This window comes from Puma concolor, chromosome F2 (assembly GCF_028749965.1).
Source record: "Puma concolor isolate L17-30 chromosome F2, mPumCon1.1.hap2, whole genome shotgun sequence".
NCBI classification, from domain to species: domain Eukaryota; kingdom Metazoa; phylum Chordata; class Mammalia; order Carnivora; family Felidae; genus Puma; species Puma concolor.
In genome coordinates, this window is record NC_141684.1 from 17,216,464 (window position 1) to 17,326,524 (window position 110,061).

The 110,061-nt window shown below is 42.4% G+C and overlaps 1 protein-coding gene, 1 long non-coding RNA gene and 1 other non-coding gene across 14 annotated transcripts; 2 read left to right on the forward strand and 1 right to left on the reverse strand.

Moving 5' to 3' along the window:
• The first annotated feature begins 9,128 nt into the window (after positions 1-9,128).
• Positions 9,129-25,225, forward strand: LOC147571858 (uncharacterized). 3 transcript variants are annotated; one of them, XR_015246772.1, is made up of 6 exons: positions 9,129-9,683; positions 10,258-10,567; positions 10,914-11,032; positions 11,836-11,993; positions 18,508-21,766; positions 24,801-25,225. It is a non-coding gene; the product is annotated as an uncharacterized LOC147571858 (long non-coding RNA). The 3 variants fall into 3 exon arrangements; XR_015246773.1 differs by lacking the exon at positions 18,508-21,766; XR_015246771.1 differs by lacking the exon at positions 24,801-25,225 and having other exon boundaries at positions 9,129-9,687; positions 18,508-21,476.
• On the forward strand, positions 12,853-12,925 carry TRNAM-CAU (transfer RNA methionine (anticodon CAU)). Its single transcript has one exon. It is a non-coding gene; the product is annotated as a tRNA-Met (tRNA).
• On the reverse strand, positions 18,308-104,075 carry TBC1D31 (TBC1 domain family member 31). 10 transcript variants are annotated; one of them, XM_086695446.1, is made up of 22 exons: positions 103,927-104,075; positions 89,012-89,158; positions 84,915-85,030; positions 81,044-81,222; positions 71,691-71,842; positions 66,553-66,712; positions 63,392-63,592; positions 58,940-59,116; positions 55,371-55,450; positions 55,145-55,291; positions 52,837-52,970; positions 46,620-46,753; positions 46,100-46,279; positions 44,876-45,108; positions 44,042-44,194; positions 42,893-43,028; positions 37,633-37,725; positions 31,575-31,715; positions 29,786-29,980; positions 27,600-27,738; positions 21,522-21,614; positions 18,308-18,653 (listed from the first exon to the last, which is right to left on the reverse strand). In XM_086695446.1, exons 1-22 carry the CDS (start codon positions 104,058-104,060, stop codon positions 18,520-18,522), a joined length of 3,258 nt encoding a protein of 1,085 aa, XP_086551572.1. In that variant the 5' UTR covers positions 104,061-104,075; the 3' UTR covers positions 18,308-18,519. The 10 variants fall into 10 exon arrangements, with proteins under 10 accessions (XP_086551572.1, XP_025778282.2, XP_086551573.1 ...); XM_025922497.2 differs by lacking the exon at positions 103,927-104,075 and adding an exon at positions 93,535-93,755; XM_086695447.1 differs by lacking the exon at positions 37,633-37,725.
• Positions 104,076-110,061: the final 5,986 nt, after the last annotated feature.

A 110,061-nucleotide genomic window follows, 5' to 3' on the forward strand; every position in this document is an offset into this window, starting at 1 on the left:
TTTTGTTTGTGCATGCATATGTATTTTCTTCTTCCCAGAGAGTGGAAATGCTGCAGAAAATGAGATCACCTGTTTTTATTTCACTTCTTGCTACGTGCATATTCTACTAACAGTCTCTACCTCTGGCTTACCGGTGAATATGGAAGGACAGAAAGAAGGAAGTATTTCTTTCTCTTCCCTTCCGTAAGCATATGTAGAATCCCTTGGTTGTTTTTTGGGACATGATTGCCCTTTGCTGCATTCGACGCAAATTCTGGTTCCAACAGAGAGCGTGACCTCTCGGGTCTCGTCTTGCCTCTCTCAGTCACAGATGTAAGGCATGTACCCGGTCTTCACTGGGAGTCTCACTGACTTTCCACGCGTCATGGACCCACCGGAGTTCAGTGCTCACGGGGCACTGTGAATGCTCTGTGCCGGTGGGTCAGCAAGGAACTGCAGGCAAGCACAGTACACACGTCTATTCTGCTCACTCCGCCATTGGACTTGACTTACAAACCCCCAGCTCAGGGGCGCCTGGGTGGCTAGGTCAGTTAAGCGTCTGACTCTTGGTTTTGTCTCAGGTCACGATCTCGTGGTTCATGGATTTGAACCCCTCATCGGGCTCGCCACTGGCAGCGTGGAGCCTGCTTGGGATTCTCTCTCTCCCCCCCTTCTCTCTGCTCTCCCCTGTTTGTGTGCTCTCTCTCAAAATAAATCACTTAAAAAAATAAATTAATAAAAAAACCGCAGCTCAATGATAAAATTATTAAGAATTTCAAGATGGTGACGGTAGAGTATTAAACCAAGTGCAGGGTCCTTCTGAGCCTGGGACCTGTGTGAGCAAATTAAATATTTGTGATACCACTAAAATACTTATATAATATTAAAAAAAATCAATCCCTGAGATTCTAGCTAATTACATTATTTGGGGTATTATGCTTTGTTTCTCTAGTGAAATTGTCCCTTTTTCTAGAATAAAGAACACAACTTCTGGGGGCGCCTGGGTGGCTCAGTTCGTTAAGTATCTGACTTCGGCTCAGGTCATGATTTCATGGTTCGTGGGTTCAAACCCCTCATCAGGCTCTGTATCAGCAGCTCAGAGTCTGGAGCCTGCTTCAGATTCTGTGTCTCCCTCTCTCTCTCTGCCCCTCCCCCGCTCATGTTCTATCTCTCTCTCTCTCTCTCTCTCTCTCAAAAATAAATAAACATTGAAAAAAAAAAAAAAAAGAACACAACTTCTGCTCTTTCGTTACATCACAGCCCCTGGCCTGGCCAGGACTCCTATGGGCACTCAGAAAGTTCTAGCTGGTTTTCAGAGAAACCCACTGCAGTGGATAAGCTCTGGCACCACTCTGGCTCTGCGTGGAAGCAGGAGTGGCTCCCCCGTTACTCCCCTCTACACACGGCTGGGAGTGGCTGAGGTAGGAAGGTTGGGGATATCAGATGGTAAAGGAAGGAATGTATGAGTAGGTCAGCCCAGCAGCATCTCAATGACTTCAAAATGATTATCAGGAATTTCACATAGTGCCTGGTGCAGGTCAACAAATGGTCAGAACCTGCCCAAGGTGCCCATCGGCCTGGTGTGGGTTGTCAGAGGGACCCTCCCTCCAAGCTGGGCGGGGAAACTCTCTGGGACTCCACCCTGTCTCTTTGCTTTGGAAAATAATTCTGGTGGCTTTGCCCTTTGTTTTGTGAATATTACATGTTCATTATAAGAGTTTGTGAAAAAACCGTGGCGCCTGGGTGGCTCGGTCGGTTGCACGTTTGATTCTTGATTTCAGCTGGGGTCGTGATCCTAGGGTCGTGGGATGGAGCCCCGAGTCGGGCTCAGCACTGAGCTTGGAGCCTATTTAAGATTCTCTCTCTCTGTCTCTCTCTCTCTCTCTCTCTCTCTCTTTCCCTCTGCCCCCTCACCCATTCTTGTGGTGGCTCTCTCTCTAGAATAAAAAATTTAATTAAAAAAATAAAAAATTGGTGAAAAAACAGGCAAAAATAAGTAAAATGCATTAAAATGAAACAAACACCCCATTTTCTATAGCCACGTCACTGACATACTTTTTAACATTTGTTGTGTGTGTGACAACAGTGTAGATTAGACGTCTCAGGATCCACTGCAAACTCCCTCCAGTGTGTACATCTCCCTTTTTCCCCAGGCCTCCCAAAAGCCACAGCTCTGCACGGGACCCAAGCTCTGTGGGACAGGGGCCATCCTCCTGGGACAGGAGCACCCTCATGGGACAGGGCCATCCTCGCGGGACTCGGAAGGAGCTAGTGAGCAAATCGGAGCCACCAGGACCATGCTGGGGGTTCGGCTCTTCTGCAGCCGCAGCCGAGGCAGGAGTGAGTGCAGGCTCCAGTCCGGTGTCAGAGGTGGAGAGTGCCGGTACCGAATTTCCACTGGAACCATCCGTGGTGTGGCCGGGCGTCTTCCTGGGGTTGCCCTTGCCTCTGTAGCATCCAAGCATGGTTCCCCAGCCCTCCTGGAAATTCTGTGATGAGCTAACTCTGCAACAAATACCCTCCTGCTTCACCAGCTAGAGTAGATTCTGTCGTCAGCAGTGAAGAACTCTCTCCTGGGGTCTCAGCTTCACTCTGCCCAACCTCCTTCAGAGCACTTACCACAAAATGGAATGGCCTTGTGTATGTATTCCTTTACCACTTAATGTGTCTTCATGAGGGAGGAACCAGTTCTGTCTCATTCACCACCTGGATCCCAGTGGCTGTCTCAGGGCAGCGCTTGGTTAGTATCTGTCCGGTGAAATATTTGGTCACCTTCCAGCAGCACTTAGCCCAGCACCAGCCACTCCTGTGGATCAAGTCAGGGGGTATTCTTTCTACATGTGTTCCCTCCCCGCCAACATTTGCTGACTGCCTCTTCTGCAGAGAAAAGCAATGAATTGGAAGATACCAACTTGCACCCCTCTGAGTCTAGTGACTTAAGGTTGGACAGATGAATGAGCTCACTGTGGCCAATTCCTTGCGTTCCTTCAATGAGCAAAGACCTGCTCTGTGATGAGCATGTGTGTGTCTGTATGTGTTAAGTGGGGACAGATTTTTCTGAATAAAAAGACCCACAGACTCAGAATACCAAATTCATTCATTCATTCACTCACTCATTCATTCATTCATTCCACAAACACTGATTGAGGGTCTGCTCTGATGTATGTATGCATGAAGTGCAGAAGAAGGCCTGGACCTCCCAGTCAAATCCACTTTGTAATCACTTTCTCCCTTTGGCTATCAGACTGTCACCTAAATCCATTTCAAGCCTCTAAGCCTTAAATTAAGAGCCAGATGATGCAACCTTTCCTTTATGTGGTTGTGCAATTTCAGGCACAAACTCTATGTTTGAAATACAGGTGCGGGAGTAGATTTTAGTGATATGCTTTGAAAGCATGAATATTTAAGCAGGCCAGTCCCTGGATACCTACTGCAGGTAGGAGCCATGACACCCATTGGCCCTGTGACGAAGGTGGCTTCATGCCTGTGTGTCTCAGGGCTGTGCCAGGACACACAGTGTGACCTCTGTCATTGCCATTGTGTCTGCTGGAACCATAGGCAAAACCATTGTCTTGTTCCAGGTCTGAACCTGGAAGGGGCAGGCCCACCTCCTTGGGGCCCCAGGGCTGCTGGGACCACACCCATCACCACCTGTCTCACCTGAGGAGTGGGGAGGCCCTGAGAAGTGAGTGCTGTAACCCTTTCCTCTCCTCTGGCTAAGGGACCTCGCTGTCCTCTCTGCCCCGTATGTGAAGTGGGCAATGGATCTTCGAGTCCATTCCTAGCCAGGTCATGGAAAGGCCTACTTGGTTATTAAATCAGATCCTGCACGTGTTTGGAACTAACAAATGGGTTTTTGATCAGACTAAAATTTGGGGATATAGAAATGAACCAACAGCAGTCCCTGCTCTCCAGGAAAGACAAGCAATTACAGTAGAATATGAGAAGCTTCCTCTCCTAAGCAAACGTTGGAAGGTCCACCATGGGTTCTACAGAGCCTACAGCAGACCCCTGTTGTGGTGGTGCCTACCTTTCCACGGGAAAGATGGCAAATGAGCAGTCACAACATCTGCTCATTTGAAGTGTTAAGGTCAGGGGAGCTAAGAGAGAGAGCTATGTTCTCTGCAGAACAGAGAGGCCTGACCCAGCCCCAGCCAGGAGGCCTCTCTCAGGTCATGACACGTAGGCCGTGACCAGCAGGGCGCTAGGAATGAGCTGGGAGAGGTGGGAGGGAATGGGCACCCCCTTCCCATTGTGTAGAGGTTGTGCAGAGGGTGGTGGGGGGAGGGTGGGGAAGAGATGAACTCCAAAGCTCAGGCCTCTGAGGGCACAGAATGACTTCCCACAGAGGAAGTCTGAGGAAAAGCCCCCTCTGACCCGATGTTCTGCCTCTCGCAGTCTCTCCTCGACCCGCCCAGCTGGCTGTGCCCTCGCTCCTGGCCTGTCACAGCCAGAATAATGAGATGGGACACGTGGGCCTGCAGCCAGTTACCAAGTCCTGGCTGGGAAGGGACCAGGCCTGGCAAGTCCCTGGTGCTTCCCAAAGTGCCGCAGGCGAACTTACACCATAAATGGGGCCTTTCTCCCCAACCCCTTCCCTTCCCCGATAGCCCTTCCCCTCGCTCAGCCCTCTATATTTCATTTTTGTTAATATGTGTACATTAAATGTAGTATATGTAATTATATGTTATATAATTATAAAATATAATTTTACATGTATATATATGATATATTATATGTATATATAAAGCAGAGAGAGCTGGAAAGGAGATGAGAATCGCAGTGAGCTTGGGCCCCACGACCTGCTCACCCGGACTTCTGCCCAACTAGATCAGTGACAGCAGGGAGCTGTTTGAGGAAAGACAGGCTGTGGGCTGCGGTCAGGTCAGATGCGGCCCACAGCGTGGTGGTGACCCTGCCAGGCAGATGGAGTCAGCGGCCCCGCGGGTGGGATGGAAGTGCAGGGAGAGGTCAGGGTGGAAAGAGAAGTCCCAGCTCTTCACAGCTGGGAATGCCCCCGCACAGACAAATCCTGGAGCTTCTGGTCTTCGCTTTCAGGTACGTGGAAAATTCCGTATGTGCTCCCTTGGGAGCGAAACGGCAAATCCACCAGAAGCCAGGACAGAACAAATGTTTTGGCGGTCCATCCACAAGTGTGTCAAACGCAGGCACAAGAATGGTTCGCGGCAGCATCGGTTACTGACTGGGAAGAATGAGATGTTCCAGAATCAGAAGACCCAGGGCAGCTGGGGCTGTCACAACAAAGCGCCACAGACTGGGTGGCTGAAACAACGGAAATGCATCCTCTCACAGTGCTGGAGGCTGCAAGTCTGAAGAGCAAGGTATTGGCAGAGTATGTCTCTGAGGCCTCTCTCCTCTGCTGGTAGGTGGCCATCTTCTCCCTGTGTCCTCATACAGTCTCCCCCTTGTGGGTGCACGGCCTGATCCTCTCTTCTCTGCTGTGGTTACAAAGAACAGGAAGATCTATATGTATTGGCAGAAAAAGAGTTCCAAGCTTACTATTAGTGGACAAAGTCAGTCACAGAACAATAGGATACTGGTATCAATGGTTCCCTCTGGAAGGGAACAGATTAGGGGCCAGGATGGGACAAGGGGGATTTTATTTACTTCTGTATGTATGTATGTATGTATGTATGTATGTGTGTGACAGACTGGATGATTGTTCTCACCTCTTCACTCCCTCCCTTGCCCTGGTTTTGCGCCTCTCTGGCTGGGAGCTGAGTATATTTCCCTATCCCATGGATGTTGAGCTTGCCCAGGTGACTTGGTTTGCCCAGTGGAATTTTGATGGATGCACCCAGAGCAGAGGCCTTAAATGTGCTTGCTTGGCATAGCTTGGCCTCTTGGGCTGCCATGACCTTCAGTGAGAAGAATATACCCCCAGGGAAAGGCTGGTGTCAGGAGAAGGTGGGGACAACAATGAGCAGAGCAGAATTCAACCTCAGCCTAGAGCAAGCCCAGCAACCCACATACCTGCGAGCAAGAAAAATACATCCTTACCTTGAAAACGTTATGCTGAGTGAAATAAGCCAGACACAGAGGGGCAAATATTGTATGATTCCATGTACCTGAACTATCTCAAATAGGCAAATCCATTCAGACTAGATGAGAGGCTACCGGGAACAAGGAGGTGGGGGAAAGAGGGAGTTATTGTTTAATGGGTACAGTTTCTGCTTGGGGTGACGCAAAGGTTTTGGAAATTGATAGTTCTAACAGTTGCCTGACATTGTAAATGTACCTGGTGCCATTGAATTGCTCACTTAAAATGGTTAAAATAGTAAATTTGGTGTATCTATCTTCTGCCACAATTAAAAAAAGTAATGTAGGGGCTCCTCTGTGGCTCAGTCAGTTAAGCATCTGACTTCAGCTCAGGTCACGATCTCGTGGTTCGTGGGTTTGAGCCCACATCCAGCTCTGCACTGACAGCCCAGAGCCTGGAGCCTGCTTCAGATTCTGTGTCTCCCCACCCCCCTCTCTGCCCCTCTTCCGCTTGTGCACACACTCTCTTTCTCTGGAAGCAAGCAAGCAAGCAAGCAAGCAAGCAAGCAAAATCGTTGAATTTAGCACAATGGGTAGTGAATTGGATGGTGTGTGAATTACATCTCAATAAAGCTATTTTTAAAAAAGAGAAATACATGCTTGCCGTTTAAGCCATTGAGTTTTGAAGACTTTGTTAAGTAGCACTAATAAGGCAATTTTAGATTGAGAGAGTAGGTGTGTAGGTATGTAGTCTATAATGAGCATGTCTTATTTGTGTAATATAAAATATGCAAAGTCAGCATCTATTGGGTTCCCCTAAACAGGCCCCTCTTTCTTGTTTTCCTGCCTGTTGATGGCACCAGGACTTTTCTGGACATTGTTCATCCTAATTTCGAGTGCCTCTTGGCTTCTCTCTCTATCCTTGGCAGTTAGCCAGACCCCAAGTCCTGGCTGTTCCTAGAGTACGTGTCTCCACTGGCTCCCTAATCTTAGTCTCCACAGCCATCGCCTGGTAGGGCTTTTGTCGCCCTGGGCCTGGATTGTGTCATGGGTTTCCCGGGTGGCCTCTCTGCCTGGGTCCATCCAGGCCCTGGGAGAGCAAGAATTTGAATACGTTTCCATGAAGTTACCCTGTTCAGCTGGCCCTGAGGCCTTCTCTCAAAACACACACACTCAAGCACACAAACTTTCCACTCTGTAAAATGGATTCACAACAGTCTCTGTTGCCTGTCAGTACACCCACGGGTATATGAAGAGGTCCTAAAATTGATCAGCTGGATGGTGGGGGGCAGGGGTGGGTTAGGCCACTGCTCCTTCTCCATCCCTTGTTTCCCATCTGCTCTTACTCCACTTTTAGGGTTGTAACATATGGGTGTGGAAGCCTCTGGCACCTCCAGTAAGGGGACTGTTCGATTCAACATTACTTAGAAGTTGAGAAAACTAGGGGCACCTGGGTGGCTCAGTTGGTTAAGCTCCGCTCACGATCTCATGGTTCATGGGTTGGAGCCCCTTATCAGGTTCTGTGCTGACAGCTCAGAGCCCAGAGCCTGCTTCAGATTCTGTGTTTCTCTGTCTGCCCCTCCCCCAGTCATGCTCTGTCTCCCTCTCTCTCAAAAGTAAATAAAAAACATTAAAAAAAAAAGTTGAGAGAGCTAAAGATTCTAATGACTAATTATTGTGGCTTTCAATTCAAAACTGAAAGAGGACCAACCAAGCTGCTAAATGGATGAAAATGATTTTTGAAGTATTTGTTAGGCTATAACTTGAAACATGCTTAAGGAATTGAGTTTTAGTGCTGAAATGAAACCCTTTCCACCTTTTTTCCTTCTTTATGTGAACAGTTTGTATGGATTCCATACAAACAATAAGCTGTTTTATTAATTTTTAAAAAAGAGGTGGGTTTTTTTTTTGTTTGTGATATGAAAAACAGGAATAAAATTAATGTTGAAACCCATCTTATTCTGGCAAAAAGTAATAGTCATACACTCTATGAACTACAGAGGATTAGAATGTTGCATCCATCTCTTGGATATTTGTTTTGGATTAAGTTTTACATTTTTTTCATTTAATAATTATTCTTCAGATCTAGATATTTTTTTGATTCACCGGTACTAATAAAAATAGCAATATGTCAATTTAGAAGAAATTTTTGGCCCTTAGAGCCTTATGGTCATGAAGAAACAAGAAGACTGCAGTTTATGTACCTATTTTTGTTGCTGAGAGACATGTGAAGGCGATCGACTACAGTTATTAATCAGAATATGTATTATATGGGGTCAAAACTCTAGGAGCAGGGAATAAAATGGAAATAGAAGTTCAGGGCAGGGAGGTGAAATAAATGCAAACTTAACCAGCGCTAAAAGGGAGCTTGTCCATATATATTTAAAATAGACTATGGGGGGCAGAGTGCACCCGGGTGGTTAGCGGGTTGAGCGTCGAACTCTTAGTTTTCAGCTCAGGTCACGATCCCAGGGTCGTGGGATGGACACCCGCCTCGGGCTTGTGCTCCGTGTGGAGCACGGAGATTTTCTCTCTCTTTCTCTCCTTCTGCTCCTCCCCTCACTCTTTCTTTCTCTAAAATTAAAAACAAAACAAAACAAAACAAAAAAACAAAAAAAACCCACTTCTTAAAAAGAAAACGAAATAGCTTATTATTTGTATGGAATTCATAGGATATTTTGATTTCACTGGATATATGTTTAAAAAACAGTATTATTTTTAGAAAATCTGCATAGACTGGAAATTACATCTTTTGTGACTGCAATTATAATGAAAAAGTTTAGACATCAACATTCTTCAAGGAGGTGCCTGAATGTTTCCAATTTATTTCAGGGGGCGCACGTGAAGCAACACGTTCGCCAGTTGCTGCTGGGGGTTGGGGGAGAGAGGCCCAGCGTTGTCTGACGCCCTGCCCCCGCCCGGGCCCTGCTACCAGCGGTTCCAACTTAAGCCGGTCGTCTAATCGCCTTGAATTTGAGTTTGCGCACCTGTAGCTGCAGAACAGGGGTGGTGCTGACCCCTTCAGGTTGTTCCCGGAGTAGATGCGCCGCCTCAGGAAAAGTGTTCGCTGGGAGGAAGAAGCGCCAGAATCCACCCAAGGGAGCGGCGCAGGGAGTGGGGGAAGAAGCAGATGAGCAAGGAAAGGGGGATCAGATTTTTGCAGAGGGAGTGACTTTTTGCTTGGCTGAAGAAAGGCAAGGAAGAGGTCCCTGTCACAAGGTGCTTGACGGTGGGAAAATCCTACGAGCCTGGAGAACAGCCCGTCTAAGGGCCAGGAGATGGAAAGGGCTTGTTTGGGGATTCCCCCCCCACCCCCACCTCCGGCGCTGGCACAACCTGAGGTCCTGCCAGGCCTCCGCCATCAGTCACCCACTACCAGCCAGGCCGGGGGGGTGGGGGTGGGGCTGAGTCTGCGACCCTGGTGGGCAGGTGACACTGACCACCCCTTCCTCCGGACTCAATCAGAACACAGCCGGTGGCATCCAAGAGGTGCCAAGTGGGGACCCGGCGCCTGCCCAGGTTCTGCAAGAGCGTGGGCCTCGTGGAGGCAGGGAGGAAGCACGCGTGTGTCTCAGTACAGGGACTCGCTCGGAAAAGTCTTTGAGAACTGGTGACACACGTATTTGAAAGATGGAGACACTTTTTTTAGTGTAATATTTGTACCTCCTCCTCCCGCCCCGCCCAACTCCTGCGATCTACTATCCGTAAGTACGTTTGGGTGATGATGTGGGGTCCCCTGTGTAGGGGCCTAGCCTGGTTCCCCGCACGCAGTCGTGGCGCAGTGTCCCCAGCAAGATCGAGTGGCCGCACCCCCAGACCATCCCCGCGTCCGCTCCCGTTTCCCCGGCCCTGTGCCCCGGCCAAGGGCCCGAAGAAGTTCTGGAACCAAACGGACCGCCCCGCCTCCCTTATCCCGCCTTCCGGCGCGAGGCAAACCGAAGCCCGGCTGGGGCAGGGCGGAGGGGTTGGGCAAAGCTCCCCCTGGCGGCCATCGGGCTCGGCCGAGACTGCGTGCCCCGTGCAAACACGCCCCCCACCCCAGGCCTCCCCTCCTTCTTTTCTCCCTCCTTTCCCTCGTCTTCACCTTGTCGCCCCCCCACCTCCCGCCTTCCTTTCCTCTTTCCCTTCTCCCCCTTTCCCCTCCCTCCTCCTCCTTCCTTCTCCTCCTCCTCCTTCCTAGTTCCTGCAGTTTGGGTCTCTTTTAGGTTTGTTGATTTATAATTTTAAATAGGCAATAGATTAACACACTTCAAGTATTTTATTTTCAACTATTCAAAGGTATACAGTGAAAAGCCTTCACCCCAGAAGAACATCAGACAAGTCCCCTAACTGAGGAACCATCTATAAAGTATCTGACCAGTTCTCAAAACTGTCAAGGCCACCAAAAACAAGGCAAGACTGAGAAACTGCCGCAGCCAGGAGGAGCCTAAGGACACATGACCATTAAATGTGATGTGGGAGCCTGCATGGGATCCTGGAACAGAAAAAGGACATTTGGGGAAAACTAAGGAAATCCGAGGCAAGATGGACTCCAGGAAATAATATATCAATGCTGGTTCATTAACTGTAACCAAAGTACCACAGTATCGTAAGATGTTGGTAATAGGGGAAACTGGGGGTGGGCTTTATGGGAGCTCTGCTATCTAATTTCTCCATAAATCTAAAACTGTTAAAAAGTAATAGTTTACTTTAAAAAAGTCTTTATCCTATCCTTGCCTCTAACCATCATTTCCACCCACCCCCAATACATAAAAATCATTGATCTTAGTTTTCTGTGTATCCGTTCAGAGATGTAGGGTGCAAATACTAGCAAATATGAATATTCTCACCCCCACTTCATACTGTAACAACGGCACACCCCACGCCCAGTTCTGCCCTTGCTTTCTTCACCTGCTTCATATCAGGCGTAGAGCATTCTGTGTTCTTGTTTTCAGCCCGGAAAGACCCTCATTCCTGTGGCCAGTTCCCTGTTCATGGACTTGGGCTCTGCGATGTCCTGCAGTCCTAACACGACTTGAGGACAAACCGAGGGCATAACCCTGGCAAACAGTGGGTGAGTTTATCTGTTGGCCTGCGGGACCCAGGAGCGACTCAGTTTGTAACAGTGGTAGACAGGGACCCCACAAGGGTTCGAATGAGGGTGTGTGTTGGGGGTTTCCCTCTCCAGTCACTCTGCCCCCGGCTCCGCGCTCCTGAACCCGCGGGTTGGGGTGGGGGGGGGGGGGGAGAGGGGTTGTGCAGCGACCTCACCTCGAGCACCGCCCCTGTGTTGGATCCCCCCACTCCCAGGAAGCGTGGGTGGTAGAGCTGCCCCGGGGATTGGGTAGTCGTGGGGCTCCCACCCGCAACAGTGAGTGTGGGGAACTCCCCTAGGATTGGGTGGAACCCCTCCGCGAGTCCTGGGTCCAGGCTGCCTGCACCACCCACGACTCCCCCTAAAGAGACTCGATGCCCTTAAGAGCCCACCCCTGTCCCCCGGCCTCATCTGCCCTGGAGCTCGCTCGCAGTCTTTCCCCGTGTGGGTCTCGCTGACCTCCGCACTCCAGGGGTCTCTCTCCAAAATATAGAGATCTGCCACCCACCCCACCCCCGACTCTCTTTCCCCCAACTCTCGGGAGTTTTGGGGCCTGGTCTGAAGACGAAAGTATTTTCTCCACCTCCTCACACCCACCTTGCCATTCGCGCCCCTAACATCCCACCGTATCTCCCAAATTCTGGGTGATTTAAAAAAAAACTCCTCCCGCAACATTTTATAATGACAAGTTTCAGAAAAATAGAAAACCTTGAAAGACTTGTAGAGTGAGTGTCAGTATGCCCACCACCAAGATCTACATTAACATCCCTCTGCTCCAGCAGACTTCGAATCTCTACCTCGCTGTCCTTGAAGTTGGCCCGCCAGCAAACTGCCTGAGTTTTTGAAGCACTTGAAACTTCCAACAGTCAGTGCATGCCCCCAAAGCCCTTCTGCACGCCGGTCGTCGGCTGGAGTTCATTCTTAATTTACGTTTTTAAAGGTAAAATTCACATACAGCGAAATATACAGATTTTAAGTGTGCCGTAATGGTAAGTGTGCCAGATGGTACATGGAAAAGTATTTACTAGTTTAATAGTTATGTATTTATTTTAAAGTGTATTAAAAAAAAAAACAGTCGCTTTCCATGTATGATAGGGACATAGTTTCCTTTAACAATGAATGTAGTATGTAAAGGGCTAGGGGGAGGGGAGGGCAAAGGAAGAGAGGGGACTTCCAAGAAGCTGAGGCTGTGGCGAGGTGTCGTTTCCTGAGCTACTGTCGCTTCTAAGAGTGGCGCAGCCGGCGAGCTCCGGGCCGCGGTGCAATCCTGGGGCGCCTGGAGGGGCTGGGCAGGCTGGATTGGGGATCTGCGGTGGGGCCGGAAAGGTGTGCATGTGTGCTTGCCTGTAAGTGTGTGTTTTCAAATCGTTATGCATCTGCGCTTCCACTCCCAAGTTTGAGGCTGGGAGTCCCTATGAACGCAGCACTCAGCACAGGGCCGGGAATACAGTAGGTGCCCAGTAAGTGTTTCACTTGATCACAAGTGTGCAAACACTTTGTAAGCACTGTACAAAAATAAGGTAGTACAGCAGCAGGAAGAATCCCACTCCTCCGTGTCCTCACTACTCAGCGCAGTGGGGTCAAGCAAGCCAGAGTGTTTGTTGATTGACAAACAGCGGAGCAGGCGGAGGAAAATTCAGAGCGGGTGGTTGGTTGCCAAGGACGCGGGTCTGGCGCCAGCATCGTCTGTGGGGTCTCACAACCCATTGCAGACAGAAATAAAGCCACAGCTTTCTGGGCATGCGCGCCCCGTCCCCGCACTAGCCTCATTACCCTACGGCCGCGAAGGGCCTGTAGGTGCCTCGTTAGCGCAGTAGGTAGCGCGTCAGTCTCATAATCTGAAGGTCGTGAGTTCGATCCTCACACGGGGCACAATACTTTTGTTCTCTTCCCGTCTCCACTCCTGCCAGCACGAAGGGTTTTATTTGCTTGTCTGAGGACAGAAAGACCCCCGGCGTCCGCGTTTTTCCGCAAAGAGGTCTCCAGTGTGTCGTTAGGCTCGGTCTTGCCTCTCCGAAGTACCCGCGCAGGGACGCTGCGTTTAGTGCAAAGCCTCTCTTCTCTGTTCGGGTCCGGAACCGAGGACGGGAAGGCGGAGGCACGATGACCCGGGGGCACACTAGTAGACTGGTCCGGTCCGCGCCGGGTGGGCCGAGACCTCGTAAGCCCTCGAGAAAGAACCGTACCCCTCCGCCCCCCGGCGGGCGGCGGCGCGGGGTCCCCCGGAGGCAGCGTCCCAGCCGTGCCACTCTCCCCAGTCCTCCTGTCCTGGCTCCGGAGCACCCGCAGTCGCCGGTGGGGCGCACGGTCTGGGGTTCGGCGGCACCGGTGCTCGGGGTCCAGCGGCGCGTTGCGGGCGCCGCGGGCGCAAGGCTCGCTCGGGGAGGCGCCGGAGCAGGTGGTCCCGGGAGGGGGCTGGTCCTTTTCGCTCGACAGCAGGGAAGGGTGGGCCTGCGAGCCGGCCAGGCAGCGCGGGGCACCGAGCACCGCCGTGCAGTGTGGGCTGCGGAGCTGGGAGGGGGCAGCGCCCGAGAGGGGAGGGAGAGGGGTCTTAGGGAGTTGGTGCCGGTGGCCGCTGCGGCGGCGTGGCGGGACCGGGGCCTTGTTGCGACTGCGTCCGAAACACGTGCTACAATTGCAGCCGTCACCAGCTAAGTTTCTGATAACTCTGTCGTGCCGCACAGGTCAAATAGCCACTTAGATGGGGATGTGATAGCTGGTATCTCCCCTTCACCGTTGAAGTTTTTGACGCGGCACTAACCTCTGCAATTTCTCCTATCAGGGATGCGATAATACTTTTGGTTTACTATCCTGAGAGGAAGCACCTTCCAGAGGCTTTCACTTAGCTCTTTTTACCGTAAGGACCCTTGGTCAGCGAGTCGTAGTGCCACTGCGGAGATTCTGCCATTTGTAGAATGTGTTTATTCCGAGTATGCATTCAGGTACTCAGAAAAGAACCACAGTTGGCTTCATGGCCCTACTGCCTCCGCTGGGATTCAGACTTGTCCCAAGACCCTATCACCTGCCACATTAGCTCTAACTTTGGTGGACACAGGAATTGGTGTCAATTTAGAGCCAATGTCTAGGGACCCCTGAAAAGGCTGGGTGCTTTCTTTTCCCTACTACCAATCCTTCAAGTAAATGGCAACAGGCCCCTTTGGAAAAGCTTGGGGGGATTATTTATAGCATAATATGTGGCCCTCACTCCTGCAGGACCCTTCCTCAAGGGGACCTGCCCCACCCCCCTTCAGTCAGATGGCTTTGGATCTGGAAATGAGTGTAGGTCTGGAAAGGGTGACAGGCATGGGTCTCCACTGTGACGGCTCAAGTCAGGTTTTCAGGCACCAGATCTGAAGTTTTCCTGTTACATATATCAAGCAAGCAACATTTTCGTAGGCTGGCAACTATTTCATTCTTCTTTGGCAACTATTTCATTCTTTTTTTTAATTTTTGTTTTTAGTGTTTGAGAAAGAGACAAAGTGTGGGGGGGGGGGGGGACGGAATGTGAGTGGGGGAGGAACAGAGAGAAAGGGAGACACAGAATCCAAAGCAGGCTCCAGGCCCGTCAGCACAGAGCCTCTGAGCTGTCAGCACAGAGCCCGATGCCGGCCTCCAACTCATGAACCTGGAGATCATGACCTGAGCCGAAGTCAGGCGTTTAACTTACTGAGCCACCTAGGTGCCTGGATGTTTATTTATTTTTGAGAGAGAGAGAGAGAAAGAGAGAGAGAGAGAATGAAGGGGAAGGGGCAGACAGAGAGGGAGACACAGAATCCAAAGCAGGCTCCAGGCTCTGAGCCGTCAGCACAGAGCCCGATGCAGGCTCGGGCTCACGAACTGAGAGATCATGACCAGAGCTGAAGTCGGGGGCTTCCCGACTGAGCCACCCAGCTGCCCCGCAACTATTTCCTTCTTAGGGACAAGGGAACCCATTACCAAGAGCCCAAATCCGCTACCACTGCAGCTTCTGTGCTGCCCACTGCTCTAAATGGTTGTCTCTGGTAGCTGAATGCCGCCACTTAGCCTCTGCTACTACGGAATCCCGTCACCTGCACTGAAATCAGGGAGCCTATCAACAATGGCATCTCTCACCCTCCCCCATCACCCACAGAATGCCACCACAGAGCTTTTCAAGTTCACAGATACTCCCTTCACTCGGTGCCTTAACGAAGGGAGCGTCTTTGGGGCTGAGCATGTGGTTGGGCAGTGAGCCGGAAGTTCGTATGTAATAAATCCACTCCTCCATTCCTACCTTCCTGAGCTTTTGGATTCTGCCGCCCACATCATGCCAGGCAAACTCTGGCATCTTAATTTGATTTAAAAAAGGCAAACATTGAGTCCACATCGCTGTCAACCAATGAAGTCAAGTGTGAGAACCACTTTTAATTGCATGGGAATGCCAGTTACCAGTTGATCGCCTCTCAGCTCCAGCGTCACCCTTCCTTACCTGCCCTGCAATAACCCCCTGGATTCCAGCCCTTCTACGGTGTGCAGGACAGCAAGCTGTCGGCAGGGGGTGCTGGAGGAAGTGGCAGGAGGAATGGGCCTCCTCTTAGTTCCCAGGTGCTGTGCTGCTTATTCTTGCCCCGCTTCTCATAACCAGTGAGAGTGTGTGGGAATGGCCGGGGTACTCCGCCGCAGCCGTGTGCCCTGAATGCACAATCTCCCAGTGACTCCAGGGCCTCGGCCTGATGACCACTTTGCCACAATCCTCCCAACACGGAGAGGGCCTGTTCCAGGTCTGGAGCCAGAAAGCAGCCCCTGACACGCTCTCGGCACTTGCCTTCCAGCCTTGGTTTGCTGTGTCCCGGAGGGTGGTTTCCCGTGGCCCTCTCAACATGCACAGTGCAGAGGGGGCACCCCCCCCCCCGACAACACTCCAGGGAGTAAGAGGAGCCTCCTTTCCGAGTTAGTCCTTCATTTACTCTCCCCTGATCAGTCCTGGGTACCCTTTACATCTATACATCTTTAAGTTAGCTACTCGCTTATAGTTTAATAACTCATTGTATCTTAAAGTTTTCCTGTTAAGATCACCATGCGGTGTGTCTCCTAACTGGGTCCAGATAGTAACTCCAGAAGCTGTGCCGGATGCACTCCTACTAATAAATCAACCTGCTCGCGGTCCTTGTAGCGGCTCTTGCTGCTGTGACGGTCGGGGGCGGTGGTGACTGTGCAAGGGCCTTTAGCAAATGCTCAAGTCTTGCTCAACATCAGCGAGCCCATACTAGACAAGAACCATATGAATGTAATAAATGTTAAACGGGTTAATTTATTTGACACCACTGAATTCATACTGCAGAGAAGTGCTTAAGTGTAGCCTATGTGGAGAATTTAGCTGAAGCCCCGAATTTATCCAACACTGAACCATTTACACCAGAGAGAAACCTTATGAATGTAATAAATATGAAAAGGCCTTTAGAAGCTGCTCTGCTTTCACAAATTCAAGGATTCAAGGGAGTACCAGAGAGAAGATACCAGGAGTGGGAAGAATTTTTGCTAAGCTCAACCTTTATTCAATTCCCAGAGAATTTACATTATAAAGAATCTGGGGGTAAGTTGAAGCTATGCCAAGAAGCAGAAAGAGATAATCAGAAATGTGTTTATGTATTTTATGAAGTGTGATAGCCTTTCAAATGCCAACCAAGCACATATGACCGGAGAGTCAAGCAAATATCTGAAATCTGCTAAGGCAGTGACGTTAGCAAGAGTATTACTGGGAGAACTGTAGATTCAGAGAAAATTAAGAATGTGGTAAGAACTTCATTTGGGTGTTAGTATGCATAACTCACTTTCACTGGATAAAGGGAAGCTTTTTTTAAATGAAATACTGTAATACTATAAAAGAGATGTGGGTAGTTGCAAAACCAGTCTGAGTAGGTTTAAGTTTTCACAGAAGGGGACCTGAAGTAGAGGTAAAAATGGGCCTTATACAGCTGATTCTGGCTGGCAGGATCGGGAATGTTTAAAAATTTATTTCTTAATGTTTATTTTTGAGAGAGAGAGAGAGAGAGAGCACAAACAAGGGAGGGGTAGAGAGAGAGGGAGACACAGAATCTGCAGCAGGCTCCAGGCTCTGGGCTTATCAGCACAGGGCCCGATGAGGGGCTCAAACTCACAGCTGTGAGATCATGACCTGAGCCAAAGTCGGACGCTTAATGACTGAGCCATGCAGGCGCCCCAGGATTAGGAATATTTTAGAATTTGAATGCTTTTAAGTGACCAAGCAATTTCTAGTTCACCCAAGTTCCCATCATTATACATTTTATATTCTGTGACTTCCCTATTGCCAAACACACACCAGCCTGGCCCTTGAAGGCACGTTTGTGACGACCTGCAAATGAACAAAAAAGTAGACTGAAAAAAGTGCTCTTGGGAAACCAATGCCTTGCCTCAGGACTTTGCCTATTAGCCAAGAGAGCATTTTGCTTACTGAAGTATTTGGTTTACTATAAGATTATGCTTTATGACCACAGAAACAAGAATTACTATTACGTATTACATGCTTACTATATGTCAAGCACAATACCAGAACTTTACATTATCTTAATCCTCACCTCAAGTCCCTGAGCTATTTCTATCTTTCCTTTTATTTTTTTTTTAAGATTTTAAGTAATCTCTACACCCAACATGGGGCTTGAATTCACAACCCCAAGATTGAGTCACATGCTCTACCAACTGAGCAGAGCAGGTGCCCCTTTACCTTCCTTTTATAAAGGGATTCACGGGGGCACCTGGCTGGCTCAGTCGGTTAAGCATTTGATTTTGGCTCAAGTTATGATCCCAAGGTTGTAGGACTGAGCCTTGGGATTCTCGTTCCCTCTCCCCCTGCCCCTCCCAACTTGCGCACGCACATGCACTCTCTCAGAATAAATAAACTTTAAAAAAAAAGAAAAAGAAATGGTTCAGGGAAGGTTCCAGAAGTAATCTGCCCTAGATGATGAAGTTGTGAGGAGCCCTGTTATGGAGCTCAGGGCCCAAGTGAGAGAGCAGCCAGTGCTGTCCGGAGAAGGAGAGACGGAGACCCCAGGTGGGCTCGCCAGCAAAGAGGAGACCCCCGCTGCCGGGGACAGCACGCTGTGGTGCACACTGTCGGTGCCCTAAATTTCCTGCTGCCTTCCCCCTCAGTTCTGGTCGGACAGTTGTTGAGATGGTTTCCTGTTCTTTACTTTTCTGTTTATCTTTAAAATAAACTCTCATCAACTAAAGTTAGAGGTTTATGCTGGTCCTTGTGACCTGAAAGATCCTAATACGAGCTTTAATAGCTTCACAAATTTTATTATGAAAAGTACAAGAAGACATTTACAAGCCCAAAAGCATCAGAATGAAATAGTCCACATAATTTTTATACATACATTTTTCTATACAAAAAGTTGATTTCTGTAGGGATATAAAATAAATAATGTAAAAATCAGTGCCACTGATTGCCAAGTAGGTATCTCTCTCTCCACCTCAAGGTGACCAGCCTCCTACGTGGCCAAAAGATGAGGTGTTCGGCATCTGTTACGAGCCTGGGCTGTGAGCCTCTGGCGAAGATTTCTCACTCTCTCCATAAGATCCTGTTCCATGGTGTCCCATTGTACTCTTCTTTGATTTAAAGAAACTTGAAAACAAAATTTTAAGATAACAATAGTTTAATGTTCTGATATTAGTAACGATACACCATGGATTTTAAAGGTAAACATGTTGCAAAAAATCAGTAATGAAATGATATTTGAAAAACCAAATTTCTTTAACAAAAAGCTTAATGTGTTGTTCCCTATACTGTTCCATTTACAAGCCAAGTATTTGTTGAATTGAATGAATGTTATCAGAGAAAGAGAACTCATCTACTTTTGGTTATTTACCATTTGTTTTTTATTTGGGGGAGATAGACAATCTTTATTTATTAAAAATAATTTTTTTAATATTTTAAAATTTTTAATATATTTTAATTATTTAATAATATAAATAATTTTATTTTTGAGAGAGACAGAGAGAGAGCGGGGGAGGGACAGCGAGAGGGAGACACAGAATCCCAAGCAGGTTCCAGGCTCTGGACCGTCAGCACAGAGCCCGACTCGGGGCTTAAACCTGAGCCGAAGTTGGATGCTTAACCGGACCGAACCACCCAGGCACCCCGTCAATCTTTTAAATTAGGAACAAATCTTGTCCAAGAGAGGATGAGTGAGTTCTTTACAACAGTAAGTTTCCTCACTATGATGCTTAATGGTATTGAAACAAAGCATTCTGAGTTGCCAAAATTAAAATTTAGAAATGTATACCTAGACTACTTTCCCAATGACTAAATACAAATAAATCAAATGGTTTTAATAGTGGCCAACACAGGGAGAGTCAAATTAAAATATTACAGTGTGTCTAACCAAGTGTAACAGCCATTTCATACTGAGTTGGGGCGGCGGGGGTGGGGGGCTAGTAAACACTGGAATCTGAAGAAAAAAAAAAGCACCTTAAAAATACACTTCTCTCAGGGTACCTGGGTGGCACGGTGGGTTAAGTGTCTGACTTCGGCTCAGGTCATGATCCCATGGTTCATGGGTTTGAGTCCCACGTGGGCTCTGCGCTGACAGTGTGGGGCCTGCTTGGGATTCTCTCTCTCCCGCTCTCTCTGACCCTTCCCCACATAAATGCTCTCGCTCTCAAAATAAATAAACTTAAAAAAAAAAATCCACTTCTCTTAAATCTAGTTACATATTCAGTCAGCTCCAATTCCAGAAAACTATATTTTCCTCCAAAGGAATACAATGTTTATGGTCTTATTTTGCTGCTAAATAACCTAAACTTACCAAATGTCTTGAACTTGATTTTCTAATTTAGAATTATCTAACTAAAAATTTAAGTTCTGACATGTCAGCATAGAGAATAGTTGAGAATCTCGTGTACTTTCATTTGACTGATGCATGGCTTTTGGTTTAATTCATATTCTGACACAGAATTTACAGATACAGGTAAAGTATGAGTTAACAAAAATATACAGTATTAGAGTCTCGTGACTTGTTATTTATTAGGTTTATTTCTTATAAAGCTTGTTTGTCTTTAGAGGGCACTGTATAAAAATCTGTTCTTTTTAATGTTGGTTTTTGAGAGACACAGAGAGAGAGACACAGAGCATGAGTGAGGGAAGGGCAGAGAGAGAGGGAGACACAGAATCCAAAGCAGGCTCCAGGCTCTGAACTGTCAGCACAGAGCCCAACACAGGGCTCAAACTCACAGACTGCGAGATCATGACCTGAACCGAAGTCGGACGCCCAACCGACTGAACCACTCAGGTGCCCCTAAAAATCTGTTCTTCTAAAAGAACTCAAAAGATCTTGTTAAATTCTGCTTCTTCTATATGACAGTTTTATTGAAAAAGTCGGTGGAAATCAAAGTCTAACAGGGTTTCTTGTTCCTTCCCCCATTTTAAAAAGAAATCAAATACTTTATTGGGAAAACTGTCAGCTCCTTTATGAGTTAATGACCATATTTCAGACCCACCCTGTCCCTTCCAAAAATAAAAACTTCAGTGGATCAAGTGGAGGGATCAAAGGTTGGCTAATCAGGGCGCCTGGGTGACTCTTGACTTCCACTCAGGTCATGATCTCACAGTTCAGGAGTTTGAGCCCCATATCGGGATCTGTGCTGACGGTGCAGAGCCTACTTGGGATGCTCTCTCTCCCTCTCTCTCTGCCCTTCCCCTGCTCCTCTTCTCACTCGCTCTCAACAAAAGAGTTCAGCTCATCAGCATGAAGCCGATGGTCTCCAGCAGTTCCAACACCAGTGGCCTCAGCGGTCCATCACGGTGCCGAGAGCGAACACACGTTTTCAGTGGCTGCTGGATGGAGCCCAGCCCAGAAGAAGAGAGTCAGAAAATTTCAAATACGTAATAGCTTTGAAAACCAATGCTCATATTTTCTTTCCAGAAGGATGTAAAAAACAGTTACGAATGTCATTAATGTAGTGAGTAACAGACTTCTGTAGCAGCCCGCAACCGTTTCTGGACAATGAAATTCATTCCGGTGCTAATGAAATTGCATCGATATCTGGCAAACGCTCCTGACTTGGTTTCGGTCTGATCTCTTTTTAACTCCCCATTAGAAATTTGAGAATTTTGCTCCCTCCATTTCAGGATTGCCATTATCCATGCCCTGGGAAAATGGCGTCAATATGCTGTAAATATAATTCAAGCCACAATCTTGCTTAAATTAATGCTAAATTTTAAATGGCAGAAGAGGGGCACCTTGGTGGCCCAGTAGGCTGGGCGTCCAACTCTTGATCTCAGCTCAGGTCATGATGTCACGGTTCACGAGATCGAGCCCCGAGTTGGGCTCTGTGCTGACAGCAAGGAGCCTGCTTGGGATTCTCTCTCCCTTTCTCTCTGCCTCTCCCCAGCTCACATGATCTCTTTCTCTCTCTCAAATAATAAAACTTTAAATAAATAAGTGAATGAATGATAAATGATAGAAGAAATATTTATTGCTTATCAACTTACTGTGTGTTGAGGAATCCACTTCAGAACTGTCCTTTAATTGTGAGGTTCTAGGCACATAGCCTGAGGCAGCCTGTCCACTTTGGCATCTGGGCACTGTCACAGCAGTGAGGAGATAGAGAAGACATGTGGGAGCGAGTAGGAAGCCTTTCTTAATTGCAAATGGTCCCTAGGAAATTACAACTGCCAAGGATGAAAGCCCCTAATGTTTCTATCGAGAGGAGCACCGTCACCATTCTGGAGGCAGGGTAAGTGCCGCGAAAGCTGAAGTTCTGGTGACGTATTTTATTTATTTATTTTTAATTGATTTATTCTTGAGAGAGGGAGAGAGCACATAAGCAGGAGAGGGGCAGAGACAGAGGAAGAGAGAGAGAGAGAATCCCACTGGCAGGGCAGCTAGGCGCCGCTAGCTAAAGGTGTTTTTAAAATATGTCCCCAAGGGGCACCTGGGTGGCTCAGTCTGTTAAGCGTCCGACGCTTGATTTCAGCTCCGGTCATGATCTCGTGGGTTGTGGGCTCGAGCCCCTGTTGGGCTCTGCTTGCACAGGCCTGCTTGGGATTCTCCCTCTGCCCCTCCCCTATTCTCTCAAAATAAATACATTAAAAAAACCCCCACCTTTAGCTAAAACAAAAAGCCAACAAACAATTCAAAAGTAGCGACGTTACAACAGAGATCCCAAACATTTCTTGGAAAAGATCATGAACTGTGATGAGCAAGCCCTCCCCGAGGACTACTGGGAGCCCACCTCTGGCGGCTTCCTGCACGTGGGGTCTAATCTCAGCAGCAGAGAGCAAACGAGAAGCTGCGAGAGGCAGGCGCCCCTGAGACCTTCCGGAGCAGCTGGCACAGCAGTGTTCCAGAACCGACCTGGGGCCTCCCCTGGTTTGAATCACTCTCATCTCAAAAGTTATACTTGCCCCTCAGCTGTGTCTTCTCTGTTCTCCAACTCCTACAGCCTTTCATCCAGTAAGACACCAAGGTCTTTTTTTGATTTTTCATCCTCACAAGAGTCATGACTGTTCCTTCCTTTCTACTCCCATTACTAGGGTCCAAGCCTCCAGGAGTCAGGCCCACTGGAGTTACACTGACTCATTAAGATGCCTGCCTTTTACCTGGTCTCAAGGGCTTTAGCTAATGGTTCAATGAGTCATTAAGACTATTTGGGGCTAATTATCAAATGACTAATTTGAACTGGTGTGGGGAAATGGAATGTAAGCCTCGTCTTCAAAATATCTGAAGGGCTGTCATGTGGCAGAGGTAATAGATGTACTCTGCATTTGCTCCAAAGAACGGTTTCTAATGAGAGAATTTACTAAAACACACACACACACACACACACACACACACACACACACAACCCTATTCAACTTTACAGAAGGAAGACAATAGCTTTTAAATAAAATACTGGCAGAAACAGAATCAGGTAATGAGCTCGCCAGCTCCGTAATATTCTGGCATAAGCTAGATACGCACTATTCGCTACCGTAGTGTCGCAGAGAGGATTCACACGGCAGGCCCTGGTTCTCCAGATCCTTCCACGTCTGAGACCCCACTGTGCCTTGTCTCGCATCCGTCCTCTAAAACCCATTGTGCCCGTGGCTGTTTACGTCCCCTTCACAAAGGGCCACGGTGTAAACACGAGGTACCTGTTCCAGTGCCCTCTGGTCCCCTCTGCCTACCGCCATGTTTCACACACTGCTGAGCAGACTCACCTATGAAATTGTACAACAAAAATCCAGCTTTCTAGCTTCTATCCCAATTCTCCCTAATTCAATCACTGTAGGTGAGATCCTGAGTATGTATTTTTTTAATCTGTAATTTACCAAAAAAAAAAAAAAAAAAAAAAGAAAAAAAAAGCTAATTGTAACAAATTTGAACGCATAAAGTAAAAAGCCAAAAAGTTCCTTTCATGTACTTTTTGTACCACGATTTATTCTTTTTCTTCACTTAATGTAATATATTTTAAAGCCCCAAAGGTGATTCATATTAGTTTAAATCAGTATTTATGTACTGATTTTGTATTATGAATATCACAAAATCCAAAAGGAATAAAAGGTACGTACTACAATTCCTTCCTTTTCGTAACCCTGTGCACCAAGTTCCTTCCCCAGGAGGTAAGCCCTACACTAGTGTTTCCAGGTCATTCTGCTGTGTATCCAGGTTGGCAAACAGGATGTGGCCCGATTCCTGAGCCTGGCACTGATGGTCCCTGTCTTCTTCAGTGGTCTCGATAACTACTCTGCTCCAGCTGGTCTAACTTCTGTCACCACCACGGGCAACTTTCTCCCATGGATTAATTGCATCCAACATATTCTATCATGTATGAGTGGAGTTCATGGAGGCTTTGGTTGGTGAATCCACAAAAATTATAAGGGAAGAAACTCTGTGTGTGTGTGCGCATGTTCCTGGGAAGATTCTCAGAGGGGCCTACGGACCGTACATGGTTTTGCCATAGACAATGGTGTACCGCCATTTTAGAGCCGTAACAAAATGGAAGATCACCCGGTCTCTACGTTCTCATTTTACAAATGAGCAAAGTGAAGACCAGTCAACATTTCTGAACAAATCCAAATGAAGAAACACAAGTGGCTAAATAAACTGCCCCGAGGTCTACAGCTTAGTGACTCCGGCCAAGTTTCACGGACCATAAAGCTGGGACTAGGACCCAGTGCGCCTGTTGCCCGGGCCAGGGTCTTGCGCCACACAGTGAAACCCTCCCTCTGAGTGTGTTCCTGTGGCACCAGGCCTGTCCTCTTTTTAAAGGCCCAGTAATTTAAAACCTGGTCAAACGGCCCCACCTGTTACCACCTGGGAACAGCACTTACTAAGGTCTTTTTTTAAAATAACGGTTCACTGACATATAATCCACATACCAGAAAATTGATCCTGGTGAAGTGTACGATTCAGCGTTCTTAGTATACTCCCAGAGTTGTACAACCATCACCACTAATCTACAACATTTTCATCATCCCAACTCCTCGCAGCCATTTGTGGTCACCCTCCCGATCCCCCTGAAACCACCAATCGACTTTCTGCCTCTATGGATCTGCCTGTTCTAAACAGTTCACATGAATAAAATCATAGGCTATGTGTACTTTCGTGTCTGGCTCCTTAAACTTAGCATAAGGTTTTTAAGGTTCACCCACGTTTTTATTGCTATGGAAGTTTCCATCGTATGGATATACTATATTCTGTTGGCCGATTCCTGGTCTGATGGATATCCAGGTTGTTTATACTTTTTGGCTATTATGAATAATGATGCTATGCACATTCACATACAGGTTTTTGTGTGGACGTGTTTCCGAATCTCCCGGGCACATGCCTACGAATGGAACTGCCGAATCACACAGCTACCCTACATTTACCCCTCCGAGAAGCTGCCAGACTGTCTCCCAAAGTACACCACGTTACATCTCCTCTAGCACTGTTCCAATTGTTCTCTGACCCTTGTCAGCACGTGTTATTATTGTCTAATTATGGTCATGCTAGTGGGTGTGAAATAGTATCTCACTGTGTTTTTGTATTTAAAAAATGTTTTCCTCATGTGGTTTTGGTTTGTATTTCCCTGATGACTAATGAAGTTAAACAGCTTTTCATGTGTATTGTGGTCATGTGTATCTTCTTTGGAGAACTGTAAATTCGTATCTTTTGCCCGTTTAAAACTCTGGACTAAAAAAAAGTAAAAATAAAAAAATAAAACTCTGGACTAATACTGTTTTACAGGACATGACTATTCAGCTACAATGTAAGTTTATGGACCTGGGATTTTAGGGGTAGCAAGGGCCATTCACATTGTCCAGAAGGTTCTGTTTTCTAGAAAATAATAAGAATTTCCTCCCCCACTGCTAATAGAGATTTGACACTAAGCAAAAATTTGAAATAAATGACCCGTCACTGGCACACTCTTACCTGGTTCCTACTGCATACTCCTCTATTCTAGGCCCTGAGTGACAAACCAATGCTGAGCGCCTCCAATCAAAATGCCATTTTCCTAATTACAGCTGATTATCTTCCAGTGTTAAGATCAAATGACTGATTTCATTTATACACCCTGATTACGAAAATGACAAATCCTTACACATTTGCCTTTTGAAAAATGGATGACTCTTAACCAAATGGTCTCTCGTTGGTGAAATTTAGGAAAGTTCAAAAAAAGTTAGGTAGCATGGTGGGAAGAGCCCACGGAGGCAGAGGGGCCAAAACGCAAGACTACTGATTTCTGATGAGGGAAGGGGAAGAAGCTCTTTACAGTTTCTTCCTTTTTTGTACTTCTAAATCCATAGCTTCTCTAAAAGCCACATGAATTGTCTCTTCCTAGAGGAGGGGTGAGTGTGAGAGGGTTAGTGACAGGTCGCGGCTCCACTGGTTACTGTCTTCTGTAGGCCGGTTGTAAATATTTATTTTTTTTTTTTTAATTTTTTTTTAATGTTTATTCATATTTTGAGAGACAGAGCATGAGCGGGGGAGGGGCAGAGAGAGGGGGAGACAGAATCCGAAGAAGGCTCCAGCCTCTGAACTGACAGCACAGAGCCCGACGCGGGGCTCGAACTCACAGACTGTGAGATCATGACTGAGATGAAGTCAGACGCTTAACCAACTGAGCCACCTAGCCCTGTAAATATTTACTTTGTGCAACGAGTGACACTCTTCTCTCCCTGCTTCTTCATGGGCTGGGGTGCTATCTGGGACCTAAATCTAAAGTATGACAGCTGGGGTGCCTGGGTGGCTCAGTCAGTTGAGCATCCAACTCTTGATTTTGGCTCAGGTCATGATCTCATGGTTGTGGGATGGAGTCCCGCATTGGGCTGTGCTGACAGCACGAGCCTACTTTACATTCTCTCTCTCCCCCTGCCCCCCTCCGCCCCATGCTCATTCGCATTCTCTCTCAAAATAAATACACACGAAAAAAAAAGTACGAGGGCTAATGAGGAGTTTTAAAAGTAGGCATAATTAGATGATGATGCACCTGACCTATATTTCTACTTTTCAAATTTGTGAATTTTAAAAGTTACACACATAGTGACATTATTCATAAAAGCCAAGAAGTGGACACCAATCTAAATGGATAAATGAAATGTGGAATACCTACACAACGCAATACAGGCCATAAAAAGGAATGAAATCCTAATGCATGCTGCAACATTATGCGAAGTGAAAGAAGTCAGACACAAAAGACCATAGATCACTGGACTCCATTTATATAAAGCTTCCTAAGTAGACAAATCTATGGTGGAACAGGAAGTTTATTAGTGGGAGCTAGGGGCTGGGTGGGGAGTGAGGGGAAATGGGCAGTGAATGCAAATGGGTACAGGGCTTACTTGGGGGCACCAAAAAAAAAAAAAATATATATATATATATATTTTAATGTTTATTATCATTGAGAGAGAGAGAGAGAAAGAGAGCGAGCGCACAAGTGGGGTGGGGCAGAGAGAGGGAAACAGAATCTGAAGCAGGCCCCAGGGTCTGAGCTGTCAGCACAGAGCCCGATGTGAGGTTTGAACTCAGGAGCTGTGAGATGTGAGATCATGACCTGAGCCAAAGTCGAACGCTCAACTGACAACCGACTGAGCCACCCAGGCGCCCCTGCTTTAGAATTCTAAGTACAGTAATTTAGGTTTTCAGTTGATGCCACTGCAAGCCTGTAAACCCAAACCTAACGTTTGGTTATAACGAGTTTCCTTGTGCTACTTTACTACACTGTTGTTCTGAAGACCGGCTATTGGCAAAGCACAATTTCTACCAAAATAAACTAGAAATAGCACTTTGGGAACAAATCATATCCTGATAGATGAAGGAGATACCAAGGACCATGAAACCATGGAATAAAACAGAATTCTACAGGACGGTTGAGAGGTTTTTCTTGACTGGAGCTAGGTTTTTTTGTTTGTTTGCCTGTTTTGTTTGTTTTAATAAGCCCCAGCAACCCCCAAAATGATGACTAGTGATCACCTTTTAGTTGAGCAATCATTTGAATAAAGTGCCAAAATACAGCTCAGGGATTGGCTCACGACAGCAAATAGCCTACCTGTGATGGATGAGTGTGTACTGTCATGAAGAGAAAGGCACTCATGGACACGCACCTGTATTATATGGATGTTCAGCATGTTCTAAAGCATCATCTAGCTCTTTCTCCAGAAACCACTTTCGAGATGCATCTGAGAGAGCCGAAGCTTTCTTTTCTGACTTCAGATGAAAGTCTTTTTCTTTAGCTTCTTCCCACTATACGCAAATAAATGAAAGAAAACAAAAATCACCTAAAAATTGGGGTAATGTCAGTTCCTACAGTGGAATAACTCCCTTCCGTCTCCTCTACTCCACTTCCTTCGGGATTCCCATGGTGTGTGGGATCTGTTTGGTTTTAGGGTAATTTGGGTGCCACTCTTGGCCCAAGGCTGCTGAGGAAACTTCAAGGTGCAGGCACGTGTGATGTACCACTCAGTACCTCCAAGTGCCACAGAGCACACACACAGGTGCCCACTGTCTTTGCAATAACAAGTCATTTCAACACATTTCACATGTCAAACCTTGCAGGATGTAGTTTTTAGAATTAATGATAATTTTTTTATTTAATTTGCATGCTATCGCTTAATAGTAAGATCTGCAAAGTTCAGAGAATGAATTCTTTGCCCAGCTCTGCCGTGGAAGTGAAGGAATTTCTATTAATCCCTACTTTCTTCTTCCTACAGTGAGAAAACAATTATCTTAAGATTAGCTCAAGGGTAACTAAAAATACCACGTTTAAGATATTCTACAACTCCTAAAGTTCATCAATGTTCTATGCTGTAGCGTTTATCTGCAAACATATAGTTTTTTAAATTTAAACCCAGTTAGTTAACATATAGTATAATTTTTGTTATAGAAATGCTAACGCATTAAATATGTGTGAAATGACACAATTTTAAGGAATCATTAGGGGCCAAGAAATCCAGGCCTTTCCCATTACTGATAAGGAGGCCGAGTTTTAGTGATTTCCCAAGACCTCTCAGTAATCAGGCTAGCTTTAGAAGCCAGCACACCAGATACAAAGGAGGAAAGCCCTTACAGCGATCCTGAGTCTACCCTCAAACACTCTGTTTCACCCAAACTACAGCAGCACCTAACAGTGTGCAGTCCAGCGCTAAGGTCAGCAATCCTCGAAGATGTGGGCTCCCACCATAACGTTCCTGAGAACAGCCTCAGTGGGCATCATTCCCGCCCCTCCCTGTCCTTGACCGAAAGTGTTCTCACACAGGGCCACGTTATATGGTGTAGGAGGAAAATGAATAGGAACAGTCACTTGAAGGAAATACATTATGAAAAGCTTTCAGAATAGACATCATGACAGAACAGCATGAAGAGGAGTGAACTACAGCCAGCTCTCTGGTTCCTGACCTCTCCCTAGCTCCAGTGTCCTCGGGGAAGTCCGCTCTGTCTGCGATAATATCGACAGAGCACGGGTGCCAGAGCTGCTGGTGGGATCCACCAAAGGATTCGTCTGTGTGACATGCTCTTCGTTGCCTCCTTGAAATCCATTCTCTGACTCTTCTTGAGGAATAGAATTCTAATTTTATTTCGGATGATAATGCTCCCTGCTAAAAATGCTACATTTCCCAACATCCTCTGCAGACAAATGTGGCTAGAATGTGATGTGGGACTTCTAGAAAGGAGTTACAGAGTTGTCTCAGCCGGGAGCGGGCCCTTTTCTACTTCTGCCCTACCTTCTCCCTGCTGTCTGGAATGTATATGTGATGGCTGGAAAACCAGCAGTCATCTTGGGTGGTAAGCTGTCCTCAAGAACGAAAGCCATGCACCAAGAAGTAGCGCAGAAAGACTGAAGGAGGCACTTTCCCTAATGACCTTGGAGCCAGGAAACCAGCCCTGGGTTTCCTACCCCCGGACTTCTTTCACATGAAAAGGAAAAACACTTACATCTTGCTCATTGTCACTATTATTTCAGGTTTTGTTAGTAGTAGCTACATATAATTCCTAACCGTTTAAAGCTGTCTACATTGTAAGAATCAAAAATTAGGTAAAATTAAATAGTAATATTATCCAATCAGCCAGAACAAACCCAATCCAGGAAGCTGAGAACTTGAGAGGCACTAATGTCATTGAGAAAGATGCCTAGTCATTTTTAGGTATCGTATTAGATTCCTTCTCTGTATATACCTACTAAAATTAGATTCGCTTTTCCAAGAGGAATTATCTGATTTGATGCTTCTGTTGTTTGATTATATTTCAAAATTTATACGATGAATAACAAAAAAATCTGTAACCCCATTCTTACCTTTTTAGCTCCCTCCCCCACCATTGCATTCAATACTTCTGTTTCTTTCCTTCTGTTTTCCAGAAGGAGTTTGGCCACTTCCTGGTAACATGCGTTCCGCTGTAGATCATCACATCTTTGTTTATGTAAAGCTTGAATTCGCCAGTCGGCATTTAGACATGCTTGTTCAGCTTCTGCCAAATTTTCTTCAATTAACTAAGAAATATTTGTAAATTTCAGAAACAAGGTCAGACTATATATAAAATATGGTATATCTGTTCAATGTAACCAAGTTTCTAGGGTAGCTGTTTGTAACCTAACGGTGTTTACTTTCACTTTTTATTTTATTTTTTTTTACATTTATTTATTTTTGAGAGACAGAGTGAGACAGAGTACAAGCAGGGGAGGGGCAGAGAAAGAAGGAGACACAGAATCTGAAGCAGGCTCCAGGCTCCGAGCAAGCGTTCAGTACAGAGCCCGATGTGGGGCTCGAACCCACGAACCGTGAGATCATGACCTCTGCTGAAGTCGGTCACTTAACCGACTGAGCCACCCAACCCAGGCGCCCCACCCTAATGGTATTTAAAACACACCGGTGTCCAGGACCCAGCACAAACCAATTACATCAGCTTCTGGGGTGGTGAGATGTTGGAACTTTTACAAAGGTGATTCTAATACATAGCCAAGACTGAGAATTTCTAGGCTCAGGAATGGGTAGGATTAAACAATTTCCATATTTCAACCCGTGAAAAGGAGTCAGAAGAGCCCATTCTTACAGACTGAACAAAAGCCTATAAGGAAAAATCAATGGTGGGCTATGCTGATGGGATCCGCTAAGGGATGGTTGTTGAACAGAAGACAGGGAAGTCTTATATTGTTGCTGGCTTTTGGACCAGGGCCAGGCCTGGCCACAGACCTACTCAGCATTTTGTTGACTGGATGATACAGAAAGTTCTTTCTTGAAGTTCTCAAATTCTATTTCAATTCACTTGAGCCAGCATTTCTGAAAGGGTACTCTACAGAAATTGTACAAAATAAGTTTGGAAAATTTTCTTAAAGCCTCACAATGTACCATATCCTCAAATTTGGCATGAAAAATCCTAACTTCTTTTTTAAAGTTTATTTATTCAGAGAGAGAGAGAGAAAGAAAGAGAGAGAGAGAAAGAGCAAGGGAGAAACAAAGAGGGAGAGAGAGAATCCCAAGCAAGCTCAGCACTGTCAACACGGATGGAGCCCAATGTGGGACTTACTCCCACGAACCGTGAGATCATGACCTGAGAAAATCAAGAGTCAGATGCTAAACTGACCGAGCCACCCAGGTGCCCTGAAAAATCCTAACTTTAAACAGCACTTCCAATACTTAGTTGCCACCTGTTTTACTGAATAATAGTTATGAATATTCTACAGAATATACTTTGGAAACCCTGGCTTATATACCAGGCAAAGACCTGATGTTTTGCAACTAATCTGCTCAGGGATAATTTCTGAGACATAACACAGTAGGCTAGTATTTATGAAGTTATTATTTCCCTTGTATCTTCTAGATCTTAAAATTCTTAAAATATAAAAGATACTTGTATATGTCTGGCAGTGAAGTAAGTAGCCTATAAATAAAATAATGTGAGATTCTAAGAGCTGTGATAACTGAAGCAAAGAAATGAATTAACTCCTTTGCAGAGTTCAATTTTGAATTTTCTCCTTTGAGAGGATGACAGATGGGGGAGGCAGGGCAGGGAAAAATAAACACAGAAAAGGATGACAGATGGAAACTTCCCCCTCTCTATGTGCACTAAGTTTACCATATTTTTACCTTCTGAGTTTTTTGGTTCTGAGTTTGACCTGCTTCTATCAGTTTATGGAACATGTGTTCTTCAAGATCCACTTTTCGTCTATAGGTATCTGCATCTTCTCTCATTTCTTTTGCAACAGCTTCCTGATTTCTAATAAGATTCTGTTAAAAAAAATTTTGTAAAAAAAAAAAGAGAGAAAACACAAATCTACATAGTAATGCTAGAACACAAAATGACTTCCCCCCCACCCCACCCCGAATACTAGCACACAAATAAGAATTGTGGTCATCTAATTTTCAAAGTAGAAAGCAAATAGCAGTGACATCAGTGAAAATAAAAGTAGGGACCTCTGAAAATACTCTCATCCAAAAAAGCACTGAGAACACTTGCAAAACCAACTCTTTCAGAACTCTGGAAATTAACCAAAGGCTTGAAGCAATTTGAGGATCATTTACTCATAAAAATGGCTCCATCTTGGTAAGAACAGAAGGCATTAGGGCATTTTTAACTTGCCTCATCCCTAGTCCCACCCTACCCTTAAGCTCTGCATTAGCCTTTAAGACCAGCAACCTGGCAGCCAAAGGAGGGGGCAGAATGGAGGTGGGACTCCTGCAAACTCCCACTGTCCAGTAACGGTCCCCATTGACCGATACGGTGGTTCTGGAAGAACGTACTCCCAAAGCTGTCTTTATTTGCCATGACTCAGAACTCACCACCTTGAACCGCCTTTTCCCTGGGGACATTTGCTGAAATACATGAGAGGACCCTGGTGAATATCTTGGCTGCTGGAGAGAGCCTATCGCAGTGCAAACCACAAGCTAACCAAAAAGTATTCACAGAAAACATTGAAGAATTAGACGTCTGCAGGGCACTTTGAAAAGCTGATAGATTCCCGGAGACCTAAAGGTCCATGTGCACGTGGAAGGCTGTACACATGCGCAGGGCTATGTGAATGCTCAGATCTGAGGAAGCGCAGGGCTCTTAAGTCTGGTGAATGGGGGTTTTCTGCATAGTCAGGAAGGGAACTCTGGAGTTGTAAGCTGCGAAGCGAAGCGTTGAAGGCAGGCCCCAACACGATGCACACAGAGCCTCTGGGCAAAGACCTAGAGGCTTTACTGGTACAAGGCCACTTAAGGAAATCGCTGTCCAGTCGCTAAAACCAAGTGAAGACTTTAATTTAGTTCTCTGTAAATTCAACTTTACCAAATCAACTCAGTGAAGTCACTAAGAAACAAGAAATGCTGAGGAGGGAGGAGAATCTGATTTTCAGAACTGTCATATCACATGATTTAAAATATCTAATTTTCTTTCTTTTTTTAATGTTTGTTTATTTTTGAGAGAGAGAGACAGAGCACGAGCGGGGCAGGGGCAGAGAGAGAGAGGGAGACACAGAATCAGAAGCAGGCTCCTGGCTCTGAGCTGTCAGCACAGAGCCCAATGCGGGGCTTGAACCCACAAGCTGTGAGATGACCTGAGCTGAAGGTGGGCGCTCAACAGACCGAGCCACCCAGGCACCCCTAAAATATCTAGTTTTCAATAAAAAATGACAGGAGATATTAAAAACCAAAAGCATGGCTGTGCGGACTCTGAATAGACATTAGCCACACGTTCTCCAGAGAAGATATAAAAATGGCCAATATACACATGAAAAGATGCCCAGAATCACCAGTCCTTGGAAAAATGAAAATCCAAACTGCAAGACACCACTTCATACCCACTGGTGAGGCTAGAATCAAAAGGACGGATGGTAACAACTGTTCACAAGAATGTAGAGAAGGGAGAACTCTACACTCCTGGGCATAGATCTAAGGGAACTGAAAATACATGTTCAAACAAAAAGCTGTACATGAATTTTCAGAGCAGCACTACTCATCACAGCCCAAAGTAGAAACAACCCAAATATCCACCAACTGACAAGTGGATAAACATTTATCATACAACAGAATATTATTCAGCCATAAAAAGGAATGGAGTACTAACTCACACCACAACGTGAACAAACCTTGAAAACTTTTGTGTGAAAGAAGCCAGTCACAAAAGACTATACATTGTATGGTTTCACTTGTATGAAATGTCACAACAGGCAAATCTATAGAGACAGAAAGTAAATAAGTGCCTGCCAGGGTCAGGGGGCTGGGGAGGGAGTGCTAACAAGTAGTGTTGGGAAGGACGGCAAACAGAATTCATGAAGATTTAAGTTAAAAAGACGTGTAATAGCAACTGTATGTACCAAATAATCTCACTTATCCTTACTGATGATATTAGCAGTTATTTCCTAATTCAGGAATTTATTCCTGCTTTTCGAATTATCCACTGGCAACACAATTACCTTCATAATTAAAAATAAAAATGTGGGACACCTGGGTGGCTCAGTTGGTTAAGCATTTGACTTCGGCTCAGGTCATGATCTCACAGTCTGTGAGTTCGAGCCCTGCGTCAGGCTCTGTGCTGATAGCTCAGACCCTGGAGCCTGTTTCAGATTCTGTGTCTCCCTCTCGCTCTGACCCCCCCCATTCATCTTTTGTATCTCTCTGTCTCAAAAATAAACGTTAAAAAAAAAATTAAAAATAAATAAATAAAAATAAAAATGTTTTCCAATTATATGCAGAGAAGATATATGTATGAAGAAGTTTATTGCCAAAATTGTAAACCACTTAAACATCCAACAACAGAAAAAAAAGTTATTTTTTTATTTAGCTTATTTAAAGTTATTTAAAACTTACTCAAAGTTATGGTTCATCACTATGACAAATGACAATATGAAGATATGCAGTCATTTAGAAAAAGGATTTTAGTAAGTAAAAATGAAAAGCAGAATATAGAATCTTAGATACTCCATAAAGAAGCAAAACAATGTATGTGTAGAGTCTAGGGATTAGGAGGAAAACAGCGGGAATCTACCAACAGCAAAGAGAAAAGATGACAGGGTGGTGGTTTAAAGAAGCAGGTAACGGGGCGCCTGGGTGGCGCAGTCGGTTAAGCGTCCGACTTCAGCCAGGTCACGATCTCGCGGTCCGTGAGTTCAAGCCCCGCGTCAGGCTCTGGGCTGATGGCTCAGAGCCTGGAGCCTGTTTCCGATTCTGTGTCTCCCTCTCTCTCTGCCCCTCCCCTGTTCATGCTCTGTCTCTCTCTGTCCCAAAAATAAATAAACGTTGAAAAAAAAAAATTAAAAAAAAAAAAAAAAAAAAAAAGAAGCAGGTAGGGGAAGAAAGCGGTCAATTCATTTTGTAAAATGAGCATTTTAGGCCAGGGGGAATGAGGGGAAACTAATACCTACCCGGCATGTGCCAATATCAGACACTGAGCAGGAAAGGGTGACTCAGAAGCCTGAGCTATTCAAATTCTACACACTCCGAAGCAAAGATTAACCCTTGACCAGCTCTAAACCCCTGGAATATGGTGCCTGAAGAGTGTGTCTGTATACCTGGGGCCTTGGGCTCCCCCAGACAGTTTATGCTAATAATGGTGCATGGCAGGAGCCTTGGGCCACACTAGATCAGCCTGAGCTCTGCAGAGTAAGTATCCACGTTCAGCCACATGACGCTCCATGCCTATGTGACTGACTCCCAGTAAAACCCTGGATATCAAGACTCGAGTGAGCTTGCCTGTTGGCAGTACTCTACATGTGTTGTCATACATCTTTGCTGGCAAAATTAAGCGCTGTCTGTATGACTCCACTGGCAGAGGATGACTAGAAGCGTGTGCCTGGTCTCTCCTGGACTCTACACTGTGTGCCTTTTACTTTTGCTGAGGTTTTTTTTTTTTTTTTTTAAGTCATCTCGACACCCAGTGTGGGGCTCAAACTCATGATGACCCTGAGATCTGCATGCTCCATCAACTGAGCCAGCCAGGCGTCTCCTACCTTTGCTGAGTTTCATCTGTATCCTTCCACTGTAATAAACCGTGATTACGAGTGTTAACAACTTTTCCAAGTTCTGTGAGTCCCTCTAGCAAATCACTGAACCTGAGGTAGTCTTGGAGACTCCTATCGCTGACATCTAGATATAACTCATTTCATCATCACAGCAATGTCGACAAGGGTGGGCCTATGCCAAGGAGAAGGTACATATGCATGAGAAAGAGACCACGACAGAGGCAGAAAATGGATTTGATGTAACAAGGTCCTAAGAGATGAAGGGGACGGAATCTGGATCAGAGGTCAGTATTCATTTGTGTTTTTATTCTTCTGTTAAAAAATTTTTTATTCGAAGTAGATATATATGGAATATTGAGCATGCATTTCCAGCAGAGGGCAACACAATATTGTCTGTTTTCTAGGATATAATTGGTTTAGAAATACACACAGCTAATCTGAATGTCTGAATCTAACGGACCAGATAAAATTCAAGATATAGTTTTGATGAGTAGGTTCAGTATTTTCTAACTCTATTAATAGTTTGCTTAATAAATACTTCCTTCAAAAGAGGGCAGAAATGGTATGGATACGTTGATGTGGGGAAAGAAACTCAGCATCATTTCTGAGGCATTCCTGCCAAAAGTGTGTAAGTTGAACCTTGGATGAGGAAGCAACAAACAATAATTGAGGGACATTCTATAAAATATCTGGTCAAATGCTTCAAAAACATCATTGCTGTAAAATATAAAGAAGTAAAGAAGAACTCAGGAATGGTGCCGTAGGAGACTAATGAGACAGGACAACTGAAAAAAATGGATTATCTTAGATTTTCTTTTGCTCTAAAGGACATTTTTTTTTAATGGTTATTTTTGAGTGACAGAGCATGGGTGGGGGAGGGGCAGAGACAGAGGGAGACACAGAATCTGAAGCGGCCTCCGGGCTCTGAGCTGTCTGCACAGAACCCGATGTGGGGCTCGAATTCATGAACCACGAGGTCATGACCTGAGCTGAAGTCGGGACACTCAACTGACTGAGCAACCCAGGTGCCCCTGCTCTAAAGGACATTTTTAGGATGATTGATAAAATCTGAATAAGGCTTATACAACAGATAATGATATGTTCATTTCCCGATTTTGATAAGTGTTCTGTGGTCATGTATTCAGGATTCCTTGGTTTTAGGAAATAATACGCTGAAGTATTTAAGGGTGAAAGGGCATCATGTTTGCAACTTTCTTTTAAAAAGTTTAGAAAAAAAAATGTATCTACGTGTGTATTAGTATACAGATAGAAAGAGAAGGATAATACCAATTTAGCAAAATGTTAATATTTGAGAATGAGAGAAACAGACTTGGAAATTCTTAGTATTTTACTTGCAAATTTTCTGTTAATTCAGAAATCATGCCCCCGTGGTGTCATCACCACTTCCCCCAAAGGAAAGACAGTAAAAAGTAAATTTAGGTTTGGTCCAAATGAATTCAAAATCATAGGAGACTCAGCCAAAGTGTGAATCCCAGGCTCAGTTCTAGAAGTAGTTCAGTGTGGTAATTAAAAGTGTTGCAGATATGAATGGATGCCATATGTTTTAAATCTTATTTAATGTGAATAACAGTCAATTTACCTGTTACATATTTGCAGTTATCACTAATTTCAAACTCAAAGTTTCACTTTAAGAGGCTGAGGGAAGTGAAAACTTATGGTTTCAACATTAAATAAATGAATAACAAAATGCTTTTCCCAAATGATAAATATTTATATTAACAAAATTCCTTTTTCCAGTGTCGTGGAAACTAAATTATATACTCTAAGTAGATACTTGACAATTTGATTCCAGAAGATTCAAATTTAAAGTACTGTACAGCTCTTGCCTGATTTACCTCGTAAAACCCTAGTGAAGCACCAGGATAATTCTGTAGTCACTATTATACAGATAGAGGGAAACTCAGTACATCGATAGAAAATCCTGAGGCAAAATCTGGGGCTTACATCTGGTGCTTCAGACACTAGACTAAGTTGCTAAGAGAAAGGTGAATTAAAGAATTACAACAAACTGTACATTCAGACATTCTGGCTACAGACATTCTGGCTATCTTAACAATCCTGGGTGACATTATATTCTGCTTAAAAAAAAAAACAATAAACAAACATTAAAAAATCATGAATAAATACAATCTAAAAAGAGTATAAACCCTGCTGCTCTTACGGTGAAAACAGATGATTTATACCTTCTCATAAAGTCTTTTCTGTGATTCCAGTTCCAGATGTCTCATTTCTAGGTCTTTCGCTGTAGTAGCAATTTCTTGATCTCTCATATGTACCTATGGCCAAACAACAAACTGAACACCAAAAGGAATTTACAAGATAATTTCTGTTTAACAGATCTGGTAATCTTGAAATCCAAACAACCCACTAAACGTATTTACAATAAGAAGTACTGGGCTTTTGATACCAGAGTAATTGACAGTATATTAACACTCACTGTAGAGTCTAGGAATAATGTTTGAGTTAAAGTTAAGCTTAATTTTCTAAAAAGCAAAGTACAATTACCATATCCTCATCTACCCAGACTGGGAGAACAGATGGGAGCTCTTACCATATTATATCAGCCAATATTATGTGTTAGAAAAACTTGAGCAATATAAATTTGCGGTGGCTAAAAATATAGAATGTTTAATCTTATTAAATATAATATTATTTAATGTTCTTTTTGATTAAATGTCTATACTTTTGTAAATTCACTTTGGAACTCCAAGTTTAAATGTGCCCTGCTTGGACTTAATTTTTTTTTCATGTTTGTTTATTTTTGAGAGAGAGAGAGAGAGAGAGAGAGAGAGAGAGAGAGAGAGAGATACAGTGTGAGCAGGAGAGGGGCAGAGACAGAGACACAGAATCCAAAACAGCTGTCCAGGCTCTGAGCTGCCAGCACCGAGCCCGACGTGGAGCTTGAACCCACGAACCATGAGATAATGACCTGAGCTGAAGTCTGATGCTTCACTGACTGAGCCACCCAGGTGCCCCTTGGACTTAGTTAATTTTAAGTTTACCTTTCCCCAAATTCTGATTACTTGGAAGCTTTTCACTCCTCTACACTAGAGGGTTTGAATAAGGCCTTCTTGAGGTAGACAGAGAAACTGAGGAGCTCTCTTAATACAATACTTGGCTTCCCAAAGTCCCCATTTCTTAGGCATGATACGTGTTTCAGAAAGAAAACCAAACAAACTACCCATCAGTCATCTCAGCCCATTCATTTATTCAGTAAACATTTAATGACCGCATTCACTAGTTGTATCCCTGAGTTTTAGACATTGGAAAGATAAAAGACACACCATCAAATACCTCTCATCGGAGAAACAAAGGGTAAAAATGAAAATATGGTGGGGTGTACAAGAAGGATATACACCTGAGAAGCAAATAAACCACTGACTGGCAAGCAGTTCAACTTAAGGAGGTTCCTGAGAAAACAGCTGGCTCAAAGGTGGGGATGCTTGAGTTTATGAAACAAGAGTAGTAAAAATGCCAATAGGTGGAGGAGAGGTTTGGCACAGTTAATAATGCCTTTTAGGACTTTCAATTAGAAAAGCTCTTCTGTTTATGAATTTTTAGACACACACCTAGCTCTGTGCCAGAGCAAACGCACATCCACTCTGCTTAGTGCTAACGAACGTGCAGTCACTCGTACGTGTCGCGCTGGACCCAGTCTTCCTGCTGGTGCCTGAACTCTGAGTAGGAAAGCTCTGGCAGGTTAGCAGGGTCAGAGCTTGCTATCGGAATAAGGAGATGAGGGACAGAAGCCTGGAAGGGTGGGCAGAGGCCAGATCATGCAACCTGAAAGAACTTTCCAGGATTCTTTGACAAAAAATTGCCTTCACCATCTCAAAGAGTTTGGAATAAAGAGGGCAGAGTTCTAAGCCTGTATTACTTTTGGAGAACACAGACACTTCTAGAATAATGTATTATCAACCTCATTTGCTAGATGAGATAAAAGGAATGATAGCTTTCAAAAACCAATTTAAAATTAATTGGCTTTAAACAAACAAAAACTACTATCTGATGCTATAAAAAAAGAGATGACAGATTTCTAATATATGAATCCAAATATTTTCAGAGGCATGTGAGTGGCTCAGTTGGTTAAGCGCCCGATTCTTGATTTTGGCTCAGGTAATGATCTCCTGGTTCATGGGACTTAGCCCCGCATTGGACTCTGTGCTGACAGCATGGAGCCTGCTTGGGATTCTTTCTCTCTCTCTCTCTCTCTCTCTCAAAAATAAATTAAAAAAATACTTTCAAAGATTGGAAAATATTTAGTATTTTACTAAAATTAGGTTTAAAACTCCTAAATCAGTCTATACATTCAACGCAATCCTAATAAAAATGCTATTAGGATCAGGGGAGGTAAGGATTCAGAAAGAAAGAGTGGTAAAATTCTCAAAGTCTATTTGAAATGATACACACTTGAGAATATGGAAGAAAACTATGAAAAGGCAGACTAATAGTGGGAATTAGGTCCGCTAGTCAGAAAAACGTTATAAAGCGCCATTCAGTGTGGTGTTGGAGGGGATAAAGTGCGTGTGGGGATAGAACATTTAGTAACCATCCGCTGGCAAGTGACTCTGCTAATCAAAGAGTGGGTGTGACTGTGTGCCAAGAAAACCGTATTTGGGGATACTGAAGTATCAATTTCATTGTTTTTAAGATGTCATATAATTTTCATGTCAAGAAATTATCATTTATTTGAGTTCTTTTAACCATTTAAAAAGTTAAAACCATTCTTACTCAGGGTCCTCACAAAATAGGTAGCAGGCCAGATTAGTTGGTGCTTTATAATTTGCTGACCTTTGTGACACATCAAAGATCAAAACCAACAAACAAACCCACCACAGAGGGGTGCCTGGGTGGATCAGTCGGTTAAGCGTCTGACTTCAGCTCAGGTCATGATCTCGCAGTTCATGGGTTCGAGGCCCGTGTTGGGCTCTGTGCTGACAGCTCGGAGCCTGAAGCCTGATTCAGATTCTCTGTCTCCCTCTCTCTCTGCCCCGCCCCCCACCTGGCTCACGCTCTGCCTCTCTCTCTCAAAATGAATAAACATTTAAAAAAACCCAAAAAACAAAAAATGTAAAATTCGAAAAAATATGAATAAATGGTAATGTAATCTTAGAATGGCAAGGCCTTTCTAAATAGGACACAGGGGGTGCCTGGCTGACTTAGTCAGTAGAGCATCCAACTCTTGATCCCAGGGTCATGAGTTCAAGCCCCACACTGGGCATGGAGCCTACTTAAAAAAACAAAAATAAGTAAGTAAATAAATAAATAGGACATGAAACCTAGAAATCATAAAAATTAATAAAAAGTTATTCAGAAATTAAAGTATTTTGCATGATTAAAAAAAGACATGATAGCCACTCTTAAGAGACAAGCAACACTGACGTGAGGAAAACATTTGCAATGAACAAAAGGGTTACTGTCCTAACTCTAAGCTGTATGCAGCCATTAGTTATATATGTCTGTTGAGCGCTAAAATGTGACCAGTCCAAATTGAGGTGTCCTATAAGCTGACTACTGGATTTCAAAGATTTAGTTAAAAAAATTTTTTTAGTGTTTATTTTGCGGGAGAGAGACAGAGAGTGAGCAGGGGAGGGGCAGAGAGAGAAGGAGACACAGAATCGGAAGCAGCCTTCAGGCTCTGAGCTGTCAGCACAGAGCCACCCAACATGGGCTTGAACCCACGAACTGTGTGGTCATGACCTGAACTGAAGCTGGACACTTAACCAACTGAGCCACCCAGGCACCCCTCAAAGATAAAGTAAAACAGCTCATTAACCATGTCTTTATACTAATTACATATTAAAATAATTTGCAAATATCTGGAGTTAAATAAAGTGTTGTTAAAATTAATTTCATCTGTTTCTTCTTACTTTTTTTTTTTTATTTTTTTTAAATTTTTTTTTTTTTTCAACGTTTATTTATTTTTGGGACAGAGAGAGACAGAGCATGAACGGGGGAGGGGCAGAGAGAGAGGGAGACACAGAATCGGAAACAGGCTCCAGGCTCTGAGCCATCAGCCCAGAGCCCGACGCGGGGCTCGAACTCACGGACCGCGAGATCGTGACCTGGCTGAAGTCGGACGCTTAACCGACTGCGCCACCCAGGCGCCCCGTCTTCTTACTTTTTTAATGTGGCTATTAGAAAACAAAATTGCCTATGTGGCTCACATTGTATTTCTACTGGATAGTGCTGCCCCAAATGGCACAAACAGCCCATGTAAATTGATAAGAGAAAACTTGATAGAAAAGTGGACAAATGATAATGGATATACAATTTATATTTCTTCCACAAATGGAAGACAAGTAACTGGAGAGATATTTAACCTCACTAGCAAGAAAAAAGAGGCAAATTAGAATATATAATTTCCACCTAGCAGATTGGCAAATGTTAAGACTGATGCACTCCAAATTGACTAGGGTATAGGCACTCTTACATATACACTTAAAATAACATAGGTGGGTTCATTTTTGGAGGATAATTTGGTATGCCTTGGAATTTACTCAACAAAACTGTGTCTGCAACTCAAGGTTTGTACTGAGAACATACAAACTAGCACCATCTTGGAGAGCAAAGCACTGCAAACAATATCAATGTCCAATAGCAAAGGATCGGTTAAATAAATTATGACGGTCATACAATGGAATACTATGCAACCATAAAAAAGGGAAAAGATAAGGGGTGCCTGGCTGGCTCAGTCAGTGGAGTATGAGACTCTTGGTCTCAGGGTTTGTGAGTCTGAGCTCCGTGTTGGGTATAGCGATTACTTAAAAATAAAATTTTGGGGCGCCTGGATGGCTCAGTTGGTTGGGTGTCTGACTTCGGCTCAGGTCATGATCTCACTGCTCGGGAGTTTGAGCCCCATATCAGATTCTGTGCTGACAGCTCAGAGCCTGGAGCCTGCTTCAGATTTTGTCTCTGTCCTCCTCTGCCCCTCTCCTTCTCGCTCTCTGTTTCTGTCTCTCTCTCTCAAATATAAAAAATAAAACAAAAAAAAATTTTTTTTAAAAATCTTTAAAAGAAAAAGATATATATCCATTTTCTCATTTTATTTCTGGGGACAAAATGAGAGAAAGTAGGAAAGGTCTATTTTTGACTCCATGAATTTAATAATGGAAATTTTCTTATACTGGCCATGTGTACATTTTTATATTAAAAAAGAGTACTTCCCCTACTTCAGTTAGTGGTTAACTGATTCTTCTATTTTTAGAGAAATAGTCATCAAGGACACCAGTCAAATTGACTAATTTTCTTGACATTTCTGAAAACTTAAAACTATTAATGAAAGAGATCAGGAAAAGCTGAGGGAAAAAGTAAATAAAATCAAAGGGTCTATTTAGTATTCATTGTGGATCCTGGCAAAAACCTTTAACTTGAAGGTGGTCACGACATTTGAGTGAGAGTGAATGGAGATCATGTGTGGGAACTAAGAGAAGAATCATGAACCTTTCTCTCGATTTCATCGTTCAGTCTTCTTAGTTCCATTTCACGCTGATCTTGCTGAAGCTTCAGAAAGCGCCTTCTTGTAGCATCTTGTAACTGCATTTCCTTCGCTCTCAGCTCTCTTTTCACAGAAGCTAGTCTTAAACACAAAATACGTCAAGAGGAAAGCATGAAAACATTTCCCAATGTGGATTTAAATGGAAAAATGCTACGTTTTGCAACAACGAAAGGCCTGGCCCACATCCCCAGCTTAGCTGCTGTTGTACCACACGCAGCTGTAGGAGTAACACACACACACACACACACACACACACACACACAGAACGAACGACGCCCGTGTCTGCGTTTGTGAAAATGACAAGCGGTCCAAACACAACTGGTTATTATTTTCATATTTAAAAGTTCCTAACAGGTCTACTCAGATCATCTCAATATAATCGATATCCTTTATCTGAAGGAAGAATGCCAAAAAACGCTCCAGTGTTACCAAAGATTATATATGCTTATTCTTTCAGAATTTTAGGAACAGGTTACTGCTCAGTTCAGTCATTCTTTTTAACCCACACGTGAAATCGGTTTCATGAAGTCCCAATCAAAAGTAAAAATAAGTAAACACTTACAGAAGTGAGTTTCCCCACAATTTGGCATAGTCTTAATGCTCATCCCATAATCTTAAACATTTTGTTTTATGAATATACTTTTGAATAAGCATTTAATACATCTTCCTCTGGCCTCCAACGCATGAAATGCATAATGAGATAATCCTTTTATGTTCCAATTTTCAAGTCACACAGATATGTTTAAAACATAATTTTCAAAATTATACTCCCCTAAAGGTGATTTATCCAGCGCTGTATTACAAAGCATTTCTGCCTACAGTACAATGATGTTTCTAATAATGTTCTCCAAGGAACATTAGATCTTGTATTACTTCTGAATAATCAGTGCAAAGTTATAGTCAATGTAGTTTTAGAATTACATTTCACTATATGCCAATTTTTTGCAATGTGGTATATGCAGATATCTTTTTACTAACTTAAATATTTGCTTACTGGGCATGCCATGGCTGGGTAATGTTGTATATAGAAAAAAGAAAGTAAAAATCATCCAACTGACTCACATGTCCAGAGTTTTTCGAAATGATCAACACACCTCTGTCTCTGCTGTACCATCTTCTCCTCCTCCTGTAAGAGCATTTCTCTCCTTGTCTCCTCAGCTTTACGAAGTAGTTCTTGTTTTTGGTACCAAGCTTCATCTTCAACTCTTTGCTGGTCGACTTCAGCTTGCATATCTTCAACCATCTGCCTTAAATAGATAATATTATTATTATATCAAGATGCAAACAAGACCCCAATATGCATGTGTGGTTATGAAAGGGTAAATTACTATTTCCCTTTGAGACCTTGAATTACTGCCTTTCACTTTTACAAATAAAATTTTACCTCATTAAAGTAGTAGAAAACATGGAAAAGGGGGCACCTGGGTGGCTTGACTGGCTGATTGTCTGACTCTTGATTTCGGCTCAGGTCACGATCTCAGTTTATGAGTTCGAGCCTCACATCAGGCTCCGCGCTGACAGAGCAGAGCCTGCTTGGGATTCTCTCTTCCTCTCTCCCTGCCCTTCCCCTACTCTCTCTTGCATGCATACACGCTACGCTCTCTCTCTCTCAAAATAAATAAACTTAAAAAAAAAAAAGCATTGAAAAGGATGCCCTACACAAGTCTCACAAAAAAATGCAAACAAAGAAAACTGAGTAACTTAAAATCCAAGAACAACTAAAACACAAAATGTATACCAAATCAAAATGTCATTATTTTACTTCTATATGCAAGAATTAAATATCTTTAAAGATATTTCTAGCCTTCAAACTCTGATTTTACACAAATACTTAATAATTTACCTGTGTTTCTTACAAAAATTTTTCTTGTCTGTATTTTTAACAGATTTTGCTTCTATCACACAAAGAACAACTGTTCTATGATTACCTTTCCCTTAAGAAGTCCAACTCATCATTCCTTATTCGTTCTCGCTCCCGTGTCTGATAGTCCACGATAAACTTTGGATACTGGTTAAATACTGGATATTGCCCTTTCGTCAACGCCACAAAAGCATCAAGCTTGCCATTCGGATGAATATCGGTAGGAGTGGTATCCATGAGATGATAAACTTCTCTAATCACAACACTTATATCCAGGTTATTCCGATGATGAAAAAAATACTGTAAGAAAATTTTGTGTTTAAGTTGAGATTTACCTAACAAAGCCATTATGAGGTAGAATTAAAACAAGAGTTTAAAAAGTAAATGTGAATTTATCTTTAGGAGGATTTCCTCCTTCCTCCCTTCCTACTGCCTTTCTTTCTTTTTTGGCAAATTCGCTGAAGCTTTTCTTAACCTTTTAAAATGAAGATCCAATTTCATATTTTCAAAGTCAAATAAAATTTCAAAGCCAAACATTTGAAATAATACTTTGAAAATCTGAACTCAAACCAAAGGCTTCCTTTGTATCAGAAGAAGAATGCTTCACCCAACAATGGAATAAACTTTTCTGCTTGCATTCTTTTCCCTTCAAAATCCAAAATAAATAAAACTGAAAATAAATTAGCTTGATTCATTAAACATATCTGAACTGTTTCCACATTAACTTGTTCTGCTGGCAGGTCCGAACTCTAACATACATATATGGATGTATCCTGCGAACATTAAGTAAAAATAAAGTTTGACGGGAACCATAAGTAACAAACAAACCCAATTCATCCCGTCTACCGAAAAAACTCCCCCTTTAAAAACCTCCTCTAATGCTGTCAAGTAACTTTCCGGCCAAGTCTCAGAATTCTCCTAGTTACCACTTTGTATGTGTGTGTAATAAGCATGCAGATTGTCACGGACCAGATGGATCGCTGATAAAACCACGCACAGAATTAACAACGACCCAACTGTTAAACATCCTTTCCGTAGACAACAAGCACTAAATTCCAGTGTTACCAAGTTTGTTTTCTAAAGGGATGATTTTAAGACAGTTAGTCTGCTGTAACTGTCTGTTGAATTATCTACCAACGACGTCAGGGTAAGGATGTGATCTAACTTGCTCTCCACTGTTTACCACGTTCCACGGGCGCCGGATGTGCAACAGGTACTCAATAAGCGAATGGAGTTTTCAACTGAAATACATGAAAGTTGAGAACTGCTACTTGAGAACAAGGATATTTACCTCAAAATCATCTCTGAGACTGCAGCTGAGCAGAGGAGCCCTGGAACATGTGTTGTAGGCCACGACAGTCATCAGGAGGAATGAAGGATGGTTGGAAAAGACATTATCAAATAATTTTAGCCACTCCTCTCTTGTTAGTACTTCTGAAAAAACGGTTTCAAGAAGAGGCCATGCATACAGCTACAATCAATAAGGAAAAATTGATCAGTCTTCTACAGAAAAGCCGTAAGTCATTCACTGCTAATACTCTCTTACATTTGATGTAGCTATTAAAATCATTATATCAAAAACAATTATGAAAAGAACTACCTCACTATGGACCCTTCTTTATAGATTTTTAGAAGAGCAGTTTAATGGAGAAAAAGAATGGAATACTTTTTATTCCATTCTTTATTCCAAAATATAAAAGGTGACTGGTTTTTTATTATATACTTTCAAGAAAATACTGCTATATTTATACCAGAACCAATGTGAGCTTCCAAAATAAGTCATGTTATTCTAAAAACCTTTTACTTCTTACCTGGGAAGTTATATCATGATCTATGAAATGCTGCAGTAGTTCTTTGTCGTGAAATGCCAGAACATTTTCTATCATACTGAGAATATTGATAGGAGGATTAGGAAAATATTCAAACCAGTGTTGACACCAATTGACTATGAAGAAAAAAATGGGAAATTTATCTTTACCATTCTGTATTATCAAAGGACCTTGTAATTCTTAAATGTATCCACTCTTTATGTCCTTAATATGCCCATTAATAAAGAAAACATGATAACTCTTTAAATTCTAGAATAATCGATTTTAAAGTTCCATCACGTTAACTTAGTATTTTAGGTCTATAGAACTGGCCAATTTCTCCAAATGAGAGCGGTCAATGACAAAGTGTCCATTAAAACAAACAAAACTTCCCAAAGTATTCCTGATCCTCACCACAGGGCATTCTGCTTCCTGCTTCTCCTGGTTAACAAAATGACCCTTCGAAAAAAGGTTCCTTTTTAAGTCTTCATTAAATGTGATGAATGTTAAGTGCCAATCTCCTGAAATCTACTCAAGTTCATACCTAATCAAAATTAGAAAAGTTCACGGGAAATGTTAAAAATTACATTCTTGTGCATCAGTAGCAATACATTAAAAAAATGGGCATGTATCAAATCCCTATTCTTGAAATGTTATATGAGAATAAACACGTCTCCATTACTAGGACAAGAATGACTGTTCCACAGCCATGGTAACAAGTAACCACCAGAATTGTTTTCATTTTTGTACTTTAATTAAAAAAATTTTTTTTTAATGTTTATTTATTTTTGAGAGAGAGAGAGAGACAGAGAGAGAGAGTCAGGGAGCAGCAGAGAGAGAGAGGGAGACACACAAACTGAAGTAGGTTCCAGTCTCTGGGCTGTCAGCACAGTGCTTGACACAGGGCTCGAACCCACAAACTGTGAGATCATGACCTGAGCTGAAGTCGGAGGCTTAACCGACTGAGCCACCCAGGCGCACCACAGCCCCCAGCATTGTTTTTAAATCTATGTCATCAATGACAACCTATTCAGTTGACCTATCTTTGAAAACCAAACAGTGACAGCGGTATCCTCTGAAAGTCAGCCAGTGGAAAGCATTCTGCTAAAGATGCTTCTAAAGCTGACTTTAGGGGCACCTGGGTGGCTCAGTCGGTTGAGCGGCCGACTTCGGCTCAGGTTATGATCTCATGGTCCGTGAGTTCAAGCCCCGCGTCGGGCTCTGTGCTGACAGCTCAGAGCCTGGAGCCTACTTCTGATTCTGTGTCTCCCTCTCTCTGACCCTCCCCTGTTCATGCTCTGTCTCTCCGTCTCAAAAAAAAAAAAAAAAAAAAAACAAAAAAACCTAACATAAAGCTGACTTTAACTCACTGAGTAACCACTGCAACCCCCAAAACATTCTCCTCAAAAACCCTGGTAAGATCAGTACGTTTCACTCAATGAACTGTATCTAACCACCACAGTGCTCCTTAATTATTAAATTCAGATTTTTTTACTTTAAACATTGAGTTGTGATTTCATCCTATGATGATAAGATCTTCTTTCTCACATTAGCAAAAGAAGGCTTCGATCAGCAGAATTTTGGATACATAGGGTTTATAAAGGGCTCACTAATGCCAGAAGTCAATTATTTATTAGAAAGTAAATTTGAGTTAATAATTAAGGCATTAATAAACTCTTGCAAAGACTAAACTTTAAAAGACATTATTTCAACCTCTTTAACTGCTGCTTTTAAGTTAACTTTAAAAGAAAAATCCAGTTCAGGGGCGCCTGGGTGGCTCAGTAGGTTAAGCGTCCAACTCTGGATTTTGGCTCAGGTCACGATCCCATGATTTGTGGGCTCAAACCCCGTGCTGTTAGTGTAGAGCCTGCTTGGGGTTCTTTCTCCCTCTCTCCTCCTCCCCTGCTCATGAGCTCTCTCTCTCCCTCATAAATAAATTAAAAAAAAAAAAAAAAAGAAAAAAATGCAGTTCAGCAACATGTACTAAGTACCTATCATGTCTCAGACACTGCTAGTGCTAGGAATTTTAACACACACACACACACACACACACACACACACACACACACACACGGCCCTGATTCCTGTATCTAAATCTTCATCAACAGAACAGTGTTCTCATTTAGGCATGAGGGAAACCCCGCTTTACACGGAAACTGTTTGCCTTCCCTTCTTTCATTCTGCTCAGTGTCACCACAACAGAGTGTGCGTAGAGGACCCGGTGACAGAACGGGGAGCAGGATAAAGAGAAATACCTGTGTGGAGATCCCTGACCAAACCACAACAACTTCCTCTTGGTCATAAAAGACCATAAAGAATGCCTACAGAAGACTCATAAACATTCCAAATTCTACATCAAAGTGACCGTGTTCCATCAAACTTTCCCCTAGGTCCCAAGTAGACTGTGAACCTAAAAAGCCAGAACAGCGGCATATTGCAAGCAGCGCTAACATTTAGTTGGAGCTCAGTAAATGTTTACTTGCGATAAAGTTAGTTTGAGACCCTTGATGAAAACTCACAGCTACTCATGCTGATCATGTTGGATCTTCTAGATTTAGATTTCAGGTTTAGAAGAGAAAATCAATTTCCCTAGCACACAATCATACTCCAGGGATGTAACAAGATTTTACTGGAAATATAAATTAGTTTTGCATGCTTACCTAGATATAATAAGCCTTTATTATGGTAAAACATAATGTGCCACTTTAACCATATTTAAGTGCACGATTCAGTGCCATCAATTATATTCACAGTGCTGTGTAACCATCACTATTTGCAAAATCCTTTTCCAAAAAGAAACGGTACCCATTCAGCACTAACTTCCTATTTCCACCTCCCACAGCCCCTGGTAAGCTCTAATCTACTTTCTACGTCTATAAATTTTCCTATTTGAGATATTTCATATAAATTTGTCCTTTTATGCCTCGCTTATTTCACTAAGCATAATGCTTTCAAGGTTCATCCATGTTGTACCATGTATCAGAATTTCATTCCTTTAGATGATGGAATAATATTCCATTGACTATATATATATATATATATATATAGAGAGAGAGAGAGAGAGAGAGAGAGAGTTTATCCATTCACCTGTTAACAACAATGATGTTAACATAATGAAGATGGTGATGGTGACACTCAGGCTGTTTCTATCTTTTGGCTGTTTGGAATAATGCTGCCATGAACATTCACATACAAGTATCTGCTCGGGGCTCTGTTTCCAGCTCGTTTGGGTATATCCCTAAGAGTGCAATTGTTGGGTTATATGGTAATTTTATGTTTAACTTTCTGAAGAACTGCCAATTTTCCACAGTGAACGTACATTTTACATTTCCAGCAGTGTATGAAGGTTCCAATTTTTCTCCATTCTCGCCAACACTTGTGCTTTTTTCTGTTTTTTAATTATAGCCATCCTAGCAGGTATAAAGTGGTATCCTGGCGTGTCGTTTTATGACTAACGATCCAGAGGATCCTTTCATGTACTCGTTAGCCATTTGTGTATCTTCTAAGGAGAAATGTTTAATCAAGTCCTTTGCCCATATAAAAATTGGATTGTCTTTTTGTTGTGGAGTTGCTTCTTTTCCTTTTAAAACTCTAAGTGTTATTGCCAGAGTAAACTAGGAAAACCCTTCTGAGGAATCAGTTGGAATACTCATATTTTATGACCTAATAATACCAACTGTAGGAATCTGACCAAGAGAAAATACTGTAAATATTTATATGTGAAGATCATTATAACACTGCTTCTTTAAAAATTTTTTTTTTCAACGTTTATTTATTTTTTGGGACAGAGAGAGACAGAGCATGAATGGGGGAGGGGCAGAGAGAGAGGGAGACACAGAATCGGAAACAGGCTCCAGGCTCTGAGCCGTCAGCCCAGAGCCTGACGCGGGGCTCGAACTCATGGACCGTGAGATCGTGACCTGGCTGAAGTCGGACGCTTAACCGACTGCGCCACCCAGGCGCCCCTAACACTGCTTCTTTAACTAGGTAAAAATTAAAAATAACCTGGGGCGCCTGGGTGGCGCAGTCGGTTAAGCGGCCGACTTCGGCTCAGGTCATGATCTCACGGTCAGTGGGTTCGAGCCCCGCGTCGGGCTCTGTGCTGACAGCTCAGAGCCTGGAGCCTGTTTCGGATTCTGTGTCTCCCTCTCTCTGACCCTCCCCCGTTCATGCTCTGTCTCTCTCTGTCTCAAAAATAAATAAATGTTAAAAAAAAAAAAATTTTTAAAAAAATAAAAAAATAAATAAATAAATAAAAAAAATTAAAAATAACCTAAATGTTCAACAACAGATCAGACTAGTACACTCACATTAGAGAATATTATAATCATGTGGGAAAAAAAAGAATATTACAGTCACTAAAATATTTATAAAGTTTATAAAAAGAAATATACATATTAAATAAAAATAGTATAATTATAAAAATATAAAAATTAAAAACCTGCTTTTAAGTATGGAAAAATTATCAGAAAAACTAAAAGTCTAGCAGTTGGCACTAAACTATGATATACCTGTATAATGAAATATTACATTATGCAGGGAATAAACTATGTTTTTCAAGAATATTTAATGATTTGGGGGAAATGCTCTTACAAGAAATTCATCAAGGGGCGCCTGGGTGGCTCGTCATTTGAGCTCCAGCTCTTGATTTCAGCTCAGGTCATGATCTCATGGTTTGTGAGATTGAGCCCTGCGTTTGGCTGTGCTGACAGGGTAGAGCCTGCTTGGGATTCTCTTTCTCTCTCTCTCTCTTTCTCTCTGCCTCTTCCCTGCTTGTACTCTGTCTCTCTCAAAAATAAATTAAAAACTTAAAAAAATTCATCAGTGTATGGGGGTGCCTGCCTGGGTGGCTCAGTCAGTTAAGCGTCCGGCTTTGGCCCAGGTCATGATCTTGTGGTCTGTGAGTTCGAGCCCTGCGTCGGGCTCTGTGCTGACAGCTCAGAGCCTGGAGCCTGCTTTGGATTCTGTGTCTCCCTCTCTCTCTCTCTGCCCTCCCTCTCCTGCTCATGCTCTGTCTCTCAAAAATAAATAAAACATTAAAAAGAAATTCATCAATGTATTATCAAAGATTATACATGGGGAGGAGGAACACTGGTGAATTTTCTTTTGTATATTTTCCTGTATTTTCTCCAATGATCAGGAAAAAGTTATCAAATCAAATGCAATGTAATTAAATGAACAAAAAAAACATAAAGTATACTAAAATATTCACAATATATATGCTTGAATCTTTTTATTTCTACTCTTCAGAATTTTACTGTTATAGTTAAGTGCTTATCTCCTTTGTACAAGAAAACCTTTTTAAATAATTTAAAATACAAATGAAACTGGTGATTTTTGTTAAACCAATGTAAATTGGATCTGGTTTATCAACTGTTTAGCTGACCCAATTATATTAAGATGAAGAAAGGATTCAGTTTTCAGTGTAGACGAGCTGGTAACACAATGGTTGGGAGCACAGGCTAGAGTCTGACTGCCTGGGTTCACATCCCTCTTCTGCTACTAACCTACCCTGGGGAACTTAAGCTATCTGTGCCTCAGTTTCCTCAACTATAAGAAGGATATAATAACACCTACCTCATAGGACTGTTGCAAGATTTAAAGAAGTTAATAAAGGCAAAATAATAAGAATGCTACCTGTTAAAGAGAAAGTTCTCAATAAATGCGCACTACGAATGAGAATGAGGATAGCAGCCAGAACTTGCCACATTAGGCACTGTGTGCTAAATGCTTTACGTTCTCACTAAAATCCTATGAATAATAACTGACTTTCAGTAAGTGAAGTACCTGCTTCCTTCTGACCACCAAAATCTGGCCTATAACATTATCTTCTAAAATGCAACTATCCTGAGTCCCCTCAGTGGCTCAAACAGTTGAGCATCTGACTCTTGATTTTGGCTCAGGTCATGAACCCAGGGTCTTAAGATTGAGGCTCGCGTCAGGCTCCACACTGACTGTGGAGCCTGCTTGGGATTCTCTCTCTTTCCTTCTGTCCCCCTGCTCCTCCCTGCCAATAAAAGTAAAATGTAACTCTCCAAATTCTCTTGTAAATTAAAAAAAAAAAAAAAGGTTTATGTATAAATGTCCAAACCGTCCATTTTGTGCTCTAAGTCTGTTTGCTTCCCACTAGAATTGTTCAATGTTGCAAAGTTGCAAAGACATCAGAAAAACACACAGGAATCCACTCTTGGTTTCATTATTAACATACTTATTTACTTACTTATGAGAGTAGCAACAACTTCAAAACAGATGAGTTGGTTGTTCTGGAATAATTTTACAAATGGAAATGCCAAGAGTGGAAGATACGGTGTGTCGCTAAAGATGGCAGACCAGTGAGCTAATGCGGAGAGCGTTCTGTGGATCAGACAAGGAAATACAGGCCAGGAAACAGTTTGCTACTAAAATTCATCTATGGAATATATTAACATGATAAAAAATTGGATACAGGGGCGCCTGGGTGGCTCGGTCGGTTAAGCGGCCGACTTCGGCTCAGGTCATGATCTTGCGGTCCGTGAGTTCGAGCCCCGCGTCGGGCTCTGTGCTGACGGCTCAGAGCCTGGAGCCTGTTTCAGATTCTGTGTCTCCCTCTCTCTGCCCCTCCCCCGTTCATGCTCTGTCTCTCTCTGTCTCAAAAATAAAATAAATTAAAAAAAAAAAAATTAAAAAAAAAAATTGGATACAGAAGGGATATTTGGTGAAAATTCTCCCTCCTACTTTTATCATCTAGTTTACCTCCCCAGAACCACTGTTAAAAGTATAGTGATTTTACTTTACAAAAAGTATAGTGATTTTACTTTACTTTACAAAAAAATATTGTGATTTTAAAAATCACAAACGTAAATGTTGTTTTGCACCTTGCATTTTTTGCTTAAATAGTATCTTGGAAATAGTTCATTATCAGTATATGTGGAGCTTTGATACACAAGACAGTTCTGTATAAATATACCCTAATTTCTTTAACGTGGCCTTACTGGGCATTTGTTTCTAATCCTTTATAACCAATGCCATGCTTACTGTTGTATTTACATCATTCTTAATGTGGGAATATAGATTTGGATAAATTCCTAGAAATGGAATTGCTGAGTCAAAGGACATGTGCATTACTTTCAATAGCCAGTGCCAAATTATTCTCTGCAAAAATAGTGTCTGTTCACATTCTCATTAGCAGAGTTAAGGGGATGCCCATTCTCTCACTCTAGCCAACATGTTTTATTATCAACCTACTTTTTATACCTTTAGTCTAGATGCAAAATGGTATTTCAATATGGTTGTGTATATATATATATACACACACATACATACATACATACATATATACATACATACATATATATACACACATATACACATTTTTTCCAATGTAATTTTACTTTTGTTAAAAAAATTTTTTTTGTAATGTTTATTTATTATTGAGAGACAGAGAGAGACAGAGCATGAGCATGGGAGGGGCACAGAAAGGAGGAGGAATCTGAAGCAGGCTCCAGGCTCTGAGCTGTTAGGCTTGAACTCACAAACCACGAGATCATGACCTGAGCCAAACTTAGATGTTTAACTGACTGAGTCACCCAGGCACCCCTCCAATGTAATTTTGATTAGCATTTATTATAAGGGAGGTATAGCATCTTTACATGTTTAAGAACCATATCCCCAGCTATGAACTATACATTCAATCCTTTTTGGTTTTTATTGGTTGGTCCTTTCCATGTTCATTTACACGAATACATCGTATAGAAATTAGCCTTTCATTTATCTGATGTTTTGTATATATACGTACTTTCTCGGCTTCATATATGTCTCTGGGGAATTTTTTTACATGTAGAGATTTCTGTTCATATCAAGCTCTTCTAGATATGTCATGCTCAAAAAAGGCCTGCCTTACTCTAGGACTGCAATTCTCCCATATTTACTTCTGATACTTTCAAGGTTTGTCTGTCTTTTTTTTTTTTTTTTTAACCTTTCGCTTTGAAATAGTTTCAGGTTTACGAAAAGTTGCAAAAACAGTAGAGCGTTCCTGTATATCTCACTCAAATTCTTCTCACGTTAACATCTTGCATAAACACAGTAGTTATCAACACCTAGGATTTAACATCGGTACTATGCTAGTAAGTAAATCAGACTCATTCAGATTTTATCATTGTTCCCATTTTCCTGTGTGCTGGGTTTTCACCTCGCCAGTCTAGGATATAACACTGCATTCATTCGCTAAGTCACCATAGGTTCTTCCAGTGTGGGAGCTCCCCAGTCTCTTATTTTTTGGACACTGACATTGTTGAGGAATACCAGTTATTTTATAGATTGGCCCCCAACGTTTTCTCATGATTTGGACGGACGTTATAAATGTTTGGCAAGAATATCAAGAAAGTTATGGGCAACATACTGATGTGTGTTACTACTGGTGACTTTAAATTTGACTACTTGGCTAAGGTGGTACCTGCTGAGTTTCTCTACTATAAAATTACTATCTTCCCATTCGTAATTAATAAATATCTCGAGGAAGATTCCATATTGCTGCAATATACTGGGCATACCTCTGTAATACTCTGAGTAGTTTCCTACTTTTGATGGGGTATTTCTTCTGAAGGTTGAGAAATGCCACGTGAACACCTTTATCCACCAGGCTACTAAATGCAGTATGATTTTCAGGCAGTTGTAGCAGAGAGCGCCAAATGAACATTCTGAAATAAAAATAGAATTTTAACCAAGAGAAGTTTGGGGGGGTGCAACTGATTTAACATAAAAGAATATAAATTTTACCTGTATTTCGTTGGATATTCACCATAGCCTTTTAATAAGATTTGTAAACGCTTTTTGTTTAATCCATCTGACACCTCATTCTTAAAGAAAAAAAATAATGTCGATAAATGACGTAATCACAAAACTGAAAAGGTAACACAGCCCACAGTGACTTCCCAACTTCAGAACACAACACACAGTAAAAAAAATTTTTTTTTTACATCTGAGACTTTCTATTCTCTCTCTCTCCAGTGTGCATACCGTGTGCAGATAAAGTTCCTGACATATTACCCTAGGTCCAATTCTGACAAACTTTTCTGTAAATGGTCAGTCGATTTCTTCCCTCTCCCTCTTTTTTTCCATCTTCTTGCCTTTTTTTTTTTCTAATGGAAATCTGAAGGTCTTTTTTAAAGTTTATTTATTTTGGGGGCGCCTGGGTGGCGCAGTCGGTTAAGCGTCCGACTTCAGCCAGGTCACGATCTCGCGGTCCGTGAGTTCGAGCCCCGCGTCGGGCTCTGGGCTGATGGCTCAGAGCCTGGAGCCTGTTTGCGATTCTGTGTCTCCCTCTCTCTCTGCCCCTCCCCCGTTCATGCTCTGTCTCTCTCTGTCCCAAAAATAAAAAAAAAAAACGTTGAAAAAAAAATTTTTAAAAAAAAATAAAGTTTATTTATTTTGAAACAGAGTGTGAGCAGGGGAGGGGCAGAGAGAGAGAGAGAGAGAGAGAGAGAGAGAGAGTATCCCAAGGAGGCTCCACACTGTCAGCATAAAGTCTGACACAGGGCTCGATCCCACGAACCATGAAATTATGACCTGAGCTGAAATCAAGAGTCAGACACTCAACTGACTGAGCCATCCAGGTGCCCCTCCCCGCCTTACTTTTAAGTCAATTTTTATCTTGATGGAAAAATACTTCATAAATTTTTGGATTATAAAGCCAGTTTCACAGATTACTTCATTTGATACTAACAACTCAATGAAACGGATGGGATGCTGTTTTCTTTTCTTTGAGAAAATGGGAAGGTCAGCGCTCAGTGCCACGAACCTGTGAGTTCAGGTCACTAACTTGCTGAGTAACTCTCAGCTAAAGACTCAAAGCCAGGTTTTCTGACTTAGTTCAATGCCAGTGTGAGAGGGGTGAAGGGAAAACCCAAGATGATAGCGAATGAAGATCCCATTTGAGAGCCATGCACCAGACACTGAGGGCAACTGGGCGAGACTGGGGCAGTGTGATCTATGAAACAGATACATTCATTTTTGTCATCTGCAGGACACCTGCTGCCACTGCAACCTCTTTTTAAACAAAGATAAAATGCCCGGGTGAGTTTGGCCTGAGTTTGATCTGTTCTCATCTGGACCATCTATGGGTAAAGATCCCACTTCCCCTTCCAGGTCCTGACACTGATCGTTGAAGAGATGCATCTCACCGTGCACAAGGGCTCTCCTTCGCCCTACTCTTAGTGCTGGCTGAGGGTTGCTCAGAAGCAGACTGCTCCCTGATGTATTTCTGTGGGATTTCCAAATTTCACTAATACTAGAGCTCTGCCAGATGCCCTGACTGTGATGTCTCTTTTATTTCCCAGAAGTCAACTGGGATCATGGCCCCAGGTTTCCCAGAAAAGGCTCCTGTAAATTCTCAGGAAAGCTGTAGTCAGACCACGTCTCAGAGCTCACATTCAGCTTATTCTCTCATTAGAGCATCAACTAATAGGAACGACATTGTCCAATCTTTACCCAGCTAGATTTGTGCCTGCTACTTAGCATTTTAAAACTAAACCCTGGGGCACCTGGGTGGTTCAGTCGGTTAAGTGTCCAACTGTAGCTCAGGTCATGATCTCACAGTTCGCAGGTTTGAGCTCTGCATTGGGCTCAGTGCTGACAGCTCAGAGCCTGGAGCCTGCTTCGGATTCTGTGTCTCCCTCTCTCTGCCCCTTCCCTGCTCATGCTCTGTCTCTCTCTCTCTCAAAAATAAATCAACATTAAAAAAATTTTTTTAAGTAAAAAAATAATAAATAAACCCTAAACAATATTTTGTTTAGGGTTACAGGTAGAGATGATAAAACTATAAAGATAATCAAGGACATAATTAGCACAAAAGCGAGGACAATAGTTACATCTCTGGGACAGGGAGAGAGATGCGGGTGGGGATAAGCACACTGGAGCTTCAAAGCCATGGGTAACATGCTCTTAATGAGGATCTGGGTATGCCCAGAAAAGTGTTAACATGTCAGGTCTGAGAATGCTACCCTTAGAAAGGCATACTTACAAGGTTTGGCCTTGTCTAGTGCCTAGAAACCTGGATTTCGAGAAAGTTCCCACTATCCCCAGAACCAGTAAGAGCGGCTCACTGTGCCTGAATTGTTTGTATGCTATGATGTATGCTGAATACCTAATTTCCATGTAGACTCTGGGATTTTGACATGTACTAAACAGAGAATGCCTACATAGCCAGCCTCCACTAAAAGCTCCAGGCACTGGCTCTCTAATGAATTTCCCTGTAGACAACACGTTTTATTTTTTACACGAGTTTCACAATTTTCAAATGCTCAGAGAAAAAAAGGGGTTATTAAAATTAATGTGAAAAATGTCAAGTGCTGGTGAGACCATGGAGCACTGGAGTTCTCAAATACTAGAGCTCTTGGTGGGAATACGCATGGTTTCAATCAACTTCTTGGGAAAACTGACAACTTACTACAGATGAATAAGCGCATTGCTAATAAGCCAGTAATTCCATTGCTAGGTTTATATCCGGCATAAATGTGTCCTATGTCACAGACAGAGATGTAGTAGAATGTACTAGAATAGTGGCAGCCCTATTTCTAATAGCACAAAAAATTAGAAAACTACCCGAATGCTTACTGACTACAGAATGGATAAAATATGGTTTATTCACATGATGGAATTTTGTACAGCTACAAGTGAATGATTTACAACTACACGGATTTCTCAAACATAAATCGAACTTAATGTTGAATGAAGGAAGCCAGACGCAAAAGAGTACAAACTGAATGACCTGATTTATGTAAGTACAAAAAAGGCAGAACTGACCTATGGTGTTACAAGTCAGAAGAGTAGCGATCCTTGGGGTAAGGGGGGCAAAGGTCTGGAGGGGAGAAGAAGGGGGTCTTCTGGGGGTGCTGGTAATAGTCTATTTAAAAAAAAATGTTTTTTAAATGTTTATTTACTTTTGAGAGAGAGAGAGAGAGACAGAGCACGAGCAGGGGAGGGGCAGAGAGAGAGGGAGACACAGAATCCGAAGCAGGCTCCAGGCTCTGAGCTGCCAGCACAGAGCGCGACGCGGGGCTTCAACTTGTGAACCACAAGATCATGACCGGAACTGAAGTCGGATGCTTAGCTGACTGAGCCACCCAGGCGCCCCTGTATTGTTTGACTTTTTTAAAAACCATAAACATGTACTAACTGTATACTTAAAAGTTTAGAAAGCACATTATAATTTCAGTTATTCAGTTCTTCTCTTCATATCTTTCTTAAAAACTTCTAAGAGAGGGAAGAGTGATGATGGCCTAAGTATCATAAATCTTGTCCCCAGCAGAGTCATGACAAACAAAAACATAATTATAACATATTCTTACCTCTTTATTTTCAAAATTACCAGTCAGGTCTTGTTTTAATATTCTGGCTTGTATTTTGTTTTCCCTTGATTTTGCTGGCCGCTGAACTCTTCCTGATGTGACTTTCATCTTAAGGCCACCAGAATTCAGTTTACTCTTAGGCAAATCTTCAATCACTTTCACTAAGGGAGGAGGTGGCTAAAAGGGGGAAAAAATAAAATCCAGTGGCTATCCTTGGAAAACAGACCTGTTCACATAGGATTTCCAAGACATGTTTTGAACACTTTCATAATGTGCCTTAACATACATCCTTATTCTTCAAGCAAAAGTGTAAATAAAATATTCAAGAAATGCTTCCTGGTTGTCAAATCCAGTTTCTGCGAAATTCCTTAGAAGAACACAATAAGGATACACAATTAATAGCAACAATAAATAGAATTTAATTATCCCTTGAAAACTGGCCTTAAATCATAGTATATCAGTCCGTTCTTTGCATGATAAAGTTAGTAGTTTGGTGATAACTTGTAGCAGAGAAGCCACAGTTAGACACAGGGCCCTCTAGAATGCTGAGAGAAGCACCCTAATATTCTTCGGGCTCAAGTGAACTTTCTCTGAAGGAGCTGTCAAGTGACTTCCCTCTGGAAGCCTGGGACACCTGCCTCTCTGTCCTTGGTTACATTTTTTAATCTGCAGAGAGATGGCTGTTAGTCCCCTACCGCATCCACAGCTTGCGAGGCAGTTCAGACAGCACAACTTAAATTCTAAACCCTCATTTTTATGGGAAAATAAACCCCAGTAACTTCAATTTACTTAAGGGAAAATGATTCACTGAAACAGTTTCTCTATGAATAATACCTGTTTGTAATCAAAAGATCTTCCCTGAGTTCAAAGGAAATGAGGAGATACGATAACTCAGCTTCCTGAGATCATTTAAATGTTTGAGGTGAGGGCGCCTGGGCGGCTCTGTCAGATAAGCATCTGACTCTTGGTTTTGCCTCAGGTCATGGTCTCATGGGTTCATGAGTTCAAGCCCCACGTTGGGCTCTATGCTGATGGTGCAGAGCCTGCTTGGGATTCTCTCTCTATGCCTCTCTGCCCCTCCCCCACTCAGCTTGCGCGCGCGCGCTCTCTCTCTCTCTCTCCCAAAATAAATAAATAAGCTTAAAAAAAACAAATAAATGCTTGAGGCCATTATTGCTAAAGACAAGGTGGATTTGTGATTTTAAAAATGTTTTTCTGGAAGCCAAAGTGCCAATTCCTTTCATATGAGAACAGAGAACAAGAACACAGGGAATACCCCACATGTTCAAATGAACACATTAGATTTCAGAAAAACACAATTTATACACATTACCTTGCTTTTAAACTGTCATGAAGGCCAGAACAGTGTTCTTCCAAGATCATGTATAATGAAAATGAATCATGAATCCTCAAGAAATCTCTTTGAAGAGGAAACCAAACTTTTAAAAATATTTACTTACTTACCTGAGAGAGAGAGAGAGAGAGCGCACAAGCAGGGGAGAGGGGGAGAAAGAGGGAATCCTAAGTAGGTTCCACTCTCAGCATGGAGTCCAATGCAGGGCTCAATCCCATGACCCTGGAATCATGACCTGAGCTGAAATCAAGAGTCGGACGCTAAACTGACTGAGCTACCCAGGTGCCCTGAGGAAATCAAATTTTTTGACCTCCTCCCCTCTCATCTCTGAAAGAAAAAAACAGAATAAAGCAAACATCTTGACCCTTTTTTATAACATAGACAACTAAAAGACCACTTTGAGGTTTCAAAGATTTTTCTCATTTTATCTTCATACGTTTAGGACTTCTGCTTTTGAAACCTGCAGCCTACTGTAAGTGTCCAAAAAATTTTTCCCTATTGTCAGCTGCAGTATGATGAATACATAACACTGTAAAATGTGTCGAGTAGGTAATGAAATAATGTACATGTATGTATAGATACAGCATTTTTGTCCTAAAATTATTATAAGAAACTTTTAAAGTTGTCACTGTATCTATAAGGCTTTTTAAATAGTATTTTTCTAGGATACCTTGTTATTTATTCACATCTATAAAGAATACAAGGATAATACAAAATGTAACAACAGCTCTGCTAAAAAAAAAAAAAAGTAAAATGGCCACCTATTCTATGACTTAATTTTTCAATTTTTTCTCTATGAAATATAATTAAAAATAGTCTGGGGGCACCTGGGTGGCTCAGCTGGTTAAACGTTGAACTCTTGACCTATCAGCACAGAGCCTGCTTGGGATTCTTTCTCTCTCCCTCTCTCTCTGCCCCTTCCCTGCTTAGGTGCTCTCTCTCTCAAAATAAATAAATAAACTTAAAAACAAAACTGTCTGACTTCTGGGGTGCCTGGGTGGCTCAGTCAGTTAAACATCTGACTCTTGATTTTGGCTCATGATCTCACAGTCATGAGATAAAACCGCATGTTGGGCTTTGCACTGGGCTTGAAGCCTGCTTAGGATTCTTTCTCCCTCTCTCTCTGCATCTCTCCCTTGCTTGTGCTCTCTCAAAAAAAGAAAAAAAATTTGAAAAGGTCTCACTTCTGAATATTGCCCATCTTTAATATCCTTGAACGATCTTCTCTCTAACCTCAACCCATTCTTTCAAATCTTTATTAACATTGTTATTCTAGTGCCACATTTTCTCCTTTTGAACTCCATGGGCTTCCATGAAATACAGTCTCCTGAAGGTTAGCGCCTGAGATGTGACCTGAATTGCCATACCATAGTAGTGTTCAAACTTCAACACATTAAGTAGGAATTAGTGTACTTATTAGAATAATACTGGAAATTCTCCAGTGCCCAATAAACAGGACTTGAAGGAATGGGACGTGGGTGGACCACAGACCGGAGCGTTTGTGTAAGCCTAGAATAGCCATAAAGACACTAGTGGTGTTGGTAATGTGTCCAAAAAGAAAAAAAAAAAAAAAAAAAAAAAAAAAAAGATTTCCTACTTCTATTATAGGTTAGTTTTCTGGTCAATATGATCTTAATTGAATGCTTAACAAATACCAGAGAGGAAGTCAATGACTTATTCTGATTTTTCTCAGATCTTTCCCTGCTTCCATTAGTAACATTTCCCTAGCTTTTGTAAAGTTCAGCTAAGCTGAAAACTCTAAGAGCAAATAATATGTTATTAAAATGTTTAAAGTTTACAAGAACAGTAGAGTATAACTCCATATGGTTGAAGAAAATGTATGCGTGTCATGTGCATGCACACACATGTACACACACACACACACACACACACGTACACACACACAGAGTAGATCCTCACTATTCATGGTAGTTCTGTTCTATAAAGAAGCTGCAAATACCACGTTAGTGAATACTGAATCATTGCTCCTAGGAGAAATAGTTAGGTCCCTGTGAGCCAGAGATCACAATATGTCAACCAATCAACATATAACTATGTTTAGTGTGTGTTTCTGTTTAGAAACACTTTTTAAAAAATATTTATTTTTAGGAGAGCGCAAGCAGGGGAGGGACACAGAGAGGGGGACAGAGGATCCTAAGCGGGCTCCACGCTGACAAGTTGACAGTAGTGAGCCTGACATGGGGCTTGAACTCATGAACTGCGAGATCATGACCTGAGCCAGAGTCAGATGCTCAACCAACTGAGCCACCCAGGTGCCCATTTAAAAACACTTATTTCTTCTATATTGTTGATTCACTAATATTGAACTCATGCCAACAGCACTATAACTTGTACCTGAATTAGGTTTATCACAACCTTCTTATGCTTAGGAATGTTAGACAGCACTTGAGCATTATGTCTGGGGGCCATTTAAAAGAGCAAAATCAACAACAAAAAGCACAAAACTAAAGAATGCAACACTAACTAGACCACGGAAAGGACACTTGTCACGGGAGCTGAAGTAAGAAGGCCACGCGCTGCCCTGTCTGGCCTCAGCTGGGAGCCTGCATGACAGGCAGCCCATGGTTTGCACTGCTGTGCACATACGAATCCCTGTGAATAGGCACCAAGTACGGATTCGAGTTGCAAGTATATTTTTAGCAGTGGCGAGTTCACATTTAAAGAATCCATGAATAATGAGGATTATAAATCCAGGATAATCTGGATTTAAAAAATTAAAAAAAAAAAAAAAAAGATACAGATAAGCAAACAGTTGAGAATCAGTCTCTTTTCTCAGATGATTCTGAAGTGTGTATTTTCCCAGTCTTTTTTTCTGTTTGTAAATGTATAGAGTCAATCCTCATTATTCATGTATGTATACATATATGTATGTATATATGTATGTATATATGTATGTATGTATGTGTGTGTGTGTGTGTGTGTGTGTATACATACACACACACACATACATACCCAGAAGTATGAATAAGCAATCCAGGATAATCTGAGTTTAGAAAACCGGAGCATAAAGATTTTATTTTTGATGATACAACATTTAAATCTTAAAAAAACTTGATGTTCTTTACTTGAAAACATACCTTATTTATTTCTTGTGTTAGAGCTTGAACTGAATATATGTTCAGACTTCCATTTTCCATAATGGATGCAATGTACCGTCCATGTGGGCTAATTACTGATGAGCTAATTCCTTCATCAAGGCTCCCAATTTCAAAGAGAAGTTTGCAAGTCTGTATATTAACAAATCTCATGATACCATCTTGACTTAGCACTCCAAGAACCTAAGAGTAGAGAGAAATAATATATGAGTTCCAAAAACATACTTATTTTAACCTCCCTCCCTCCCTCCCTCCCTGCCTCCCTGCCTTCCTTCCTAAGAGAGAAAGAGAGAATGCCCAAGCAGGGTAGAGAAGCAGAGGGAGAAAGAGAATCTTAAGTAGGCTGCACGCTCAGTGCAGAGCTAGACATGGCGCTCCATCCCCTGACCCGGGATCATGACCTGAGCCAAAATCAAGAGTCAGATGCTCAAATGACTGAGTCATGCAGGCCCCCCCAAAACACATTTAAAAGTCAAATGTCTCTTGGGGCACCTGGGTGGCTCAGTCGGTTAAGCATCCAACTCTTGATTTTGGCTCAGGTCATGATCTCGTGGTTGTGGGATCGAGCCCCGAATCAGGCTCTGTTCTGACGGCGTGGAGCCTGCTTGGGATTCTCTCTCTCCCTCTCTTTGCCCCTACCCCACTCACTCTCTCTCAGTCTCTCTCTCATAATAAATAAAAAACATTTAAAAAAGTCAAATGTCTCAGATGTTAACTAGACTTATAGAGATCATTTCGCAATCGAAATGATAGAATATCGCAATTTCGCAATCAAAATATCGAATCATCATGAAGCTAATCTTTTATGCCAATTATACATCAATTTTTTAAAAAGTCAACTCTCTGAAAGTCAAACTATACACACATGTATGTATTTATACACGGGTTTGGTTGTTTTTGTTTTGAGGGGAGGACAGTCAGAGAGATTATATTCACAAAGGGCCATCATATATTTCAAAATTCCTAACTATGGCTCATGTAGATTTGCCCTATTCAGGTCCAGGTAAGCCTGGCTCTGACCAAAACCAGTAAGGTGCCCGTGCTGGGAGACTATGGCAAATGATCAGCCAGGCCTTCACCTAGACCCCCACACTGGTTGTCAGAGGCAAGGAGGGGAGGGCTTGTTCTCGCTCACCACACCCACAGCTTGATGAGAACTGGCATCTGTCCCTCATGCACCCAGCTCTGGGCAGTGGTAACAAACATTTGGGGGAAGAAAGAAAGTCTGTGGGCTGCACAGACAGTAGAAGGGTAAGAAGGAAACTAGTCTTTTAAGGGGAAAAATTTAGTCTGAAGTCACACAATTTGAAAAATTAAAAACATGTACTAAAAAAGCATAAGCAAATACACAATAAACTCCTCTACTGCCTGATCTATGCACAGGCTCTTTTCCCAGTGCCGCTGGCTGGTAAGCAGTGCCACCATGTGACTGCATGAAATGTTCATGTCACTTGTTATATGGAAGACAACAGTCTGGCAGTAGCTGGAGACGGTTTGAAGGTGACAATCTCTTCTGTTGGGTCAGGTTGTGGGAAACCCCCTCATTCACAGCTGATGCAATCTCTCTGGGGGGCAATTTGGCAAGATCTCTCAAAGTTACAGATGTACCTGATTCTGAGAACCACTGCTTCAGCTCTGGGATTTTATCCTACAGACAGGATGTATGAAATGGGACATGCAAAAAGTTATTCAGTTATTCTATTTATTTACTCACTCACTAACTCAGGCAATCTTTGTACCCAATGTGGGGCCTGAACTCATGACCCTGAGGCCAACAGTAGCATGCTCTTCCAACTAAGCCAGCCCCAGGCAACCCTGGTGCAGCGTTATTTGTAATAAAGAAGGACTAAAAACAAGTTAGGTGCCCAATAACAAAGGACTGGTTAAAAACCTATAAAATACTATGCAGCTGTTAAAAAAAAAAAAAAAGAAGCTCTGTACTGACATAGAATAAACAATCTTCGAGGGCAGCGAAGTGAAGAAAACAAAAACAAAAAAACAAAAAAAAGTGAAGAAAAGCAACGTGCAAAGCTGCATTTTTTATATGGCAGAGGGGCAGTTCATGAGATTGAGCCCTGCGTCCTCTGTGTGGACAGTGCAGAGCCCGTTTGGTTTCTGTCTCTTTCTCTCCCTGCTTGTGCTCGCTTGCTCTCTCTCTCAAAATAAATAAACTTTAGGAAAAAAAAGTGGCAGAAACAGTGGACTATTATAACAGTAGCAGTTATGGAGAATAACTGGACAAATGGAAAAGAAGAGATTTTACTTTACTGTCTTTTTTTTTATGTTTTCCACCTTGGGAATGCATTATCTATTCAAAAACTTAAGTTGGAGGCAGCCACCTGGCTCAGTCAGTAGAGCATGCAACTCTGAATCGCAGGGTCATGAGTTATATATAACTTGTTAAAGTACAAGACTCAAAATAGTCAATTTAAAATAAGAACGTTAAGGTTTAACTACTCAACCATTAAAAAGAAAAATGGTGTGGGGGCATCTGGCTGGTTCAGGCAGTAGAGCATGTGATACTTGATCTCAGGGTCATGAGTTCAAGCCCCATGTTGGGCATGGAGCCTACTTAAAAAAAAAAAAGAAAAAGATAAAATAAAATACATAAGCAAAGAAAAAAAATTTTTAAATGGTGTGCAGAGGGGGAAGTACTTTGCAAATTAAGGCAAGATACAAAGAAAACACGTTTCATAAAACTAAGGCAACCAGTTATGGTAGGTGGAACACAGTACAAGGAGAAAAATTTTAATCTTAGCTCCCCCTTTTTAATCCTTACAATCAATAGGAATGTTGACAAGTCCCTTAATGTTTCTAAGCTTTAATGTCAGTCTATGTAATGGAGAGAGTACCTTCCATGCCTGTGTGCAAATAGAAAATAATATGTTAAAACACCCTGTAAGTCATAAAGTATGACATAAATTTAAAGCATATAGATTCTAGAAAAAGGTTAAATTGTCAGTAATACACAAAACCTAATATTTTAAAACTTTTTCAATTTTAGACTCTTCGCAATATCAGCAATTTCAAGTCTTTGTAACAACGAGGGTACAAGTTAACTAGGAGAGCTATTAATATAGTTCAGAAATTGATATGCTCTTTCTCAGAAAGTATAATGTCCTACATTTATTTATATTACTAACCTGATTAGAACCAGCATCAAAACTATCAGGAAGAAATTCTAGATGGCGAATGGCTCGAACTTTAGTAGGCATTTGAATAATTCTAAATAGCTGTTTAGCTTCCAAGCACCACAAGTGAAGGTGATTTGATTTACCCCCAGCAGCCAGGATTCGACCATCTCTGTATAACAAAAGGTGAGAAATTAGGACTACGTGAATAGTTTTTAAAATTTTTTAAATATTTATTTATTTATTTATTATTATTTTTTACATTTATTTATTTTTGGGACAGAGAGAGACAGAGCATGAATGGGGGAGGGGCAGAGAGAGAGGGAGACACAGAATCAGAAACAGGCTCCAGGCTCTGAGCCATCAGCCCAGAGCCTGACGCGGGGCTCGAACTCACGGACCGCGAGATCGTGACCTGGCTGAAGTCGGACGCTTAACCGACTGCGCCACCCAGGCGCCCAATATTTATTTTTGAGAGAGAGAGAGAGAGAGAGAGAGAGAGAGAGAGAGACAGTGTAAGCAGGAGGGGGCACAGAGAGAAAGAGAGAGACATAGTATCCGAAGTAGGTTCCAGGCTCTGAGCTGTCAGCACAGAGCCCAACCTGGGGCTGGAACTCACGAACCGTGAGATCATGACCTGAGCCAAAATCACACGCCTAACCGACTGAGGCACCCAGGCACCCCTAATGTGAATTGCTTATGGTAGCAATGTCCAGTATGATCCAACATGATAGAAATATTCTGTATCTACACTGCTCAATATGGTCACTACTGGCCACATGTGAATGAGAACTTGAAATGTAGCTAATGCTTCTGAAGAAATAAATTCTTAATTTTATTTACTTATTTCTTAAAGTTTATTTATTTTGAGAGGGAGACTGAGAGAGCACAAGCAGGGGAGGGGCGGAAAGAGAGACTCCCAAGCAGGCTCTGGGCTGTCAGTGCAGGGCCAGTTGTAGGGCTTGATCTCACAAACCGTGCGATCATGACCTAAACCGAGATGAAGAGTCAGAGGTTTAACTGATTGAGCCACCCAGGTACCCCATATTTAATTTTTATGACGTAGTTCATGCACCCAGTAGCTACCACATAGGAAAGCTCAGGTTTATAGCATATATTTTTTTACCTATTGTATTAAGACACCAGCTTAACATATATTTGTTCAATGACTTGATTGAGAATTTCTGAGTAACATTTATCTTTTATAGCATAATCTCAAAGTTAACACCCTCCAACTTCGTATATTTCACACATGACTATACTGAACTGGTACAACACTGCTACACGAAAACTCAAGAAGCCCAAAGTTTTTTTCCTGCTCAAAGAAAGCTACTTTTAGAAAGGTACAAAAAGAACAAGCTGTATTAACTTGCACGGCTGTTGCCCATTCATTCACCAAGGACTTGTAGTGTCTAATACAAGCCAGGTATCATTTCAGGCAACAGGGACACAATGGTGAACAAGGCAGGGAAGATTCCTGCTCTTGGGGATTTTCAGTCTAGAGGAAGGCAAACAAATAAATGAACTTGATCTCAGCTGATAAGTTCTATAAAGAACTATACAAAAGGGGCGCCTGGGTGGCGCAGTCGGTTAAGCGTCCGACTTCAGCCAGGTCACGATCTCGCGGTCCGTGAGTTCGAGCCCCGCGTCGGGCTCTGGGCTGATGGCTCAGAGCCTGGAGCCTGTTTCCGATTCTGTGTCTCCCTCTCTCTCTGCCCCTCCCCCGTTCATGCTCTGTCTCTCTCTGTCCCAAAAAAATAAATAAACGTTAAAAAAAAAAAAATTAAAAAAAAAAAAAAAGAACTATACAATGAGATGGGAGTTATAGAGCTGGGAAAGGAGAAAGGTCTACTCCCTAAAAAATGAATGAGCCAGGGGCACCTGGGTGGCTCAGCTGGTTAAACGTCTGACTTTGACTCAGATCATGAGATCAAGGTTCATGAGTTTGAGCCCTGCATTGGGCTCTCTGCTGTGAGCACAGAGCCCACTTCGGATCCTCTGTCCTGCTCTCTCTCTGCCCCTCTCCTGCTTATGCTCTCTCAAAAATAAACATTAAAAAAACATTAAAAAAAATGTGAATGAGCCAGTCACGGGATGATTTGGAGGAAGAATTCCATGCTGGTCGGTATTGCAGACTGCAGTGCACAGTGTGAGAAAGGAATAAGGTTGTACCTAAGGAAGAGTGAGAAGCCTCACTCAAGTGTGGTCCTAACCATGTTAGGGAAAGGAAATAGGACAAAGGAGAGGGAGACAAAGGCCAGAAAACAGAGGTCTCAGGAATATTATGGGAAGTTTGGATTTTATTCTAAATATCAGGGAAAGCCTTTCAAGGGAGTTCAACAGGGAAATGACATGATTTGACTTATTTGACTAATGGTTTAAAAAGACCACTCTATCTGCTATGTAGAGACAGACTTTAGGAAATGAAATTGGAAACATTGAGACCAAATAAGGAGACTATTACAGGAACCTGAAAGAGACTAGGATAGTTGGAGGTAGGTGATACTGTGGCAATGCACAAAAGATCAGACCAAGATATAATTTGGTGGAATTGATGGGATTTACTCATGACTTAGAAGTGGGTAAGAGCAAATGAGGAAATAATATGTATTTTCTAGCACTTTCCACTGAAAAGGCCTAGAGACATTGACCAAATCAGTCACAAGGAGTGTCCCCTAGCATCCAGATTGGGTCTTGAAATATCATTACCCACACAAATGAAACCAGGTTTGGGGCACCTGGGTGGCTCTGTGGGTTAGGGGTTGGACTCGATTTCAGCACAGGTCATCATCTCATGGTTTGTGGGATCGAGCCCCACATGGGGCTCTGCACTCACAGCCCAGAGCTGGCTTTGGATTCTCTCTCCCTCCCTCCCTCCTCCCCGCCCCCCCACTCCCCTGCTCATGCTCTCTCTCAAAATAAATAAATAAACTTAAGAAAAAAACAAAAAACAAACCCAGGCTCTTTAGAAAAGTGGCTGATACCAGGTTTGGGACAGAAAATATACAAGATAAGCCTGGAACATTTTGTTAGATTAGAAACAATGAGAGCTTTCAAAACAAACAACTGCAGTTGTATCAAAAGGGTTCATGGGGCGCCTGGGTGGCGCAGTCGGTTAAGCGTCCGACTTCAGCCAGGTCACGATCTCGCGGTCCGTGAGTTCAAGCCCCGCGTCAGGCTCTGGGCTGATGGCCTGGAGCCTGCTTCCGATTCTGTGTCTCCCTCTCTCTCTGCCCCTCCCCCATTCATGCTCTGTCTCTCTCTATCCCAAAAATAAATAAACGTTGAAAAAAAAAATTAAAAAAAAAAAAAAAAAGGGTTCAAAGCCAACTTGAAGAGGATCCCAGTGGTCAACAATGAGAGAACTGCAGCATCACTAAGAGTAATGTTAATGGATTAGATCACGTCGACTATTTAAATCCATTCATTCACAAAGATTAAGGGCAAAAGCCTTCACTGGCTACCCTGGGAAGATGCCAATGAACAATTCATTATTTTTCATAACAATTTTTTTTAAAAGAAGGGAAATTAAGCATTTATCCTGCATTTCATTAAAACCTATATGGGGCGCCTGGGTGGTGCAGTCGGTTAAGCATCCAACTTCAGCCAGGTCACGATCTCACGGTCTGTGAGTTCGAGCCCCGCGTCAGGCTCTGGGCTGATGGCTCAGAGCCTGGAGCCTGTTTCCGATTCTGTGTCTCCCTCTCTCTCTGCTCCTCCCCCGTTCATGCTCTGTCTCTCTCTGTCCCAAAAATAAATAAACGTTGAAAAAAAAAGTTAAAAAAAAAAAAAAAAAAACCTATAAAGTAACCAGAGAGTTAATGAGAGGAAGTTTTTTCTTTAGAAAGATTCTGGTTAATAAGGGAAGAAGGAATGACAGAATGAGCATAGCACCATTTTGCTAACCTTAAATGCAATACTGGATCTAGGTCATGACCATCGATGGCCACTAATATCACAAGAGAAACGTTCCTCCTGATGAAAGTACACAAACCACCTATCATGCTTCTTGCCCCCAAGTCAAGCCTGAATCAGACCAAGCCTCCAATTTACAAAAAATAAAGGTGTAAGCAGTTTACAGGAAATACAGATGAGAGAGGGTCACATTAAAACACCACCACAGGGATGCAAAAAGCAAATCTGGAAATACAGAGAATGCTATAGGACAAATGACCAGTTCCTTAAATAAGCTGCAAAGAAAAAATTTAAAAAGGGATATATTAACCAAGACACTGTGTGAACCTTGATTCCTGATTTGAACAAAGATTAGATACGTGAGACTATTAAGAAATTATTCATTTTTAAAAGTGTGGTAATAGGTTAACTAACAGAAATTTAAATAAAAACTTGGGGGAGAAAAGTGGTAATAGTACTATGGTTATGTTCGAAAAGGACTCTTTCCTTTAGAGATACACACTGGAATACTTACGGATAAAATGATATACATGGGCTTTGCTTTAAGGCAACGAGGTAGGTAGCAGGAGGCAGTAATAGGTGGAGTTACAGATAAAATAGAGGTGGCTATTAGTTGATTATTACAACTAATAAGAATACTCTAGTTAGGGGGGCACCTGGGTGGCTCAGTCGGTTAAGCGTCTGACTTTGGCTCAGGTCATGATCTCACAGTCTGTGAGTTCAAGCCCTGCGTCAGACTCTGTGCTGACAGCTCAGAGCCTGGAGCCTGCTTCGGATTCTGTGTTTCCCTCTCTCTCTGTCCCTTCCCCACTCGTGCTCTGTCTCTCTCTCTCTCAAAAATAAACATACATTAAAAAAAATTTTTTTTAAATAAAAAATATAAAAAGAATACTCTAATTAGGGCTTCATGTATTTTTATATTTTTCTGTAGATTTGAAATTTGCCACAATACAGTAAAAAGTTTTACAGATCATATGTCAGTTTGAAGGAAACTTTTCTCATATGACCGTAAGATAATGAAAACGGGAATGAAAATTTGTAAAATTTTACTGGAAGCTAGATTTCTTAAAAATTCTCAGTGTTGTGGGGGAGGAGGAGCTAAGTCAAAGGAGCGTGTGACTCTTTATTTCAGGGTCATGAGTTTGAGCTCCATGTTGGGTGTAGAGATTACGAAAACAAAAAAACAAACAAAAAAAACTCCCAAAAACTTAATAAAAAGGTAAAATGCACATTACCTGGTCACGGCAAACACTTTGTATAATACACTAGAGCTTTCAGGTGGAGCTGGCAGTTGATATTTGCAAGAAAGAGTATCACATTCCCAGGCGAAGATGGAATTATCTTTAAAACAGCTGAGGATGGTATTACTTAATGGTAAAAAGAAAACCTAAAGAAGGAGAAAAACAATTGTTGTTCACATAATGATCATATAGCCCATAGCCCTCTTTAAATTTAAAATTATCCAGGTTGGGGCACCTGGGTGGCTCAGTCGGTTAAGCGTCCGACTTCAGCTCAGGTCACGATCTCGCGGTTCCATGAGTTCGAGCCGCGCGTCGGGCTCTGTGCTGACGGCTCAGAGCCTGGAGCCTGCTTCCGATTCTGTGTCTCCCTCTCTCTCTGCCCCTGCCCTGTTCGTGCTCTGTCTCTCTCTGTCTCAAGAATAAATAAAACGTTTAAAAAAAATTAAAAAAAATAAAACTATCCAAGTTGTCGGGGCTTCTGGGTGGCTCAGTCAGTTGAGCATCCGACTCTTGAATTCTGTTCAGTTCATAATCCCAGGGTTGTGGGACCGAGCCCCGTGTCTGGCTCCACACTGAGTGTGAAGCCTGCTTAAGCTTCTTTCTCTCTCTCTCCCCCTCTTTCCCTCCTGCATGCTCTCTCTCTCTGTAAAAATAAGATAAAATAAAGTAATACAAGCAGTCAATTTTTCTTTTAAAAAGTTACTTTTTCTTGGGGTGCCTGGGGGGCTCAGTTGGTTAAGCGTCTGGCTTCGGCTCAGGTCATGATATCACCATTCATGAGTTCGAGCCCCACGCAGTGCTCTCAGTGCAGAGCCCACTTTGGATCCTCTGTCCCGCCTCTCTCTCAAAAATAAATAAACATGAAAAAAATTGTTTTTAAGATTCTTTTTTTAGTGTTTATTTATTTTTGAGAGAGCGAGCGAGAGAGCGAGTAAGCAGGGGAGGGGTGGATAGAGACAGAGACATAGAATCCAAAGTGGGCTCCTGGCTCTAAGCTGTCAGCACAGAGCCCAACACAGGGTTCGAACCCATGAGCTATGAGATCATGACCTGGGCCGAAGTTGGGCACTCATCCGATTGAGCCACCCAGGTGCCCCTAAAAAAAAAAAAAAACCTTAAAAAAAAAAAAAGTTACTTTTCCTTAAACTGGAAAAAAAATACATTTACAACATATGATGGGATAATACTGATATCTCATATACTATCATAAACTAAAAGGAAAAGTTTCTTAAAAAATAGGGGACTAAAATAACTAGGCAATTCATACAATACTAAGTAAAAATTTTAAAACATTTAACCTTACGAAAGATTGAAATGAAAACAATGATAGCATTTTATGAGTATCAAATTTACTATAAAAATAACACACACATATACATGTACACAAACTACATATGCTAACATATGTATTCTATTTACAAACTATATACTAATATAAACACAATGAAATACTGGCTACTCATAAATGTTAAAAATACTAAATGTTGGTGACAGTATAGGAAACAGGCACTGTTATACATGGCTGCTGGTAATAAAAATTGGTTACAGATATTGTACAACACATTTCAACAGCCTTGAAAATACACATCACTCCTAAACTAGTCAGTCGGCTTCTAAAAGTTAATCCTTTGGAAAAAAAATCAGCAAAGTGCTTTGAGATAAATGTACATAAATGTTTGTTGAGCATTATTTATAAAAGTAAAAAGTTGAAAACAAAAACATGGTATTTTATTCATGACTATTTAATGGACAATTGAGATGGAACTTAATAGCAAATTTGAAAATACCATTTTTTGCTAGTTTCTATACATAAACACTAAACGATGCTTACTTTTTAAAAAAAATGTCTTTACTGTTTATTTATTTTTGAGAGAGAGAGAGGGAAGAGAGAGATGGAGACACAGAATCCAAAGCAGGCTCCAGGCTCTGAGCTGTCAGAGCCCGACACGGGGCTTGAACTCATGAATGATGAGATCATGACCGAAGCTGAAGTCAGACACCCAACGGACTGAGCCACCCAGGTGCCCCAACACTGCTTAATTTTGATAATATAAAATTTTAGTTAAAATTCACCATTTTCTCATAAGACTTTCAATGGCCTCTAATAAAATTTTGTGTCATTTGTGTAAAGCACACAAAGGGAGGGAGGGAGGGAGGGAAGGAAGGAAAAGAAAGAAGTAAAGAAAATGGAAGAAACCAATACCTTAAGAACAAAATATTCCTGTCCATCTTCTCAAAATACATCTCCTCAAATAGCCTGAGATATTTCCCATGGTTTAATCCTTAGCTACATCTCTAGCTCTTTATTCTTTCATTCCCATCTAGAATAGACTTAACTACATCCAAGCTTATTGTAATACTTTGTATTTGAACATAGGATTTGTTCTTGTGTTGGACAGGAACAGGGATTCACCGAGAAGGCAGAACCCCTTGGACAATCTGTAGTCTCTTTTCTGACCCCTGATTTGTCACATACCTTCAGAATTTACTAGTGTCAGAGGGAGGCCTATTTTCTCTTGAAATGCTACATTCTTTGGGGAGGAAGCGCTCAATGTTTTTAACGCTGGATTGGAGCGTCTCTTGAGTATTTACAATCAGGATATGGCTGTCATCACAATAATGAGAGGGAGCAGGCCAAAAAGGTCCAGGGGAAAAGCAGGATCAACGTCACATCTACTGTGGCTGTTTCCAGTGTTGCAAAAATAACAAATCAATAAGGCACCTATATGAAATACTTCTGCAACTTTCCATGTAATTTATATTTTCACCCAAGCTATTATGTATACACAGTTAAGAAATGATTCTAATAGTTAATGATATTACTATAAAAATTTCAGGGAATGGAAACCTGTTATTTTTATAACAATAGTTGAAGGCTGTTATCATGAACTGTTCTGTCTGATATACATAAAATAGTATCTTTTTTCAAAAATAAATAGTGATAAAAAAACACAGCCCTTACACACATACATACATAGTGCACTATGGGACATACTGGTTAATTAAAACAATCTACTCAGTGTTAATGCTAATAAGACACAATAAAAAATGCTAATTTGATTGCTGCCCTTGCCTGATTCAACCCTCACTTTTGTCCTTGGCCCACTTTATCAAAGACAATCACTGGTACATCATTTGCCAACAGATTCAGGAAGATTTATAACCGGAAGTTCTTACTGAAAGCATGTGCAGTGAATACTCTGTGATCTGTAATGAAGGCTGAGACGCTATTTCAAAACCAATGTGGAAAAAAGTAACTTAAGATTTTTATTATAATTAGCAATATTTTTCTAGAAAAGTAATAAAGTTTATTCCTTCTGGGAGAAGCAAAAGCTTTAAAGTTAATGAGCACCAACTGCTATTTTAGGGGAAGAGCTGTGATAGATTATTGCCTACATGATTATTCATTACTAGATTTGTGATTTTAATTGCCAGATTTTAATGATTATAAAATTGTTCCTAATGAATCATGTCATTATTTAGATAGTGTCATGTCTTGACAATCATAAAAAGCTTAGAAAAAACTTCAAAAGCACTAGCAAAACATACTTTTTGGAGGGTTGGGCATCAGGGCGGGGCTGCAGTTTTCCTTGTAAAATAGGAAAATCCAGGCTTTCCAACTCACTTTTGAATTAAAAAAATTTTTTTAATGTTTATTTATTTTTGAGAGAGAGAGGGAGAGAGAGTGCGAGTGGCAGGGCGGGGGGGAGGTGGGGGGACGATGAACAGAGAGAGAAGGAGACACAGAATCCAAAGCGGGCTCTGGGCTCCAAGCTGTCAGCACAGAGCCCGACGTGGGGCTCGAACCCACGTCCAGCTCACTTTTGAGAGGCCTGTGAGCTCTTTTGAAAGTTAAGAGTTCAGGATGGTAATAAGAGCAAATGTACAATTAAATCAAAAATCTAGCAAGCGCCAACTGTGCACAAAAAGTGAATTAAGTTTGGCAACACATTCTTTGTCAAATGTTTTCTTACATCCATCAGAAAACCTTCACTGACATATACTGAACCACAGTAATCAGAAATCCTAGGATTTATTCAAAAATCCCAAACTAAATATTTAATTTAAATATTCTACCTCAAACATCAACAAAATAATCAAAATCTACTAATAGGAAGAGGTATGACTGGCTTACCTGAGAGGCAGTATGGTATCCTGGAATGACTTTGGGGTAAGACGGGCCTACAGTCAAACCACGTGTCTTTGGTAAGCTATGTGACCCAGGGCACATTACTTCGTGTTTCTGAACTTCCGATTCCCCATTTGTAAAATGAGAATGATATCTACTTTTAGAATTACTTAAGTTTAAAAATAACTAAATGAAGTGTAAGGTACACAGTGAATACTCAACAATGGGTTATCTATTGTTATTGGTATTGATTACTGCTATTGCCAGGTACAAAAACCCAGTGGAGAGATGTTGGAGTGACAGGTTCGTTCTATCTATCTATCTATCTATCTATCTACTTATTTATTTATTTTGAAGTTTATTTACTTATTTTGAGAGACAGAGAGAGCTAGCGGGGGAGGGGCAGAGAGAGAGAGAGAAAGGCAGAGAGAATCCCAAGTGGGCTCTGTACTGACAGCAGAGGTTCGAACCCACGAACCGTTAGATCGTGACCCAAACCGAAACCAAGAGTTGGACGCTCAACTGATGGAGCCACCTGGGTGCCCCAGAACGACAGGTTCTTTAAAAACATTTTGAAATCAAAGGTCCACGGTTATTTATCTGAAACCCTTGGTGCCAGATATGTTCCAGAATTCAGAATTACTTCCACTTTAAGAAAGGTAATATGATGCGTATTTTGTAACATTACGTGTGGAACCCCTGGGTGACCTGGGGCAATACTCCATACTCAAACATATTAATATTTCAGCCTCATGTCAATTCAGTTCAGATTTTGCTGCCAAATGAATTTAGGCAAGATCGGATTTTGTCGCCAAGTAAGTTATTTAAAAAGTTTCGGGTTTCTGAATTGCTGATGAGGTATCGTTCATCCATTTCATGTAGTTCGAAAGAAATACAACACAGTTATCTTGCGGCTTTTTTTTTTTTTTTTTTAATTTTTTTTTTCAACGTTTATTTATTTTTGGGACAGAGAGAGACAGAGCATGAACGGGGGAGGGGCAGAGAGAGAGGGAGACACAGAATCGGAAACAGGCTCCAGGCTCTGAGCCATCAGCCCAGAGCCTGACGCGGGGCTCGAACTCACGGACCGCGAGATTGTGACCTGGCTGAAGTCGGACGCTTAACCGACTGCGCCACCCAGGCGCCCCCCTTGCGGCTTTTTAAACAGGCATCTGACTGGACTGAGATAATCCCGTAACAGAACCAGATAACGGGTAAGAATAACAGACAACAGAAACAGCAGCAGCTGCAGCTGACTTGTACTGTGCTCTGTGTGCACCATCCCCCTCCCTCCTGAAGCCAACACTAAAGCGAATGCTGCTACTGTTTGCATCCTACTCGTAAGGTTAGTGGCTCGGCTCATTGAAAATGCTGAACATGAATCTAGTCAAGCCTTTAGCTTACAAGAAATACAAATGAGAGAATAAATTAAATGAAATAATGAAGAAGAGTGAGAACAAATCCAGAATTTGGGGCATTTTCCAGGACAGCTGTCCTGGTTGCTCTCAAAATAAATAAATGAGAGGTGTCTGGGTGGCTCAGTCGGTTGAGCGTCCGACTTCGGCTCAGGTCATGATCTCATGGTCCAGGGGTTCAAGCACCGCATCAGGCTCTGTGTGGACTGCTCAGAGCCTGAAGCCTGCTTGGGATTCTGTGTCTCCCTCTCTCTCTGCCCCTCCCCAGCTTGCACTCTGTCTCCGTCTCTCAAAAATAAATAAACGTTAAAATAAATAAATAAATCGGGGCACCTGGGTGGCTCAGTCGGTTAAGCATCCGACTTCGGCTCAGGTCATGACTTCGCAGTTGGGGAGTTCGAGCCCTGTGTCGGGCTCTGTGCTGACAGCTTGGAGCCTGGAGCATGCTTTGAATTCTGTGCCTCCCACTCTCTCTGCCCCTCCTCCTCCCCTGCTCATGCTGTTTCTCTCTCCTTCAAAAATAAATAAACATGAAAAAAAAATTTTTAAACAAATAAATAATAATAATGTCATAGGACGAAAATGGCAGAAGGCTATTTTAGATTAAAAAGAGCCATCAGAGGGGTGCCTGGGTGGCTCAGTCAGTTGAGTGTCCAATTCCTGATTTCAGCTTGGGCCATGATCTTACAGTTCGCAGGTTCAAGCCTTGAGTCGGGCTCTGCATGACAGCTCGGAGCCTGCTTGGGACTCTCTATCTCCTCTCTCTGACCTGCTCACATGCTCTTCTCTCTCTCTCTTTTTCTCTCTCTCTTTCTCTCTCTCTCTCTCAAAGACAAACATTAAGAAAAAAAAAAGGGCATCATAAAATGAAACTCACAGCATCATCTGTCACCATGTATCACCAAAAAAAAAGCCACAAAAGTTCTACTTATTTATTTACTTTTGAGAGAGGGAGAGCACACATGCACTCCTAAGACAATCTTAAGCAGGCTCCACGCCCAGCACAGAGCCTGACGCGGGGCTTGGCCTCATGACCATGAGATCATGACCTGAGCCGAAATCAAGAGTTGGAAGCTTAACTGACTGAGACACCCAGGCACCCCAAAAGTTGTTCTATTTGAAATACAGAATCAGAAACTGGAATAAATACATAGACTTAGTAAACACTTGGTAAGAATAAAAGTTTTACTTTTTTTTTCTTAATTTATTTACTTATTTTGAGAGTGAGTGAAAGAGCAGGGGAGAGGCAGAAAGAGAGAAAGAGAGAGAGAGAGAGAGAGAGAGAGAGAATGAATCCCAAGCAGGTTCTGCGCTGTCAGCACAGAGCCTGATGTGGGGCTCGAACTCACGAACCATGAGATCATGACCTGAACGGAAACCAAGAGTAGACGCTTAACCAGCTGAGCCACCCGGGTGCCCCTAAAAGTTTTACTTTAAGATTAGCTTACAACTACTTCCTGTTTTCAACAGAATAAGCCGGAGTGGCAACAATCGGGCCCTCCTTCGGTTCTTGTTTTGGACCTAAGAATGTTTCTTTTTTACCTTTTTAAAATTATTTCACTGTAGACAGTCATGTAAATATATACATAATATCTTCAATTTTGCTCTTGGTCTGCAGAATCAAAAATATTTACTATCTGGTCCTTTGAGAAAACGTTTGCAGGTAACATATAGACTATAATGTCCTATTATTTTAGAACAATACTTACATGCATACTGCATAGTATACACATGTTTTCTAAATCTTATTCTCCTATCACTAACTTTTGGAGTCCTATCTGTTAAACTAAAATATCTAAATGACAATGCAAGGTTAGAATTGGCAACTATCCAGCATCTACTAGTTTTAATTTCATGGTAAAAAGAACAGATGGTTTTTGTGTCATTGTTTCATAACTGTTTCCACTGTGGGTTCGATTCCAAGGCACTCTTCTTTAGAATTTAAAATTCAAGTTAAGCACTAAAGCAATTAAACAAGAAAAGACCTACTAAGATATTTGGCCTAAATCCCTGATGAATAAGCTGGCTACAACTTTTATCTTTATTTATTTATTTATTTATTTTTAATTTTTTTTTTTCAACGTTTTTTATTTATTTTTGGGACAGAGACAGAGCATGAACGGGGGAGGGGCAGAGAGAGAGGGAGACACAGAATCGGAAACAGGCTCCAGGCTCCGAGCCATCAGCCCAGAGCCTGACGCGGGGCTCGAACTCACGGACCGCAAGATCGTGACCTGGCTGAAGTCGGACGCTTAACCGACTGCGCCACCCAGGCGCCCCAACTTTTATCTTTTTTTAATTATTAAAGGCAGTCTAAAGAACTCTGACATGTCCAGGGAGACTACAAAATAAATTTCTGGTTGACATGCCCTGCTAGCTGTTCATGTTAATGACCAAGAAATTAAAAGCAATATTGTACATATAATATAACCTAAAGCAATCACATAGGAGACTCAGACAATCTTGAAAATAGTATTTAGCTAATCAAATGGGGGAAAAAAATTAAGCCATAAAAGCAAAAGAACTGGATATTCTTTTAAAAAGTGATTTATGCATAGAAAGGAATACTGATCAACAATAAAAAGGAATGGGGCACCTGGGTGGCTCAGTCGGTTGAGCGTCCAACTCTTGATTTCAGCTCAAGTCATGATCTCACGGTTCGTGGGATTGAGCCTCACATTGGACTCTGAGCTGACAGCTTAGAGCCTGCTTGGAAATTCTCTCTCTCCCTCTCTCTGCACCTGCCCTGCATGTGCTCTGCCCTCTCTCCCCAAATAAATAAATACACTAAAAATAAATAAGTAAATACATAAACAGGAATGAACTGCTGGTACATACAACAACATGGGTGAATCTCAAAATCATGCTGAAGAAGAAAAGCTTCATACATACCAACAGTGACTGGTTGTATTTATTTGAAATTTTATTTTATTATTTTTTAGAGAGAGAGAGAGAGAGCATGAGCAGGGGAGAGGAACAGAGGGAGACACAGAGAATCTCAAGCAGGCTCCACGCTCAGCATGGAGACTGATGGCAGGGCTTGATCCCACAACCCTGGGGGTCATGACCTGAGCAGAAATCAAGAGTCGGACGCTCAACTGAGTCATCCAGGCGCCCCTTATTTGAAATTTTAGAACAGACAAAACTAATCTACGGTAAAAAAAACATTAGAATAGTGCTTACCCGGGAAGGGATATATGGGAACTTTCTGGGATGATGGTAATAATAGGATTGCACAGGTTACAAAGGTATATGTATTTGACAAAACTTAACAAATGAATACAAACATCTGTGCATTTCATTATATGTAAGTTTCACATCAACAGATACTGAGCCATAGTCAATTAAATTCAGTCTTAAGTATTTACAGGCAAATACATGAAATGTATTTAAAATGAAAAGCAAGAAAAGAATGAACAGTGGGACAGAAAGATGGATAGAACCTTAATACGGTGTTATAACAACATAATAACGTAATAACGAAAGTACAGTACAGGATAGTATAGGAACATGTTAACAGTAGAATCTACATGGTGTTCGTACATGTATTCACTGTGAAATTCTTACAAATCTGCTCCGTGTTTGAACTTTTTCAAAAACAAAAACCCAGTAAGTTAGAAATTGTAGCCACAAGCAACATCTTTCATCGCATGGGCCACTCTGCTTCAGTTATTGCTGAGTTATAAGAACACAGCTATGTGGGACAAAGTACATCGTTACTCTCACGTCATCTATAAATCCTGCTAACCGAGAAACGAGTCAGAGAAGCACAACAGACCAAGATGTGCCCCGCACTCACTGACCTTCTGTATTCCCACAGACTGTAGAATATTCAGCTTTCTTTTTCTCTGAAAGGTGTCCAAGTCCCACAGCTGTGCCGTATCAGAAGAAGTAGTGATGGCATATCTCCCTGATGCGTGCACAGAGATCGAAAATACTGATGATTCGTGTCCTCTCATCCAGCTAACTAGCTCCTTGGTAACTGTGGTAAAAAGTAAGAGTCATACAGGGAAAACACTATGTATCATCCAAGGACTGATTCAACTGATAGCTAGGTATTTATACGAGACATCTTCGTTAACACCTACAACAATGGAAGCTGGCCAGTTGATAAAATGCACAATGGAACAGGTTAGTAACGCAAACGTCATGGACATGTGAGGAGATGAGGCCAAATGAAAAAGAGTTTAAGAACAGCTTTAGATGTGGTGGTAGGGAGTTTGGGCTTTCTCTTGTAATAGTTTTACACAGAAGAGTATCATATCTGTTGTGTATTTCAGAGAGAGCACTCTGAAGACACATGAGAGATACAGTGGAAAGAAGGAAGAGACTAGACAACTAATTTATCTGCTGCTATAATAATCTGAGGAGGCGATAAGGAAGGTTTAAAATACAAATGTGGCAATGGAGAAAGGAAGAAAGTCAAGAGTTATGAAGGAGAAATTCAAAGGGCTTTGTGATCAACTAGATGTATTGAAATAAAAGACGAGTTAAGACTTCAACGGTGCTAGTTGAGTTATATAACTAGATGGCGATACTATTAGCTGATTTAAGAAACACATAAGGAGAAACAGATTTAGCAGTGTGGGAAGACGAGATCATGAATTTGATTTTTAAAATGGATCCTGAGGTGCGTGTGTGCATGTGAGAGAAGCACAGAAAACAGCCCGGCAGAGAAAATACCAAAAACTTCATTACAATTATCACTGGGTCATAGAATTATAAGTGATTTTTATGTTCTCTCTTACATTTTCCTGTGTTTCCAGTTTGCTGTGGTGAACATGTTTTACTGTTATGAACAGAATTTTTTCTTTCAGAAAGATGAAACTGAGGAGAATAATCAGAAAGCAAGATGTAAATCTGGGAAGCATTAAGACACAAAGTAGGTCAAAACTGAAAACAGAGGAACAGAGGAACAGAGGAACAGAGAAACCCTTGGGGAGAGAGTAGTAGTTTCCAAACACCGGTCTGAAGTCTGGCATTAGTTAATGATCAATTTTTCATTGGTCTTCAGTGAAATGAGAAAAATAAGGACAATGACATGAGTTTTTCATAAAGCTAAACTGAAAGTACTACCTTTTAATCTAGCATTCTATCCTTCTAAGTTTCTTTATGTTAAAAACAATCTCTCGTTTTATGAAATGAAGTTCTATCGTTTTTTCCTATGTCGGTAAAATTAAAAGTTGACAACCCATGTGGGTTGTTGTTCCTCTACTTTCTTTTTAATTGGGTAAAAACTCCCTAAGTCTAGGGACCACTGAAAGAACACAGGAAAGACCACTGAGAAGCAGTCAGAATGGTAGGAGGAAAACCAAGAGAGAGAAGAGTATGAAAACTAAGGTCTTAATGTAAAGCAAAGTGTTAAATGCTACTGAGGGGTAGGGTGAAAAGTATAAAGACAGCTTAAACAAACAGAGGTTACTGGGGCACCTGGGTGGCTCAGTCAGGTAAGCATCCAACTCTTGGTTTTGGCTCAGGTCATGATCCCAGGGCCGTGGGATCGAGCCCTATGTCAGGCTCTTTGCTGAGTGTGGAGCCGGCTTCGGATTCTTTCTCTTCCTCTTTTTCTGCCCCTTTCCCACTCGTGCACGCACACACTCTCCCCCTCTCTCAAAATAAATAAAACATTTAAACAATCAGAGGTTACTAATGGCCTTAGAGAAGTCTCAACAGCATGGAGTGGGGAAAGCAAAAAGCAGAATCCACCAATGGGTGCCGTGAAGAAGCAAGATTTAGCAGTGAAGAGGGAGGTAGCTGGGGAGGTGGAGAAAACATCTTAAAGAAGGGGCTTCATTGGTAGGGGTGGGGGGTTCAACAGACAGAACAGATTGTAAACAGATGGAACTAAGAGAGAAGAAGAGAATGGGTGGAATCCAAGGGAAGCAATCACAGATGAGTATAAACATTTGGTTTTTTAGAACTTCTGTGACAGTAGTGTTTTTTTAACACCAAAAATTGGAGACACTTTAAAGGCCACTGACAGGTAACAGGTTTAATAATTATGGTGCTGCAAACATCTGTAGAGTAGAATATTCTGTACTGATTTTAAGATTCTGTATGAATATTTTTAATGAAGTAAAGGAAATGACTCCACACAACAGTATAGATAGGATCATATATTTGTTAGAACGGAAAAGAGGCATATGCAGAGAAAACAGACTAGAAAGAGAAGTCCCTGCTGTACAAACACAGACTGTGTCTGGGCATCACTGAAGGACGACTGGTTTGTCTTCGCACGTGCACAGTGAGAGTGTAGTAGTGATTCAGAGCAGGGACCCTGGAGCTAGGCTTCCAGGTTAGGAATTCTGGCTCCACTGCTTACAAGCCGTGAGAGACCTTGGTTAAGTTACTTCTGTGCCTCAGCTTCCTCATCTGTAAATGGAGTTAACAATATCGATGTCTGTGGGTTTTATGATGATTAAAATTAACATGTATAAAGTCATAGAAGAGTACCTGGCAAAGAGTAAACACTATATAAGTGTTAATTATCGCTGTTATTATTGTTGTTATTACTATCTTTTAAAATATTCTATCAATTACTTTATTTACTTTTTTAATGTTTATTTATTTTTGAGAGAGAGAGCATGAGTCGGGGAGGGGCAGAGATAAGGGAGTACAAAGGATACAAAGAGGGCTCTGTGCTGACAGTAAAGAGACCGATCCGGAAATTCCGAACCGCAAGATCATGACCTGAGCCCAAGTTGGACACTCAACCGAGCCACCCAGGTGTCCTTCTATCAAGAAAAAAACAATACAGTTGAGATATCTTTTCTCTTAATAAGAGGTTCAGTTTACAGAATTCTAAATGTTCTAAAAATACACAATGTAGTATAAAACACATAGGTTATATTAAGAAAGTTATTATTCTTGTACCTACATAGTAAGGAATTGGAGCTTCAAAGAGAGGTATGGCCTTTGTCTAGGTTCCTGGGAGACAATCTATAAATCCCTTAAATTGCCCCAGTGATAGGGTGTCTCTGTTATTCACGGCAGGTCCCTAAGACAACACCCGATGGCTTATCTAAAAAGAGAACCTCAGAGACTGGGCTGGCCATGCGGGAAAGATCAATTATGTGAGTGACTAGAAAGTTAGGGCGTTCAGCCACGTGATATCCGCCCAACCTCCAGAGAGAGGAGGAAGGCTGGAAATTTGAGTTCAAACAGGTGGGCAATAACCCAATTGGTCATAAATCTGCATAACGGAGCCTCAATAAAAGTCCTGGACATCAAAGCTTAGGTATATGTTTGGTTTGGCAATACTCAGTGTGGAGGGCCACATATTGATGCTGGGAGGGGACTATGTCCGTAGGGATAACCGCAGCTTCTCCTTTGGGAGCCTCCCACTTTCTACCCTGTGTGTCCTACCTTTGGCTGGTTCTAATTTATATCTTTCCGCTGCATTAAACTATTATCATAAGTGCAGTGTGTTCCTGAGTTCTGTTGAGTCATTCTAGTGAATATCAAACCCAAAGGTAGCTGTGGGGAACCCTGAATTTGTAGCCAGCTGATTTGACGTGAGGGTGGTCCCGGGACCCCCAAACTTGTTGCTAATGTCTGAAGTGAGTGCTGTCTTGTGGGGACTACCCCCTCAGATGATACAGATTGGCAAATTCCTTGCAGTGCATCAGTCTAAATTCTACTCATATTCAGAAGATAAACAGGAGGATTTCTTACCTGAATCGAAACATTTAATAGAGTAATCAGCTAACGCCACAAGGAACTCAGACTTCCTACGGAGATTAAAGGCCAGAGCTGTGCAAGCTTGTGCCGTTCGCTGAACAAGATTAAACCTATTAAGAGATTACTGCATTAGTATCAGAAATTCCTCCAACAATCATAAATTTTACGCTGGAGGAGTCCTTAGAGATGAAGAAAATGAAATGCAGAAAAATGAATGCCCATTGTGGTAGGCCAAAAATAGATTATGAAGAGTGCTGTATGCATGTAAAGGAATCTGGATTTTACTTACCAGGTTTTAAGCATAGCAGAATTATGACGAGACAGGTCTTTTAGGAAGAGGATTCTGGCAGCAATGGCAAATGGATAGAGGGACAAGAAGAGACCATGAAGAAAGTTACTAAGGAGGCGCCTGGGTGGCTCAGTCGGTTGAACGTTGGACTCTTGGTTTCAGACCGTGATCTCACAGTTCGTGAGTTCAAGCCCCAACTGACAGTGTGCAGCCTGCTTGGGATTGTCTCTCCCTCTCTCTGCCCCTCTTGCATACTCTCTCTCTCCAAATAAAGAAATAAACTTTACAATAGAATAAAATAAAAACAGGGGCGCCTGGGTGGCGCAGTCGGTTAAGCGTCCGACTTCAGCCAGGTCACGATCTCGCGGTCCGTGAGTTCGAGCCCCGCGTCGGGCTCTGGGCTGATGGCTCAGAGCCTGGAGCCTGTTTCCGATTCTGTGTCTCCCTCTCTCTCTGCCCCTCCCCCGTTCATGCTCTGTCTCTCTCTGTCCCAAAAATAAATAAACGTTGAAAAAAAAAATAAAAAATAAAAAAAATAAAAATAAATAAAAACAAAAAAGAAGGAAGCCACTACAGAGCATCTCAATCAGAGTTACGGGTATAAATGGAAAGGACAAACAGGACAAGTGTCAGGAGTTAAGCGGGAGAGAGGCTTGGTGATGCAGCAAACATGAGGTGAAGAGGGAGGTATCAGGAATTCCTCACGTGCAAAATGAGGGTGAGAAAAGGGATCTCATAAGCTTGTTGTGATGATTAAGTGAGAGAATATGTTGATTGAATGAAATAACATATGCTAAGTGCTTAGCAGAGTACTTGGCACATAGCTAGAGTTTAATTTACTAAAAAAATCAAGTTTTCAAGATTGGGCAAAAGAGAGACAAGTCTGGGGGTAGGAAATAGGCCTGGTTTTAAATATGTCGAGTTTAAGGCCTTTGCAAAACATTTGGAGCTGTGCTGTCCAAGAAATGTAATGCAGGCCATTTAGGTGTAACTTAGAATGTTCTCGGAGCCACAGTGAAAAAGGTGGAAAAAGGTAAAGTTAATCTTCATAACATATTTTATTTAATTAATATATAATTATTTCAACATTTAATCAATAAAAATTATTGAGATATTTTACGTTATTTTTTTCATACTAACAACACATCTCAATTTGAACTGGCCAATTTTCTTTTATCTTTTTAATGTTTATTTAGTTATTTTGAGAGAGAGGCAGGGGTGAGGGGCAGAGAAAGAGAGGGGGAGAGAGAATTACAAGCAGGCTCCCTGATGTCCGCGCAGAGCCTGACACAGGGCTCGATCTCACGAACTGTGAGATCGTGAATTGAGCCTAAATCAAGAGCCGGACGCTTAACTGACCGAGCCACCCAAGTGCCCCCGGAGTAGCCAACTTTCAAGGGCTCCAGGGCTCGATGCAGCTCGTGGCTCCTGCACGCGACAGCCTAATATAGAAGACATCCAGCAGGTAGTAGAAGCAGATCTGGGTTAACAGTATTTGCACAGCAGCTGAAAGCTTAGGCTTGCTGCTGACGAGGTTATGAATGAGAATATGGGGAACATGGAAGGGAGCAGCCCAAGGACAGGTGCCTGGGCAGCACAATTAAGGGGTAGGCACTGGCAGAGGAGTCAGCAAAACAAGGGGAAAAATGATCAGATGAGTAGAAAAATCAGGAAAGAGCCGTACCTTGAAGCAAAAGAAGAAAATTCCAGGGAGGAGGGGAAAATGAGTATTTAGTAAGATGAGAGGGGCGCCTGGCTGGCGACTCTGATTTCAGGGTCATGAGTTTGAGCCCCATGCTGGGTGTAGAAATTACTTAAAAATAAAGTCTTAAAAAAAAAAAGTTACCACCACCCAATCCTCAGACCCCATTCAATTTTGCCAGTTGTCCCCAGTAATGTCCTTAACAGCGAAAGGATCAGTCCAGATTCACGCCTTTACTTGTCACGTCTCTAGTCTCTCCCAGACTGGAACAATCTTCTGGTCTTTCTACAACTTTCATGACCTTGACCCTTGGGAAGATTATAGGCCATCTTGCTACACACTCCCTTAATTTAGCTTTGTCTGACTCCACTGATTAGATGCAGGTTACACTTCTTTGGCAGGAATACCACAGAAGTGAGACTGTGGTTTTCCCCGCGCCCCATCAGTGATTGGTCCCTCCACTCATTGACTTTAATCATTTGATACTAGTGTGGTGTTTGCTAGACTTCTTCAGTGTAAAATTAATCTTTTTCTCCTCTATAATTAGTAAGCATTTTGTGGGGAGGTGCTTTGTGACTATGTGAATATCCCCTCTCATGAAACAGTTTATTGATTACAGCATGAATTTATAGATTTCTATTTTACTCAGTGGGTTATCTCCCATTACTATCATTTTTTATTTTGATACTCAAAGTGTCTCCAATATGGAAAGAAGGAGCTCTTTTAAGCTGACATTTATGTCCTTTTGATACTTTTTCTTTAAGTAATTCCTTCTTTCTGGCTACATAACGTTCCAGGCTCACCTTGTACTTTCCCTGCCTCCATCCTGAAACTGGCCATTTCTGCAAGGATCCGATTACTTTGAGCAGAATGTGATATTTAGAAAACAAATGGGCACTGGGTACATTCATTGCTACCAGGGTGCTGTTGCTCCCAGGTCCTATGAGCAGGCAAAGCTAGGAAAGAGCTATAATCCATTCACTCTTGGGGTGCTGAGTGGCTCAGTCAGTTAAGCATCTGACTCTTGATTTTGGCTCAGGTCATGATCTCATGGTCCTGGGATCAAGCCCCTCATCTGGCTCCATGCTCAGCATGAATTCTCTCTCTTGCTCACTCTATAGGCCCCCCTCCCATCTCTCAAAAAACATATTGAAGAAGTAATAATTCAGGGGTGCCTGGGTGGCTCAGTCAGTTAAGCGTCCAATTCTTGCTTTCATCTCTGGTCACAATCTCACAGTTTGTGAGCTCAAGTCCCAGGTCGGGTTCTGTGCTGACAGCATGGAGCCTGCTTGGGATTCTCTCTCTCTCCTCTCTATGCCCCTCCCTCACACACATCCCTCCCCTCAAAAAAAGAAAATTCCTTCACTCTCTCATATACATTTCTATTTATTTCTATGTCTATATATTCAAAACCAGCAGTACAGACAGATACATCCAATATCAATCCAGTGCCACGGCGTTCATTCTAGTTTTCTACTTTTCCATATTTGTAACTCCCCTTTCTGATTGTTAGAAACCTGGCCCCGTTATCCTCAACATATTTACTCACTCCGTCAAAGCCCTCTGCCTTGCCCATGATTGCCCCATCCCCCAAGCAGGTACCTTCTGACTCGGCCAGGCAGACAGGTCTCCCTCCCACCTACCCCCCTTGCAGGGATGACTCCCTCGATCAATCGCACCTAACTGCTTCTGTACTAAATTGTTCAGCAAAGGAAGAGGAGGCAGAAGAGTGAGGAACAATTCTTTAAAACTGCTACATGTGTAAACTGTGACAATAACGTACAAAGCAAAGTTCTTTCTAAATTGCCCGATAAAGTACCAGATGTTGATAAGTTAGCAACAGTAAATTTTTAAACTTAAGGAAAAACATGCTACTAGAGATACTGTTCCAACCGGAACTTTAATTCTCTAAAAAAAATCTAAACATATTTCCCATGCCTTCCCACTTTCTCCTGTCAGCACTTGTGACAGTGTTTTACAAGTTACCTGAAATACAGTCAGAACTTAATGAATCTTGCTGAATGAATAATTAATAGCAGGTACTAAAACTGGCAGTGAATAACTTGTTAAATAAAGTATATATCAAAAGTATCTGCTCACCTGTTTCCATACAAGTCAAAAACATAGATATTTCCTTGGTGGTCCCCGGCAATTAAGCAATCACCTGAGCTATCAAAAGCCACGTTCAAAAATCGCAAGACTTTGGGAAGGTAATCAGAAGAGCTGTGAATGATGTTCACTATAATTCTGTCAAAAACAAACAGACATTTAATTCTATGTCAAGCATTACTTGTTACTATGAAAAATACGGGTTTTATAATATACTTCACTGACTTTGAAGTTTCCTGCCTACCCGCTCTTCCCTCTCCTCCCGCTGCTCTCCTAGAAGCAATCCGACAGTGATTTCTTTTTTTAAATTTTTTTTTTAACATTTATTTATTTTTGAGACAGAGCATGAACGGGGGAGGGGCAGAGAGAGAGGGAGGCACAGAATCGGAAGCAGGCTCCAGGCTCTGGGCCATCAGCCCAGAGCCTGATGCGGGGCTCGAACTCACAGACCGCAAGATCGTGACCTGAGCTGAAGTCGGACGCTCAACCGACTGAGCCACCCAGGCGCACCCCGACAGTGATTTCTAAAAGCAGTTCAGAAAGTTATTTGTTATCAAAATGGATGCTGTTCATGTATTCATCAAGTACTTGGAAACTCACTATGTGTCAGACATTGAACAAGCCGGGACCTAAAAGTAGTTGATGGACATGGGCCCTGCCCTCATGGAGCTTTTGGTTTAGAAGTAAAAAAAATTTCAGGGGCGCCTGGGTGGCTCAGTCAGTTCAGCGTTCGACTGCGGTTCAGGTCATGATCTCACGGTTCACGGGTTCAAACTCTGTGCTGACAGCTCACAGCCTGGAGCCTGCTTCAGATTTTGGGTCTCCCTCTCCCTCTACCCTTCCCCTGCTTGTGCTCTGTCTCTCTCTGCCTCTCAAAAATGAATAAATGATAAATTAAAAAAAATTTTTTAGGGGCACCTGGGCGGCTCAGTCGGTTAAGCGGCCGACTTCAGCTCAGGTCATGATCTCTCGGTCCGTGAGTTCGAGCCCCGCGTCGGGCTCTGTGCTGACAGCTCGGAGCCTGGAGCCTGTTTTGGACTCTGTGTCTCCCTCTCTCTGGCCCTCCCCCGTTCATGCTCTGTCTCTCTCTGTCTCAAAAAAAAATTTTTTTTAAGTAAGCACACTTATGAACAGATTCATAAATCGTGATTAACTGACAGACAATAACAAGATATAAGACAATGTATTTTTGATTGAATAGTCAATTGTTACATTAAGCAATAAACACATGTAATGCAATCATGTAATTAGCGAAAAGTAGTTTCATATAAATCACAAGCTACCACATGTAAGAAAAATTTCAGTATCTTAAAGATATCTTAATGAGATTGTTTCTGTACTATAAAGTGAAGTGTTCCAAAGTGAATTAAGCATAAATGAGTTTTATTTTCAGCTATATTTGTTTATTTTTGAGACAGAGAGAGACAGAACATGAACGGGGGAGGGTCAGAGAGAGAGGGAGACACTCAGGGGCACTCCTCCACCTGTGTGCTTCCTTGTAAAATCTAATTTTAGCAAGAATCCTGCTCAGCCCATTTAATTAGAACCCCTGGGCGCGCCTGGGTGGCTTAGTCAGTTAAGCGACCAACTTCAGCTCAGGTCATATCTCAAGGTTTGTGGAGTTCGAGCCCTGCGTTGGGCTCTGTGCTGACAGCTCAGAGCCTGGAGCCTGCTTTACATTCTGTGTCTCCCCCTCTCTCTCTGCCCCTCTCCCACTTGCACTCTCTGTCAAAAATAAATAAAATGTAAAAAAAAAAAAAAAAAAAAAAAAAAATTAGAACCCCTGACCCTTTGGGGTGCTTGGGTGGTTCAGTAGTTGGGCGTCTGACTGGATTTCAGCCCAGGTCACAATCTTGTGGTTCATGGATTTGAGCTCATCGGGCTCTGTGCTGACAGTGCAGAGCAGGCTTGGGATTCTCTCTCCCCCTCTCTCTGCCCCTTCCCTGCTTACATTCTCTCTTAAAATAAAATAACCCCTGACCCTCAAAACCTGATCATCCTTGATAACTGATCAATCTGATCACCCTGGCCTATCTTCATCAAGAATCTCCTTAGAGGCTGGTTTAGGCAGAAACCCATTATCCTAGATGTTTCATCTTAGTAATTTTCTACCCACTGACTCCCACCCTGCTCCTTGGCTGTACATTCTCACTTGCCCAGGCTGTATTCAGAGCTGAGACCATTTCTATACTGAGGTCTCCTCTCTTCTATTGCAATAGTTCCTGAATAAAATCTGTTTTTACCACTTTAACTACTGTCCAGATTTGGTTTTCCTTTGACATCCCCAAAGGGGAGAGGGGGAGAATAAATGTGTAATAACATCAAAATGTTCCCCAGCAATTAAAATCAGACAGAGCCAACGACTTTTCCCTCCACTCTTTTTTCTGTAACATTTTATTATGGGTTGGAATCACAAAATTACAGGATCATTGTTCAAAATAAGGAAGGTAAAGAAAAACACTAATAAATAAATAAATCTGATTATAACCCTACCACCTAGATATAATCGTAATTAATAGCAACATTCTGCCCTTTTGGATTTTCATATAACTCAAGCATTTATTTTGGAACAACTGCCTTTCAATTGCTCATAGGTTGCCTGACAGGTTCTCAGTCCTTAAACATAATTAAAAAATCAAATATTTACCAAACACCAAGATGCTTGAGATACTATTTTAAAGTCTTTGTAACGTGCTAAGACAACCCTGTCTGGTAGGCATTATTAGCTTCACTTAAAGTCTTAGTGATTAACCTGCCCAAGGTCACAGAGTTAGTAAATGGACATTTACTTCAACTAAAGTCCATCTGACTCCATGCAATAACAATGAGCTTTAATGAACAAAAAGAAAGCTACATTTTCATGGAAGCAGCAAATAACATTTGCATAAAACTTGTTTCTTTTCTGTTTTTGAATCTTGCATGTATATCCAGATATTTTTTTAACAGTAAGAAATAGAATTACTGTGGGCTGGCAATAACTTTCAGACCATTTAGAAAATATCAGAAGAAGGGGAGTATTTATACAAACTCCATGTTTGGAAATGAAAATCCCTGCTGAAGAATCCCTACTCTAAACAAAAATTTTTATTCAATTTTTATTCAGAGTTGATGGGAAAGCAGCATTGCTAGGAGGCTGACCGCAACTGGAAACCAAACAAGCAGCCAGTGGGACGTCCAGCACCAGGCTTTGAGCAAACATAGCTGGCACTTAAAGTCTGTTGATTTGTTGAGGAGCAACCAAAGGGTCGACAGCAAAGTTACTAGAACAAGAAACATGAATCCAAGGGATGCAATAAAGGCTATGAAATTCTGGGAAATTAAAAGCAATAAGATCAATCTGTGTGCCACCATTGGAACCACGATGGCACCACTTGGGGCAAAGGTTTCCATTAAAGTCACACCAGAGTGGCTAAGACTCAAACAGTTTAAGTATCTGGGACCAAAATGAAAAGAAAAGCTGAGGAGGGAGGGAAAAACAGGCAGAGCAGAGGATTTTTAGGGCAGTGAAAATACTTCCTGTGATTCTATAATGGTAGAGACAGGTCCTTGTACAGTTGCCCAAACCCATAGAAATACAACACCAGGAGTGAATCCTAGCATAAACTGTGGCCTTTGGGTGATAATGATGTGTCAACCTAGGTTCATCCACTGCAACATATATACGTCTCTGATGGGGGATATGGATAATGGGGGAGACTATGCATGTGTGAGTGCAGAGGGTATACGGGGAAATCTCTGTCCTTTCCTCTCAATTTGGCTGTGAACCTAAAACTGTCCGAAGAAAATGAAAGTCTATTAAAAAACAAACAAAAACCCAGCAGCAGGGCTGGCCGTACTAGGAGGCCACCTTGCACTGGTAGTTTGTAACCCCGTCATCCCTGCCACACACACTAACGTGTAAGCTCCAGAAAACCGGAAGTTTGTTTTGTTCCCATGCCGTCCCCCAGAGCTTCCAAGCTTGGGAGAGAGTTGGTGCTCAACAAATAGCTGATGGATGCATGCCTGTCTGAATACATACAATGATACAAGATGGGTAACTTGGGGCACTTGGAAGGGGTCGAAGTGCACTGTTCCCCTTCCCCTGCATCATTCCTCGTGAGTTCTTTTCCAGCTGCAATAGTTAACAAATATTTACTGAGCATCTACTGCGCACCAGGAATACTACAGGGCCATGATGGTAATTAGGCAGAGTCCTGGCACAACGTCTCGCCCACATCACCAACCACCTGCCTCCTGCCCCACGCTAATCTTGTCCAGACCCCCGCCCCCAGGACCGGGAAGAGATCTCTGATGAGACCTCGGCTTCCGGGGCACAGCGAGACTCAAGCTACCAGCCTTTCAACAGACCACCCAGGCCAGGGATCTGGGGCAGGGTCAGAGGCAGAACCCGCCCTTCTACCCGGCGCCATACACCCCTTCCGAAGACCATCCCCAACAGCTCCTCCAACGCCTCTCCAAGGACGCGGACCCGCCCCTCGCGGCCTCCAGGCCCCTCCGCAGCCCATCGCCTTTACCCGTCCCGAGCGGCCGGGGAGGGCTTGCGGTGCCACAACTTGCCGCTCTCCTTGTTGCCCAGGTCTGTGCTCTGCATGGCGAAGCCCCCCGCGGCCGCCGCCGCCCGCCCGATACACAACCGACCCGGCGCCTTCCCAGCAGGCCCCGCGCTCCGGGCCCGGGAAATTTGAGCTCGGGCCCTGGCGTCCTGGATCCCCGCCACCCGACCAACCGAGCGCTAAACACCGCCCTTTTTATTCCCAGCCAATATGGAGGCGCGTTTCCTCCCAACTCCGCCCAAGCGACCCCTGCCGCTCCGGACGATGGAACCGGCCAACGACCTTCTCTTAGATCCCACCCCTTTTAGAGGTTCACCCCACCAGCCCCGGGGCTCAAAGCCTTCTGGGAATTGTAGTTTTCTGCGTGTGGAACCGGGGTATCAGCGATCGGCTTGAGAACTCTGCACTCCGAGGGGGCCGTGGGGTTTTAGGCTCCCGGTGGAAGCAGTAAAAATGGTTTTCTCCTGTGGTCTGTAGATTCCTTTCTACACTGCGTTTAGGGATTAAGGGGTTGTAGAGACAACTAAAGAGAAGGATCCAAATACATTGAGACTTGAAGTGTTTCTCTTATAGAGTGTTCCTTTGAAACACTCTATAGTGTTTGAAAAGAACCTCTATAGTGTACGTTCTTGGCCTTTTCACCATCGTCGTGATTAGTTTTTCAATTCCGTAATCTAACAAGGTGCACCAGTATCATGGAATCCAGCCCACCAGTCACGGACCAGAAAAGCGATGTCATCAACAATCAGCTGCATTGACGCCAGAGTTCTTTTTTGTAAAAACTCAGCACTTCTATCGTGCCTGCGAGGTATCAAGCATTCTTCTAAGTGCTCATTTAATCCTCATAGCAAACCTACAATGCTGGTAGTACTATTCCCATTTTTTTGTGCTCTGTGAGTTAATGTATTGGTTTTCTGAGGCTGCAGTAATAAATTACCACAAATTAGTTTTTTTTTAAAAAAAAAAAGGTACTCTCTCATGGTTCTGGAGGCCACAGTCAGAAATCAAGGTGTAGGCAGAGCGCTCAATCCAGCGGATCCAGGGAAGATTCCATTCCCTGCCTTTTCCAGCTACTGGTTTCCTTGATTTGGGACCACATCGTTCCATTTCATCCCTCGATTCTCTGCCTCCATTTTCACATTGCCTTATCTTTTTCCCCTCAGTCTCCAATCTCTCTTGCTTTTCTCCTATAAGAACACCTGTCATTGGATTTAGGGCCCACCCAGATAATCCAGGATGATTTCCTCATTCCAAGATCCTTAATTTTACCTACAGAGACTGTTTTCCCAAATAAGGTAACATTCACATTTTCTGGGGATTAGGTCATGGATATGTATTTTGGGGGCCCACTGTTCAAACCTACTACAGGTAGGTGCTTCTTGTATCTCTGTTTTGCAGACAAGGAAATTGAGTTCATAGGAGAGCCAGGATTAGATTTTTAGTCTTTTCATTCTTGGTCCCAACAGAAAAATAAATTTTTACAAAATTATATGACCATCATATTTGAAAAGCTCAAACTTTACCAGAAAAGCAAAACTCTCACAAAAATGTTCCAATGCAGATTTTAAAACTTTTTGTGTTGTTACTAAGGGGTGGCTCTGAGAGACCACACAACTTAAAAAAATTTTTTTTGTTAATGTTTATTTATTTTTGATAGACACACACACACACACACACACACACACACACACAGCATGAGTTGGGGAGGGGCAGACAGAGACAGAGACACAGAATCCAAAGCAGGCTCCAGGCTCTGAGCTGTCAGCACAGAGCCTGACCCAGGGCTTGAACTCACAAACCATGAGATCATGACCTGAGCTGAAGTGGGATGCTTAAGCGACTGAGCCACCCACGTGCCCTAAGACCATACAACTTTTAATAACCTTTTGCAGAAGAGACAATCACATTCCTCATTTTTATTTATTGGATTTGAGATGATAATAAGTTATGTGTATGAATGTTTGCATTATTATTCAAGAAACTTAGGGTGCTAAACTTATGGGTGCTTAACTTGAAATAAAGGTTTTTTTCTATCCCATGCAGGTAGCCAAGCAACATTTTTATCAGTAGCAGAGACAAATGTGCTGAATGATTTCCTGAACTACTTTGGTTTGACCTGTCTGCAGTCAAGCTCGTGTCGGCTGTCACAGCCCATGCGACCATCCTACTCAATTTCAGGTATGTGACAAAGAGGTTTCTATATTACAGATCTTCTGGACTCCCACTTTGCACTTGTCTTTGGATTTAGTTGAGCCAAATCTGAAGGTCAGGCTGGCAACTGAAGAAACATGCACCCATAGCTGCCAACCTTCTACTTACTGTAATTTCCCAATGTTTATAACCCAAGTTGGTAGACCATTTGGTAGTTCCTTCCTGAATCATTACTCAGTCAATAACTGATGCATTCTATACATATATTTTTCAGCTAAATTGAGGTGTAATTGACATTTAATAAACTGTACATATTTAAGTTGTATAATTTTATGATTTGACATAAATAGCCTCCTATGAAGCCATCATCATAATCAAGATAATGAACATAGCCATCACCCCCCCAAAGTTTCCCCTTGCCTGTTTGGAATTCAATTTCTTTTTATCCCCACCCGCCTTGCCTACAGGCAACCACTAATCTGCTTTCTGTATCTTAGTTAATATTTTCTAGAAATTGATGTAAATAGGTCCTAAACTATGTACTCCTTTATTTTTCTTTTGGCCTGGCTTCTTTCAATTAGCATAATTATTTTGAGAATCAACTATGTTGTTGGGTATATCAACAGTTCGTATGTTTTTATCATTGATAGTCTATGGTATTGATATACCACAATTAATGTATCCAGTCACCTTTGATGAACATTTGGATTGTTTCCAGTTTGGGGCTATTACAAAGACAGCTGTTATGAACATTCCTGTACAAGTCTTTGTGTAAACATATGTTCTCAGTTCTGTTGGGTAAATTCTTAGAAGTGGAATGACTGGGCCATATGGTAGGTGTAGGCTTAACTTTTTAAGAAAGCATCAAATGTTTTCAGAGTAGTTGTGCCATTTTACATCCCACCAACAATGTAGGATAGTTCCAGGTGTTCCACATCTATGATGAGTCTTTGTGATTACAGCCGTACTAGGAGTATTGTGGTACCCTCCTGGTGATTTCAATTTCCCTTTCTGGAATGACAAATGATATGTCCAGCATCTTTTCTTGTGATTATTTGCCTTCTGCATATATCTTTGGTGAAGTATATGTTCAAACATTTTATCCATTGTTTAACTGGTCTTTTTTTTTATTGAGTTTTGAGAGTTCTTTACATATTGTGGATACAAGCCGTTTATCATACATGCACTTTGCATATATTTTCTCCCAGTTTGTGCCTTGTTTTTTCATTCTCTTAACAATGTCTTTCAATGAGTAGATGATGTTAGTGTTCAAGATCAACCCAACAGTGTTTTGGAGTTTTTGGTGTGATATCTAAGAAATCTTTACCTAACTGAAGGTCACAAAGGTTTCCTCCTGTTTTCTTCTTTGTATGTATTTCAACTACATTCTCAAAGGAATGGAAAGTTGTGCATGTCCAAGGGATTTTTGGGTTTTGCTTTACAAAGCCCTTCCTCTTTGTCCTCTTGCCTATCCCACTTCCATTGTTGAAGGAAGCCTTCTTTTTTGCTGTAATAATATATAATCTAGAAAGAGAAGAACTTCCATTGTGTCTACTTTTTTTTTTTAAGTTTATTTATTTATTTGGAGAGAGACAGAGACAGCGTGAGCAGGGGAGGGGCAGAGACAAGGGGAGGATTCCAAGGAAGCTCTGAGCATGGTAAGCACAGAGTCTGATGCGGGGCTCAAATCCATGAAACTGTGGGATCATGACCTGAGCCGAGATCAAGAGTTGGACACTCAACCGAGCCACCCAGGTGCCCTCATTTCATCTGCCTTGCTAGAGGGAATTTAGTGGACATTTGGAATGCTCAATATCTGAAAACCTTTTCTGTTTGGGATAAATCCCAAGATATTTAGAAGGTGAGGGGCAGCTATTCTCTTTCCCAATTTCTTGGCAACCAGTTCTCTAATATGCCCAAACCTAAGCCAGTCAAGGAGTGAGCAAGCAAATCAAACCAGCATGATAACCAAGAACAACTGAAAATACAATTCAAACATTTATTGCAATTTCTCAAAGAGCACCAAGTAGAAAGCAATAGATAACCTTTAGCAAAGTTCTTCAAATACCCTTTCTCACCTCACTCAGTTAGGTTAGATTAAGTTATGCCAAAGTAACTAGCCACTCCAAAAGTCAGTGGCTTAAAACAACTCAGTGGTGTGTTTAGCTCATATTGTCTCTAAGGGAGCTAGGCCGATGGAGTAGCCACCATTACAAAAGTTTAGGTTGCTGTCCAGAGGGTGGAAAGACAGTTCTAGAGGGTCTCATACCACCAATTGAATGCTCTAGCCCAGAAATGTCACTATAACCTTTACTCTCAACTCACTACCAGAACTGTGGTTCCATCCAAACACAAGGGGCCAGAAGTGCAATCCTGTTACGTTAGTTATCTGTAGCTGCAACGATGCTGTGAAAAAGCAACCACCAAAACTCGGTGGCATGCAACAATAAACATTTACTGCTCATTCATCTGGGATCGGCCAGGCTGTTAACTGCAGCATAAAGTTAACTAATAGAGTTAGTTAATGGTTCAGAACCATTGGTGTGGTTCTGAATTCTTCCAAAAGACCTATTGCATGCACCAGAAAATAATTTATTGCTAGTTTGGGTTAAAAAACTCTGGGAACTGGGGCGCCTGGGTGGCTCAGTCGGTTAAGCGTCCGACTTCAGCTCAGGTCACGATCTCGTGGTCTGTGAGTTCGAGCCCCGCGTTGGGCTCTGGGCTGATGGCTCAGAGCCTGGAGCCTGCTTCCGATTCTGTGTCTCCCTCTCTCTCTGCCCCTCCCCCGTTCATGCTCTGTCTCTCTCTGTCTCAAATATAAAACAAAAACATTAAAAAAAAAAAAAACTCTGGGAACTATTATAACAAGATTCTGTTTTATCTCCTTGGAAAAAGGGTTTATTTGCACATTAAAAGGAGTGTTGGTAAACAAAGATGTTGACAGCAATTAAAAAACAATAAAGCACTGAGTGGGGTTGGGGAACGGTAAGACTGTAGACATGGATATCCATGTCTATCCAGCGCTGTCCCTACCCCTGTCCCCCACCGCCTCCAAGCTCCTCAAATGCAGTATGACACACACTTCTGAGAAATGCTTCTAGCCCACCCCTCACTGGTCAAATGATTGGCTCAGGGGTGGGGCCTGACTCAGCTGAGCCAACCAGAGCCCTTTTGGGGGGTTTTTAAAGTTGAGACCAAGGCCAGCAAGTTTCCTCCCTCTCTGGTAGACTGGGAGCTGCCAGAGACAGTACCTCCAACTTTGTGGTGAGAGCCAGTCTGAGAGAGGGTAGCTAAAACTCAAAAAAAAGAGGGGGGGGGGGGGGTAGGGGCAAGAAAACCAGAAATAGTAAAAGAACATTCTGGCAGCATTTATGTCTCTTGTTCTAACTGTCCCAGAAGCTAATCTGGACTCCTGTCCTTCCTATACTCTGGTTATTTGAGCAAAAACATTGCCTTCTATTTTCTAAAGTAGGGGTAATTGGAAGAAAAACAAGTCAGGGAAGGCTTCAGGAGGTGGTGATACTTGAGCTGAGTCTGGAAGGATAAATAGGGGTTATAAGGCAGAGAAGTTAGGGAAGGAAACAGCATCTGCAGAAAGGCAGGGGCATTTGTGAAACAACATGGAACCTTCTAGAAACTAGAAATGCTGAGTGCAATCAAAGCACAGATGCACAGGGAGTTATTATGCATGTAACATGCTTAGCACCTACAAAGCTCTCAATAATAATAGCAATAACTATATATATATATTATTATATAATAATATAAATATTATTATTATTATAATTATTATTATTATTATTATTGTGGGGGTGAGAGGCAGAAGACTGAGACACATGTAAAACTAAGAATATAAAAGTCCCATATTTCCATTCTAAGGAGGTTGGATCTTATTTTAAAAGGTTCTAGGGAAACTGGTGGTTTCTAGACATATCCCTCTGTAGTAGAAAGATCATTTAAGAGTTTAAAGCTTGAGGGGCACCTGGGTGGCTTAGTCTGTTAAGCATCTTATTTTGGCTCAGGTCATGATCTCGCAGTTCATGGATTCAAACCCCACATTGGGCTCTGTGCTGACAGTTCAGAGCCTGGAGCCTGCTTCAGATTCTGTGATTCCCTTTCTCTCTGTCCCTCCCCCACTCACACTCAGTCTCTCTCTCTCTCTCTCTCTCTCTCTCTCTCTCTCAAAAATAAACATAAAAAAAAAAATTTGAAGCTTGAGGCAGAAGGAGGGTGAGACAAAAGCGATGAAGGGTTGACCAAGGCAGCCACCATAAAAGGAATCCAAGCACGCAATAGTTAAATGACAAGGGTACATTGACATATTGTGTGGGTAAGCTGACACTGCAAAGAAAGAGTTCTGTTTCATCGGTAACACAGGGATGCGTGTCATACTGCTAACTGATGCAAACCCAGGCAATGTTTTCCATTTCCCAGACGGCTCAGCTGTTTGGCGTGGTAGGGATGGGGGGTGGGGGCGGGCAGTAAGGCAAAAGCCATAACAGGTTAGCTACGACATGGTGCACCTGCCCCACCCTTTTAACGTGACTCAGAACAGAAGAAGAAAATCAAAGAGACATGCTCCAAGTTGCTTAAATAAATATTCATGTCTAGGTGTCCTCATAAAACATACATGAAAGCAACCAAGGGCAGTGTTTCATGTGTAATCAAAAGGATTTGACAACTACAGCTGGAATTGTATAGTATCAAAGTGTGGGGGGGGTGTGGTGTTGATTTTGACAGGCAGCAAGATCATTCCCACGTACGATGAGAAACTGCTGCCATAGACTGTGGTTTTTTTAAAAGACCTCCTGCAAGCCAAAGGAAGGAGGAGACCATAACATGACAGAATGGGCAGTGGCTGCAAGTTTCCAGTCTTTGCAGCCTTTCCACGTGGCCAGGAGAGGAGGAGCGTGTGGAAATCTCGGCCCCCATCATGTCCACAACTGTCCTAAGAAGGACAGCCTATAGCTACCTCTGTCTTAGCGACAACTGCATGATATCCCATCTTATGGATGTGTGGTGTGGCATGAGTTTATAATCCCTCTGTTGTTGACAGTTGGGTTTAAAAAATTATTTGCAAACTTGATGCTAGAGAAATTAATACCTCAGCGTACTATTGCAAACTTTATGCTGGAGAAATTAATACCTAAGTGTACTATTGTACTCTTATAGGCGCTAGTTTAAGGTCACTTGGAAAGGTTCTATTGGAAGCTTAAACCTTTCAAATTATGCTCTGTCAGTGGTGGCCTGTTCCAAAGGCCTCCCTGGGCAGAGGACTGTGGAGTCAGGGAATGCTGGGAATATCTCCCACAGGACTGAATAACTAGCTTTGATTCACAGGCTCCTAAAAACATTTATGGGCTCAGAGGACAGGCTATCAATCAAGTGTGACAGGACGCCATAAACCGTGAGTAAAATACCTCTAATTGCTGTAAGGGAGGAAGGCAGACTGAGCAAAGCATTTATTGTCCATTTAAGTATTCGAGGGCAGCGTGGCTTCTTTTGTCCAGTGCCCACTCTGGGTAGCATGTGGAAAGAGGCCACAGAGCCGAGTGAGGATGACTGGTAAGGAATCCACACCTAACAGACCAGGCACTTCGGTCTCTTCTGGTTTTTATGTGGCCTTACTCAATAGTAAAAACCATCTCCCCTAAATATATTTTTTTAAGGAATTTTTTTTTTTAGGGGAGCGTGGGTGGCTCAGTAGGTTAAGCGTCTGACTTCAGCTCAGGTCATGATCTCGTGGTTTGAGCCCCACATTGGGCTCCGTGCTGACAGCATGGAGCCTGGAGCCTGCTTCAGATTCTGTCTCTCTCGCTCTCTGCCCCTCCCCCACTCGCAGTCTGTGTGTGTGTGTGTGTGTGTGTGTGTGTGTGTGTGTGTGTGTGTGTCTCTCTCTCAAAAAAAAAAATTTAAAAAAATTAAAGAATTTTTTTAGAGCAGTTTTAAGATCACAGAAAAATTAAAGGAAAGGTATAGAGATTTCCCCACATACCTCCTGCCCCCACCCGTGCACAGCCTCCCCATTATCAGCATCCCCACCAGAGTGATACCTTTGTTACAACTGATGAACCTACATGGACACATCATAATTTCCCAGAGCCCCTGGTTTACACTATGGTTCACTCTTGGTGTTGTACATTCTGTGGCTTTGGACATTATAATATCCAGAGTACTTTCTTTGCCCTAAAAATCCTCTGTGCTCTGCTCATCCATCCCTCCCTTCTCCCCTTTACCCAAGTAGTTTGGGTCTTATTATATTGATGGCTTTGAAAAATACTGCAAGCAACTTTCTTTCTTTAAAAATTTTTTTTCCCAAAGATTTTATTTTTAAGTAATCTCTACACCCTATGTGGGGCTCAAACTCACAACCCCAAGATCAAGAATCACATGTTCTACCAGCTGAGCCAGCCAAGCATCGCTGTGCAAGCAATTTTCTACATGAGCAAAGAGAAAGATAAGATAGGGTATGCACAATGGGATTACCACCTTCACCTGTAGACCTTAGAAGGGTGTTACTCTGCCCAAACAGGCCTATTACAAAGGCCTTGCTGGGCAGAGGGCTGTGGAGTCAGAGAATGCTGGGAATATCTCCCATAGGAGTAAATAAATTTGACTCTAACTCATGAGTACTGTGAACACGGAGTCCTAATTTCACATATTCCACCCTGTTCTCCCCGTAAGTATGTTGCCTGAGTCCACTGCTTACTAGTACTCTAACCCTGGGCATAATATTGAACTTCTCCGTGCCTTGATTTCTCCATCTGTAAAATTGGGATAAAAATAAGAGCAACCCCAAAATTGTTTAGAGTTTAGAACAACTTTGGCACACAGAAGTCCTCAGTGAATGCTAGCTGTTATTACTACTATTATTATTTCTTGTATCTTTCTTTATTAAACCGTCCAGAATGCCAGACTTTGCTGATTTTTACCCACAGACAAGAAATAGGCAACCACATTATGCTTTTCTCACTGGCAGCACAGCACACAGCAATTACTTGGAAGCCTCCATGACCATCACTTAACACTGTAGATATACAAAAAAACAATAGTCCAGTAAAAACTTGTACGCCCAGAACGTCTCTGGTGCTGCCTTCATCTGTATTCTCATAGCATATCCTGCTAAGCTATGAAGGGAATTCATTATTTGCATGATAATCCTGTTTATTCCCCATTAACACACACACACACACACACACACACACACACACACACACACACACACCCTAAATATTGTATTATTGCTATTATTTAAGCCCCTCTAAGGAGAGTACCAGTGATGTGCTGATAAATTTAACAACTGGCTCTCTGGACAAAAATAAAGCCCTGGTTTGTAGCATTTGGTAATTTCTGTGGTATAAGTACTCCTACTATTCAAGGCCAATTTCAAGCTACCAATGTGATGCCATTGGAAAGAGGTGAGCAATAGTACACTATTACATAGTATGTTCACCATACAGATACGATGGACATAGAAAACTTCCAAGAGCATCAATAATAGTAAAATATGGTATAGGAATTAACAAATGATATGTTTTATTTTTCATTTTTTAAAATGTTTTATTTATTTTTGACAGAGAGAGAGACAGAGCGTGAGCAGGGGAGGGGCAGAGAGAGAGGGAGACACAGAATCCGAAGCAGGCTCCAGGCTCTGAGATGTCAGCACAGACCCCGACGCGGGGCTCGAACTCACAGACTGCGAGATCATGACCTGAGCCAAAGTCGGACGCTCAACTGACTGAGCCACCCAGGCACCCCAAATGATATGTTTTTCAAGAAATGATATGTTTTGAGTATTTCCTTTAAAATATAATTTATTTCATTTAAGTTTATATAATTCAATTTTTGATAAAGGCTGTATTTAATAATCGTCTCAGAAAAATCCTGAAAATTTAACAGTTGGCTCTTGCGAGCTAATACGAGCCTGCTCTAGCACTGCACCGCTTCCTTCTCATTTCAACGACTTAGACATTTGATGTTTCAGTTGTATGTTGCTGTGTAAAAATTACCTCAAAATTCATTGGCTTCATGATTTCCTAAATTTCATGATTTCCTAAATTTCACCATTCTGTGAGTTGACTGGGCCCAGCTGATATACCACGATATAGCCTGACTCACCACGATACAGCCGTGGTCACTCGTGGTTGCGTGCAGCTGAAGGCTCATCTGGGGTTGAAACATCCAAGATGGCTTCTCACCTACCTGTGCCTCTGTCCACGCGGCCTCTCATCATTCAGTAGTCTAGCTTGAGCTTCTTTACACAGCCCTGGGCTCTTAGAAAGGAATGTTTCAGTAGGACAAGCCTGAGTGTGGAAGTGTTTCACAAGCTGTTGCATGCATCACCATGCCAGCCAATGTCCCATTGGCTAACGCAAGTCACATGGTCAAGTCTAGCCTCAATATAGAACGGAACTAGACACTCTCATGACCTTAAGAGATGTGTTTTGTTAGAGGCTTCTAATGTCATGGTTGACCACGGATGACCTCAGGAAGTCCCAGAGGCACATTCAGTGGAAGAACATATAGGAATAAATCATCCTTTGGGGAGAGGGAGGTGGGAGGGTTGTTTCACTGTGTGTGTGTGTGTGTGTGTGTGTGTGTGTGTGTGTGTGTGTGTGTGTGTTGGGGGCATAAGGGGGAGTTGCCAAGGAAGGAGGGGGAGTGGACAAGCATCACATGTAACTCAGTGGTTCTCAACCAAGGGTGACTGCCCCCAGAGGACATTTGGCCATGTCTGCAGACGTTTTTGGTTGTCATAGCTGAGAAGGTGGGTGCTACTGTCACATGGTACCAAAGATGCTGATAATCATCCTCCCACACGCAGGGAAGCCCCTCACCAACAAATAACTGTTTGACCCGAAGTGTCTACAGTGCCGAAGCTGTGACACCTGCATGTAACCTAATGCACGCACGAACTCGGCTGGTTAGTATGTACTGTCCCTTGCCAACACATTTTTTTTCCTACTGCCTTTGACAGCACGTACCAGATATAAAATGCTTTCAGACTCTCTAAATGCATGTTCAGCCTACTTGGACTGGCTTCAGACAACCGTGACAGCTGTAGCTTTTTTGGCTCCAATGCCTTGCCAGTCAAGCATATGCATGTTTGCACATTACATCTGTGGCATCAGCAATAACATCCCGTGATCAAAAGAGGTTGTATATCCAACTTTCACTAAAACATTTGAATTACTTTTCCTCCAAGTCTTCCAGCTCTCAGGTGCTTTGCTATGTCTCTTTGCTTTCTCCAGGTAAGCTATTCTGTTCTATTCCTCATTATATTAAGATTGCATTTGTCCTCTCTCTGCAAAGGAGATCCTCATTTGCTAGTTCAATAAATGTCAGTGGAGCTCCTGTGTGGGAAAGGGTTGTTCCAGGTGCTGGGGAATGGCAGTGAACAAGACAAAATTGCCCTTTCCTGGAACTTGCATTCTAGTTGGTAAGACAGACAATGACTAAGAAAATAAATAAAGTATATCGTGTCAGATAATGAAAAATGAAGAAAAATTTAAGCGGGGTAAAGGAATGAGCAGGATGGGCGGGGTGATACCTGGATTAAGGTGTTCGGGGAAGGCACTGCTGGCAGGTATTATCTGAGCAGAGATCTGGGCACTGTGCAGGAAGGAGGCACAAAGACAGGTTTTCAACAGTGTCTTCATTGTGCTATGTAAGACATTTATATTGGTTTCCCAGAGACGCGGTAACAAAGTATTGCAAACTGGGTGGCTTAAAATAGTGAAATTCATTCTCTCATGGTTCCAGGGGTCAGAAGTCTGAAATCAAAGTCTGGAGGCTTTGAGGGAGAGTTTGTCATGCTTCTCTCCTAGTTCCTGGTACCGGTCGGCAATCCTTGGCTTAGAGATGCATCACTCTGATCTCTGCCCTTGTCTTTGCATGGCCTTCTCCCCCTGTGTCTGTGTCTACATTTTCTCCTTTTATAAGTATATCAAGTCACTGTTAATCCAATGGACTAGCTCACCCTAATCAACTATGACCTCATTTAAGCTTGATTACATCTGCAAATACTATTTTCAAATAACATCACATTCACCGGGACCAGGCGTTAGGATTTTAATATATCTATTTGGGGAACACAATTCAACTCATAACATGATTGTTTTGGGTTATCACAATAACTAAGGGCACAACAGGAATTTAGGAAAGGGGGTCAGGGATGTTAGGCAGACATCCTACAATGTATAAAATGGTCCTGCATCCTTTTGAACATTTCCAATACATTCCTGTAAGTAAAAATCCCATTTGTAATAGCTGAACTAGTACCTAATTCTGTTTTACATATAAACATGAAGAATATTTACAGGGATTTAATATACTCTAAATTTTCCTGGAATGTAGCTACTGTATTAATTGAGACATGATTGTACTTGTTTTTTTGTTTGACTTTGTTTTTTAATTTAAATACATTTGACATATATCATTGTGGAAATTTAAGGTGTATGTACTTACTGTTTCTTTAAATTTTTTTTTAATTTTAAAATTTTAAATTTTTTAAAAATTTAAAAATTTTAATTTTTTTTAGGGGCGCCTGGGTGGCTCAGTTGGTTAAGCGTCCGACTTCAGCTCAGGTCATGATCTCACAGTTTGCGAATTCGAGCCCCGCGTTGGACTCTTTGCTGACAGCTCAGAGCCTGGAGCCTGCTTCGTTTTCTATGTCTCCCTTTCTCTCTCTCTCTGCCCCTCCCCCACTCTGGCTCTCTCTCTCTCTCTCTCTCTCTCTCTCTCTCAAGAATAAATAAACATAAAACAAAAGCAAAAACAGCGCAAGAGTGGGGAGGGGCAGAGAGAGAGGGAGACACCGAATCTGAAGCAGGCTCCAGGCTCTGAGCGGTCAGCACAGAGTCCAACGCGGGGCTAGAACTCACAAACTGTGAGATCATGACCTGAGCTGAAACCGAGTTGCACGCTTAACCAACTGAGCCACCCAGTCACCCCTCCCCTCATTTTTAAGAAAGTTAGGCAAGAGCCTTGGAAGTGCCCAAGTAAGCGAGGACCCCTGTAGCCTAAATCTGACTAGGCAGTCTCTGGGAGTGATAGTAATAAAGATGCTCACATCCTTTCATGTCAGAATCCCCCTCCTAGAAATCTGTTCAGTAGAATTATTATTTTTTTTTTAAGATTTATTTATTTTTGAGAGAGAGAGAGAGAGTGCGTGCAAGTGGGGAAGGGGCAGAGACTCGGGGGACAGAAGATCTGAAGCGGGCTCTGCACTAACAGCAGTGAGCCCGATGTGGGGCTCAAACTCATGAACTGTGAGATCATGACCTGAGCTGAAGTCGGATGCTCGACTGACCGCCCGAGCCACCCAGGCACCCCTGTCCAGTAGAATTATTGAGAAGCAATGTGGTGGAGTGGTTAAGAGCAGAATAGAGGCGCCTGGCTGGCTCAGTCAGTGCAGCATGTGACTCTTGATCTCAGGGTTGTGAGTCCAAGCCCTAAGTTGGGTGCAGAGATTGCTTAAAAATAAAATCTTTAAAAAAAAAAAAAAAAAGACCGGAATAGAATGCAACGTCCTTTCCATAACCTACAATGTCCTGCCTGATTCTAAGTACCCCTCCTTCCTTGCTCTCTCTGACCACCCCCGCCCCCGACTTTCTCCACTCAGCCACGTTGGGCTTGGTGCTGTGAGGCCTCCCTGCCAGGCACGCTTCCACTCGGGGCCTTTGCCAGCCCTGCTGCCTGAATGGTTTTCTCCAGCTGTCCGCATTGCGTGCTCTTTCACCTCCTTAAGATCTTTACTCAAGCGTCCCTTGAGATCACAGTGAGGCCTTCCCTGACCAACCCAAATCTCCTTCGCTTTATTTTGGCTCCAGGCACGTGTCAAGGGTTCATCTACTGTGCATCTAACTTCTGCCCCTTTCGATAGTCTTCCTGCCTCCTCTAGAATGTAAGCTCTAAGAGGCCACGGATATTCGTCAGTTTGGTTCACTGCTGCATCCACAGCGCCAGGAAGAGTACCTGGTACCTCACAAGTTGCTGTGGGCTGATTGTGTCTCCCCAAATTCTCCCCACAATGTCAAAATCCTAACGCCTAATGTGATGGTATCAGGAGGTGGGGCCTTGGGGAGGCTCTGCCCTAATGAATGGAGTTAATGCCCTTATAAGAGAGACCTGAAAGACCACTCTTCTCCCTTCTACCGTGTGAGGATAGAAATGCAAGATGGAAGGGGACCCTCACCAGAGCCTGACCATGCTGGTGCCCTGATCTTGCACTTCTAGTCTCCAGACCTGCGAGAAATAAATTTCTGTTGTTTATAAACCACCCAGACTATGGTACTTTGTTGGATGACCGAATTAGAGAGTACCACCTTTGGCTCTGGACAGACCTGGGTTTGAGTCTTACCTTTGCATTTACTAGCAAGTGGCAAGTGACTTAACTTTTCTGAGGCTGTTTCTTCAATTATAAATAAAAATAAAAGTACCTCATAGGGTTGAAGTGTTCTTGTGAAGACTTATTAAGACCATGCCCACAAAGTTTCAATTTCTTAATATTCAACACGTATTATTAGTAAAAAGAAGCTAGCTATCCATATACAAAAATGTATACACATGAAGATGTTCAAGCTGTATTAGGTATTGCAAAACAGGCATCCGAAATAGGAAAATGGTCAAAGGATTATGCTATATCGCTAGTAGAATATTATTTAGTCAACTGAATGATAATTATGAAAACTTTGTAGAAACAGGGAAAGCCTCTTTTTTCTTTTAAAATTGTATTTTATTTTTAAAACTTTTTTTTTTTTAACGTTTATTTATTTTTGGGACAGAGAGAGACAGAGCATGAACGGGGGAGGGGCAGAGAGAGAGGGAGACACAGAATCGGAAACAGGCTCCAGGCTCTGAGCCATCAGCCCAGAGCCTGACGCGGGGCTCGAACTCATGGACCGTGAGATCGTGACCTGGCTAAAGTCGGACGCTTAACCGACTGCACCACCCAGGCGCCCCAAATTGTATTTTATTTTTAAGTAATCTCTACACTCAACGTGAGGCTCAAACTCATGACCCTGAGATCAAGAGTCATATGCTCTACTGATCGAGCCAGCCTGGCAACCCAGGAAAGACTCTTTTTATGAAAAGGTAAATGAAAAGAACAGTATGATATGGAAAAAGAAAACCAAACAAACTAGTAGTAAATTTTTATATCTCCCCCTTCTTTTATTTTTTTAAAGCTTATTTATTTATTTTGAGAGAGAGTGGGGGAGGGGAAGAAAGAGGGAGAAAGAATCCCAAGATGGCTCCAATGGTCCACACAGAGTGCGACGTGGGGCTTGAACTCAGAAACTGTGAGATCATGACATGAGCTGATATCAAGAGTCCCATGCTTAACTGACTGAGCCACCCAGGCGCCTCTCTCTCTCTTTTTTTCAATAAGCATCCTCCCTCCCCTACATCCTGTTCTACTTACTCTATTCTTTCCTAGTAAAACAACCTACCCTTAAAATTTTTAGTTGCAAAACTCATAGTCTTAGTTACATTTTGGTTAACAGCTGCATGATATTGTGGTACAATGGGAAACATCTATTTGTTTTTTGTCCCTGTTCCTGGCACAGAACTTCATTTCCTGAGTGCTAGGATGAAAGGAGCACCTTTTGTTATCCATAATCATTTTCTATCAGACCTGAGTTTATGCTATTGTGGTGACTCTAGGAGGATGGGGGCCTGGTTGCAGAACCTACCTGTGGTTGGAGGGAACTTTCAGCCACACCCCTCTGATCTTCCAGGGAGGAGGAAGGGGCTGGGAATTTAGTTCATCACCAATGGCTAATGATTTAATCAATCAGGCCTAGGTAATGGAACATCCATAAAAACCCAAGACGAAGGGATTCCGAGAGCGTCCAGGTTGGTGAACACATCAAGGTGCTGGGAGGGTGGTGCACCCAGAGAAGGCATGGGGGCTCTGAATACTTTCTCCCTTCCTTGCCCTGTGCATTTCTTCCATTTGGCTTTTCTTGAGTTGTATCCTTTATAACAAACTGGTAATAAGTTGTTTCCTGATAGTGATGGAAACAGGCCTCAAGTCTTTGCAATAGCTCAGGATTCTGGTTAATATGCCTTTCTCTGGATGTGTCTCCAATTAAAGGCTTTTGGGAGTTTTGCTTGAGCCTTAATTCTAGTGGAATGTCTACACCATGGGTGATGACTTGGATCCAAAGCCAACTGATAAGAATCCTGTATTTAAATATTACTCACATTCTAACACGGAGGAGTTTTTTCTTTGATTTAGAAGGAAGGTATGTCAGATCCTTGCAGGCCTTCCCCAAGGCATATCTTGAATGAGTATCATTTACTATTGTTCTGATTATGAATATAAACTATGAC

What these genes read in the sequence shown, in the direction of transcription:
- TBC1D31 (XM_086695446.1), bottom strand. Translation starts at nt 104,060, where the DNA reads ATGCAACAGCTTGTGAAACACTTCCACACTCAGGCTTGTCCTACTGAA. An exon ending in TATTAAATGTTTCGATTCAG is followed by an intron (nt 81,223 to 84,914) that starts GTAAGAAATCCT and finishes TTTTTACCACAG; the next exon opens with TTACCAAGGAGCTAGTTAGC. An exon ending in ATCATGATATAACTTCCCAG is followed by an intron (nt 46,280 to 46,619) that starts GTAAGAAGTAAA and finishes TATTGATTGTAG; the next exon opens with CTGTATGCATGGCCTCTTCT.